Consider the following 144,179-nt stretch of genomic DNA (forward strand, 5'->3'; position numbering starts at 1 on the left):
CTCCATTTAAATCCACCTTTGGAGCAGTATACTCGAGGCTTTATATGGTTTGTTGAGCGGCAATTTGGACAGAACATATGATATGTTTCCAAGCTCCACATGTACTGTTATATTATCAAACAAGCAGATTCCTGATACCTACAGCCGGGTACACACATATACAGTCGTCAGGCTGTCCTTTTGATTTAGACTTACCTTCGATCATGTTTGTCGGATGATAACTGGTCGAATCAAAGGATCGCATCTTATGTGCAGTTTAATATTCATCTGATTTGACCGGGCCAGATTGAACCAAAAGTGTAGTGTGTGCGCACCTGCGACCGTTCCTGCAATTCTACACCAGCAGCAACTCCACCTCTGTCGGCGGTAGAATTATTTTCTTTCATTATTTTGGCAGTCAGGATCGAAGGTCGGCAGTATGATTGTATGTGTATGTGCGTGCGTATCGGCACTGTGGCGGACGGGACTTCCGATCGGGAGTGAAGTCGATCAAAACATTGCATCTAAAGAGTGATCACAAAAGTGTATACCCAGGGCCTGATTCAGAGCCGGACGCTCTGACCAGAGCGCTCGCTCTGAATCAGGGCCCTCCTACCTAACATTGAAGCGGCCTCTTGGATGCTCGCATAGCTGTGGGTCACAGCTTATGCGAGCGTCCATGATGATGGTCGCGATGGTCAAGACCATCGCGACCATCGGGCTTGCGACGAGACCCTGCGGTAGGGTCTCGTAGCCGCAAGCCCTGGAGTGATTTTGGCTCTATCAGAGCCAAAAATCACTCCCGCTGACATCACTAGTGATGTCAGTGGGGCCGGACCCAGACCGGAGGCGTTCCCATGGGAACGCTTCCATCTGGCAGCCACGCCCCCGGCACACCCACCAAAGGGGGCGTGCTGTCACTCACCATCGACAGCATGCCCCCTTTGGTGCGAGATCCCGAGCGACGGCTTCCCCGTCGCTTGCCGGGTCTCGCGCATGCGCACGACGGAGCTCCCTCCGTCGTGCGCATGCGCATTTGGGTACCAACGACCCGCTTGCGAGCGTCCTGCGCTCGCGAGCGGGTCTGAATGAGACCCCCAGTTCATTGAACTGTATGTGTATTACGCTATACACTGTAGCGTGCTAAGTAGCAGTTTTATTTAATTTTTGTACGATAAATCCCACTAGCAATATTATTCTATACTGATGAATAAACATTCTCCTTTTTATCAATATCAGGCTTACTAATCATTAGTAATCAATAAGTACAATGTGCTGAATCTAATATAGTTCTTAGACATAGGCACAGGGGCGTAAGTAGGTATTTGAAGGCACCATAACAAAAGTTTGTAAGAGCCCCAATTGGGTTGAATACGTCATCGCGGCATTCAGAATCCCGGTCAGAATGCCGGCAGCGGGATCCTGATAGTGAAAATGCTGGCAAATCTCGTCAAGTATTTTTAGGCTAGCCCCCACCCCTCCCGCAGCCTGACCCTAGAAGCAGCCTAACCCTAACTCTCCCCTCCCGCAGCCTAACCCTAAAACCCTGATACTTACCATTACAAGGTGTCGGCATTCTGACCCGATGGGATCCCGCCGTCGGCATTCTGACCGCCGGGTATCTGAATGCCGTGAAGCCAACTACACCCCCCCATGTACCACCCAATGGTGAAAAATATATATATATCACATGTAACTTTTACAAGGAAGACGGCGACTTAAACTCTGGGTCCTATAGCAGCTGCTGCTATTGCATCTATGGTAGTTACACCCATGGACACCCCTATTAGAGAGATACACGTTTACACCTAATGAACAGCCCTGTGAATAGAAACTTGTAACAAAACTGCAAAGAAATATTTATGCTCTCAGTGTTCCTCTCACCAACTTACTTTCCTTAACATTGCAGGCTCCGGCCGGCAGAGGGCGCTGTGCAGAGCGGGGTCGCTGTTGGCCGCTCTCTCCCGCCTCCGGTTGATCTCGGAGTCCTCGCGTCACCACAACAAGTGTCCCCGGATCAGCGTGTTCTCCTCCTCCCCGGTGTCACCGGCCCGTTCCCAGCAGCACATCCCCGGGCTCCCCGGGACCGAGCACCGCAGCCATGCCGCGCATCATGATAAAGGGCGGGGTGTGGCGGAACACCGAGGTGAGGGGGCTCTGGGGGTGACACGGGACCTGCGCTGGAGGCCTGATGGCTGCTAATTCCCCACCAGGGGGGCGGCTCACCCTCTGTCGCCCAGGAATGGGACTTGTGCTTCTATAGCAGCTGCAGGGCCACTGGTTACCCCCCTTCTCTGCTGGGACTTGTGGTTCCACAACTGCAGAGCGCGGTTCCCTAAGGATGGGGTTACAGAGCATGCTGGGACTTGTGGTTCTGCTGCTGCTGGAGGCTACAAGTTGCCTGAGTTTTGGCTTGCAGGACATTCTGGGACTTGTTGTCTCACACCTGTGTATCACCTAAACCCTATGTGTGACTGGCAAAACATGCTGGCACTGGGATGTAGTCAGGAAGCCGACGGTCTAAATGCCGACCGCCGGCCTCCCGACTGTCTAATCCCGGCAAGGTACTAATGAGAGGTGTCGAAAACCCAACGGCTGTCATTAGACCTACGCCCGGCATACCGAACGAAGGTAAGCCGGGGTGACTTAGGGTCAGGCACCATACCCTCCAACTCTACTGATTTAGTCAGTACTGTACCGTTTTTTAATGGTCTGTACCGGCAAACGGGCTGTACTGTTTGTACCGAGTTCCTGATTATTTTAGCAGCGCTGCTGGGACACAGGACTCCCACAGCGCTGCTGAGTGACAGGCGGCTCTGCTCCTCTCCCCATGGCTCTCTGCAATGCAATTGCAGTCTGTACTGATGCTGCCATAATCAACCCAGCGCCGCTGTACCTCCGAACCCCAGGTACAGTACCCGTGGACATGCCCCCTTTATCATTTGCCACGCCCCTGTACCGGATTCTATATGAGAAATGTTGGAGGGTATGAGGCACCCCCCCGGGAGGGTTAGGTTTAGGCACTAGGGGAGAAGGTTAGGGTTAGGCATCCCTAAGGGAGGGTTAAGGGGGAGAATAGGGTTAGTTATACTTGCCTTATTAGCGATCGGGATCTTCACCCCTGCCAGGCTTCCGCTGCCGGGATTTGAACCATGCGGCCGGCGGTATTACATACTACACCCGCTGGGACTTGTAGTCCTACAGCTGCTTGGAGAGCCACGGGTTACGTGTGTGGCTGTTGGGGCATGCTGGGACTTCTGGTACCCCAGCTGCGTGGTGCTTGAAACCTCATACCTGCTGGTGTTACCCTGGTGTGAGTCAGTAGCGCTGTAAACTTCGGTACGAATGCGGCGCCCCAGCGCTGATAATTGAGCCCTTGTTCCCTCCGACCGTTGTGCAGCAGGGCTTTTTCTTTTCTTATTTTTGGGGCACTATATAAGTGCAGGCAGCGTACATTACGTGGTATGGGAGACAGGCAGTCGGGATGCTGGCTGGTCAAGACTGACAGCAGCATCCCAATGCTCAGAATCCCGACAGGAGGTGAGTAAGTATCCTAACCCTCCCCCTCCCAACCCTTCCTTCCTGCGTCCTAACTCTCCTGGTTAGTGCCTAAACCTAACCCTCTCCCCGTAGTGCCTAAACCTAACCCAACCACCCTTGTGGGTGCCTAACCCTAACCTCCCAACCCTGCAGCCTAACCCCCTCTCCCCTGCGGCTAATAGCTAACACTGGGTGCCATAGCCATACTTACGATTGGAATGCCATCGTCTGCATCTCACCCGATGTCAGGATTTGGGCGCTGGGATTTTGCCCTCTGGCATCCCGATCGTCTGCAAAGATATGTCAGTTTGTTTTAGAGGGGGCACATTGTGAGCCCGGTCGCTTCGATCACACTGCGTTAGGCTGAGAGAAGGCGACAACAGGACATTTAGTTGCAAATGCAAAAAAAGCACAGAATGAACCTATTCGTAATTACTCCTTTAGGTAAAAACTATTTTAATCCTGTAAATGAATGGTATTAATATAGATATGCTGCAGCAGCATTGGCGTGAGGCAGTAATTCACATGACTTGCAGGCGGCCAGTAGAGTAACCAAATGCTGGCCTGTGCCCAATTCCCTGTGTACAGTATAACTATAACAGTTATGCTTGCGAATGACTATATTCCTCTGAGTATAAATTATTATCCAAACGTCAGCGCTGTTCATTTGTCTCATGCTGGGTACACATTGGCAGATCTATTGGCCAGTATATTGGGTGCCCGTTGGCCAGTGTGTACGAGCGACGTTTTTCACAGACATATCATGTTGGTTGTGCTGCACAGCTGATGGCAGATATATATCTGCAGACATATCTGTCCATCTTGCTGTGTGTACGGGCGTTTGGGCCGCGGAGAGGGGGGTGTGACGCCCCCCGGCCAGCAGGACCTGCGGCCAACTGACAGATAGTTATTCAGTGTGTTAATTACTCGATCTGCAGATATATCTGTCAGGTGTGTACCCAGCATTACCCTCAAAAACAAAATATTTGGAAAGTACATTTATCTATTTGTCTCGGCAATCCTCCTTTTGCTTGTAGTGTGCTGGCTGTTTACGGTCTACTGTACAAGTTACATTTTCGCTTCCTTTATATTTACAGGATGAAATTCTTAAAGCGGCGGTTATGAAATATGGCAAAAACCAGTGGTCTCGTATTGCATCGCTGCTGCACAGGAAATCTGCCAAGCAGTGCAAAGCCCGATGGTAACTCAATATAATACTAATTATTATACGTTATATGAAGAATTTCACTTAATGCTCCTTGGGAAAAATATTCAATAAGCCTCCAAAAGGAGAAAGTGGTTGTGGAAACTGCTATTTACGTGGCGTTACAACACCCAGCATTCACGGGTATAACCCGCATGCCTTTAGTGACTACCAGGGGAACGCTCACTATTTGTAGGACTAGGTTACCCAGGATTTTGGAGAGTGGGTGTGAAACTAAGTCAGTGTGACCCCTGAACCACCATAAAGCTATACATCTGGTATAAGTAAAATAGCTGTGCTGGCCTCAGCAGACACAAAATGATGTAACATAGGGGGGAATTCAATTAGCTGCTGTAATTTACCACATGCTAAATATTCCTCCGGGGCTATTCAATTAGTCCCAATGACAGGCTGCACTTATCAGGGATAATATTGGCTCCTTACCCCAGTGTGGATGTCAGGGTGGTTAGACTGTCATCCCCCCTTGGTCCAGAACTGATGTGACTGCTTCAATAATATTTGGAAAATGTTATGTTGTGCAAATAAACTATATTAACCATCTGATCCATGTAATTCTCTGAAAACCATTGATTCCCCGGCCTGACCGTTTCTAAGGGTGCTTTTTCTTTTTGGAGATGCTTACTTGATCAGTTTGACAGTATATTCAGTACACTTATTGAGTAATGCTGCCCACCCACAAGACTATTTTGACAGGTGATTGCACGATAACTACGTTATCGTGCAAACGCTTGCAAGTCGGGCACTTTAAAGTCGGAAACGACCAGCGATGCGCGCGTCCGCTGGTTGCTTCCGACATCAATCATCAGGCAAACCTGCTGGTCAACCTGACGAGCACGTCAGGTTCAGCATGTTGCCAGATGATTGGTGAGCCTGCACTGAACGACTGCTCGTTCAGTGCAGGCTCATCACAGCCATAGAAACGACAGCACAATTACAATGTGGTAATCGTGCTGTAGTTTCTATGGTCTGCTAGTGGATGGGCAGCATCACTTTCTTAAACCTCACCTTAGTAAATGATCTGCTCAGACTTTGTTACAGTAGGGATTTATACGCCTTTGGGGACATTGTAGAGATATAAACAAGCTGATAAATGTTGGCGATGATCTAGCCTCTGGCTACTTTGTTCTAATAACTTATTAAATACTTTCTGCTGTTTGTTGCAATTGACAGTGTTGACTGATGTGCTCTCTCTGTATGTAATAGGTACGAATGGCTGGACCCCAGTATTAAAAAGACAGAGTGGTCTCGTGAAGAGGAAGAGAAACTTCTACATCTGGCCAAGCTAATGCCAACACAGTGGAGAACAATTGCCCCTATCATTGGCAGGACAGCCGCCCAGTGCCTGGAGCACTACGAGTTCTTACTGTAAGTGGCATCATATGTTGTATTTGTTTCTCATGGCTAATGGCTCTGTCCACAGAATGGCTGCCTCCGCTGTGTGCAGTCAGAGGGGTACATTAATCGTTACTATATCCCCTACCATTAGAGCTGTAGTCAGCCTGACAGGCATTGTACATCTCTAGTCCTGATAATCTAATCTTAAGGTGCATACACACACAACGATTTTTTTAACGATACCGTTTATTGTTCAATCATTGTAAAAATCGTTCACTTTCTGAGTTAACACGAACGATTATCGTTCATGCGCGTTCACGTTTGTAGTTCAGTCAGACTGACCAATTCAACGATTTTCAGTAAGGGACTATGCAAAAATCGTTTGTAGTTCAAAAAAATCGTTCATTACATTTAGTAAATGAACGATTTTAGTAAACTATTTTCGCTCATTTTTCCCTTGAAAAAATGAACGAAAGTCGTTTACTAAAATTGTTCATTTACTAAACCATTGTGTGTGTGTGTGTGTGTGTGTCTATGTCTATGCAGCATTAGGGGTATATTTACTAAAGTGAGAGTTTTTGAAGTGGAGATGTTGCCCGTAGCAACCAATCAGATTCTAGCTATTATCTTTTAAGGTGTTAGATAAATGTTAAGTAGAATCTGGTTGTTATGGGCAACAACTCCACTTCTAAAAACTCACTTTAGTAAATATACCCCTTATTTATTTATTAACAGTTTCTTATATAGCGCAGCAAATTCCGTTGCGCTTTACAATTTGAATTAACATTAACATTATACTGGGTTGTAAAAGACAGACATACATAACATACATAAGGGAAAGAGGGCCCTGCTCGCAAGCTTACAATCTATAGGGAAATAGGTGTTGATACACAAGAAGAGGTGCTACATAATGCAAATTGGTCCAGCCCGATTGCAGATGTTCTTGGTGGGCTGTATAATCCAATCACACTGAAAAGTTGGCCTAGGGTTAGGAGGATGTTAAATTGAAGAAAGAGAAGATGTGATAGGTGTTTACTATAAGTAGAGAGTTAAGCTGGCCACACACTAGACCAACTTACATCCAACCAGCCAACTTGTTGATTGGTTGGAATGAAAATCTGGTAACGGATGGGAGTAAATGATGATCAGCAATTTGCTCCTAAATGCCAGAAAACAGATGAAAATGGTCGGTCAGACAAGTTCGTTAAATGTTTGATCTAAACAATTTGTTCAACAGTTTCTGTCCATTTTCCGGCATTTGGGAGCAAATTGCTGATTGTCATTTGCTTTCATACCTTACCAGGTTTTCATTCCAACCAATCAGCTAGTTGGCTGGTTGGATGTAAGTTGGTCTAGTGTGTGGCCAGCTTTAAATAGGGAGCTATAAAAGGTTAGGTGGGTGGTCCTGGAATCTGATAAGCTTGTCTGAAGAGGTGAGTTTTCAGAGAACGCTTGAATGTTTGGAAACTAGTGGAAAGTCTTATTGTGCATGGGAGGGCATTCCACAGGGAATGGGTATGAAATAACGCCGGCCGCATGTCTAACCCTAAGTCCCCCCCGGGGGTGCCTAACCCTCCCTACCCTAGCCTAACCCTCCCGGGGGGGTGCCTAACCCTAAGTCCCCCCCGGGAGCCCTAAACCTAACTCTCCCCCCCGCGGCTGTCCGCTCGCGGTGCCCGGCATCACAACGATCGTGATGCCGGGCGCCTGTCTCCCAGCGTCGGGGAAATGCGGATGTCTACATCTAGACGCCCGGCATTTCACCCTTGCCGGGATAAGACAGTCGGGAAGCCGGCTACCGGTATATAGGCAGTCGGCTTCCCGATTGCTTCCCTTCCACAGGGTGGGTGCAGCCCGAAAAAAGTCCTGTAACCGTGCATGGGAACAAGTAATGCGCGGGGATGAGAGACGCAGATCTTGTGCAGAGCGGAGATGTCGGTTTGGTTAATAGCTTTATGTGTGAGTGTAAGTATTTTAAATTGAATACGGTAGAAGACCGGCAGCCAATGGAGGGACTGACAGACACCCTTATCAGGTTTCCTACCCATGTGTATGTTTGTAAAAGATTACCCTGAGTCTTCAGTACATTGGCAATGTAAGATCATGTGGGCTTACTGTATGTTTATAGTATTAGAGGTGGTATTACAATATATAGTCCTATGTCCCATCAGTGATAAGGCTGCTCAGAGAGACAATGAAGAGGAGACAACAGATGACCCCCGAAAGCTTAAACCTGGGGAAATTGACCCTAATCCAGAGACCAAACCAGCCAGACCCGACCCGGTGGACATGGATGAAGGTGCGTTCTCCAACACACATCAAGTGTCATTTATAGTCCGTTAATGAGTAATTATTAGTAATAATGTCCGATGCATGTACCTGCTGATACATCAGTGGTAAATTACATGAAGGTGCTTTATTAATGGGTCACAGTGCTCTCTGTATTAATATTATGTAGTAATCTGTTTTTTGCTTCCTCAGTGAGTGCCCCTTATTGGACTCTTTAATAGGGATCTCTGTATGTCCGAATACACAGTTACATCCTGCTAAACTGTGACTTCAGTAACGCCAAACTGCCCCTCTTGACGCCCCAGGTCCTGGGCGTTTTTTTCGCTCAAAATATACGTCTTTTTCCCATAAATAAAACAACTGGAAGCAACAAAACTTCATGACCCAGCTTACCCTGCTCAATGTGACGTGCGACATTTGTACATGTGTCTGCGAATGAGTCTAAGGGGGAGATGTACTGAGCCTCGGAGAGAGATAAATAGCTTTCCCACTAGGCTGTTTTAGTGGGGCGCGGCGCCCTGCCCTCCTTCTGGAGGGCAAAAAGCACCCTGCCCTCACAGCCTGCGGGTGCCGTCTTCACCCGCGGGTCGCAGTGTCCCGCGGGTGGAGAAATGTGCGGTGACCCGGTCACCGCCAGTGAATAGATGCCGGGTGCATGCACCCGGCATCTATTCTCCCTGTCGGCAGCGCTTGGGGGCTGCCCGGCGTATCCGTAAGTGCCGGGCACGCCCCCAAGAGTGACGAAAAGGGGACGCGTCTTATAGACATGCTCCCTTTTCAGTGCCACTCCCCCTTTTCTCCTTCATCCACTAGGGGACACTGGAGTTCAAGACAGTGGGGTATAGACGGTGGTAGAGTAGAGCCTGGCACCTTAAATAATTTAGAAGTGTGACTGGCTCCTCCCCCTCTATGCCCCATCAGCCCCAGTTTTTAGAATGTGCCCGAGAGAGCCGGTCGTACATCAGGCTGTCTCCAGCCTTTTTCATATTTTTTAATTTTTATTTAACACTGAGGACAGGCAGGCTGCTTGCTGTGGCCGCCGGGAAGGGCACCACACGGCTACTGCAGCCTGTGTCCGGTGACCCTGAGGAGGGGGCACACACAAAGGAGTCATCGGACCCCGAGAAGACCCGCCACTGCTGACACCGGCATGTGTCCGGGTTCCTCTCCGCCCCCTCAGCCCAGCATCCCGGCCGCAGCAGCTGTGAGTATGACCACTGCTCCTGATTAGCAGGAGCAGTGGAAGTATAGCTGGGCTCAGTGACACTGTCACTGTCAAGAGGGCCCGACTTTCCCCTCCTCCCGACTTCAGGTCAAGGGGGTCACCAGGTGCTGTAGCCACGAGGGCGCAAATCACAGCCCCGGTCGTCGCTGGGGCTGCTGGAGTGAAAGGGCGCGTCATGCAAGCTAGCGGCGCCTATTATAGTCGGGCTCCCTCCTCACTGCCGCGCTGTGTGCACCAGGCGGGCTGCCGTGGCTCATAAGTCCCGCTGTCTTAATCAGCGCACGGATCCGGCGTCGAGACCCGCCCTAAACATACACTTATGGCGCGTCCTGCAACAGCGGCGCCATTTGTAAGGGTTCTCCCCCTTATTGCTCCGCAGCAGCACTTGGAGCATAGCCGGCAAGCACAGCGCTTAGCATTTCACGGGAGGGGAGAATATGGCAGCGGACATCAGCTGATGCTCTCCTCTCCTGCTTAGCAGGAGAGGTGTTCTTTTAAGATGTGAGGAGCCAAGTTTTTACTCGTCACAGTGATGTATGCAGCGTGGACCAGCGCCTGCAAGAGAGCGCGCTTCCCTCTTAAGGGCAATATAAACAACTCCCTCTTTTATTAAGAGGGGTCCGTTGTGTAGCACAGCGCTGACTCACTCCTGCTCGGGGGAGAAAATGAAAGTACGGGTCCCGCCGCTAGGTGTAGCCGGCTGAGTCCGGGTCTCCTGCCCCTCCCCCCACAAGGGGGAGATGTGTATTGAAGCTCCGTTAACTGTAGGTCAGGTAAGTGACAGACGGCTGACTGCGCTATCACTTACAAAAAGCGCTGGAGCTCTCACAGTAGGTACAGCGCCAGTAGCATTGAGGCAGCCTGCATATATTTAACAGGGCAGCACAGACTGTTTAATGGTTAGCATTGCTGCCTCACAGCACTGAGGTCATGGGTTCGTTTCCCACTATGACCCTGTGTGGAGTTTGTATATTCTCCCTGTGCTTGCGTGTGTTTTATAACAGCGTAGCTGTTAGCCTGCTGAGGCGGTGCTTTAATGTATAAGCTCCGGCACTAGCTACTTCGGGGCACTTGTATTTAAGCCGCTTCGGCGCCCTCCACAGCAGTATAGCTCATTGCCCTAACACCTGCTGCTCTGATGGATATGTCTAGCCTTTTGCTGCCCCTCCCTCAACCTTGCGCTTAGCAGGTGCACTATGACTCCGCTTTATGCGGTTCTGTTGAGGGGACAGCTTATGTTAGCCGGGACTCTTCCAGGCTAGCATGGACATTTTGCGCACACAGCGCGGTATAACTTTACCCTAGTGCAGTGTAAGAGTCATCTCTGTCACTTCTGCAGATCGCTCCCCGTGTCCCGGCGCCTACAATGTACGTGTTGTGTGTGTGTGTGTGTGTGTGTGTGTATGTAGATGTATATGTAATCCCATATAGGGTGTGTGTGTGTGTGTGTGTGTGTGTGTGTGTGTGTGTGTGTGTGTGTATATATATATATATATATGTATGTATGTATGTATGTATGTGTATACCTTTTTTCTACTCTGCTAATCGGGTGGTCTATGGACAAGCCTTATTCCAGAGAGGTTAATTAGCACACTGCGCAAGGATGACAAGCGTTCCAGTGCACGCTTTGGCAGCACATATACAAAAATATTGGAACGATATCTGTGGGTGAGGAGAAGTCTCCATTGGGTTGGGTCTCAACCCAGCGTTGGCTGAGGGGGCAGGCCTTGGGTCAGGTCCTCCCGAATCATCCATTCTCAGGAACGAGAATCCCATATTGGGCTTACCATCCCTGTGGCCCAGCATTAGAGGCCGGGACGGCCACTTCTTTAGCTGTGTTAATAGCAACAGCAGGCCTTTATCCCCTGTTTAGATGGGGGGATTGCGCTGTGGTTTTTCCCAAGGGACAGGTCCCCCTTTTAATATGTTGGGAAGGCTCTGTTAGAATACAGCTCACTTTTTGGGGACAGTAATCCCTTAAGTTTGTGGATTGTTACACTTCTGCACACATATGTAGCAGAGGCGAGCACACCAGTAACAAGGGTCCCAGGATCGATACCAGTCTGGGACAGCACGCTGATAAAATATCCTGCCCATTACACCGTAGCAGGCTGATGGCTACACGCGACACTTGAGCAGTCTCCCTGCGTTGAGGTAAGCCACATGTATTTATACTAAGCCCTGCTATAGAACATATACATGCTGGAGTCCTGTGGCTCAGTTCTTTCCTTCCATGGCTCTAACTATTGCTCATGTTCTAATTTTAAATATTATCGTCACCTACTAATCTTGTATGTAGGTATGCATATGTGGAGATATATATATCGCTTCTTATCCTTATCATAAGGCAGAGGTAGGATTTGTTATCAGTTTTATGTCTGGTACCTAGCATATTTAAAAGAAGGATTCTGCAATTGAAGGCTGGACTCATGCAGTAGTTGGTACAATAACTCCGCTTAACACCATCTCTCCCTAAGGATTTGTATGTGGGTGTGTGTACGTACCTATATTTCCACGGATGGGAAGCCGCCTGGGATTACCAAAGCTGTCAGCTTATCCATATACATATGTGTGTGTGTGTATGTATGTATGTATGTATGTATGTATGTATATATATATATATTATAATATTAAATGGTGGCTCTGTAGACTAGAGTCATGTTCTGCAGCTTACATAGTGATAGACATTGCTTCTATTATGAACCCTATACATGACTGGGGCCTTCTTGTATATAAAGATATGTACTTACATCCTCCTGGGGTTATAGTTCCTTCTTGTTAGTCCCTATCTATGGCGCCCCCCTTTAGGGTGATCTATGATTATTTCAACTTTGCACTTGGTAGAAAACTTATAAGACACTGAGAATGCAGGATATAGCAGGACATATATAAATATAGCATGCTGATCTCCCGATGCCGGAGTCTGACAAGTTAACTTGCTATGTTGGCACTACTCTTCCTTTCAAAGAGATGGCCTACTTATGCAACTATGTTTGTCTGTATGTACGGGTTTATATATACTGATATATTCCCATTACTTGTATGCATATTTTCTAATAATTGGCAAAACCTGGTTTTTAACCCTATTGGTTATCACTACAGATATGTCCCTTCCTTTCTTGGGATAACTAATGCACTCTGTCTATGTACAGGTACCCTTCTCAGTATAGATTCCGGTACTCCATATTAATGTCTTGTCACATATCTCAATAACATGAGTCTCTAAAGGGCCCCTAGGTACATTCTATCTGTACATAGAGAATCCAGGTTCTGTTCTGTAATCAAGGATTCATTTGTTAAATTACATGAAGGCCTAGGGCCCCCGCCGATATAGGCAGGGTCAGGCCTGGATTTTATTAGATTGATGGGCGTAATACACTTCTCCATTATAAGTGTTAATGTACTGATACTTAAACTAGTAGACCGTTTTGTGGTATAGGTATAATGTCTATATGGATACACATCCCTAATATAACAAGCTCAGGTATAGAGTCCTGTTGAACGACCTTCCTGCCTCCACTAACATTTTTGCTAGTTTATACAGTGTTTTCTACTCCAACATCTCGAGACTGAAGTCCGTGCTGTAGAGCATTGGGTCTTAGCCCACTGAAGCTACTCCCTATACCTGACGGGGCAGGTTGCTGTGAGATGAACAAGGTCAGTGACATTCTACATAGCGTCCAGAGGGCTTTTGGCCGCTCACAGGTAAGCGGGCTTACCCCACTAATGCCCAACCTGTCATTGCATAGCCGCTTTCTCCCTTATTCCCCCCCTGCAGCGGTCCTAGCAGCCATCTGCTCTTTTAATCAGTTGGCTCTACACTTTAGAGCTTCCCTGGTGCATAGTTTCAACATTGAGATTAGTGACACTCTTCTACTAGATCTGTTGGGTTTATGGACTGAAGCGCTTCGAGGGTCTAGTGCACATCTTTACATTAAAGTGTGACAGTCAATATGTCCTACGCAGGGGGCTTAGTGGATTTCCTGTTCAGTCTCTGTGGATGTTTTCATCACATTGACTGGTACCTGACTGGTACCTTCAGGGTTGTCCTAGTGCTCTAGCCTTGCGGTATGGAGTGCCTCCCTATATTGGTAGCTCTCTGGGTGGCTGTTGCATCCGTGCTCTTTAACTATTAGGGTATCCTGGTTGTTTCACACTATGTTCAGGCCAGCGTTTGGTACTGACTACGCACTTCCATCATGTTGGAAGTTGTCTGTTGTTTTGGAGTTTGTGGCTGTGATTTTACTTTTCGGCTGCAGGTGTTCAGTCGCTGTTTTCACTCTGTTTTCAGAATGGGTTGTTCTGCTGTCTGACCCTCGGACAGGTATTGTAATCTCAATCCTCTCGAAGCTGCCTCGGCCTCATTCACAGTGTGATCTCCACTCGTTGGAGACTTCTATGGTCTCTCCCTTCCACTGGTTTACAACTTTGTAGTAGTTGGACTTCCAGAATGGTTCATGGTGACTGTTCGGCCTTGACTTTTACCTCTCTGCATACTCTTTGTTAGGAGTCTGTGGACAGGATCAGCTCTGTTTCTGTAGATTGGTATCGTTATACTTGTATCTTTATGACTATGTCCAACAGTGCTGGTATTCTGCTATCTGCGACTGTTGCAGCTTTCTGTTTCCGAATCTGGTACGGTTTTTGTCGAGTTTTGTTCTCGGGTTACTGCCCTTCTCATATGGATTCGGGTTGGAGTTCTCTGCTCCCAACAGTCCGGCTTGGTCTGTTTTTAGCTGAGTTTACAGCGTTATGATGCTTCTCACTTGAAGGTGTTTTCTCGCTAGCCACCTATTCCATTCTATTTACGCTGTAAGTTGTGGAATTTCTGTGTCTTTTCCGCAGGGAGTTCTGATTGTCTCCTGGCTCACGACACTTGATCCTCAGCTCTTGCCTTTCCGTTGAACCTCTGGTTCTTGGCGGTCCCTGTTCGGTTGGCCAAAGGGTTGGCATGTTCTCCGCGCTTCCCACCCAGGAGGTTGGCTTTGGGACGTCCCCACTGTCTTGAACTCCAGTGTCCCCTAGTGGATGAAGGAGAAAACAGGATTTTGGTACTTACCGATAAATCCCTTTCTCCGATTCCACAGGGGACACTGGACGCCCGCCCAGCGCTGCATACCTGCCAGTTGTTTGGTTTCTTCTATGGTTGTGTGACTGCATGATTCCCTGCAGTGGTTTCCTTTGTTCTCCTTCAGTCGGTCTTGTTCCGTTCTGTGGTCTTCTCCTTCTCCTCGTTTTCCTGTTGTCCTCCGTCTCTTCTCGGGCTCAGTTCTTAAACTGGGGCTGATGGGGCATAGAGGGGGAGGAGCCAGTCACACTTCTAAATTATTTAAGGTGCCAGGCTCTACTCTACCACCGTCTATACCCCACTGTCTTGAACTCCAGTGTCCCCTGTGGAATCGGAGAAAGGGATTTATCGGTAAGTACCAAAATCCTGTTTTCGGGCGCAAAGGTGCCCTCTCTCTAGCTCTGCCGCCGGATCTAGAGTGAACACTAGAGAAAGTACCAACCCATCAGCTCCTAGCTGTCATTTTTCAAACACAGCCTGTACAGTGACAGGAGCTGATTGCTTGGTACTTAATATCTCTCCAAGACTTATTACATCTCCCCCCTAATTCCTTGGTGATAGTCTCAGCCCAGCGTCTCCGCTGACGCATAATGTACAGAAGACGCTGACTACACGTCTCATAGCGACTCAGTCATGATTAATTCATTACTACAAGATTATCAACCATTTATCATATACACTTAAACAATAGAACATGCTTCATGCCCCCAACAAGAGGCACTCATTGAGGAAGCCACAACCGGAACATCACATACTATTACTACACGATCTCTGTGACTCTCATTAATAAATCATCTTCATTGTATTTGCCTTGTTTCCATCATTATTCCATATCACACATACTCACATTAAGGTATGAGCTCTCCAACCATCACACAATACTGGTTCCTTAGTTAGAGATTGGATGTCTCCCAGTTGGAGCTGTTCCCGATCCACCTGGTTATTCCCCGGAGCATAGAATCGCCCCACTAGACTTCTAAAGCTCATATCACAGGCAAATCTGTCTTTACATTTGCAGACGTGTATCATTCATACGTTGCCTAACATGTAATGTGCACTAATACATAAATAAGGACCATGAATTAATTTTAACTTGTGTTTTTTTGTGTTAATTAGAAAAGCAATTAGATTAAAGAAACACATTGCAATTCATTTTTAGGGGTCGAGTCTCTACCGGAAGTCAGTGAAAGCTCTTGCTTGCCCCAACATAAAAGGCATGACAGTGTGATTTTTAATCACTAGGAATACATTCTACAGGTTAAGTCTCCGATATCCAAAATGCTTGGGACCAGGGGTATATTTATAACGGAATAGTCCGTATTTTTAAATGTTTGCATATCATAATGAAATATCTTGGGACTGGGACCCAATATATACACTGAATGCATTTGTGTTATATACACCTTATACACAGCCTGCAGGTAATTTTATACAATATTTTTAATAACTTGTGCCTTAGACAAAGTTTGTGTACATTGAACCATCAAACAGCAAAGGTTTCACTATCTCAGTAATGCCGTATTTCGGAATATTTGGATATGGGAGACTCGGCCTGTAGTACTTTATTACAAGCGTTTAGTAAATGATGTGATTGGTCAGTGGAAGCCCAGATAAGCTGCAGCCAGTTTTCAGGTTCAGGTCCGTTTGGCCTAAATTGTCTCCGGCAAAGCTAGGTTAGTGTCACCTCTCGGGTGTGGTGGCAGAGATGACTTTGCCTCATTGCCCCCTCGCCCAGCACTCTGGTCACCGGCTTTGGAAAAGTGCAGAATAGCCAAAATCTCGTGTGCCCATTTCTGCATTGTCTCCAGTCCGGTGACTGAGATTTGTAGGCACAGGAGATGGAGGAGTGTTATTCCCCCTCCGCCCCATATCATCTCAGCAGAGAAATGGGGACATTAGTGTATGAATGCCGCTTCAGGTGACAGACAACCCATGTGTGATAATGGGGCTGGACTTTGCACAATGATAAGGAAAGCTTTGTGGATTTAACGGTTACGTTAATATTGGTGTTTGCATCGGGATGTAGTCAGGATCCTGACAGTCACTATACAGAGAGCAGCATCCTGACGGTCAGAATCCCAGCACATTCTAGCTGTAAGGCTAACCCCTAAGGAAGGCACCGGGTTAGAGTTGGCACTAGGGGAGGGTTAGGCGGTGGGTTAGTCTATGGAGGAGGGTTAGGCTGCAGGAGGGCTGGGTTAGTGTTAGATTAGTGTTGGGCTGCGGTGGGTTAGGGTTAGAATACTTAACTTAATCTGTAGAGATGCCGCTGTCGGTATCCTCACAGTCGTTATCCTATACCCAACTGTTTGCATCTGGAATCTCAAAAGTTGTTTCTAATTTCCAGATGAGCTTGAGATGCTGTCTGAAGCCAGAGCCCGTCTTGCTAATACTCAGGGCAAAAAGGCCAAGAGGAAAGCGCGAGAGAAGCAGCTTGAGGAAGCAAGGTATGTTCATATGTAATGAGGGATATGTAGCCAGTCATTGAAGTTCTAATGAAGATGTTGCTTTTATATGCACAAAAGGTCCGTACACTAACTTGCATACATGATGTTACTTGGACTCTACGGGGAGAATTTACGAAGCAGCGGCTTCTGTAAGCTGCTGCTTCCCGGCAGGTTGCAGGTTCATATTTAAAACGGCACCCGGAGTCAGTGTAAAGTCCAGCTTGCTTTACACCGACTCTGGACATGTGTGGGAGGGGCTGGGAGAGGGCGGAGAGGCGCTCAGCCTGGACACGTGTGGGAGGGGCTGGGAGAGGGCGGAGAGGCGCTCAGCCTGGACGTGTGGGAGGGGCTGGGAGAGGGCGGAGAGGCGCTCAGCCTGGACACGTGTGGGAGGGGCTGGGAGAGGCGCTCAGCCTGGACCCGTGTGGGAGGGGCTGGGAGAGGCGCTCAGCCTGGACCCGTGTGGGAGGGGCTGGGAGAGGCGCTCAGCCTGGACCCGTGTGGGAGGGGCTGGGAGAGGCGCTCAGCCTGGACCCGTGTGGGAGGGGCTGGGAGAGGCGCTCAGCCTGGACCCGTGTGGGAGGGGCTGGGAGAGGTGCTCAGCCTGGACCCCGTGTGGGAGGGGCTGGGAGAGGCGCTCAGCCTGGACCCCGTGTGGGAGGGGCTGGGAGAGGCGCTCAGCCTGGACCCCGTGTGGGAGGGGCTGGGAGAGGCGCTCAGCCTGGACCCCGTGTGGGAGGGGCTGGGAGAGGCGCTCAGCCTGGACCCCGTGTGGGAGGGGCTGGGAGAGGCGCTCAGCCTGGACCCCGTGTGGGAGGGGCTGGGAGAGGCGCTCAGCCTGGACCCCGTGTGGGAGGGGCTGGGAGAGGCGCTCAGCCTGGTCCCCGTGTGGGAGGGGCTGGGAGAGGCGCTCAGCCTGGACCCCGTGTGGGAGGGGCTGGGAGAGGCGCTCAGCCTGGACCCCGTGTGGGAGGGGCTGGGAGAGGCGCTCAGCCTGGACCCCGTGTGGGAGGGGCTGGGAGAGGCGCTCAGCCTGGACCCCGTGTGGGAGGGGCTGGGAGAGGCGCTCAGCCTGGACCCCGTGTGGGAGGGGCTGGGAGAGGCGCTCAGCCTGGACCCCGTGTGGGAGGGGCTGGGAGAGGCCCTCAGCCTGGACCCCGTGTGGGAGGGGCTGGGAGAGGCGCTCAGCCTGGACCCCGTGTGGGAGGGGGAATGAAGAGTGAAATGTGTGGCTGTGCTTGTTCACCTTTCCCTACCGTCGCAATTAAATGTATTAATCTTTATTATTTCTTTCCGTAAAAAATTATTTTTTGGTATGCTGTGCAGCTACCTGGCCAGGTATTTTTGCATACAACATAGTAAGGATGTCATTTATTCTATCTGGTGAAATGTAGGCATTGCTGATAACTGTGCCCTCTAGTGGCTGCATGTAATTCTACAAATGTGATGAGCAGACATGGGAAGTTTCTGCAAATACGTAATTTTTTTATTTTTTTTTCCTTGGGAAGGTCATATTTGAGAATTGGCTTGGAACCATCTATTTTAAAGCCAAATCAAACTGATATACAGACATAGCTCAAATTGCATATTTTGTTATGTTACTTATTTTTGATTTTTTTTTTTTTTTTGCATAACTCATAAGAGAGGACTTTCTAATGGCTTAGACTAGAGGATTCTAACAAAATGTTGTTTTATGTTATACATTTAATTTACAATAAAACTTAGTTGCACATTCACCTAGATAAAGATTGTTCTGTTGTTCCCTCAGCCATACCAATAGGCCTTGGATACTGTTGAGCTGCTTTTCTGGGGCTGTGGCAGTACCGGATTGCAGCTCCCATTGGTTCTCAGCCAGCGCTGTAAGTTAGGAGGTGATAGGGCAGCTTTACCTACCATATACTTGGAAACATACCTGGTATTTTCAATGATCCATATCTATTATATACAGAGCGATGACTGCATCATTTGTGTTTCAATACAATATGCATTAGATGAATCCAATAAATAGGCGTCTAATGTTTCTTACATATTAGTTTTAATTATACGTACATTTTACCTGTTGTCTGATGTATCCCTGGATGCTGGATAGTAATTCTTGCGCAATCGTTGTTTTTGTGGCTTTCCATTGGCTGAATATTTTCTGATGATTTGTACCGATAATCGCCAGGCGTTTAGCGGCTCTTCAGAAGAGGCGGGAGCTCCGAGCTGCGGGGATCGAAATACAGAAGAAGAGGAAGAAGAAGAGGGGCGTAGATTACAATGCTGAGATCCCGTTTGAGAAGAAGCCGGCTCCAGGGTTCTACGATACCTCTGAAGAGAACTACGATGCTCTGAACGCTGACTTCAGAAAGCTGAGACAGCAAGACCTGGAGGGGGAGCTGAGATCGTAAGTTGGACTCTGTCTAATGTGACTGTGTGTCTAGTGCAAGCGTTTCATAGCTTAGGGAACTTGTGCACCTACCGAAGTAGAGAGAGAAAAGTTACATGTGCTGGTACCAAATTCCTGTGTCATACATTACAAAGCAGCTGGTCACAAATTACACGTTCCTTAAGCCCTCTTATATAAAACTAAAAGATAAAAAGATTGTAGCATTCTTCTGTAGTTGTTGTATGGAAACACTGGTCCTGATTCAGCAGAGATGGCGGAATTGCAGAGATGCTCACAAGCAGCTTTGCAATTCCGTGGTAATGCAACAGGAGACGTCACACCTCCCTCATGCATTATTGATCCGAGCTACGTCCAAGGTCGCAGTATCGGATCAACTGTGTGATCCTCGGCCAGCTGAGTGACCATGGGGTCACGCAAGCCGGCCGCCGCAGATGCTGAGAAGATGCCAGGAAATCTCTGTCAGCTGACGGAGGTCCTGGCCTCTTACCCTCCTCACAAACGGCTATGACACGCCTCCGTTTTAGGAAACTGAGGCTGCCGCTGCCCCCTCCCCGCCCAGAAACGGCAGCGAGCTGTCCATCACCGACAGTCTGCTGCCAAACACCGTCCGTGTACATAGACAGTTTCCGCACATGCGCAGAACGGATCCTGCGCAGATTCCAGATAATCCGGAATCGGCGCTCAGCAGTGCACTCCTGATTTAGGCTGAATGTTAGCATATTCCCTTACTGCTTTTACACACCATGATATGTTTGCTGACTGTCGTGTTGGTATAAGTTTGTGTTAGTGATGAAGAGCTGTGTTTAGTGTTAGGGTGGGTACACACCTGAACGACCGCTAATAGTGCTGATGTTCCGGGCGATTTGCATTCACCCGGGAGATCGCATGATTACCGGTACACACGTCCTTCATTAATATTAATGGACCGTGCTGCACGGCCAATCGCACAACATCGCGTGCGGCCTCGGGAGCGCACAAGTCAGGCATACACACTGCACGATATGCCCGATTTTGGCTAAATCGACCAATTTGGGCTGATATCGTGCAGGTGTTTGCCCAACCTTAGATGGTTCTTTTAGAACTTTAGCACAGTTAGGATCGTTACTGTCTTACTGTAACCTTTTGCTGTGAGTCTGAATGCACAGATCATGCCTGTGTCATGGTGATGCATCTAGATACAGAAAGTGCCTGTGACATTTATGTTTTACTATGATAAAAAAAAAAAAAACACTTGGCTGGCATAGTCTGGCAATCATTAATTAAAAGAAAACAAAAGTTTTTTGGAAAAATTATAATCCAGTTAAGTGGTTAAAGAAAGTATGGAGAGTAGCTGGGATGTAGTTATTATTTCTGGCGTCGAAATACCGACGCCGCAATCCTGCCGCGCTGCATAATGCCGACAGTGATATCCCGTCCCGACGGCGTGTAAGTATGCACTGTTAGCCGGGGGTGGTTAGGATTAGGTGCCCCCGGAGGGACTTGGGGTTAGGCACCCCCTGGGAATGTTAGCGTGCGGGGAGGAGGGGTTATGGTTAGGTACACCCGGGGGGGAGGTTAGGGTTAGGCACACCCTCGGGAGACTTAGGGTTATGGTGCCCGGAGGGGGGGTTATAGTTAGGCAACACTGGAGGGGACTTAGGTTAGGCACTACTAAAGGTGGGTTAAGGTTGGGGGCTAGGGGCTGGGGAACAGGGGAGGGTTAAATTACTTACCTCGTCTCATCAGGATCTCATTTTGTTGGGCTTCTGGTGTTGGTATTTGAACCGGTGGCTAAAGAGCCGGCAGTATGTCATTACCATTCCGTGTAGCTTACTGCACAGCCGCTGTTGCCTCAGGCTGCAATGACTGACCATTGTGACTAACATTACTCTATATCATCTTTGCTCAATAGGGAAAAAGAAGCAAAAGAACGAAAGAAAGACAAGCAGAATATAAAGAGGAAAAAAGATTCGGACCTGCCCTCGGCGATCCTCCAGACGACTGGCGGGGTGTCAGAACTGACTAAGAAGAGGAGCAAACTGGTTCTACCCTCTCCCCAGGTATGTACGAGGCTCCAGCAATCCTCCTGTTGTCTTTTATTGACTAAACCGTAACTTTTTATTTTCCTCCTGTATCGACCTAAGGACTTGTGAAAGTCTCACCGTCTGGAGCACAGCTGCTGCTGAACCTGCTTTATGCAAACGGTTTGACCTGGCTTATGGCCTGAAATATGCATTTTTCCACACAGCATATAACATGCATTATAGCTATCTGAGAAAAATCTAAATTCAATATTGGGATCTAACACTGCCCCTAACCCTTCGGCTGGGTGATAGGTCGGCTGTACTGCTCACCCGTCATTTATCTTCCCTGTTTGTTCTGTTTAGATTTCTGATGCAGAACTGGAGGAGGTGGTGAAGATTGGACAAGCCAGCGAGATTGCCCGGCAGACGGCGGAGGAATCTGGCATCACCAATTCCGCATCCAGTACGTTACTGTCTGAATACAATGTTGCTAATAACAGTATCTCTCTGAGGACACCTAAAACTCCAGCAGCCCAAGACCGCATACTGCAGGTAACCCAATGTCACTGAACCATCATATTGTATGTTAAATGTGTACCCTGTTTTATTTTCTACTTCAGCTAAAGAGTCACTGGCTGACCAGAATTAAGCTGTAGTCGTAGTGCTCTGATAAAATTATAATACCCCTCTAATCCCCAAATAACCCCTTTCTCTGGACAGTGGCTGGCAAAGGTTATATCAGCGTTTTTGTGTTTTTATTTTCCATCTAGTTTTGTTTTGTCAGGTTCCCTCTAATATCCAAAGTACTGCAGGGGAGAAACAGTGCCATAGCTTTGTGTCCTGCTCCCAATGTCTGTTCTCTCCCCTGTCACCCCTTTTAAATCTGTGGACCGACCTCATATTTAAGTGTTACCAGTAGTTACCTTATAAACGCTCTCCCGGCTGTTAGGCGGCAATGATCTTACTAATCTTATTTTGCTTAGGTGTAATTATGATCCACACTGAAGTGGCCTCATAGTGCAGGTCCATCTCAAATTTTGTCATCTGGAAGAATAAATTTCAGCTTGGGGGGCCTCCTGTTCAGATTGATATCCCTACCAAGGATGTTCACAAAGTTGATAGACCTCCTTTTGAGGCTTGTCATCGCATCAGGGAATTATTATTCTACCCTGTCCGGATGATCCTGTGATAAGAGGCCCTCACCTTTAGGAGATGAAGGAAGCCTATGTGCAGACCATGTTACTAGAGATCATGATTAGGTTGTGAAACTCTCACACCTATGGTCACAACAGTGCGTTTATTAGTTCTCCTGTGCGACCAGTCCCTCCATTAAGAGTCTTCCCCCTACAGAGGTTAGTAGCGTTTATGGGGCACATCTCTGAGGGTGGTCTGGCAGGACCATGGTCTTCAGGTACTGTGCTCTAGGGATGGCCATCTGATGGGAGCGCATCGATGGGTCCATTGGTTACCATCGATGGCACAAAAACCATCTATGGTGAATCATCCATGGTTTGCACCCCTCGATGGCCACCGCTGAGGTGGGGAACGGCAGGCCAGTCAAAAACAGGGGCGGGGATTATCCTGCACCTGGGGCTTATCGCTGTCCCATCCACTCGTACATCGATGGCAGAGAACCATCGCCTCTACTTCTTGCACTATTAGCATTTATTTAATGTAGCCTAGGTCATTAATCTATTGATCCATCCTCTGTGAAGTCTTTATAATTTGGGTTTTGTGTATTTTTCAGGAAGCTCAGAACTTGATGGCACTTACAAATGTGGATACCCCTTTGAAAGGCGGACTCAACACTCCCTTGCATGAGAGTGACTTCTCTGGGGTGACTCCACAGAGACAAGTGGTGCAGACACCAAACACTGTCCTCTCCACCCCATTCAGGTATAGAAGTTACTATGGGCATGTGCTTTTATAGTGTGTAATTGTGCTTCCTTGAGGTCTCAAAGCCTTTACATACTACTTATGACCTTGTGTAACGGTACGGTGATGGTAGTTTTCACATGGACACAAACCTTTAGATCAGGGGTTGGGGAACTTTTTTACCTTTTACCCCAAAATATATTTAGATACGCCGATGTTACCCCCTTGATTTGAAGGGAAGAAAATCATATAGGAGTGCCTCCGTAGATGTGCTCCCGTAGCAGTGCCCCCATATTAGGGCCCCTGTAGCAGTGCCCCCATATTAGGGCCCCTGTAGCAGTGCCCCCATATAGTGCCGCTTGTACAAATAAAAAAACACTTACCTTAATCCCCGCTCCAGCATTCGCTGCCATCCTGTCCGCCCGTCTGCTCCTCGGAACTATGGGAGAAACGTCAGTGCGCATGGGGAGAGCCGGAAGCTGGAGTTCAGAAGAGAACTCCAGCCTCCGGCTAACGCTTCTCTGCGGGTGTCCGGCTTAGAGCCTCCCTGCGGCGCTGGGCTGGAGGACACTGCCGCCGCACCCGGCGCCAGTGACCTCCATTCCTGGGGGTAATGGACGGACAGACGGACATGCAATGATTAATATGCATGCCCGGCTGTCCGTCCATTACCCCCAGGAATTTCATTTTTACCCCATTTGGGGTAATTTACCCCTGTTCCCTGACCACTGCTTTAGATCCTTAAACATGCCTGTTTCTTCTTTTACCCAAAATACAACAATATACTGCAGTGTGTATATAAATAAGAGAGGACTTTAGTTACAAAGGTACGAATATTTGGCATAGGTTAGAGATCCTCCTGGACGCAACAGCATGTTTTCCAAGTTACAATGAATGCTTTATTTCTACTAAATCTATTGCTGACACAATTGTCTATCCATTGCAAAGCTCCAAGCATTGGTGCATGGTATGATTGGTCAGACGACTATCTCTGAAAGGTTTTATGTCTTCACATGATTCTAAAGAATTATTTATAACCTAACCTAGCAAGATTGTGGTGACTTATGAAGTTCCCAACAGGTGGTTTATTCTCTGTAGAACCTGGGTCTAACCTGACAATCATTGCTCAGTGAGATTGTCATATAAGTGTCCAGCTTAAGTGACTTGTTTTGTAATCGTGCTTCATTATTGCGTAGTGTGTCAGGAAACTGGCAGATGACCATAGAATATGCCCCCTTATGTCATTCTCCCCTTTTTAGTAATTTGTGAAAGGATTGTTTGCTAAACTCTTTATCTGTACTCTGTATTGTGTTTTACTAAGATTGTGACTATTTTTTGTTCTTTCCCTCCTTACGGTCACTAGAACACCCTCTCAGAGCTCGGAAGGATTAACACCTCACGGTGGCATGACTCCTAAGCCAGTTATCGCAGCCACACCAGGCAGGACCCCACTGCGAGACAAGCTAAACATCAACCCAGAGGACGGATCCGTAGATTACAATGACCCAGCCTACATAAAGCAATTGGTGAGAAGATTGAAAGCCCTGTGCTGCTATTTTATGGGCTTTCTGCTATTTGTTTCTGCATTGTTGAGAGTTAAGTCTTACTAGATGACACCATTCATAGTTAGTCACTTTCTAGTTATTCTATAGCTCCAATGGTGCTTATTTGGCTCAGGGGTGGGTATAGAAGCTTTGCAGGTCCAAAGTTCTCAGCAGTGCAGTGCGACGGACCTCCACATCCTCTATCTACGTGTAATACATCTGTAGGTCTTAGCATCTTTCATGTGAGTTCGCACCCACAATGGAAGACAATATGAGGTTCTCTACAGAATCGGTATGTAATACTGGCGGCAATTTAGCCGCTGGATCAAATACCGACAGCAGCAGCCCGGCGGTTCGAAATCCTGACAGCAGGAGGCAAGTAGCCTAACCCTAACCCGCCCCCTAGTGGTGCCTAACCCCCCCCCCCCCCCCCCCTTACCCTACCCTAACCCTCCCGGGGGGGTGCCTAACCCTCGTCCCCACGGCTAGACTCTAGACACCTGGCTTACCTTCATTCTGAGTGTCGGGATTCCGTAGTGGGGCTAATTATAGGCATCGGGATTTCGACGCCTATGTTTAGTCCCATGTCAGGATGTCCGTGTCGGGATATTTATGGGCGGGATAGCGCCTGCCGGTATCCTGACTGCATCCCGTTATCTACAGTTGTCTATATATAGTAGTAGACCTATATATTGCATACTCTCTGTAATAACTTGTACAATGGTTGCCTTGATCTCTAAAGTTACACAAATGTTTCACAACCAGGAAAGAGAGTCCCGGGAACAGCTGCGCCTTGGATTAATGGCGCTGCCGACTCCGAAAAACGACTTTGAGATCGTCCTGCCAGAAAATGCGGAGCGAGAATTAGAGGAGCGAGACCACGAAGACACTTTTGTTGAAGATGCCTCTGACGTGGAGTCTCGCAAACAGGTGGGGTAAAAAAAAAAAATTACACGCAACAAGAATATATGTAAGAACTCCCATCAGTGACCCTGTATTTGGTGAGAAATGATGCCCTCGCCTGCTTGTTAAAACGTAACCATATGTTTGGTGGGCAATGATGTCCTTGTGGAAGTATTACAGTCGTCCATGATAGAATGTATCATACCAGCAATTTGTTTTTAGTATGAAATGTGACACATGTAAATAAGTGTACACAGTATAGAGAGTAGTGGTGCAGCATTACAGTACTCCGGTTCCCCCTCCCCCAGGGTCATAGTATGAAATGTGAATGATGTAAATAAGTGTACACAGCATAGAGAGTAGTGGTGCAGCATTACAGTACTCCGGTTCCCCTCCTCCCCCAGGGTCATAGTATGAAATGTGAATGATGTAAATAAGTGTACACAGTATAGAGAGTAGTGGTGCAGCATTACAGTACTCCGGTTCCCCCCCTCCTCTCCCAGGGTCATAGTATGAAATGTGAATGATGTAAATAAGTGTACACAGTATAGAGAGTAGTGGTGCAGCATTACAGTACGCCGGTCCCACCCCCTCCCCCAGGGTCATAGTATGAAATGTGAATGATGTAAATAAGTGTACACAGTATAGAGAGTAGTGGTGCAGCATTACAGTACTCCGGTTCCTCCCCCCCTCCCCCGGGGTCATAGTATGAAATGTGAATGATGTAAATAAGTGTATACAGCATAGAGAGTAGTGGTACAGCATTACAGTACTCCGGTCCCCCCCCTCCCCCTCCCCCAGGGTCATAGTGTGAAATGTGAATGATGTAAATAAGTGTACACAGTATAGAGAGTAGTGGTGCAGCATTACAGTACTCCGGTTCCCCCTCCTCCCCCAGGGTCATAGTATGAAATGTGAATGATGTAAATAAGTGTACACAGTATAGAGAGTAGTGGTGCAGCATTACAGTACTCCGGTTCCCCCCCTCCTCTCCCAGGGTCATAGTATGAAATGTGAATGATGTAAATAGTGTATAAAGTATAGAGAGTAGTGGTGCAGCATTAGAGTACTCCGGTTCCCCCTCTCCTCCCCCAGGGTCATAGTATGAAATGTGAATGATGTAAATAAGTGTACACAGTATAGAGAGTAGTGGGGCAGCATTACAGTACTCCGGTTCCCCCTCCTCCCCCAGGGTCATAGTATGAAATGTGAATGATGTAAATAAGTGTACACAGCATAGAGAGTAGTGGTGCAGCATTACTGTACTCCGGTCCCCCCCCCCCAGGGTCATAGTATGAAATGTGAATGATGTAAATAAGTGTACACAGTATAGAGAGTAGTGCGGCAGCATTACAGTACTCCGGTTCCTCCCCTCCTCTCCCAGGGTCATAGTATGAAATGTGAATGATGTAAATAAGTGTATACAGCATAGAGAGTAGTGGTGCAGCATTACAGTACTCCGGTCCCCCCCCCTCCCCCTCCCCCAGGGTCATACTATGAAATGTGAATGATGTAAATAAGTGTACACAGTATAGAGAGTAGTGGTGCAGCATTACAGTACTCCGGTTCCCCTCCTCCCCCAGGGTCATAGTATGAAATGTGAATGATGTAAATAAGTGTACACAGTATAGAGAGTAGTGGTGCAGCATTACAGTACTCCGGTTCCCCCCCTCCTCTCCCAGGGTCATAGTATGAAATGTGAATGATGTAAATAAGTGTACACAGTATAGAGAGTAGTGGTGCAGCATTACAGTACGCCGGTCCCACCCCCTCCCCCAGGGTCATAGTATGAAATGTGAATGATGTAAATAAGTGTACACAGTATAGAGAGTAGTGGTGCAGCATTACAGTACTCCGGTTCCTCCCCCCCCTCCCCCGGGGTCATAGTATGAAATGTGAATGATGTAAATAAGTGTATACAGCATAGAGAGTAGTGGTACAGCATTACAGTACTCCGGTCCCCCCCCTCCCCCTCCCCCAGGGTCATAGTGTGAAATGTGAATGATGTAAATAAGTGTACACAGTATAGAGAGTAGTGGTGCAGCATTACAGTACTCCGGTTCCCCCTCCTCCCCCAGGGTCATAGTATGAAATGTGAATGATGTAAATAAGTGTACACAGTATAGAGAGTAGTGGTGCAGCATTACAGTACTCCGGTTCCCCCCCTCCTCTCCCAGGGTCATAGTATGAAATGTGAATGATGTAAATAGTGTATAAAGTATAGAGAGTAGTGGTGCAGCATTAGAGTACTCCGGTTCCCCCTCTCCTCCCCCAGGGTCATAGTATGAAATGTGAATGATGTAAATAAGTGTACACAGTATAGAGAGTAGTGGGGCAGCATTACAGTACTCCGGTTCCCCCTCCTCCCCCAGGGTCATAGTATGAAATGTGAATGATGTAAATAAGTGTACACAGTATAGAGAGTAGTGGTGCAGCATTACAGTACTCCGGTTCCCCCTCCTCCCCCAGGGTCATAGTATGAAATGTGAATGATGTAAATAAGTGTACACAGTATAGAGAGTAGTGGTGCAGCATTACTGTACTCCGGTTCCCCCCCTCCTCCCCAGGGTCATAGTATGAAATGTGAATGATGTAAATAAGTTTATACAGTATAGAGAGTAGTGGTGCAGCATTACAGTACTCCGGTTCCCCCTCCTCCCCCAGGGTCATAGTATGAAATGTGAATGATGTAAATAAGTGTACACAGCATAGAGAGTAGTGGTGCAGCATTACAGTACTCCGGTTCCTCCCTCCTCCCCCAGGGTCATAGTATGAAATGTGAATGATGTAAATAAGTGTATACAGTATAGAGAGTAGTGGTGCAGCATTACAGTACTCCGGTTCCTCCCCCCCTCCCCCAGGGTCATAGTATGAAATGTGAATGATGTAAATAAGTGTACACAGTATAGAGAGTAGTGGTGCAGCATTACAGTACTCCGGTCCCCCCCCCCCCTCCCCCAGGGTCATAGTATGAAATGTGAATGATGTAAATAAGTGTATACAGTATAGAGAGTAGTGGTGCAGCATTACAGTACTCCGGTTCCCCCTCCTCCCCCAGGGTCATAGTATGAAATGTGAATGATGTAAATAAGTGTACACAGCATAGAGAGTAGTGGTGCAGCATTACAGTACTCCGGTTCCCCTCCTCCCCCAGGGTCATAGTATGAAATGTGAATGATGTAAATAAGTGTATACAGCATAGAGAGTAGTGGTGCCGCATTACTGTACTCCGGTTCCCCCCCCCCCCTCCCCAAGGGTCATAGTATGAAATGTGAATGATGTAAATAAGTGTACACAGAATAGAGAGTAGTGGTGCAGCATTACAGTACTCCGGTTCCCCCTCCTCCCCCAGGGTCATAGTATGAAATGTGAATGATGTAAATAAGTGTACACAGCATAGAGAGTAGTGGTGCAGCATTACAGTACTCCGGTTCCCCCCCTCCTCTCCCAGGGTCATAGTATGAAATGTGAATGATGTAAATAAGTGTACACAGTATAGAGAGTAGTGGTGCAGCACTACAGTACTCCGGTCCCCCCCCCCCTCCCCCAGGGTCATAGTATGAAATGTGAATGATGTAAATAAGTGTATACAGTATAGAGAGTAGTGGTGCAGCATTACAGTACTCCGGTTCCTCCCCCCCTCCCCCGGGGTCATAGTATGAAATGTGAATGATGTAAATAAGTGTACACAGCATAGAGAGTAGTGGTGCAGCATTAGAGTACTCCGGTCCCCCTCCCCCAGGGTCATAGTATGAAATGTGAATGATGTAAATAAGTGTATACAGTATAGAGAGTAGTGGTGCAGCATTACAGTACTCCGGTTCCCCTCCTCCCCCAGGGTCATAGTATGAAATGTGAATGATGTAAATAAGTGTACACAGTATAGAGAGTAGTGGTGCAGCATTACAGTACTCCGGTTCCCCCTCCTCCCCCAGGGTCATAGTATGAAATGTGAATGATGTAAATAAGTGTACACAGCATAGAGAGTAGTGGTGCAGCATTACAGTACTCCGGTTCCCCCTCCTCCCCCAGGGTCATAGTATGAAATGTGAATGATGTAAATAAGTGTACACAGTATAGAGAGTAGTGGTGCAGCATTACTGTACTCCGGTTCCCCCCCTCCTCCCCAGGGTCATAGTATGAAATGTGAATGATGTAAATAAGTTTATACAGTATAGAGAGTAGTGGTGCAGCATTACAGTACTCCGGTTCCCCCTCCTCCCCCAGGGTCATAGTATGAAATGTGAATGATGTAAATAAGTGTACACAGCATAGAGAGTAGTGGTGCAGCATTAGAGTACTCCGGTTCCTCCCCCCCTCCCCCAGGGTCATAGTATGAAATGTGAATGATGTAAATAAGTGTACACAGCATAGAGAGTAGTGGTGCAGCATTACAGTACTCCGGTTCCTCCCTCCTCCCCCAGGGTCATAGTATGAAATGTGAATGATGTAAATAAGTGTATACAGTATAGAGAGTAGTGGTGCAGCATTACAGTACTCCGGTTCCTCCCCCCCTCCCCCAGGGTCATAGTATGAAATGTGAATGATGTAAATAAGTGTACACAGTATAGAGAGTAGTGGTGCAGCATTACAGTACTCCGGTCCCCCCCCCCTCCCCCAGGGTCATAGTATGAAATGTGAATGATGTAAATAAGTGTATACAGTATAGAGAGTAGTGGTGCAGCATTACAGTACTCCGGTTCCCCCTCCTCCCCCAGGGTCATAGTATGAAATGTGAATGATGTAAATAAGTGTACACAGCATAGAGAGTAGTGGTGCAGCATTACAGTACCCCGGTTCCCCCTCCTCCCCCAGGGTCATAGTATGAAATGTGAATGATGTAAATAAGTGTACACAGCATAGAGAGTAGTGGTGCAGCATTACAGTACTCCGGTTCCCCCTCCTCCCCCAGGGTCATAGTATGAAATGTGAATGATGTAAATAAGTGTATACAGTATAGAGAGTAGTGGTGCAGCATTAGAGTACTCCGGTCCTCCCCCAGGGTCATAGTATGAAATGTGAATGATGTAAATAAGTGTATACAGTATAGAGAGTAGTGGTGCAGCATTAGAGTACTCCGGTTCCCCCTCTCCTCCCCCAGGGTCATAGTATGAAATGTGAATGATGTAAATAAGTGTACACAGTATAGAGAGTAGTGGTGCAGCATTACAGTACTCCGGTCCCCCCCCTCCCCCAGGGTCATAGTATGAAATGTGAATGGTGTAAATAAGTGTACACAGTATAGAGAGTAGTGGTGCAGCATTACTGTACTCCGGTTCCCCCCCCCCCCTCCCCCAGGGTCATAGTATGAAATGTGAATGATGTAAATAAGTGTACACAGCATAGAGAGTAGTGGTGCAGCATTACAGTACTCCGGTTCCCCCCCCCCCTTCCCCCAGGGTCATAGTATGAAATGTGAATGATGTAAATAAGTGTACACAGTATAGAGAGTAGTGGTGTAGCATTACAGTACTCCGGTTCCCCCCCTCCTCCCCCAGGGTCATAGTATGAAATGTGAATGATGTAAATAAGTGTACACAGTATAGAGAGTAGTGGTGCAGCATTACAGTACTCCGGTTCCCCCCCCCCCCCTCCCCCAGGGTCATAGTATGAAATATGAATGATGTAAATAAGTGTACACAGTATAGAGAGTAGTGGTGCAGCATTACAGTACTCCGGTTCCCCCTCCTCCAGGGTCATAGTATGAAATGTGAATGATGTAAATAAGTGTACACAGCATAGAGAGTAGTGGTGCAGCATTACAGTACTCCGGTTCCCCCCCTCCCCCAGGGTCATAGTATGAAATGTGAATGATGTAAATAAGTGTACACAGCATAGAGAGTAGTGGTGCAGCATTACAGTACTCCGGTTCCCCCCCTCCTCCCCAGGGTCATAGTATGAAATGTAAATGATGTAAATAAGTGTACACAGCATAGAGAGTAGTGGTGCAGCATTACAGTACTCCGGTTCCCCTCCTCCCCCAGGGTCATAGTATGAAATGTGAATGATGTAAATAAGTGTACACAGTATAGAGAGTAGTGGTGCAGCATTACAGTACTCCGGTTCCCCCCCTCCTCTCCCAGGGTCATAGTATGAAATGTGAATGATGTAAATAGTGTATAAAGTATAGAGAGTAGTGGTGTAGCATTACAGTACTCCGGTTCCCCCCCTCCTCCCCCAGGGTCATAGTATGAAATGTGAATGATGTAAATAAGTGTACACAGTATAGAGAGTAGTGGTGCAGCATTACAGTACTCCGGTTCCCCCCCCCCCCCTCCCCCAGGGTCATAGTATGAAATGTGAATGATGTAAATAAGTGTACACAGAATAGAGAGTAGTGGTGCAGCATTACAGTACTCCGGTTCCCCCCCTCCTCCCCCAGGGTGATAGTATGAAATGTGAATGATGTAAATAAGTGTACACAGAATAGAGAGTAGTGGTGCAGCATTACAGTACTCCGGTTCCCCCTCCTCCCCCAGGGTCATAGTATGAAATGTGAATGATGTAAATAAGTGTACACAGTATAGAGAGTAGTGGTGCAGCATTACAGTACTCCGGTTCCCCCCCTCCTCTCCCAGGGTCATAGTATGAAATGTGAATGATGTAAATAAGTGTACACAGTATAGAGAGTAGTGGTGCAGCATTACAGTACGCCGGTCCCACCCCCTCCCCCAGGGTCATAGTATGAAATTTGAATGATGTAAATAAGTGTACACAGTATAGAGAGTAGTGGTGCAGCATTACAGTACTCCAGTTCCTCCCCCCCTCCCCCGGGGTCATAGTATGAAATGTGAATGATGTAAATAAGTGTACACAGTATAGAGAGTAGTGGTGCAGCATTACAGTACTCCGGTCCCCCCCCCTCCCCCTCCCCCAGGGTCATAGTGTGAAATGTGAATGATGTAAATAAGTGTACACAGTATAGAGAGTAGTGGTGCAGCATTACAGTACTCCGGTTCCCCCTCCTCCAGGGTCATAGTATGAAATGTGAATGATGTAAATAAGTGTACACAGCATAGAGAGTAGTGGTGCAGCATTACAGTACTCCGGTTCCCCCCCTCCTCTCCCAGGGTCATAGTATGAAATGTGAATGATGTAAATAAGTGTACACAGTATAGAGAGTAGTGGTGCAGCATTACAGTACTCCGGTCCCCCCCCCCCTCCCCCAGGGTCATAGTATGAAATGTGAATGATGTAAATAAGTGTATACAGTATAGAGAGTAGTGGTGCAGCATAACAGTACTCCGGTTCCTCCCCCCCTCCCCCGGGGTCATAGTATGAAATGTGAATGATGTAAATAAGTGTACACAGCATAGAGAGTAGTGGTGCAGCATTACAGTACTCCGGTTCCCCTCCTCCCCCAGGGTCATAGTATGAAATGTGAATGATGTAAATAAGTGTACACACTATAGAGAGTAGTGGTGCAGCATTACAGTACTCCGGTTCCCCCTCCTCCCCCAGGGTCATAGTATGAAATGTGAATGATGTAAATAAGTGTACACAGCATAGAGAGTAGTGGTGCAGCATTACAGTACTCCGGTTCCTCCCCCCCTCCCCCAGGGTCATAGTATGAAATGTGAATGATGTAAATAAGTGTACACAGTATAGAGAGTAGTGGTGCAGCATTACAGTACTCCGGTTCCCCCCCTCCTCTCCCAGGGTCATAGCAGGAAATGTGAATGATGTAAATAGTGTATAAAGTATAGAGAGTAGTGGTGCAGCATTACTGTACTCCGGTTCCCCCCCTCCTCCCCATGGTCATAGTATGAAATGTGAATGATGTAAATAAGTGTACACAGCATAGAGAATAGTGGTGCAGCATTACAGTACTCCGGTTCCTCCCTCCTCCCCCAGGGTCATAGTATGAAATGTGAATGATGTAAATAAGTGTATACAGTATAGAGAGTAGTGGTGCAGCATTACAGTACTCCGGTTCCTCCCCCCCTCCCCCAGGGTCATAGTATGAAATGTGAATGATGTAAATAAGTGTACACAGTATAGAGAGTAGTGGTGCAGCATTACTGTACTCCGGTTCCCCCTCTCCTCCCCCAGGGTCATAATATGAAATGTGAATGATGTAAATAAGTGTACACAGTATAGAGAGTAGTGGTGCAGCATTACAGTACTCCGGTCCCCCTCCCCCAGGGTCATAGTATGAAATGTGAATGATGTAAATAAGTGTACACAGCATAGAGAGTAGTGGTGCAGCATTACAGTACTCCGGTTCCCCCTCCTCCCCCAGGGTCATAGTATGAAATGTGAATGATGTAAATAAGTGTATACAGTATAGAGAGTAGTGGTGCAGCATTAGAGTACTTCGGTCCTCCCCCAGGGTCATAGTATGAAATGTGAATGATGTAAATAAGTGTATACAGTATAGAGAGTAGTGGTGCAGCATTACAGTACTTCGGTTCCCCTCCTCCCCCAGGGTCATAGTATGAAATGTGAATGATGTAAATAAGTGTACACAGTATAGAGAGTAGTGGTGCAGCATTACAGTACTCCGGTTCCCCCTCCTCCTCCAGGGTCATAGTATGAAATGTGAATGATGTAAATAAGTGTACACAGCATAGAGAGTAGTGGTGCAGCATTACAGTACTCCGGTTCCCCCCCTCCTCCCCAGGGTCATAGTATGAAATGTAAATGATGTAAATAAGTGTACACAGCATAGAGAGTAGTGGTGCAGCATTACAGTACTCCGGTTCCCCCCCCTCCTCCCCAGGGTCATAGTATGAAATGTAAATGATGTAAATAAGTGTACACAGCATAGACGAGTAGTGGTGCAGCATTACAGTACTCCGGTTCCCCCCCTCCTCTCCCAGGGTCATAGTATGAAATGTGAATGATGTAAATAAGTGTACACAGTATAGAGAGTAGTGGTGCAGCGTTACAGTACTCCGGTTCCCCCCCTCCTCTCCCAGGGTCATAGTATGAAATGTGAATGATGTAAATAGTGTTTCTACTTCAGGGGTCCATAGGGGGTCCACAGGGTTGACCTTGGGGTATAGGTTGGGAACCAAATCCGGGCACCACGCAGTTAAAGCTTTTAGCTCCCAGGATGCACTGGGTCCACTCTCCCTATAACCCCACCCCCAAGCCAGAGGCACCTCAGTTTAAGTTGGTGCCCGGCCGGAGTCGGGTCACCGTTAGCGCAGGGGGAGCTGATTAGCAGCCCCTAAGCTTATTTTATTTTTTTAGGGACAAAGTTTTTTCATGGACTTTGGACTCTTCAGAGCGGCAGCGTCGGACTGTCCATAGGACGTCTAAGCTGCCGCTCCGTCACCCCGCTGGCGCTGAGACGCCAGTACAGATCTGGGGATCTCAGCGGGACCCCAGAGTCTGTACTAGCCGGACTCTGCGGGCGCCCAGGACTGCTGCCGGATCCACGGGGAGCAGGTAAGGTCGCGGATCACCGCTTGCGGTGATCCGCGCATTTCAAATGCAGTCCTGTGCCTCCGGTCTCAGGGGACAGACCGGAGGCGCCGGCAGTGGCGGCGGGCCCCCCATACCCCGTGTGTCCACTAGACCACCAGGGACTTAACGATCGGTGCAGGGAGCCGGCGTCCCGGGGGTTAATAGCCGGCCAGGGGAGGCAGCCTTCCCTGTTACAGCGGCTCCTCCCCTCAGCTCAGCGCGCCTTTCAGTATCCATAGTCTGGCGTCGCTGAGCTGCTTCCTCCGCGGGCCACGCTTCCTCTGAGGTCTCCAGCGGCCATTTTATCTCTGTGGTGCAGCAGAAATCTCTCAGGATGGCAGTGAGTCCAGTCCCCCTGCGTACCTCACCATCAGGTCAGTGTACACAGCGCTGTAGCCTTCCCAGACACTGAATCTGGGCAGTTGAATGCAGTGTAATAGTGCAGTATATTATATGACATGTTTATGTATATATGTATATATCTGCATTGTATGTGACTTATGCTAGTGCTGACTGTACTTTATTCTCTCACCTGTCAGTGTATATCTATCCCTTTTCTTTATCTGCCCTAATACAGCTGTACTTAGGGTGGTTCTGAGACCTCACATTTATATACTTGTTAATATTTGTGTGGTTTGTCACATACTGTTGCGTGCTGCACGTTGCCATATTTTAGATGGAACTGTGTGTTGCATACGCTGAAAATGGGTCCCTGCAGCTATTTTTGGCATCAGTCAGGACCAGTATAGTGCTGCTTAATATTTCCGCCAAGATGGGTCAGATATGTCTGACCAGGAGATAGAGCGTTATACTGCACCCATTTTTACTATCCTGCAAGTCATGTGCTGCAGGTGTTAGTGCGGAGGATTTGACTCATAAAGGGTTCTGTATGTGGCGTCATCTGGTGCCGGCCTCTTTCACGACCCCCTTGGGCGGTTTGTTTTCTCGGGATCCTCTCAATTGCGGATCGCCGGGCGGGCCCCATTGTTGTACCTCACTTGGGGTTACTTCACCATACTGCCCTTTTCATCTCAGGGTATCTCGCAGCTTCTTGCACTCTTCCCCTGTGACACAGACTACCGCTCCCCTGCAGGGGTTTTTTGCAGTATATGAATTCCCCCTGGTGCCACAATAGTCTGTCATTCCCCTTGCAGGGATTACCACAACAGCCACCCTGGGTGGATGTCGTTTTCTACGAAACGCTAATTGGCGTGGTTGACGCCCTGTGGTTACTTCCCAGTTGGCTCTGCCGTGAACTGGGTACTGTTCGGGGCTCTTTCCCTCTTACACGGGGGGAAGCCTATTTCAGGTATTATTATCCCTGCTTTAGGGCTGGTAGCAGGTCCATTCTGGTTAGAGTGAATGTTGACCTGCACCTGTATCATACACCCTCAGTATTGCGTGCCTTCGGGTTACCTGTTGCTGACTAGCGGGTGGATCGCATAGCGGGACTCTGGCTGTTGCCAGATAGGAGGTGTTACAACAGTGTTTGGCCTCCTGTCCCAAATTCCCTGAGGGTCATCACGAGCCCCTCCTGGGGGGGATGGGCGTGTTACTCGTCTGATTACAGACGTTACTACGCCTCCCATTCCTGCGTGGTCGGATTCTTCGGATCCGTAGGTGGTAACTCTGCCTGAAATCAGTATACTTGCTTTCGGGAGTTGTTACCCATCCTACCATGGCTATAGCATGGTTGGTTAATACTATTGCATATTGGGTTGATGCATTTGTAACGTTTTTTCCCCTCCAACACGTCGGGGGTTCAAATGTATTTGGTCGCTCATGTAATATATGCAGTTGTCATAGGTGGACATGCCTATATTGGATACCAGTCTCCTAAACTTTCAGAGTTCCGGCTGCGACTGTATCCTCCGTAATACCCTATGGCTGCGCTCTGAGAATGCAGAGGTGCAGATACCATCTTTAGGGTTGATATTGTTTGGTCCTGACCTTGACAAGATTGTAGTAACATTGGCAGTATTACTAACGACAAGTTTACCGCTTTCAGCTATGCACACTACAAGGCCTCAGACTAAGTCTGTTAAGTCTTTTTTTGTCCTCTCGGTCAGCCTAAAGGGTCTGTTTTCTTCGTAGACTGTCGGCATCTACAAGGGCCGACATATCCAGTACCGAGCAGGCCTGGACTGCCAGCCGATCCTGCTTCTGAACCTACGGATATCTCTTCAGTCTGACGGACAGGGCCTACAACTGGGAGATACCGATTTTCTCAGTTCGCCCGGTATTAGTGTCAAGTTGCCGCGGCTACGTGGGTAGGAGGGTACGCCTCTTTACAAGGGCCTTACAGATCCAGAAAGCTATGCAGTTGTTGCGGTAAGCGGAGCTAATTGGGCCATCCCCACTATCTCAGTGAGGGACTGGTTGTTCTGTTTTCTTTCTGGTGCGGTGGCTGAATGGTCCTCTTTGGCCTGTTCTCTGTCTCAATTCCCTGAACCAGTTCCTAAAGCTACCTGGGCTCAGGAGGAAATCCCTATGCTCCATCATACGATGTTTGGAACCTGGGGACTTTAGGGTATCACTGGATATACAGGACGCGTGCCTACGGGTACTTACAGAGACCTTTCCTCAGCATGGGCTGAGGTTTGCTGTATCACAGCAACACTTACAATTTTTCGGGCTCTGCCTGTTGGGACTGTCCTCAGCCCCACAGGGGTTTACCAGCGTTTTGGATTTTCTGACAGTTCTTCTGTTCAGTATATCCCAATGCTCCTGTACCTGGACGGCCTCCTGCTCTTAGCGGGATCACCGGGGTACTTTACGGCCAGGTCAGGATGACTGTGGCTTCTTCAGGGTGCAGACGTTTAATCAACGGGGAAAAAGTCCTCCCTGCATCCCTCTCTGGGTATTCTTCATCTAGGATCCCTGCTGGATTCTCAGAATCTGAGAATTCTTCTGGCGTAAGACGGAATCTCCTCTCTTCCATTAGGAGTACATGGTTGTCTGCGCAGTCGACAGATGTCTTTACACTCTGGGATGCATGGTGGAATGGGCTCAGTTCCATTCCAGGCCTTTCCATAATTGGCTCATCTCCAGATGGAATGAGTTTTTTCTGTCGGATAACTGTTCAAACGATGATGCTCTCTCCGGAGGCAAGTCGGTCCCTGTCCGGGTGGCTATGGCCATCTCGTCCAGGGTTTTCTTTGCTAGGGACAGTGTCTGGACCGAATCCTTTTCAGTGCAGTTGGACGTCTGTCGATTCCACCCTGTCAATTAACTTACTCTGGCATAACTCTTGTTTCCCGGTGAACCTGAAAAGGTTCAGTCCGACAGGGTCAGGACAGTGGCTTCCTTTTTAGCAACACTGTTCGTTGGGTGGCAATGACAGGTATGTCACATATTCGGACATAGTCCGAGGGTCTCCTCCCGACCATCTCGGCAGCGTTCATTTCAGGAGCTCTCCATTGGGAAGCGGGAGTCCTCAGCCGTCACGACGTGCATCCCGGGGACTAGTCTCTTCCCCAAGAGAGGTTTCATCTCCTGGTGAGCAGGGGGGGCCCCCCTGAGGTGACCCTCATGGCCTTCTGACTTTATCACACTAGGGTGTTACAGTTCAGCTCTGGGGATTCTGAAGCAAACTTCAGCGACTCTTTGTCGGTGAAGTGGTCCTTCCACTTTGTGTACCTGTGTTCTCCGGTCTCCCTTCTTCCTCGAGGTCTTTGGAAGTGTTTTCAATCGAGACGGAGATGCTTTCCTGCTGGTGGCTCCTGATTGCCCCAGATGTCAGGGGTACTTGGATCTTCGGAGTCTCTACATCGATACTCCATCCCTGATGCTTCACTGCCCGGACCTGTTGTCTCAGGGTCCTTGGTTTTGCCTTGGACCTGGGTCGTTTGTCTTTGACTGTGTCCTTACAGTGGTCTTACGGCTTCCCTGGCTTTGTCATCGTTGGAATGATTAGAGCACATGGATCAGCTTTTGCTGGGACCTACCACAAACTGTGGCAGCCATAAATCTTATGGTATTGTACCTGTCGATACAATCCTCCGGTGTCCAGGATTTCCAGATATTCTGGCATTCCTTCCGGCTGGCTTGGGTTTCACACTTGGCCTGGTCTTCCTGACAGTGCGGATCTCTACACTGTCAGTATGGTTAAGATATGGAATTGCTTCACTCTGGTATCCAGTTCATCCTTTGGAGTGTTTTCTTGATTATGCCTCCATTTGTCCTCCCTAGGGACTCCTTGGGAGTAAGTAGTGGTTCTTCGTTACCTCCGGGGACAGTCAATGGAACCGCTGGTTGTGATAGCCATTACATGGTCTATTGCTTAGGCTCTCTCTTTCTCTCAGGGTGTTTATATCAACCAGGAGAGTGTCTGAATTGGGAGCGTTCTCATGTGGCTCCCTCTTCTGGAGGGCATCATGTCAGGGTGGGAGTTGCTCTCGCCCTGTGTTTCTTCTTAGTGGTTTTCAGGTTCCATATTATTCTGGAACTTATGGTACGGCCATTCTGTCCCCAGTCCTCTCGGCTGGTGTGGCCTCATTGACTGTGGTCTGGCCTCTTTGGATTTATGTGATCCGTTCAGGTTCCTTACGGAAATCGGACTCCTTATTGGTGGTCTGAGATTTCTGGTTTTCACAGGAAAGGATGGCCGGCCTATAACCAAATGTTGACTTGGATGGCCTCGTAGGTCTTCCTCAGGGGCCTACCCATGGGTAGGCCTTCCTGTTGTTGATGCTTGTTTTTTCTCGGGCCATGTGACCCTCGTGTGCGGCTCGCTGTGGCGCCTCGGCTGTTTTGCCTTACTAGGTGGCCACGTGGTCTTCTGTCCACACCTTTTTAAGGTTCTAGGCATTGGTTTCCTTTGCCTCTCAGGATGCTTCCTTTTTGGCGACGGATTCTCCTCTCAGCACAGGAGCGTCCCCACCCTTGGTTGAACTGCTTTGGGACATCCCCAAGGTCAACCCTGTGGACCCCTATGGACCCTGAAGTAGAAAACAAGAGATATGGTAAGAACTTACCTTTGTTATCTCTGTTTCTACGAAGTCCATAGGGTCCACAGGGCGCCCGCCCTGACGCACCTGGCTTCATATGGGCTGTGTGGCTGGTCACCGGTTTTCCGTCTCCCATTTCGGTGAGTATGGTTATTGAGTGTTCCAGTTTTCTCTCTCTTTTTCTCTCCTCCTCCGGCCTTTGGCTACTTACAAACTGAGGTGCCTCTGGCTTGGGGGTGGGGTTATAGGGAGAGTGGACCCAGTGCATCCTGGGAGCTAAAAGCTTTAACTGCGTGGTGCCCGGATTTGGTTCCCAACCTATACCCCAAGGTCAACCCTGTGGACCCTATGGACTTCGTAGAAACAGAGATAACAAAGGTAAGTTCTTACCATATCTCTTGTTATAAAGTATAGAGAGTAGTGGTGCAGCATTAGAGTACTCCGGTTCCCCCTCTCCTCCCCCAGGGTCATAGTATGAAATGTGAATGATGTAAATAAGTGTACACAGTATAGAGAGTAGTGGTGCAGCATTACAGTACTCCGGTCCCCCCCCTCCCCCAGGGTCATAGTATGAAATGTGAATGGTGTAAATAAGTGTACACAGTATAGAGAGTAGTGGTGCAGCATTACAGTACTCCGGTTCCCCCCCTCCTCCCCCAGGGTAATAGTATGAAATGTGAATGATGTAAATAAGTGTACACAGTACATAGAGTAGTGGTGCAGCATTACTGTACTCCGGTTCCCCCCCTCCTCCCCCAGGGTCATAGTATGAAATGTGAATGATGTAAATAAGTGTACACAGTATAGAGAGTAGTGGTGCAGCATTACAGTAGTCCGGTTCCCCCCCTCCTCCCCTGGGTCATAGTATGAAATGTGAATGATGTAAATAAGTGTACACAGTATAGAGAGTAGTGGTGCAGCATTACAATACTCCGGTTCCCCCTCCTCCAGGGTCATAGTATGAAATGTGAATGATGTAAATAAGTGTACACAGTATAGAGAGTAGTGGTGCAGCATTACAGTACTCCGGTTCCCCCCCTCCTCCTCCAGGGTCATAGTATGAAATGTGAATGATGTAAATAAGTGTACACAGCATAGAGAGTAGTGGTGCAGCATTACAGTACTCCGGTTCCCCCCCTCCTCCCCAGGGTCATAGTATGAAATGTGAATGATGTAAATAAGTGTACACAGTATAGAGAGTAGTGGTGCAGCATTACAGTACTCCGGTTCCCCCAGGGTCATAGTATGAAATGTGAATTATGTAAATAAGTGTACACAGCATAGAGAGTAGTGGTGCAGCATTACAGTACTCCGGTTCCCCCCCTCCCCCAGGGTCATAGTATGAGATGTGAATGATGTAAATAAGTGTACACAGTATAGAGAGTAGTGGTGCAGCATTACAGTACTCCGGTTCCCCCAGGGTCATAGTATGAAATGTGAATGATGTAAATAAGTGTATACAGTATAGAGAGTAGTGGTGCAGCATTACAGTACTCCGGTTCCCCCCCTCCCCCAGGGTCATAGTATGAAATGTGAATGGTGTAAATAAGTGTACACAGTATAGAGAGTAGTGGTGCAGCATTACAGTACTCCGGTTCCCCCAGGGTCATAGTATGAAATGTGAATGATGTAAATAAGTGTACACAGTATAGAGAGTAGTGGTGCAGCATTACAGTACTCCGGTTCCTTCCCCCCTCCCCCAGGGTCATAGTATGAAATGTGAATGATGTAAATAAGTGTACACAGCATAGAGAGTAGTGGTGCAGCATTACAGTACTCCGGTTCCCCCCCCCCCTCCCCCAGGGTCATAGTATGAAATGTGAATGATGTAAATAAGTGTACACAGTATAGAGAGTAGTGGTGCAGCATTACAGTACTCCGGTTCCCCCTCCTCCAGGGTCATAGTATGAAATGTGAATGATGTAAATAAGTGTACACAGTATAGAGAGTAGTGGTGCAGCATTACTGTACTCCGGTTCCCCCCCCCCCTCCCCCAGGGTCATAGTATGAAATGTGAATGATGTAAATAAGTGTACACAGCATAGAGAGTAGTGGTGCAGCATTACTGTACTCCGGTTCCCCCCCCCCCCCTCCCCCAGGGTCATAGTATAAAATGTGAATGATGTAAATAGTGTATAAAGTATAGAGAGTAGTGGTGCAGCATTAGAGTACTCCGGTTCCCCCTCCTCCCCCAGGGTCATAGTATGAAATGTGAATTATGTAAATAAGTGTATACAGTATAGAGAGTAGTGGTGCAGCATTAGAGTACTCCGGTCCTCCCCCAGGGTCATAGTATGAAATGTGAATGATGTAAATAAGTGTATACAGTATAGAGAGTAGTGGTGCAGCATTACAGTACTCCGGTTCCCCTCCTCCCCCAGGGTCATAGTATGAAATGTGAATGATGTAAATAAGTGTACACAGTATAGAGAGTAGTGGTGCAGCATTACAGTACTCCGGTTCCCCCCCTCCTCTCCCAGGGTCATAGTATGAAATGTGAATGATGCAAATAGTGTATAAAGTATAGAGAGTAGTGGTGTAGCATTACAGTACTCCGGTTCCCCCCCTCCTCCCCCAGGGTCATAGTATGAAATGTGAATGATGTAAATAAGTGTACACAGTATAGAGAGTAGTGGTGCAGCATTACAGTACTCCGGTTCCCCCCCCCCCCCTCCCCCAGGGTCATAGTATGAAATGTGAATGATGTAAATAAGTGTACACAGAATAGAGAGTAGTGGTGCAGCATTACAGTACTCCGGTTCCCCCCCTCCTCCCCCAGGGTGATAGTATGAAATGTGAATGATGTAAATAAGTGTACACAGTATAGAGAGTAGTGGTGCAGCATTACAGTACTCCGGTTCCCCCCCCCCCTCCCCCAGGGTCATAGTATGAAATGTGAATGATGTAAATAAGTGTACACAGAATAGAGAGTAGTGGTGCAGCATTACAGTACTCCGGTTCCCCCCCTCCTCTCCCAGGGTCATAGTATGAAATGTGAATGATGTAAATAAGTGTACACAGTATAGAGAGTAGTGGTGCAGCATTACAGTACGCCGGTCCCACCCCCTCCCCAGGGTCATAGTATGAAATGTGAATGATGTAAATAAGTGTACACAGTATAGAGAGTAGTGGTGCAGCATTACAGTACTCCAGTTCCTCCCCCCCTCCCCCGGGGTCATAGTATGAAATGTGAATGATGTAAATAAGTGTATACAGCATAGAGAGTAGTGGTGCAGCATTACAGTACTCCGGTTCCCCCAGGGTCATAGTATGAAATGTGAATTATGTAAATAAGTGTACACAGCATAGAGAGTAGTGGTGCAGCATTACAGTACTCCGGTTCCCCCCCTCCCCCAGGGTCATAGTATGAGATGTGAATGATGTAAATAAGTGTACACAGTATAGAGAGTAGTGGTGCAGCATTACAGTACTCCGGTTCCCCCAGGGTCATAGTATGAAATGTGAATGATGTAAATAAGTGTACACAGTATAGAGAGTAGTGGTGCAGCATTACAGTACTCCGGTTCCCCCCCTCCCCCAGGGTCATAGTATGAGATGTGAATGATGTAAATAAGTGTACACAGTATAGAGAGTAGTGGTGCAGCATTACAGTACTCCGGTTCCCCCAGGGTCATAGTATGAAATGTGAATGATGTAAATAAGTGTATACAGTATAGAGAGTAGTGGTGCAGCATTACAGTACTCCGGTTCCCCCCCTCCCCCAGGGTCATAGTATGAAATGTGAATGGTGTAAATAAGTGTACACAGTATAGAGAGTAGTGGTGCAGCATTACAGTACTCCGGTTCCCCCAGGGTCATAGTATGAAATGTGAATGATGTAAATAAGTGTACACAGTATAGAGAGTAGTGGTGCAGCATTACAGTACTCCGGTTCCCCCCCCCCTCCCCCAGGGTCATAGTATGAAATGTGAATGATGTAAATAAGTGTACACAGTATAGAGAGTAGTGGTGCAGCATTACAGTACTCCGGTTCCCCCCCTCTTCTCCCAGGGTCATAGTATGAAATGTGAATGATGTAAATAGTGTATAAAGTATAGAGAGTAGTGGTGCAGCATTACTGTACTCCGGTTCCCCCCCTCCTCCCCAGGGTCATAGTATGAAATGTGAATGATGTAAATAAGTTTATACAGTATAGAGAGTAGTGGTGCAGCATTACAGTACTCCGGTTCCCCCTCCTCCCCCGGGGTCATAGTATGAAATGTGAATGATGTAAATAAGTGTACACAGCATAGAGAGTAGTGGTGCAGCATTACAGTACTCCGGTTCCTCCCTCCTCCCCCAGGGTCATAGTATGAAATGTGAATGATGTAAATAAGTGTATACAGTATAGAGAGTAGTGGTGCAGCATTACAGTACTCCGGTTCCTCCCCCCCTCCCCCAGGGTCATAGTATGAAATGTGAATGATGTAAATAAGTGTATACAGTATAGAGAGTAGTGGTGCAGCATTACAGTACTCCGGTTCCCCCCCCCCCCTCCCCCAGGGTCATAGTATGAAATGTGAATGATGTAAATAAGTGTACACAGTATAGAGAGTAGTGGTTCAGCATTACAGTACTCCGGTTCCCCCTCCTCCAGGGTCATAGTATGAAATGTGAATGATGTAAATAAGTGTACACAGTATAGAGAGTAGTGGTGCAGCATTACAGTACTCCGGTCCCCCCCCTCCCCCAGGGTCATAGTATGAAATGTGAATGGTGTAAATAAGTGTACACAGTATAGAGAGTAGTGGTGCAGCATTACAGTACTCCGGTCCCCCCCCTCCCCCAGGGTCATAGTATGAAATGTGAATGGTGTAAATAAGTGTACACAGTATAGAGAGTAGTGGTGCAGCATTACAGTACTCCGGTTCCCCCCCTCCTCCCCCAGGGTAATAGTATGAAATGTGAATGATGTAAATAAGTGTACACAGTACATAGAGTAGTGGTGCAGCATTACTGTACTCCGGTTCCCCCCCTCCTCCCCCAGGGTCATAGTATGAAATGTGAATGATGTAAATAAGTGTACACAGTATAGAGAGTAGTGGTGCAGCATTACAGTACTCCGGTTCCCCCCCCCCCCTCCCCCAGGGTCATAGTATGAAATGTGAATGATGTAAATAAGTGTACACAGAATAGAGAGTAGTGGTGCAGCATTACAGTAGTCCGGTTCCCCCCCTCCTCCCCTGGGTCATAGTATGAAATGTGAATGATGTAAATAAGTGTACACAGTATAGAGAGTAGTGGTGCAGCATTACAGTACTCCGGTTCCCCCTCCTCCAGGGTCATAGTATGAAATGTGAATGATGTAAATAAGTGTACACAGTATAGAGAGTAGTGGTGCAGCATTACAGTACTCCGGTTCCCCCCCTCCTCCTCCAGGGTCATAGTATGAAATGTGAATGATGTAAATAAGTGTACACAGCATAGAGAGTAGTGGTGCAGCATTACAGTACTCCGGTTCCCCCCCTCCTCCCCAGGGTCATAGTATGAAATGTGAATGATGTAAATAAGTGTACACAGTATAGAGAGTAGTGGTGCAGCATTACAGTACTCCGGTTCCCCCAGGGTCATAGTATGAAATGTGAATTATGTAAATAAGTGTACACAGCATAGAGAGTAGTGGTGCAGCATTACAGTACTCCGGTTCCCCCCCTCCCCCAGGGTCATAGTATGAGATGTGAATGATGTAAATAAGTGTACACAGTATAGAGAGTAGTGGTGCAGCATTACAGTACTCCGGTTCCCCCAGGGTCATAGTATGAAATGTGAATGATGTAAATAAGTGTACACAGTATAGAGAGTAGTGGTGCAGCATTACAGTACTCCGGTTCCCCCCCTCCCCCAGGGTCATAGTATGAGATGTGAATGATGTAAATAAGTGTACACAGTATAGAGAGTAGTGGTGCAGCATTACAGTACTCCGGTTCCCCCAGGGTCATAGTATGAAATGTGAATGATGTAAATAAGTGTATACAGTATAGAGAGTAGTGGTGCAGCATTACAGTACTCCGGTTCCCCCCCTCCCCCAGGGTCATAGTATGAAATGTGAATGGTGTAAATAAGTGTACACAGTATAGAGAGTAGTGGTGCAGCATTACAGTACTCCGGTTCCCCCAGGGTCATAGTATGAAATGTGAATGATGTAAATAAGTGTACACAGTATAGAGAGTAGTGGTGCAGCATTACAGTACTCCGGTTCCCCCCCCCCTCCCCCAGGGTCATAGTATGAAATGTGAATGATGTAAATAAGTGTACACAGCATAGAGAGTAGTGGTGCAGCATTACAGTACTCCGGTTCCCCCCCCCCTCCCCCAGGGTCATAGTATGAAATGTGAATGATGTAAATAAGTGTACACAGTATAGAGAGTAGTGGTGCAGCATTACAGTACTCCGGTTCCCCCTCCTCCAGGGTCATAGTATGAAATGTGAATGATGTAAATAAGTGTACACAGTATAGAGAGTAGTGGTGCAGCATTACTGTACTCCGGTTCCCCCCCCCCCCCCTCCCCCAGGGTCATAGTATGAAATGTGAATGATGTAAATAAGTGTACACAGCATAGAGAGTAGTGGTGCAGCATTACTGTACTCCGGTTCCCCCCCCCCCCCCTCCCCCAGGGTCATAGTATAAAATGTGAATGATGTAAATAGTGTATAAAGTATAGAGAGTAGTGGTGCAGCATTAGAGTACTCCGGTTCCCCCAGGGTCATAGTATGAAATGTGAATTATGTAAATAAGTGTACACAGCATAGAGAGTAGTGGTGCAGCATTACAGTACTCCGGTTCCCCCCCTCCCCCAGGGTCATAGTATGAGATGTGAATGATGTAAATAAGTGTACACAGTATAGAGAGTAGTGGTGCAGCATTACAGTACTCCGGTTCCCCCAGGGTCATAGTATGAAATGTGAATGATGTAAATAAGTGTACACAGTATAGAGAGTAGTGGTGCAGCATTACAGTACTCCGGTTCCCCCCCTCCCCCAGGGTCATAGTATGAGATGTGAATGATGTAAATAAGTGTACACAGTATAGAGAGTAGTGGTGCAGCATTACAGTACTCCGGTTCCCCCAGGGTCATAGTATGAAATGTGAATGATGTAAATAAGTGTATACAGTATAGAGAGTAGTGGTGCAGCATTACAGTACTCCGGTTCCCCCCCTCCCCCATGGTCATAGTATGAAATGTGAATGGTGTAAATAAGTGTACACAGTATAGAGAGTAGTGGTGCAGCATTACAGTACTCCGGTTCCCCCAGGGTCATAGTATGAAATGTGAATGATGTAAATAAGTGTACACAGTATAGAGAGTAGTGGTGCAGCATTACAGTACTCCGGTTCCCCCCCCCCTCCCCCAGGGTCATAGTATGAAATGTGAATGATGTAAATAAGTGTACACAGCATAGAGAGTAGTGGTGCAGCATTACAGTACTCCGGTTCCCCCCCCCCTCCCCCAGGGTCATAGTATGAAATGTGAATGATGTAAATAAGTGTACACAGTATAGAGAGTAGTGGTGCAGCATTACAGTACTCCGGTTCCCCCTCCTCCAGGGTCATAGTATGAAATGTGAATGATGTAAATAAGTGTACACAGTATAGAGAGTAGTGGTGCAGCATTACTGTACTCCGGTTCCCCCCCCCCCCTCCCCCAGGGTCATAGTATGAAATGTGAATGATGTAAATAAGTGTACACAGCATAGAGAGTAGTGGTGCAGCATTACAGTACTCCGGTTCCCCCAGGGTCATAGTATGAAATGTGAATTATGTAAATAAGTGTACACAGCATAGAGAGTAGTGGTGCAGCATTACAGTACTCCGGTTCCCCCCCTCCCCCAGGGTCATAGTATGAGATGTGAATGATGTAAATAAGTGTACACAGTATAGAGAGTAGTGGTGCAGCATTACAGTACTCCGGTTCCCCCAGGGTCATAGTATGAAATGTGAATGATGTAAATAAGTGTACACAGTATAGAGAGTAGTGGTGCAGCATTACAGTACTCCGGTTCCCCCCCTCCCCCAGGGTCATAGTATGAGATGTGAATGATGTAAATAAGTGTACACAGTATAGAGAGTAGTGGTGCAGCATTACAGTACTCCGGTTCCCCCAGGGTCATAGTATGAAATGTGAATGATGTAAATAAGTGTATACAGTATAGAGAGTAGTGGTGCAGCATTACAGTACTCCGGTTCCCCCCTCCCCCAGGGTCATAGTATGAAATGTGAATGGTGTAAATAAGTGTACACAGTATAGAGAGTAGTGGTGCAGCATTACAGTACTCCGGTTCCCCCAGGGTCATAGTATGAAATGTGAATGATGTAAATAAGTGTACACAGTATAGAGAGTAGTGGTGCAGCATTACAGTACTCCGGTTCCTTCCCCCCTCCCCCAGGGTCATAGTATGAAATGTGAATGATGTAAATAAGTGTACACAGCATAGAGAGTAGTGGTGCAGCATTACAGTACTCCGGTTCCCCCCCCCCTCCCCCAGGGTCATAGTATGAAATGTGAATGATGTAAATAAGTGTACACAGTATAGAGAGTAGTGGTGCAGCATTACAGTACTCCGGTTCCCCCTCCTCCAGGGTCATAGTATGAAATGTGAATGATGTAAATAAGTGTACACAGTATAGAGAGTAGTGGTGCAGCATTACTGTACTCCGGTTCCCCCCCCCCCTCCCCCAGGGTCATAGTATGAAATGTGAATGATGTAAATAAGTGTACACAGCATAGAGAGTAGTGGTGCAGCATTACTGTACTCCGGTTCCCCCCCCCCCTCCCCCAGGGTCATAGTATAAAATGTGAATGATGTAAATAGTGTATAAAGTATAGAGAGTAGTGGTGCAGCATTAGAGTACTCCGGTTCCCCCTCCTCCCCCAGGGTCATAGTATGAAATGTGAATGATGTAAATAAGTGTATACAGTATAGAGAGTAGTGGTGCAGCATTAGAGTACTCCGGTCCTCCCCCAGGGTCATAGTATGAAATGTGAATGATGTAAATAAGTGTATACAGTATAGAGAGTAGTGGTGCAGCATTACAGTACTCCGGTTCCCCTCCTCCCCAGGGTCATAGTATGAAATGTGAATGATGTAAATAAGTGTACACAGTATAGAGAGTAGTGGTGCAGCATTACAGTACTCCGGTTCCCCCCCTCCTCTCCCAGGGTCATTAGTATGAAATGTGAATGATGTAAATAGTGTATAAAGTATAGAGAGTAGTGGTGTAGCATTACAGTACTCCGGTTCCCCCCCTCCTCCCCCAGGGTCATAGTATGAAATGTGAATGATGTAAATAAGTGTACACAGTATAGAGAGTAGTGGTGCAGCATTACAGTACTCCGGTTCCCCCCCCCCCCCTCCCCCAGGGTCATAGTATGAAATGTGAATGATGTAAATAAGTGTACACAGAATAGAGAGTAGTGGTGCAGCATTACAGTACTCCGGTTCCCCCCCTCCTCCCCCAGGGTGATAGTATGAAATGTGAATGATGTAACTAAGTGTACACAGTATAGAGAGTAGTGGTGCAGCATTACAGTACTCCGGTTCCCCCCCCCCCTCCCCCAGGGTCATAGTATGAAATGTGAATGATGTAAATAAGTGTACACAGAATAGAGAGTAGTGGTGCAGCATTACAGTACTCCGGTTCCCCCTCCTCCCCCAGGGTCATAGTATGAAATGTGAATGATGTAAATAAGTGTACACAGTATAGAGAGTAGTGGTGCAGCATTACAGTACTCCGGTTCCCCCCCCTCCTCTCCCAGGGTCATAGTATGAAATGTGAATGATGTAAATAAGTGTACACAGTATAGAGAGTAGTGGTGCAGCATTACAGTACGCCGGTCCCACCCCCTCCCCCAGGGTCATAGTATGAAATGTGAATGATGTAAATAAGTGTACATAGTATAGAGAGTAGTGGTGCAGCATTACAGTACTCCAGTTCCTCCCCCCCTCCCCCGGGGTCATAGTATGAAATGTGAATGATGTAAATAAGTGTATACAGCATAGAGAGTAGTGGTGCAGCATTACAGTACTCCGGTCCCCCCCCCCCCCCCCCCTCCCCCAGGGTCATAGTATGAAATGTGAATGATGTCAATAAGTGTACACAGTATAGAGAGTAGTGGTGCAGCATTACAGTACTCCGGTTCCCCCTCCTCCTCCAGGGTCATAGTATGAAATGTGAATGATGTAAATAAGTGTACACAGCATAGAGAGTAGTGGTGCAGCATTACAGTACTCCGGTTCCCCCCCTCCTCCCCAGGGTCATAGTATGAAATGTAAATGATGTAAATAAGTGTACACAGCATAGAGAGTAGTGGTGCAGCATTACAGTACTCCGGTTCCCCCCCTCCTCCCCAGGGTCATAGTATGAAATGTAAATGATGTAAATAAGTGTACACAGCATAGAGAGTAGTGGTGCAGCATTACAGTACTCCGGTTCCCCCCCTCCTCTCCCAGGGTCATAGTATGAAATGTGAATGATGTAAATAAGTGTACACAGTATAGAGAGTAGTGGTGCAGCATTACAGTACTCCGGTTCCCCCTCCTCCAGGGTCATAGTATGAAATGTGAATGATGTAAATAAGTGTACACAGTATAGAGAGTAGTGGTGCAGCATTACTGTACTCCGGTTCCCCCCCCCCCTCCCCCAGGGTCATAGTATGAAATGTGAATGATGTAAATAAGTGTACACAGTATAGAGAGTAGTGGTGCAGCATTACTGTACTCCGGTTCCCCCCCCTCCCCCTCCCCCAGGGTCATAGTGTGAAATGTGAATGATGTAAATAAGTGTACACAGTATAGAGAGTAGTGGTGCAGCATTACAGTACTCCGGTTCCCCCTCCTCCAGGGTCATAGTATGAAATGTAAATGATGTAAATAAGTGTACACAGCATAGAGAGTAGTGGTGCAGCATTACAGTACTCCGGTTCCCCCCCTCCTCCCCCAGGGTAATAGTATGAAATGTGAATGATGTAAATAAGTGTACACACTATAGAGAGTAGTGGTGCAGCATTACAGTACTCCGGTTCCCCTCCTCCCCCAGGGTCATAGTATGAAATGTGAATGATGTAAATAAGTGTACACAGTATAGAGAGTAGTGGTGCAGCATTACAGTACTCCGGTTCCCCCCCCCCCTCCCCCAGGGTCATAGTATGAAATGTGAATGATGTAAATAAGTGTACACAGTATAGAGAGTAGTGGTGCAGCATTACAGTACTCCGGTCCCCCCCCTCCCCCAGGGTCATAGTATGAAATGTGAATGGTGTAAATAAGTGTACACACTATAGAGAGTAGTGGTGCAGCATTACAGTACTCCGGTCCCCCCCCTCCCCCAGGGTCATAGTATGAAATGTGAATGGTGTAAATAAGTGTACACAGTATAGAGAGTAGTGGTGCAGCATTACAGTACTCCGGTTCCCCCCCTCCTCCCCCAGGGTAATAGTATGAAATGTGAATGATGTAAATAAGTGTACACAGTACATAGAGTAGTGGTGCAGCATTACTGTACTCCGGTTCCCCCCCTCCTCCCCCAGGGTCATAGTATGAAATGTGAATGATGTAAATAAGTGTACACAGTATAGAGAGTAGTGGTGCAGCATTACAGTACTCCGGTTCCCCCCGCCCCCTCCCCCAGGGTCATAGTATGAAATGTGAATGATGTAAATAAGTGTACACAGAATAGAGAGTAGTGGTGCAGCATTACAGTAGTCCGGTTCCCCCCCTCCTCCCCTGGGTCATAGTATGAAATGTGAATGATGTAAATAAGTGTACACAGTATAGAGAGTAGTGGTGCAGCATTACAGTACTCCGGTTCCCCCTCCTCCAGGGTCATAGTATGAAATGTGAATGATGTAAATAAGTGTACACAGTATAGAGAGTAGTGGTGCAGCATTACAGTACTCCGGTTCCCCCCCTCCTCCTCCAGGGTCATAGTATGAAATGTGAATGATGTAAATAAGTGTACACAGCATAGAGAGTAGTGGTGCAGCATTACACTACTCCGGTTCCCCCCCTCTTCCCCAGGGTCATAGTATGAAATGTGAATGATGTAAATAAGTGTACACAGTATAGAGAGTAGTGGTGCAGCATTACAGTACTCCGGTTCCCCCAGGGTCATAGTATGAAATGTGAATGATGTAAATAAGTGTACACAGTATAGAGAGTAGTGGTGCAGCATTACAGTACTCCGGTTCCCCCCCCCCTCCCCCAGGGTCATAGTATGAAATGTGAATGATGTAAATAAGTGTACACAGTATAGAGAGTAGTGGTGCAGCATTACAGTACTCCGGTTCCCCCCCTCCCCCAGGGTCATAGTATGAAATGTGAATGGTGTAAATAAGTGTACACAGTATAGAGAGTAGTGGTGCAGCATTACAGTACTCCGGTTCCCCCAGGGTCATAGTATGAAATGTGAATGGTGTAAATAAGTGTACACAGTATAGAGAGTAGTGGTGCAGCATTACAGTACTCCGGTTCCCCCTCCTCCAGGGTCATAGTATGAAATGTGAATGATGTAAATAAGTGTACACAGTATAGAGAGTAGTGGTGCAGCATTACTGTACTCCGGTTCCCCCCCCCCCTCCCCCAGGGTCATAGTATGAAATGTGAATGATGTAAATAAGTGTACACAGCATAGAGAGTAGTGGTGCAGCATTACTGTACTCCGGTTCCCCCCCCCCCCCCCTCCCCCAGGGTCATAGTATAAAATGTGAATGATGTAAATAGTGTATAAAGTATAGAGAGTAGTGGTGCAGCATTAGAGTACTCCGGTTCCCCCTCCTCCCCCAGGGTCATAGTATGAAATGTGAATGATGTAAATAAGTGTATACAGTATAGAGAGTAGTGGTGCAGCATTAGAGTACTCCGGTCCTCCCCCAGGGTCATAGTATGAAATGTGAATGATGTAAATAAGTGTATACAGTATAGAGAGTAGTGGTGCAGCATTACAGTACTCCGGTTCCCCTCCTCCCCCAGGGTCATAGTATGAAATGTGAATGATGTAAATAAGTGTACACAGTATAGAGAGTAGTGGTGCAGCATTACAGTACTCCGGTTCCCCCTCCTCCCCCAGGGTCATAGTATGAAATGTGAATGATGTAAATAAGTGTACACAGCATAGAGAGTAGTAGTGCAGCATTACAGTACTCCGGTTCCTCCCCCCCTCCCCCAGGGTCCTAGTATGAAATGTGAATGATGTAAATAAGTGTACACAGTATAGAGAGTAGTGGTGCAGCATTACAGTGCTCCGGTTCCCCCCCTCCTCTCCCAGGGTCATAGTATGAAATGTGAATGATGTAAAAAGTGTATAAAGTATAGAGAGTAGTGGTGCAGCATTAGAGTACTCCGGTTCCCCCTCTCCTCCCCCAGGGTCATAGTATGAAATGTGAATGATGTAAATAAGTGTACACAGTATAGAGAGTAGTGGTGCAGCATTACAGTACTCCGGTTCCCCCCCTCCTCTCCCAGGGTCATAGTATGAAATGTGAATGATGTAAATAAGTGTACACAGTATAGAGAGTAGTGGTGCAGCATTACAGTACGCCGGTCCCACCCCCTCCCCCAGGGTCATAGTATGAAATGTGAATGATGTAAATAAGTGTACACAGTATAGAGTAGTGGTGCAGCATTACAGTACTCCAGTTCCTCCCCCCCTCCCCCGGGGTCATAGTATGAAATGTGAATGATGTAAATAAGTGTATACAGCATAGAGAGTAGTGGTGCAGCATTACAGTACTCCGGTCCCCCCCCCCTCCCCCTCCCCCAGGGTCATAGTGTGAAATGTGAATGATGTAAATAAGTGTACACAGTATAGAGAGTAGTGGTGCAGCATTACAGTACTCCGGTTCCCCCTCCTCCAGGGTCATAGTATGAAATGTGAATGATGTAAATAAGTGTACACAGCATAGAGAGTAGTGGTGCAGCATTACAGTACTCCGGTTCCCCCCCTCCTCTCCCAGGGTCATAGTATGAAATGTGAATGATGTAAATAAGTGTACACAGTATAGAGAGTAGTGGTGCAGCATTACAGTACTCCGGTCCCCCCCCCCTCCCCCAGGGTCATAGTATGAAATGTGAATGATGTAAATAAGTGTATACAGTATAGAGAGTAGTGGTGCAGCATTACAGTACTCCGGTTCCTCCCCCCCTCCCCCGGGGTCATAGTATGAAATGTGAATGATGTAAATAAGTGTACACAGCATAGAGAGTAGTGGTGCAGCATTAGAGTACTCCGGTCCCCCCCCCCCCCCCCCCTCCCCCAGGGTCATAGTATGAAATGTGAATGATGTAAATAAGTGTATACAGTATAGAGAGTAGTGGTGCAGCATTACAGTACTCCGGTTCCCCTCCTCCCCCAGGGTCATAGTATGAAATGTGAATGATGTAAATAAGTGTACACAGTATAGAGAGTAGTGGTGCAGCATTACAGTACTCCGGTTCCCCCTCCTCCCCCAGGGTCATAGTATGAAATGTGAATGATGTAAATAAGTGTACACAGCATAGAGAGTAGTGGTGCAGCATTACAGTACTCCGGTTCCTCCCCCCCTCCCCCAGGGTCATAGTATGAAATGTGAATGATGTAAATAAGTGTACACAGTATAGAGAGTAGTGGTGCAGCATTACAGTACTCCGGTTCCCCCCCTCCTCTCCCAGGGTCATAGTATGAAATGTGAATGATGTAAATAGTGTATAAAGTATAGAGAGTAGTGGTGCAGCATTACTGTACTCCGGTTCCCCCCCTCCTCCCCAGGGTCATAGTATGAAATGTGAATGATGTAAATAAGTTTATACAGTATAGAGAGTAGTGGTGCAGCATTACAGTACTCCGGTTCCCCCTCCTCCCCCAGGGTCATAGTATGAAATGTGAATGATGTAAATAAGTGTACACAGCATAGAGAGTAGTGGTGCAGCATTACAGTACTCCGGTTCCTCCCTCCTCCCCCAGGGTCATAGTATGAAATGTGAATGATGTAAATAAGTGTATACAGTATAGAGAGTAGTGGTGCAGCATTACAGTACTCCGGTTCCTCCCCCCCTCCCCCAGGGTCATAGTATGAAATGTGAATGATGTAAATAAGTGTACACAGTATAGAGAGTAGTGGTGCAGCATTACTGTACTCCGGTTACCCCTCTCCTCCCCCAGGGTCATAGTATGAAATGTGAATGATGTAAATAAGTGTACACAGTATAGAGAGTAGTGGTGCAGCATTACAGTACTCCGGTCCCCCCCCCCCCCCTCCCCCAGGGTCATAGTATGAAATGTGAATGATGTAAATAAGTGTACACAGCATAGAGAGTAGTGGTGCAGCATTACAGTACTCCGGTTCCCCCTCCTCCCCCAGGGTCATAGTATGAAATGTGAATGATGTAAATAAGTGTATACAGTATAGAGAGTAGTGGTGCAGCATTAGAGTACTTCGGTCCTCCCCCAGGGTCATAGTATGAAATGTGAATGATGTAAATAAGTGTATACAGTATAGAGAGTAGTGGTGCAGCATTACAGTACTTCGGTTCCCCTCCTCCCCCAGGGTCATAGTATGAAATGTGAATGATGTAAATAAGTGTACACAGTATAGAGAGTAGTGGTGCAGCATTACAGTACTCCGGTTCCCCCTCCTCCTCCAGTGTCATAGTATGAAATGTGAATGATGTAAATAAGTGTACACAGCATAGAGAGTAGTGGTGCAGCATTACAGTACTCCGGTTCCCCCCCTCCTCCCCAGGGTCATAGTATGAAATGTAAATGATGTAAATAAGTGTACACAGCATAGAGAGTAGTGGTGCAGCATTACAGTACTCCGGTTCCCCCCCTCCTCCCCAGGGTCATAGTATGAAATGTAAATGATGTAAATAAGTGTACACAGCATAGAGAGTAGTGGTGCAGCATTACAGTACTCCGGTTCCCCCCCTCCTCTCCCAGGGTCATAGTATGAAATGTGAATGATGTAAATAAGTGTACACAGTATAGAGAGTAGTGGTGCAGCATTACAATACTCCGGTTCCCCCCCTCCTCTCCCAGGGTCATAGTATGAAATGTGAATGATGTAAATAGTGTATAAAGTATAGAGAGTAGTGGTGCAGCATTAGAGTACTCCGGTTCCCCCTCTCCTCCCCCAGGGTCATAGTATGAAATGTGAATGATGTAAATAAGTGTACACAGTATAGAGAGTAGTGGTGCAGCATTACAGTACTCCGGTTCCCCCCCTCCTCCCCCAGGGTAATAGTATGAAATGTGAATGATGTAAATAAGTGTACACAGTACATAGAGTAGTGGTGCAGCATTACAGTACTCCGGTTCCCCCCCCCCCCCCTCCCCCAGGGTCATAGTATGAAATGTGAATGATGTAAATAAGTGTACACAGAATAGAGAGTAGTGGTGCAGCATTACAGTACTCCGGTTCCCCTCCTCCCCCAGGGTCATAGTATGAAATGTGAATGATGTAAATAAGTGTACACAGTATAGAGAGTAGTGGTGCAGCATTACAGTACTCCGGTTCCCCCTCCTCCAGGGTCATAGTATGAAATGTGAATGATGTAAATAAGTGTACACAGTATAGAGAGTAGTGGTGCAGCATTACAGTACTCCGGTTCCCCCCCTCCTCCCCAGGGTCATAGTATGAAATGTGAATGATGTAAATAAGTGTACACAGTATAGAGAGTAGTGGTGCAGCATTACAGTACTCCGGTTCCCCAGGGTCATAGTATGAAATGTGAATTATGTAAATAAGTGTACACAGCATAGAGAGTAGTGGTGCAGCATTACAGTACTCCGGTTCCCCCCCTCCCCCAGGGTCATAGTATGAGATGTGAATGATGTAAATAAGTGTACACAGTATAGAGAGTAGTGGTGCAGCATTACAGTACTCCGGTTCCCCCAGGGTCATAGTATGAAATGTGAATGATGTAAATAAGTGTACACAGTATAGAGAGTAGTGGTGCAGCATTACAGTACTCCGGTTCCCCCCCCCCTCCCCCAGGGTCATAGTATGAAATGTGAATGATGTAAATAAGTGTACACAGCATAGAGAGTAGTGGTGCAGCATTACAGTACTCCGGTTCCCCCCCCCCTCCCCCAGGGTCATAGTATGAAATGTGAATGATGTAAATAAGTGTACACAGTATAGAGAGTAGTGGTGCAGCATTACAGTACTCCGGTTCCCCCTCCTCCAGGGTCATAGTATGAAATGTGAATGATGTAAATAAGTGTACACAGTATAGAGAGTAGTGGTGCAGCATTACTGTACTCCGGTTCCCCCCCCCCCTCCCCCAGGGTCATAGTATGAAATGTGAATGATGTAAATAAGTGTACACAGCATAGAGAGTAGTGGTGCAGCATTACTGTACTCCGGTTCCCCCCCCCCCTCCCCCAGGGTCATAGTATAAAATGTGAATGATGTAAATAGTGTATAAAGTATAGAGAGTAGTGGTGCAGCATTAGAGTACTCCGGTTCCCCCTCCTCCCCCAGGGTCATAGTATGAAATGTGAATGATGTAAATAAGTGTATACAGTATAGAGAGTAGTGGTGCAGCATTAGAGTACTCCGGTCCTCCCCCAGGGTCATAGTATGAAATGTGAATGATGTAAATAAGTGTATACAGTATAGAGAGTAGTGGTGCAGCATTACAGTACTCCGGTTCCCCTCCTCCCCCAGGGTCATAGTATGAAATGTGAATGATGTAAATAAGTGTACACAGTATAGAGAGTAGTGGTGCAGCATTACAGTACTCCGGTTCCCCCTCCTCCCCCAGGGTCATAGTATGAAATGTGAATGATGTAAATAAGTGTACACAGCATAGAGAGTAGTAGTGCAGCATTACAGTACTCCGGTTCCCCCTCCTCCCCCAGGGTCATAGTATGAATTGTGAATGATGTAAATAAGTGTACACAGCATAGAGAGGAGTAGTGCAGCATTACAGTACTCCGGTTCCTCCCCCCCTCCCCCAGGGTCCTAGTATGAAATGTGAATGATGTAAATAAGTGTACACAGTATAGAGAGTAGTGGTGCAGCATTACAGTGCTCCGGTTCCCCCCCTCCTCTCCCAGGGTCATAGTATGAAATGTGAATGATGTAAATAAGTGTACACAGCATAGAGAGTAGTGGTGCAGCATTACAGTACTCCGGTTCCCCCCCCCCCCTCCCCCAGGGTCATAGTATGAAATGTGAATGATGTAAATAAGTGTACACAGTATAGAGAGTAGTGGTGCAGCATTACAGTACTCCGGTTCCCCCTCCTCCAGGGTCATAGTATGAAATGTGAATGATGTAAATAAGTGTACACAGTATAGAGAGTAGTGGTGCAGCATTACTGTACTCCGGTTCCCCCCCCCCCTCCCCCAGGGTCATAGTATGAAATGTGAATGATGTAAATAAGTGTACACAACATAGAGAGTAGTGGTGCAGCATTACTGTACTCCGGTTCCCCCCCCCCCTCCCCCAGGGTCATAGTATAAAATGTGAATGATGTAAATAGTGTATAAAGTATAGAGAGTAGTGGTGCAGCATTAGAGTACTCCGGTTCCCCCTCCTCCCCCAGGGTCATAGTATGAAATGTGAATGATGTAAATAAGTGTAAACAGTATAGAGAGTAGTGGTGCAGCATTAGAGTACTCCGGTCCTCCCCCAGGGTCATAGTATGAAATGTGAATGATGTAAATAAGTGTATACAGTATAGAGAGTAGTGGTGCAGCATTACAGTACTCCGGTTCCCCTCCTCCCCCAGGGTCATAGTATGAAATGTGAATGATGTAAATAAGTGTACACAGTATAGAGAGTAGTGGTGCAGCATTACAGTACTCCGGTTCCCCCTCCTCCCCCAGGGTCATAGTATGAAATGTGAATGATGTAAATAAGTGTACACAGCATAGAGAGTAGTAGTGCAGCATTACAGTACTCCGGTTCCCCCTCCTCCCCCAGGGTCATAGTATGAAATGTGAATGATGTAAATAAGTGTACACAGCATAGAGAGTAGTAGTGCAGCATTACAGTACTCCGGTTCCTCCCCCCCTCCCCCAGGGTCCTAGTATGAAATGTGAATGATGTAAATAAGTGTACACAGTATAGAGAGTAGTGGTGCAGCATTACAGTGCTCCGGTTCCCCCCCTCCTCTCCAGGGTCATAGTATGAAATGTGAATGATGTAAAAAGTGTATAAAGTATAGAGAGTAGTGGTGCAGCATTAGAGTACTCCGGTTCCCCCTCTCCTCCCCCAGGGTCATAGTATGAAATGTGAATGATGTAAATAAGTGTACACAGTATAGAGAGTAGTGGTGCAGCATTACTGTACTCCGGTTCCCCCCCCCCTCCCCCAGGGTCATAGTATGAAATGTGAATGATGTAAATAAGTGTACACAGTATAGAGAGTAGTGGTGTAGCATTACAGTACTCCGGTTCCCCCCCTCCTCCCCCAGGGTCATAGTATGAAATGTGAATGATGTAAATAAGTGTACACAGTATAGAGAGTAGTGGTGCAGCATTACAGTACTCCGGTCCCCCCCCCCCCCTCCCCCAGGGTCATAGTATGAAATGTGAATGATATAAATAAGTGTACACAGTATAGAGAGTAGTGGTGCAGCATTACAGTACTCCGGTTCCCCCTCCTCCAGGGTCATAGTATGAAATGTGAATGGTGTAAATAAGTGTACACAGTATAGAGAGTAGTGGTGCAGGATTACAGTACTCCGGTTCCCCCCCTCCTCCCCCAGGGTAATAGTATGAAATGTGAATGATGTAAATAAGTGTACACAGAATAGAGAGTAGTGGTGCAGCATTACTGTACTCCGGTTCCCCCCCCCCCCTCCCCCAGGGTCATAGTATGAAATGTGAATGATGTAAATAAGTGTACACAGTATAGAGATTAGTGGTGCAGCATTACAGTACTCCGGTTCCCCCCCTCCTCCCCCAGGGTCATAGTATGAAATGTGAATGATGTAAATAAGTGTACACAGTATAGAGAGTAGTGGTGCAGCATTACAGTACTCCGGTTCCCCCCCCCCCTCCCCCAGGGTCATAGTATGAAATGTGAATGATGTAAATAAGTGTACACAGAATAGAGAGTAGTGGTGCAGCATTACAGTAGTCCGGTTCCCCCCCTCCTCCCCTGGGTCATAGTATGAAATGTGAATGATGTAAATAAGTGTACACAGTATAGAGAGTAGTGGTGCAGCATTACAGTACTCCGGTTCCCCCTCCTCCAGGGTCATAGTATGAAATGTGAATGATGTAAATAAGTGTACACAGTATAGAGAGTAGTGGTGTAGCATTACAGTACTCCGGTTCCCCCCCTCCTCCTCCAGGGTCATAGTATGAAATGTGAATGATGTAAATAAGTGTACACAGCATAGAGAGTAGTGGTGCAGTATTACAGTACTCCGGTTCCCCCCCTCCTCCCCAGGGTCATAGTATGAAATGTGAATGATGTAAATAAGTGTACACAGTATAGAGAGTAGTGGTGCAGCATTACAGTTCTCCGGTTCCCCCCCCCCCCTCCCCCAGGGTCATAGTATGAAATGTGAATGATGTAAATAAGTGTACACAGAATAGAGAGTAGTGGTGCAGCATTACAGTAGTCCGGTTCCCCCCCTCCTCCCCAGGGTCATAGTATGAAATGTGAATGATGTAAATAAGTGTACACAGAATAGAGAGTAGTGGCGCAGCATTACAGTACTCCGGTTCCCCCAGGGTCATAGTATGAAATGTGAATTATGTAAATAAGTGTACACAGCATAGAGAGTAGTGGTGCAGCATTACAGTACTCCGGTTCCCCCTCCTCCCCGAGGGTCATAGTATGAAATGTGAATGATGTAAATAAGTGTATACAGTATAGAGAGTAGTGGTGCAGCATTACAGTACTCCGGTTCCCCTCCTCCCCCAGGGTCATAGTATGAAATGTGAATGATGTAAATAAGTGTACACAGCATAGAGAGTAGTAGTGCAGCATTACAGTACTCCGGTTCCCCCCCTCCTCTCCCAGGGTCATAGTATGAAATGTGAATGATGTAAATAAGTGTACACAGCATAGAGAGTAGTAGTGCAGCATTACAGTACTCCGGTTCCCCCTCCTCCCCCAGGGTCATAGTATGAAATGTGAATGATGTAAATAAGTGTACACAGTATAGAGAGTAGTGGTGCAGCATTACAGTGCTCCGGTTCCCCCCCTCCTCTCCCAGGGTCATAGTATGAAATGTGAATGATGTAAATAGTGTATAAAGTATAGAGAGTAGTGGTGCAGCATTAGAGTACTCCGGTTCCCCCTCTCCTCCCCCAGGGTCATAGTATGAAATGTGAATGATGTAAATAAGTGTACACAGTATAGAGAGTAGTGGTGCAGCATTACTGTACTCCGGTTCCCCCCCCCCTCCCCCAGGGTCATAGTATGAAATGTGAATGATGTAAATAAGTGTACACAGTATAGAGAGTAGTGGTGTAGCATTACAGTACTCCGGTTCCCCCCCTCCTCCCCCAGGGTCATAGTATGAAATGTGAATGATGTAAATAAGTGTACACAGTATAGAGAGTAGTGGTGCAGCATTACAGTACTCCGGTCCCCCCCCCCCCCTCCCCCAGGGTCATAGTATGAAATGTGAATGATGTAAATAAGTGTACACAGTATAGAGAGTAGTGGTGCAGCATTACAATACTCCGGTTCCCCCTCCTCCAGGGTCATAGTATGAAATGTGAATGATGTAAATAAGTGTACACAGTATAGAGAGTAGTGGTGCAGCATTACTGTACTCCGGTTCCCCCCCCCCCCTCCCCCAGGGTCATAGTATGAAATGTGAATGATGTAAATAAGTGTACACAGCATAGAGAGTAGTGGTGCAGCATTACTGTACTCCGGTTCCCCCCCCCCCTCCCCCAGGGTCATAGTATGAAATGTGAATGATGTAAATAAGTGTACACAGTATAGAGAGTAGTGGTGTAGCATTACAGTACTCCGGTTCCCCCCCTCCTCCCCCAGGGTCATAGTATGAAATGTGAATGATGTAAATAAGTGTACACAGTATAGAGAGTAGTGGTGCAGCATTACAGTACTCCAGTCCCCCCCCCCCCTCCCCCCAGGGTCATAGTATGAAATGTGAATGATGTAAATAAGTGTACACAGTACATAGAGTAGTGGTGCAGCATTACTGTACTCCGGTACCCCCCCCCCTCCCCCAGGGTCATAGTATAAAATGTGAATGATGTAAATAAGTGTACACAGAATAGAGAGTAGTGGTGCAGCATTACTGTACTCCGGTTCCCCCCCCCCCTCCCCAGGGTCATAGTATGAAATGTGAATGATGTAAATAAGTGTACACAGTATAGAGAGTAGTGGTGCAGCATTACAGTACTCCGGTTCCCCCCCTCCTCCCCCAGGGTCATAGTATGAAATGTGAATGATGTAAATAAGTGTACACAGTATAGAGAGTAGTGGTGCAGCATTACAGTACTCCGGTTCCCCCCCCCCCCTCCCCCAGGGTCATAGTATGAAATGTGAATGATGTAAATAAGTGTACACAGAATAGAGAGTAGTGGTGCAGCATTACAGTAGTCCGGTTCCCCCCCTCCTCCCCAGGGTCATAGTATGAAATGTGAATGATGTAAATAAGTGTACACAGTATAGAGAGTAGTGGTGCAGCATTACAGTACTCCGGTTCCCCCTCCTCCAGGGTCATAGTATGAAATGTGAATGATGTAAATAAGTGTACACAGTATAGAGAGTAGTGGTGTAGCATTACAGTACTCCGGTTCCCCCCCTCCTCCTCCAGGGTCATAGTATGAAATGTGAATGATGTAAATAAGTGTACACAGCATAGAGAGTAGTGGTGCAGCATTACAGTACTCCGGTTCCCCCTCCTCCAGGGTCATAGTATGAAATGTGAATGATGTATATAAGTGTACACAGTATAGAGAGTAGTGGTGCAGCATTACAGTACTCCGGTCCCCCCCCTCCCCCAGGGTCATAGTATGAAATGTGAATGGTGTAAATAAGTTTACACAGTATAGAGAGTAGTGGTGCAGCATTACAGTAGTCCGGTTCCCCCCCTCCTCCCCAGGGTCATAGTATGAAATGTGAATGATGTAAATAAGTGTACACAGTATAGAGAGTAGTGGTGCAGCATTACAGTACTCCGGTTCCCCCTCCTCCAGGGTCATAGTATGAAATGTGAATGATGTAAATAAGTGTACACAGTATAGAGAGTAGTGGTGTAGCATTACAGTACTCCGGTTCCCCCCCTCCTCCTCCAGGGTCATAGTATGAAATGTGAATGATGTAAATAAGTGTACACAGCATAGAGAGTAGTGGTGCAGCATTACAGTACTCCGGTTCCCCCTCCTCCAGGGTCATAGTATGAAATGTGAATGATGTATATAAGTGTACACAGTATAGAGAGTAGTGGTGCAGCATTACAGTACTCCGGTCCCCCCCCTCCCCCAGGGTCATAGTATGAAATGTGAATGGTGTAAATAAGTTTACACAGTATAGAGAGTAGTGGTGCAGCATTACAGTACTCCGGTTCCCCCCCTCCTCCCCCAGGGTAATAGTATGAAATGTGAATGATGTAAATAAGTGTACACAGTACATAGAGTAGTGGTGCAGCATTACAGTACTCCGGTTCCCCCCCTCCTCCCCCAGGGTCATAGTATGAAATGTGAATGATGTAAATAAGTGTACACAGTATAGAGAGTAGTGGTGCAGCATTACAGTACTCCGGTTCCCCCCCCCCCCCCCTCCCCCAGGGTCATAGTATGAAATGTGAATGATGTAAATAAGTGTACACAGAATAGAGAGTAGTGGTGCAGCATTACAGTAGTCCGGTTCCCCCCCTCCTCCCCAGGGTCATAGTATGAAATGTGAATGATGTAAATAAGTGTACACAGTATAGAGAGTAGTGGTGCAGCATTACAGTACTCCGGTTCCCCCTCCTCCAGGGTCATAGTATGAAATGTGAATGATGTAAATAAGTGTACACAGCATAGAGAGTAGTGGTGCAGCATTACAGTACTCCGGTTCCCCCCCTCCTCCCCAGGGTCATAGTATGAAATGTGAATGATGTAAATAAGTGTACACAGCATAGAGAGTAGTGGTGCAGCATTACAGTACTCCGGTTCCCCCTCCTCCAGGGTCATAGTATGAAATGTGAATGATGTAAATAAGTGTACACAGAATAGAGAGTAGTGGTGCAGCATTACAGTACTCCGGTTCCCCCTCTCCTCTCCCAGGGTCATAGTATGAAATGTGAATGATGTAAATAAGTGTACACAGTATAGAGAGTAGTGGTGCAGCTTTACAGTACTCCGGTCCCCCCCCTCCCCCAGGGTCATAGTATGAAATGTGAATGGTGTAAATAAGTGTACACAGTATAGAGAGTAGTGGTGCAGCATTACAGTACTCCGGTTCCCCCCCTCCTCCCCCAGGGTAATAGTATGAAATGTGAATGATGTAAATAAGTGTACACAGTATAGAGAGTAGTGGTGCAGCATTACAGTACTCCGGTTCCCCTCCTCCCCCAGGGTCATAGTATGAAATGTGAATGATGTAAATAAGTGTATACAGCATAGAGAGTAGTGGTGCAGCATTACTGTACTCCGGTTCCCCCCCCCCCTCCCCCAGGGTCATAGTATGAAATGTGAATGATGTTAATAAGTGTACACAGTATAGAGGGTAGTGGTGTAGCATTACAGTACTCCGGTTCCCCCCCTCCTCCCCCAGGGTCATAGTATGAAATGTGAATGATGTAAATAAGTGTACACAGTATAGAGAGTAGTGGTGCAGCATTACAGTACTCCGGTTCCCCCCCCCCCCCTCCCCCAGGGTCATAGTATGAAATGTGAATGATGTAAATTAGTGTACACAGTATAGAGAGTAGTGGTGCAGCATTACAGTACTCCGGTTCCCCCTCCTCCAGGGTCATAGTATGAAATGTGAATGATGTAAATAAGTGTACACAGTATAGAAAGTAGTGGTGCAACATTACAGTACTCCGGTTCCCCCCCTCCTCCTCCAGGGTCATAGTATGAAATGTGAATGATGTAAATAAGTGTACACAGAATAGAGAGTAGTGGCGCAGCATTACAGTACTCCGGTTCCCCCAGGGTCATAGTATGAAATGTGAATTATGTAAATAAGTGTACACAGCATAGAGAGTAGTGGTGCAGCATTACAGTACTCCGGTTCCCCCCCTCCCCCAGGGTCATAGTATGAGATGTGAATGATATAAATAAGTGTACACAGTATAGAGAGTAGTGGTGCAGCATTACAGTACTCCGGTTCCCCCAGGGTCATAGTATGAAATGTGAATGATGTAAATAAGTGTACACAGTATAGAGAGTAGTGGTGCAGCATTACAGTACTCCGGTTCCCCCCCTCCCCCAGGGTCATAGTATGAAATGTGAATGGTGTAAATAAGTGTACACAGTATAGAGAGTAGTGGTGCAGCATTACAGTACTCCGGTTCCCCCAGGGTCATAGTATGAAATGTGAATGATGTAAATAAGTGTACACAGTATAGAGAGTAGTGGTGCAGCATTACAGTACTCCGGTTCCCCCCCCCCCTCCCCCAGGGTCATAGTATGAAATGTGAATGATGTAAATAAGTGTACACAGCATAGAGAGTAGTGGTGCAGCATTACAGTACTCCGGTTCCCCCCCCCCCTCCCCCAGGGTCATAGTATGAAATGTGAATGATGTAAATAAGTGTACACAGTATAGAGAGTAGTGGTGCAGCATTACAGTACTCCGGTTCCCCCAGGGTCATAGTATGAAATGTGAATGATGTAAATAAGTGTACACAGTATAGAGAGTAGTGGTGCAGCATTACAGTACTCCGGTTTCCCCCCCCCCCCCTCCCCCAGGGTCATAGTATGAAATGTGAATGATGTAAATAAGTGTACACAGCATAGAGAGTAGTGGTGCAGCATTACAGTACTCCGGTTTCCCCCCCCCCCTCCCCCAGGGTCATAGTATGAAATGTGAATGATGTAAATAAGTGTACACAGTATAGAGAGTAGTGGTGCAGCATTACAGTACTCCGGTTCCCCCCCCCCTCCCCCAGGGTCATAGTATGAAATGTGAATGATGTAAATAAGTGTACACAGTATAGAGAGTAGTGGTGCAGCATTACAGTACTCCGGTTCCCCCAGGGTCATAGTATGAAATGTGAATGATGTAAATAAGTGTACACAGTACATAGAGTAGTGGTGCAGCATTACAGTACTCCGGTTTCCCCCCTCCTCCTCCAGGGTCATAGTATGAAATGTGAATGATGTAAATAAGTGTACACAGAATAGAGAGTAGTGGTGCAGCATTACAGTACTCCGGTTCCCCCCCCCCCTCCCCCAGGGTCATAGTATGAAATGTGAATGATGTAAATAAGTGTACACAGTATAGAGAGTAGTGGTGCAGCATTACAGTACTCCGGTTTCCCCCCCCCCTCCCCCAGGGTCATAGTATGAAATGTGAATGATGTAAATAAGTGTACACAGCATAGAGAGTAGTGGTGCAGCATTACAGTACTCCGGTTCCCCCTCTCCTCTCCCAGGGTCATAGTATGAAATGTGAATGATGTAAATAAGTGTACACAGTATAGAGAGTAGTGGTGCAGCATTACAGTACTCCGGTTTCCCCCCCCCCCCTCCCCCAGGGTCATAGTATGAAATGTGAATGATGTAAATAAGTGTACACAGTATAGAGAGTAGTGGTGCAGCATTACAGTACTCCGGTTCCCCCAGGGTCATAGTATGAAATGTGAATGATGTAAATAAGTGTACACAGTATAGAGAGTAGTGGTGCAGCATTACAGTACTCCGGTTCCCCCCCCCCCTCTCCCCCAGGGTCATAGTATGAAATGTGAATGATGTAAATAAGTGTACACAGCATAGAGAGTAGTGGTGCAGCATTACAGTACTCCGGTTTCCCCCCCCCCCTCCCCCAGGGTCATAGTATGAAATGTGAATGATGTAAATAAGTGTACACAGTATAGAGAGTAGTGGTGCAGCATTACAGTACTCCGGTTCCCCCAGGGTCATAGTATGAAATGTGAATGATGTAAATAAGTGTACACAGTATAGAGAGTAGTGGTGCAGCATTACAGTACTCCGGTTCCCCCCCCCCCCCTCCCCCAGGGTCATAGTATGAAATGTGAATGATGTAAATAAGTGTACACAGCATAGAGAGTAGTGGTGCAGCATTACAGTACTCCGGTTTCCCCCCCCCCTCCCCCAGGGTCATAGTATGAAATGTGAATGATGTAAATAAGTGTACACAGTATAGAGAGTAGTGGTGCAGCATTACAGTACTCCGGTTCCCCCCCTCCTCCCCCAGGGTCATAGTATGAAATGTGAATGATGTAAATAAGTGTACACAGTATAGAGAGTAGTGGTGCAGCATTACAGTACTCCGGTTCCCCCCCTCCTCCCCCGGGGTCATAGTATGAAATGTGAATGATGTAAATAAGTGTACACAGTATAGAGAGTAGTGGTGCAGCATTACAGTACTCCGGTTCCTCCCTCCTCCCCCAGGGTCATAGTATGAAATGTGAATGATGTAAATAAGTGTACACAGCATAGAGAGTAGTGGTGCAGCATTACAGTACTCCGGTTTCCCCCCCCCCCTCCCCCAGGGTCATAGTATGAAATGTGAATGATGTAAATAAGTGTACACAGTATAGAGAGTAGTGGTGCAGCATTACAGTACTCCGGTTCCCCCAGGGTCATAGTATGAAATGTGAATGATGTAAATAAGTGTACACAGTATAGAGAGTAGTGGTGCAGCATTACAGTACTCCGGTCCCCCCCCCCCCCCTCCCCCAGGGTCATAGTATGAAATGTGAATGATGTAAATAAGTGTACACAGCATAGAGAGTAGTGGTGCAGCATTACAGTACTCCGGTTTCCCCCCCCCCCTCCCCCAGGGTCATAGTATGAAATGTGAATGATGTAAATAAGTGTACACAGTATAGAGAGTAGTGGTGCAGCATTACAGTACTCCGGTTCCCCCAGGGTCATAGTATGAAATGTGAATGATGTAAATAAGTGTACACAGTATAGAGAGTAGTGGTGCAGCATTACAGTACTCCGGTTCCCCCCCCCCCCCTCCCCCAGGGTCATAGTATGAAATGTGAATGATGTAAATAAGTGTACACAGCATAGAGAGTAGTGGTGCAGCATTACAGTACTCCGGTTTCCCCCCCCCCTCCCCCAGGGTCATAGTATGAAATGTGAATGATGTAAATAAGTGTACACAGTATAGAGAGTAGTGGTGCAGCATTACAGTACTCCGGTTCCCCCCCTCCTCCCCCAGGGTCATAGTATGAAATGTGAATGATGTAAATAAGTGTACACAGTATAGAGAGTAGTGGTGCAGCATTACAGTACTCCGGTTCCCCCCCTCCTCCCCCAGGGTCATAGTATGAAATGTGAATGATGTAAATAAGTGTACACAGTATAGAGAGTAGTGGTGCAGCATTACAGTACTCCGGTTCCCCCAGGGTCATAGTATGAAATGTGAATGATGTAAATAAGTGTACACAGTATAGAGAGTAGTGGTGCAGCATTACAGTACTCCGGTTCCCCCCCCCCCCTCCCCCAGGGTCATAGTATGAAATGTGAATGATGTAAATAAGTGTACACAGCATAGAGAGTAGTGGTGCAGCATTACAGTACTCCGGTTCCCCCCCTCCTCCCCCAGGGTCATAGTATGAAATGTGAATGATGTAAATAAGTGTACACAGTATAGAGAGTAGTGGTGCAGCATTACAGTACTCCGGTTCCTCCCTCCTCCCCCAGGGTCATAGTATGAAATGTGAATGATGTAAATAAGTGTACACAGTATAGAGAGTAGTGGTGCAGCATTACAGTACTCCGGTTCCCCCCCTCCTCTCCCAGGGTCATAGTATGAAATGTGAATGATGTAAATAAGTGTACACAGTATAGAGAGTAGTGGTGCAGCATTACAGTACTCCGGTTCCCCCCCTCATAGTTTTGAAATGAGAATATGAAAATGTTGATTTAAAAAAACAACAAAAGTCCTAGTTTCGTCAGTCAGTGAATGATTTCTCAGTCGCTCCAACCTGTATTAAAACATTGAAGTTACTGATACGTGAAATATGCCACCCATTACATGAAAATCTATGGAGTCCGGGCTGTTCATACTGATGGAAATGACATTTTCCCTTTGATTTGTTCTCCACCTATAGGCCATTAGAGACGCGCAGCGGGCGCGAGAGCTGAAGCAGAGACATACAGCGGTGCAGAAGGACTTGCCGAGACCCTCAGAAGTAAGCCGGGAGCCGTTACCCAATAACTGCAGTGTCTGAGTACTCAACCGAAGCAGCTTAAATAGCTCTATGTGTATGTGTGTGAGGAACAGTCTACTACTGTATATGGCACGATGGAAGCTCTCTGTATCTTGCATTAAAGGCAACCGGGGCATCTCCACCTATTGGGGCACTACAATCCCCAGCCAGTATCTTTTGCAATCTGCTCAATATTATTATAACAAGTAAATGATGAGTATTAAGTAATGTTAATATATACTCAAAATATTTATAAATGAATTCTGTTTTTAGATTAGAATTAGTTTTTGTTATGAATGCCCTGTTTTCTGGTAACGTTTATAAAATAGGGATCTCCACCCATCTTATCCACTTACCTGTATTATGTGAGTCCTTCCTGGAACCACAATGCGTTTGCTTCAGGGTCCCAGCGAGGTAAGTTTTAGTTCTGGGACTTTGGTTATGTTGGAGGGAACGTGGCTGAGTGAGGGGCTTCTGTGTCCTGCCAGCGTGTCCCTCAGGCCCCTCTTGGTGATCTCTACAGGGACCTCCAATGTGCTGAGAAATGATGAGCCAGGAAGGGGAACTCCGCAATCCAGGAAAGTGGACAAAGAGTTTCCAGAGCACTGCACACTTATCATGTTCTCTGCATATATGTCTCCTGCTGTAGATTAATGACTGTCTGCCCTGTAGGTAAATGAGACCATATTGAGGCCTATAAACGTGGAGCCGCCACTCACAGATCTGCAGAAAAGCGAAGAGATGATCAAGAAGGAAATCATCACCATGCTGCACTACGACTCTCTCCATCACCCGTACGGCGACGGCGCTGGGAGTAGGAAGGGGAAAGTTCCCGGCTCCGTATCCACCAATACAGAACATGTGGCGTTTTTAGAGCAGGTTCCATATGAGAAGTATTCCAAAGAGGAGCTAAGAAATGTAAGTGTGACACCTGATAATGTTCCACCTCACTGGCCTGGGGACGCGGGTCCGTGGGGCTTAGTGTTTTATTATACTGCTAATGCAGCTACTGTAATATATACAAACACATACAGGTGTTCCACTGGGAAACCTCACTAAATGCCTCTACCATGCTCTACCTGCAGCAGGGAGGTGAGTCCCTAATGTAGAGTCTCCCTAGCTGTCGGTTATTGTGCCCTGGGTCATTCATACACGGGATGGAACCAGTGGCGGCAAAGCAACGCTCTGTCTAAATCCAATTCCATCAAGACTGTATAGATGTAGGGGGGGGAGTTGCAGCAATCTGTGATGGAGCAGGGGGTATTACTGTCCTTGGGAAGGGAGCTGCAGTGGATAATGCGGGTATCACTGAACAGTGTGTTTTTACCTTTTATGGTCCTATCTGAACATTTTAGGGTTTAGTGGATCTTTGCTACTTAATACATGTGTGTCACTTAGTGAATGCGTTGTCATCGGGGACTTTCTTAAAATCGTTATCTTTCTTTTCCATTCAGTGAACAAGGCCTTGAATAAAGTAGAAATAAGAATTGCCTTCACCCCTCATGGTTGTGACTTGGTTGGGGCATCTTAACAAATCTGCCACAAATTGCATTAGACCTAGTAATATTTGCTACTGGCTTCACTAGAACATGGGTGGATAAATTAATGTATCTGCACCATTGGTAGCCCATAGTAATGACTGTAAGTAATATTTTAGGCATATTAGGTGTCTGACCTTTGCTCCTCCTGCTGTAAAGGCCAGGGGGTGTCACTGACATAACAGCCGTGCTTTAAGCACTGCCCGCCCGACGCTCGGAGCGTAATGGCACATCGCGTTTGAAAAGTTTAATTCTAAAATCCTATTTTATTATTTCTTTAAAGCTGTTCTGGCATGAAGCCGCGGTATTGCCCCATGGTGTAATAAGACTTTCTTCAAAAGCTGTATAAGGCGAGCGCGTATTCCCTCTGCTACGGCGACGTGGCCAGTGAGGGCACGGCTTTATCGCATTTTATGCGTAGATATTTCATTTGCTATTGGTCATACAGTCTGGCAGGTCACACAGGCCCTGAGAAATACAGAATATAGCAGCTTGCACATATGTAGAGGGGAGTTTGACACCAAAACCTTGAGCTACTTAGTGCTGCTGAGGACCTTGCTCCCTGTATTGTGTAATTCACAGTCTGTGGTTTCCTGCTTACCGCCATAGCACCTCAGCCCAGCAATCAGATGCTCCAAACCGTGTCACAAGTGCCCCTCTGCAAAAGTGCTCCACCCTATACTTTGCCTTTATGGTGTATTTTATTGAACATATATAGGAGTATTTAAAGTGAACTCATCGCCAGCTCACAGTTTGTGAGGTAAGACCATGCGCCCTCTGCAGCCTGTCCGTTCACTAGGAGGCGGTGACATCACGGGTGTCAGGCACTAAGTGATGACATCACAGGTGTCGGGAACTGGTGACATCAGTGCTACTAGTGAATGAATGGATATCTCCCCTGTGTGTAAGTACACACTGAGTTAATCTGTCCATAACGCTAGGATATCTATGTGCGATGGCTGCTTGTTGCCCGCTGTTAATTCCTATATATATGTTTGTGTTCAGGCTGAGGAGCTCCTCCAGCAGGAGATGGAAGTGGTGAAGCAAGGTATGGGCCACGGAGACCTGTCCACTGATGCCTACAACCAGGTGTGGGAGGAGTGTTACAGTCAGGTGCTGTATCTCCCTGGACAGGGACGTTACACCCGGGCTAACCTGGCCAGCAAGAAGGACAGAATAGATTCCCTTGAGAAAAGACTAGAGGTGAGTACTCCTGCACACTTTGCTAATAAACCAAATTATCCATGTATGCTGCAGGGATATACATCTGATTCTGCGCTGCCTCGCGTGGAGAAGAGGTGACTGGGGGACACTGTACCTCCTGATACCTTTAGTGCACACGCCAATACAGTGGCTGTAACTGGCAGAAGTATGGTGCTTGTTTATTAGAGGGTTTATCCAGCTCTAGGCTAAATATATAATAAAGTATTCTCCCACCATGTGCATCCGCTCTGGTAAGAGAGAGAAGCTGCGCCTCTAATGCTAAGTGCTGGCTCTGGTATGCCTCCGGCCTGAGATGAAATGGAGAGTGGTCACACTGCTCTATAAGCGAAGTAACCTGCGGCTTTCTGGTTGTAGAACTACAAAGCCCATGGCATCACATCAGTACGGCGGAACATGTAGCCCTATAAAAGCTGCCTGGTATTAGTCATACAGATTCTGCGTTTATCTGTGTAATGCTTGTCCAGTCATCTGTGCAAAATATGAAAAAGACTTTGTTGGGTCATAACATAAGGTGGAATAATACAAGATTGTGTATGAGCAAGAATTCTCGCTGTACAGTTTTCATAAGAAGAGAGCCTGGGAGATGCAATCAGCATATATGCCAAACAAATGGGCGATCTCTGCAAATGTGAGGGCTGGTGAGACTGGGGGTTCCAGTTCTGCATTTGGGTCGTGCGGTCGTCTGTCCCATTTTGTTTGCTCCAGCTCTGCAAAGTGTAGTTGGGGTGGAGACCGTGTCCGACCGTCACCTCTGCTATGGTCTCTCCATCTGGCCCTATGTTATAGTCCGCCACTGCACCCAGTACTATCTGGTACAAGATAACGTTGGTCTTGCCTACCTGTATATTTTTAAACTGCCCTCCAACTACAATGCTAGTATGTTTCATTTGCGGGCAGCACAGATGGTGTAATGGTTAGCATTGCTGCCTCGCAGCACTGAGGTCGTGGGTTCGGTACCCACTGCGGCCCTAACTGTGCGGAGTTTGTATATTCTCCCTGTGCTTGCGTGGGTTTCCTCCGGGTACTCCGGTTTCCTCCCACACTCCAAAAATATACTGGTAGGTTAATTGGCTCCCAACACAAATTAACCGTAGTGTGTATGTTTGTGAGCATGCGGTAGGGAATATAGACTGTAAGCTCCATTGGGGCAGGGACTGATGTGTATGGCCAAATAGTCTCTGTAAAGTGCTGCGGAATATGTGTGCGCTATATAAATAACTGGTAATAAATAAATAAATTTGTGTCCCGTGCCCTCTCCTTGTAGCAGAAAGCTGTGGCACTGCCTTGAGGCTCGAGATGTGGCGTAAAGAGCAGAGAATCCCCATCCTTTGCCTACACAAACCCATTTTATACTGGGTGTAGGTGACTTTTTCAGACCATATTTTTTGGCAACTACAAGGTGATTGTTTTAACATTGAGCTATAAAACTTGTATATATTTTAGCTATAGTCTATCACGTGATTTTCTTTATTTTGCCATTTTTAAACACCTTTTATATGTTTGATCTATTACAGAAACAAACCAACAGTAAAAAAAAAGCAACAAAAGCCAAAATACTGGGTTGATTTGCTCATTAGAAGTAATAATTGATCCCCTACAATTATAAGGTTATGACGTCATGACATCCCTGCAGTGCTCTGCTGTAACTGAGTATTGTAGTTTAGTCCATTGTGTACTGTATGTACGTAAACGCATTAATCTTGTTGCAATATTTACCTGTAACTCTAAATCGTGCATATTTCCGTGTGTTCTCTCGTTTTACCAGCAGGTGGCACTAATGTTCTACGGAACTGCATTCGGAATCTATTTAATTTCTATATATTTAACTGTCGCTCTGCAACCTTTCGTTGCAGCTAAGTGGAAGTGTCCGGTCCAAGGGTAAATAACTCCTCCCCTTGCGACATACTCAAGTTAGACTCCACTGACCGCAGTGCATCCACTTGCAAACTTTCATGTGTGTTCTTTCCTATTATTTTTGGCGCAAGCACTATGTGTATACAGATAGCTATCTTGATCGCGTCATCATCCTGCTCATGGACAAGAAAAATCTGCCCCGGGAGACAGGACTATATTAGTTGTGTAATGGAAAACATTTTTAAAGTGCTTTTTACAGAGCATATTTCAGTCATGCACATCCGCTCCTGCCCCAGTGGAGCTGGCAATCTATATTCCCTGTCACACATGTACACTAGGGTTACTCTTTTGGTAAAAGCCAATTAACGTGCCAGTATGTTTTTTGGATTATGGGAGGAAACCCACACAAACATGGGGAGAATATACAAACCCCACACAGATAGTTCCTTGGTCAGGAATTGAACACCTGAGTTGTCCTACCCATTACGCCAACCGAAATGAAGAAGGTAATGGAAATAATATATCGTCCTAACTGTAAAGAAAAAAAAAAAAAGTAAGTTGACTTATTACCAGCGGTGGATCATTATTCCCTGGAATACAGGTTTCAGTTTAGAACAAAGTACATTCCTTGTGTAGGTAATTTTCTCCTTCACAGACTACTGCGTATAACATTACATCACAGAACACTTCAACAATAAGTCATGTGACTCATTACATTGCTGCTCTCCCTGTATATGGCTATATTTTATATGCACACTTCTCTATCATATTAAAGTATTCACAGGACTGCACCTCTGAATTAAGACACAAAATTGGAGATGTACTAAGCCTTGAAAAGTGGAGAGTGATAAAGTATCAACCATTCAGCTCCTAACTGTCATGTTACAGGCTGTTTGTAAATATGGCAGTTAGGAGCTGATTGGTTGGTACTTTATCACTCTCCTTTGTATCACTTTTCAAGGCTTAGTATATCTCCCTCCCCCAAAGACACTAGCACAGGGTGTTGTAAGCTACAGGCTTTAATGCATTACTATACATCGCAGGCAACAATAAACTCCTCTCTAATGAGGAACAGCTGTTATTATCTGATAGATCATTACTCTCACAACCGTGAGTGTTCCGTATGAAGATACTTGTTTAGTAAGTGATAGATTTGGTAGGAAGCAATACTTGCTATACAGGGAGCCAAGATGGCAGTCATCGCCAATTACAGGCGTTCCACAGCAACATCCTCCTTTTTTTATTTAAAGTCAGCTGGCAAACTACGATGTGCTCTGGTTTCTATCAGTGCTCTCTGGGCAAGCGTCTCTTTCATTAATCACTCCGGGCCCCTGAGACTGGCTCGTATTGATTGACAGTGAGCGGACTGGGTTCTCCTGCAGAGGATTTAGGATGTTGGCACTGGGAGTGATTATTAATTTGGCTGCATGGAGACTCCGAGCTGGCACATATACGCAAACGTACACGGTAAAATCATGCACCCCACCGACCTGTCAGAACCAATCAGCCTTTATACCAGAGACTGGGGCGTTTTCTGTGGAGCAAAGTTTTTTTTTTTTTATGTGCTGTGTGATACTTCTGTTCTGGGATTATTTTGTCATTGGGTGAGAGGAGTATATTTCATTACTTTGATGGTTGTCCGTGACCTTCCTCTGACATTGTCACATATATTAATTAGGCATACTGGGTGCTATATGGTGACAGCGGAGGTGGTGGTCGCTGCACTATTCTGTGGGTAGCCATATACAGGAGCATTAGGAGCTCTTAGAGCTGATATCAATGCTAATCTCTGTCTAGAACATTTAGAAAGCATGTTCTGGAGGCTCTAGGAATGGGCGATCTACCGATCCCAGAGTAATACCGCGGTAATAGAAAGTGGCGCTGGGGTCTCGGAAGCTGATAAGTAGCAGGTCACCAATTAATCTTCATCTGCTTCCCAATTTTTTCACCGGAGGGCAGACTAAAGGTTTGGTGTTCGTGTAGGAGCCACTTTTTTTTTTTTTTTTGTTTCCCAGGCAAAGCTAGTCTACGGGAAAATGGCAGCACAGTAGGTTTTATGCATGGTGTCTTTAGAGTCCATTTACTAGATCTTCTACCATGATGGTCTCCATCACCAAAACCAACATTGCTTAGGCCGGCACACATTTGGCTGCTATCGGCACGACAAATCATGCATATCAACTAGTGCGTACCCGTACTACAAGACCAACCTAAAGATATTGCATTGTGATTAGGTGCGAACCGTGTAGTATGTACGGACGACCAGACGATGTCTGCCCTATCTGGCCAATTTTGACGTCTTCTGTTGCCAGTGATCGTTGTAGTGTGTACGGGAGCAGCGATAAATCTTATACGATCAACCAATACAATATATCGTTCGGTCGCATGGGATATTGGACAGTGTGTACGCTCAATATCGTGTATGTTCTGGCCTCAAGGGAATGGATGCAAAATCGGTCCACTTACAAGGTGTTCAGGTGGGTACCTAGTCTTCGTTATGAGGTCATTATTAACATTAGGGTGAAGTATTTGTGTTAACTGTGTTTAGTGTACTGTCAGTGACACCTGTATATAGTCATGCTGGCTGTTGGGAGGGGGATGTTTGGGTTCACCATGTGTCTATTAGAGCTGGACCTACACCGTCTCTGAACATATTACATATCCGTAAGTGGATACATCCCAATGTTCTAGCCTAAGAATATAGTCCTCTAATGTTTGCTGGTTTTGATGATTGCGGCCATTTGCTGTTTGAGGGAGTGGCAGTTATATGCCGGGTGCAGAATTGCTGTTCTTGATTAGTATGATGTGTACGTGTGCTTTTAAATTTTAAAAATTTATTTAATCCCCAAGTAAAGCCACACCCACGATTTTGCCTAAACAAAGCCATGTAATAATTGGCATGCTGCATGATGGGGGCCTTGCCTTCAGAGGATCCATATCAAAGCAATGTCCTGCTTGCATGTTTCACAAATTACAGCTGAGGTTTTCTGGACGCATAGAAAACTTTGACATGGAAACTACGGGATGTAGTGAGGAAGCCGACGGTCTGAATTCCGACCGCCGGCTTCCCGACTTTCTAATCCCAGCGTGGTACTAATGACAGGCGTCGAAATCCCGACGCCTGTCATTAGACCTACGCCGGGAGCCCGACACCTGGCTCACCGATCGAAGGTAAGCCGGGTGCGGACAGCCGCGGGGGGGGGAGGGTTAGGTTAGGGTGCTCCAGGGGGAACTTAGGGTTAGGCACCCCCCAGGAGGTTAGGGTAAGGGAATGGGGGGGTTTAGGCACCCCCGGGGGGAGGTTAGTTAGGCACCCCCCCCCCGGGACACTTAGGGTTAGGCTGCGGGGAAGGGGGGGTTAGGTTCAGGCACTTGGGGGGGGGGGGGGGGGGTTAGGGTTAGGCACCCCTAAGGGAGGGTTAGGGAGTAGAATAGGGTTAATTCTTACATCTTGACGTTCGGGATCTTCAACCCTGTCGGGCTTCTGCTGTCAGGATTTGAACCGCCGACCATGCGGCCGGTGGTAATACCTACTACACTCGAACTATCTGGGATTTGGTCACTTGTTCTCCTGGTCACTCCACCCCAGTAGACCAAATCTATGACGAGTCTGGAACACATTACCTGCCGCGTCACTGAGGAGTTTCAGACGACCATCGTACACTCTTCTATACTTTGTCCACTTGTAAAACACTCGCACATCCCTGTAATCAGGAGGACTATAGGGGACCGCAGAATAATTAGTAGTTTGGGAATTCAGACTATATTTTAAAATAAAAAGCAATAACGCTGTTAAATACTCTCCCCTTTCTCTTTGGTGGAGCAGGAAGTTTGTGGATAAAATACTATTTATTTCCGTATCTGACTGAGGAATGTGACGCGTCTCCCGGAGACGGAGAGTCATGAACGCTTGGCGCTGGTCTCTTGTCCAGCATCTTACTGTACGCTGTAAGATGGATTGTAAACTGCACCGTACAGAGCGGGGAATGTTCCCAGGGCAGTTCTCCCCTTACCCATGTGAAGAGCCCATGCCTTTATATATGGATGGCGAGGCAGAGGAATCCAGGAGGACCCCAGTGGGTTTCCTACCCTTACAGTCTGGTCTGCGGAGGCATCTGGAAGATATTCCCGGGATTCTGTGTCTGGCAACGGCTGCGTTAGATGCTAATGGGAACTATGGGGTCTATGTACTAAGCCTTGAAGAGAGAGAAAGTACCAGCCAATCGGCTCCTGTCATTTTTCAAACACAGTAACATGATAGTTAGGAGCTGATTGGTTGGTGCTTTATCTCCGTCCACCTTATCTCCATCCACGGCTTAGTAAATGGACCCCTATGAATGAGTAGAGGGGCTGGCATTGTACATTTATCTTCTGTCACAGTCGTGTCCGAGCACTTCATTCATTCACACCTGACTGCTGTATGTTCTGGTGGAGATATCCTTTCTGACCAGCTATTCACTCATTTATTTTGTTTTGTTTTGAGTCTTGACAAAAATATTTATCATCTTTCCCGTTATCCTCATTATTTTGCCTAAAAAAAACCCCCTGTATTTTTCTCTTCCTTTTTAAAGAGGACGATTCAATTAAGCGCACTGTCTGTAGCGCCGGGAGATATTAAGTTCAGCGCGCTGTTAGGGCGACTAATGAGGGTGCGAGCAGGAATCCAGGTAAAAGGCTGTTTTCCGGCTTAGCGCGGTACTAACAGCCTCGCGCCCGACACTTGAGTCGCAGAATGCTGGTTCTCTCGTCTAAACACCCAGGTTAATAAGTCGTGAGAACTGGCATTCTCCAACTTAAGTCGTGATAGTCGGACTAAACAGCGAGTTGAATTGAATAGCTACAGGACCTACATCCCGGGGCTATTCACCTCGCGTTTAATTGAATCGACCCCCAAAGTGTCTCGGTTGTGGTTCTTATCCCTCCGTTAGGAGTGAGCCCCTCTGTAATGAATTAATTTGCTACCAGCGGGCCTGATGGAGACCTGACAGTAAATCCCGATGTACTTCGCACAAAATAAGCGCGCGCGGAGTTGCACTCCTTTTTTGAGATGCACGAGCACCTGGCTTACTGGTCGTCGTCATGAACCACATTCGCTTTTGCTATTCTAGACCTGACTGTCGTCTCTATCCTGTGCTCTGCGCAGGTTGTACAGCCGCACGTCAGGCAGGTCCCAAGGTCCTCTCCTACCCCCCCCCCTATTTCCAGAATACAGTCCTTGTTTGGAAAATGATTCTCCAGGAACCGTTCACATGTCCTATCTAACATATCTGTCTTTGTGTTCTAAGAAACCAAATATAGTAGCTACAGAAACCCCTTTTACATGAGCCTGTTTAAATCTGATTACATCTGTACTTTTTTTTAAGTATTCAAATTGTATGACCGTGAACTTTTGCCCTTTGTTTCATTTGGCTCCGTATACTTGCTTGAACATTGTTGGTACAGTCCCTCGTTAAAATATCACAGAACAAGCAAACCTCATTCATTTCTTCTCCGCTCGTTGTGCAATGGTGCTGTGAATAGGCCTCTGTGACCGGCACCAGGAGGGGAATATTGTGCTGAAACCTTGTTTTCTGCAAACAGCAGTGTAGGCTTTACGGGGGCATTTTCTGCTGACTAAAACACGGGCACTCCCAGGTCTGCGACGCTTAGTCCGTACATTGTGGCTTTGGTAAAGTAAGAGGCTAATTTTAATTTTAGCCTTTAGCATGAAGATTTTAATCCTTGGAGCCTCAGTCTAAGGTTTCAGTGCGTGTTTGTATGTGGGTCCTTAGGGATTTATTATTATAGGCCAAATACTTTGCTTTGCGCAGTAAATGACACCACGGAGTGCAACCATAGCCTGTAGCACTTTTCCCATTGGTTGTGGGTCCAAGTCATGGCATACAGGTCCAGCCAGAAGCCGGTAAGTGCTTTGCTTGAACTTAGTTCTACAATAATTTATATAGCTCCAGGTATGTTCTTCATGATATAATAATTTATAGGATGTCTTTTTGACCATTGGCTTAGAGCAGTGTTTCCCCAAACGCGGTCCCCAGGACCCCTAACAGGTTTCATATTTTTCCAGGCCACCTAGCCGGTGCACAGGTGTGTTACCAAAGACCCACGGGTGATCTGGAAAACATGAACTGTTTGGGGTCTTGGGAACGTAGATTGAGAACCACTGTGTTCATTCTCTATTTAGAACATGGAACTAAAACTACGACTGTGACTTTATGGTATTAAAACTTTAGAAATTGCTTTAAAAGAACATACATGGGGGGCTAGGTGAGGGCGGTGGCATGGAGAGGGACCACGCCACAAGGCGATAGAATGGTCTGCAGGGCTCTGTGTAATCCGTGTTCTGAGTGAGCAGATTTAGTCTGACTGGTGATGAAAATGATGCCAATCCCTGACATGCCATTTATTCTATCCCCAGATTAACAGGGGTCACATGACCGCGGAAGCCAAACGGGCGGCAAAGATGGAGAAAAAGTTGAAGATTTTGATGGGCGGCTACCAGTCGCGGACAATGGGACTGATCAAACAGCTGAACGAGATATGGGATCAGTTTGAACAAGCCAACCTGGAGTTGCGGACATTTGAGGAGCTGAAGAAACACGAGGATATCGCCATCCCCAGGAGAATAGAGGTACTCACTGGTCCGTGTATGGTCAGACCTGCCGCTAGATGGTGGACACGTGGTGTGTTATCCGATCGCATTTTATTGAAAGAGTAAATGAGTGATGTGTGTAGGTGATAACACATACAATTATATAATGTCACTGATTTGGTGCGGTTAGTGTTACTGTGTTGGAGCGACAGCTGCTGCTCCCCCTCCGTGTAAGTCATACGCGCTGTAATATCATAGACCAGCAGCAGACTCTGAAACGGTAGCAGGAGAAGCTGGCCGCCCATTCAGTGGGCATTGGGTTTGAGGGTTTGCTGACTTTCAGCGACCATGCATACATGTATTTCCAGGGTTACACTGGTTGGGGTATATAACAAGAATAGTGCCATTTATACCATATACATAGTAACTGCAATCGCCAAATGAGTCTAATGTGAAACATTTGCACTTCTCACCAGCACTACCATGTACAATACCCACTGGCTTAGAATCCATTCTGAATCTGAGATATTAGATTTTCTGCACCTATAGTAAAAGTGATCGGCACCATTGGGAGATTTCCTGCATTATCCGCTAATCACGCGGACATGGCGATGGGCCACCATTCCAGCATATAGAGCTCCGGTCACTAGAGCAGCTCTGATATCCTCCTGGCTTCCCTCTGTCTGTACCTATGGTAGGATGTAGCAGTTAGAGCAGGTTGAGGGCTCTCTCTGCCTAGTTATCATGCAAGACACCATTTCTTAATTCAATTGTTGTCAAACGATCAACAGAGGTAACTGACCATGTGAGATAATTACTCATCCCGTCCAATCCATCATCCGGTTCTACACGATTACGGATCTCCTCACTATGGGATGCGCTTAAGTTACCGTCGCCCAGAATGCCGGCCGTCGGAAACCTGACAGTGGAAGGCCAACCCGGGACTAAAGATAGTCGTCAGCATTTTGACGCCTATCTTTAGCTCCACGCCGAAGTCCCGGCATCCTGAACGAGGTAAATCGGGGATAGTTAGATTGTAGCCGCGGGGGTAGGGTTGGGTTTAGACACCCCCGAGGGGTCTTAGGGTTAGGCACCCCCCAGGGAGAGTTAGGCTAGGGGAAGGGGGGGATAGGCACCTCCTGGGGGAATATTAGGGTTAGGCACCCCCCTGGAGGTGAGGGCTAGGCACACCTGGGGAGCACTTAGGGTTAGGCACCACTGAGGGGGGGGGTGTTAGGCACTCCTAAGGGAGGGTTAGAAGGAGGAGAGGATTTAAGTACTGTCCGGCCGCTGTCAGGATACCCTCCCTTTGGGCTTCTGGCGTTGGTCTAGGAACCGGCTGTATTTTATACCGATTCCCCTCACTACATGACCTGCTGTAGGACTGGGGGTCACGTAATGAGAGGTATTGAATAGCACATTGCACCACAGGGTGTTACACCAAAATGAGCTACAAATGTGTATATCGCCTTGTGATGGTAGCGCCTGCCCTGCTTCCCAAATGGTTTTTCTGTATGATCTGCATACCTGTACCGGTAACCCTACTGTCTAAATGGTATAAGCTTTATTATAGCGGATATATCTTAATATATCACTGCTGGAAAGTGATCCTTCCCTTTTAGTACATTATGGGGGATGATTCTGAGGGGGGAGCAAAACGAAAAAAGCAAGCAAGTTTGTAACTGGGACAAACCGTACTGCAATACTAGGGGTGGAAATACAATTTTCTACTTCAGGGTCCATAGGGGGTCCGCAGGGTTGACCTTGGGGTATAGCTGGATCTGGATCCACGGGCACCACGCAGTTAAAGCTTTGCTGCTCCCAGGATGCACTTGGGTCCGTCCTCCTCTATACCTCGCCCCGGCCACAGGCACCTCAGTTTTAGTTGGTGCCCGGCCGGAGTCGGGTCACCCTGTCGCAGTGGGGCTGCAGGAGCAGCCCCTAAGCTTTATTTTAAAAGAGAAATTTTTTGTTTTTTTCTACTTTTTTTACACTTTTAGAGCGACAGCATCAGACTGTCCTTTAGGACGTCCACGCTGCCGCTTCTTCTCCCTGCTGGCGCCGCGACGCCAGTACAGCTCTGGGGATCGTGGCGGGACCCCAGTGCCTGTACTAGCCGGGCTCTGGGGACTCCCTTGACTGCTGCCGGACGCGACGGGGATCAGGTAAGCCGCGGGTCGCCGCGTGCGGCGGCCCGCGGATACTTTTCTTGCAGTCAGAAGCTTCCGGTCTCTGGGGACAGACCGGAGGCGCTAGCGGCGGCGGCGGGCTCCCCCTCAATTGAGGAATACCCCACGTGTCCGCTAGACCACCAGGGTATCAGGCTGGTAGCGGGACTGGCAACCCGGGGGTTCATTGCTAGCCAGGGGAGGCAGCCTTCCCTGTCTAGCGGCTCCTCCCCTCAGCTCAGCGCGCCTTTCAACTAGCAGTCTGGCGTCGCTGAGCTGCTCTTATCTCTCGGCCACTCCTCCTCTGAGGTCTCCGGCGGCCATCTTTACTGGCACATCGCAGACTCCCAGGCGGTATCAAGTGGACCGGTCCCCCTGTGTACCTCTCCCCTGCTAAAGGACAGTGTACACAGCGCTATAGCCCTCCCAGACACTGAATCTGGGCGGTTGATTGTAGCGGAAGGTGCAGTGAGTACGAACTTTTCTGCATTGTATGTGACTATTGCTAGTGCTGCCTGTCTGTGACTTATACTCCTTGCTGTCAGCTTATAACTATCCCTTTCCTTCTCCTACGGTCCGCAGGTGTGTGGGGGAAGGGCGTTTTTCTGAGACCCTCACTTATATAAAACACGTATTTGTGGGGTCAGTCACATACTGTTGTGTGCTACACAGTACCATATCTGGGCTGTTGTGTCGCATACTGGTGAGTGCGCGGGTGTTAAAACCGTAATTCCTCTGGTGATACCTATTTCTTGTGATTTACGGTATCATGTCTGATGAGGAGACTGAGCGCTCTGTGGCTCCTGTGTTATTTTCCTGCAGACGCTGTGCTGCTGGAGTTGATGGGGAGGACTTATCTCAGGATGGTCTGTGCGGGCGGTGCCAGCTGGTACTGGGCCCCTCCAACCCCCCTGTATCACAGGACCCTCCTTGGGCGATGTTTTCACAGGTGCTGGCGTCTATTGCGGACCGGTTATCGGTCCCATCAGCGGTCCCTTCTAGGGCGTTGCCGCAGCCCACCATCCCCCATTCCCCGGGGTTCCACAAATGTTGCGGTCTCCCCCCGGGGCCCAGACTGTGGGTCCTTACTCGGGACTGCCTGTGTATGTGCAGTCTTCCCCAGGGACGCGTCAGTCTGTAGTGCCTTTGCAGAGTTTTGCTCCGACGGCTCCTCTGCCTTGGGTGGATGTTCTATCCAGCTCCGTACAGAGTCTGGCGGCTTCATCCTCGGCGTTTCAGTCCATGTTGCAAGGTGATGTGCCACCAAGGGTGTCTAAACGTACGGTTTTGAGTTCACTTGCTGCGCAGTTGTTGGACTCGGAAGTTTCCTCAGATGCTGGAGAAATCCATGAGGACTCTGACTCTGATGTCATGGGGCAGGAGGTGGAAGCTAAGTCCTCCATTAATGTTCCAGCCTTAGTTAGGGCGGTGCGGGCTATCCTACATGTTGAGGATGATGCGCCGGCTCCTAGGTCGAAGTTTCCTAATTTTAAAAAGGCCAAGGTGACTTCAACTGTGTTTCCCCTGTCTGATCAATTATCGGATCATATGGCGGCGGCCTGGCAATTACCTAGTAAGAGGTTCCATCCACAGAAGAGGTTGGCGGCGAACTATCCTTTTCCTGAAGCTCATTGCAGGAAATGGGAAACTCCGTCGGCGGTGGATTCCCACGTTACCCGCTTGATCAAAAGCGCGACGCTGCCATTGCCGTCTATCTCCTCTTTGAAGGATCCCACGGACAGGAAGGTGGAGACTTGTTTAAAGTCCATTTATTCTCTTTTCGGGGCGGAGGCTCGCCCGTCCATGGCTATCTCCTGGGTGGCTAAAGCCATTGAGGCATGGGCCAATGCCTTGGAGGATACCTTTCCTGATGAGGCTCCGGATATCCAGAGAGTGTTAGTGGGACAGATGCGGGATGCAGCTTCCTATATTGGGGAAGCGTCTTTGGATGCCAGCCTGCTCACTTCTAGGGTGTCGGCTGCAGCGGTGTCTGCTCGGCGCTCCCTGTGGCTGAGGTCCTGGAGGGCTGATGCAGATTCAAAAAAGGGTCTGGAGGCCTTGCCTTTTAATGGTGATTTACTATTTGGTCCGGATTTGGACAAAATAGTGGATACTTTGGCTAAGTCCAAGTCGGCTTTTCTCCCTTCGGCCTCTGCGCCGGCTAAAGTGAGGAGCTCTGCCTTTCGGTCCTTTCGGGTTCAGGGTAAGGCCAAGGGCCAGTCCTTCCCGAGACATTCGGCGACCAAGGCCGCACCCAAGCCCAAGAAGCAGGCATGGAGTGCTCGGCGCCCTTCCAAGCAGGAGGATAAGCCTGCTGCCTGATGGGACGGGCCTCTCTCTGGGGGACCCCAGAGTGGGAGGCCGACTTCTCCAATTCGCCCAGTGTTGGCACAATACCACCACGGATGCCTGGGTTCGAGAAGTAGTCTCTCAGGGGTACGCCCCGTCTTTTCGGTTCAGGCCGCCCCACCAGTTTTTCTGTACGAGTCCTTCTCTGGACAAGACCAAAGCTGGTCAGATTCAGGTAGCTATAGAATCCTTGCTACAAGCAGGGGTCATTGTTCCCGTTCCGCAGTCTCAGCGCGGGACGGGGTACTATTCTACTCTGTTTCTGGTACAGAAACCCAATGGTTCTCATCGCCCTATCCTGAATTTGAAGTCTCTGAACAGATACCTCAGAGTTCCCAGGTTCAGGATGGAAACGTTACGTTCCATCATTCTGGCGATGGAACCCGGGGATTATATGGTCTCCCTCGATATCCAGGACGCCTATCTCCATGTGCCCATAGCACCGGCACATCAGCGGTATCTGAGGTTTGCTATCCTGAACCATCACTGCCAATTTCGGGCGTTGCTTTTTGGCCTTTCCACGGCTCCGAGGGTGTTCACCAAGGTGATGGCGGTTATGGCTGCCCACCTTCGGGGTCAGGGTCTACGTCTGTTGCCGTACCTGGACGATCTTCTGCTGCTGGCGAGCTCCCCGGAGGTGCTTCTTCGACATCTCCACCTGACCATTGCTTGTCTTCAAGCACACGGGTGGTTGATAAACTGGAAGAAGTCCTCCCTGATTCCATCACAGCGGATGGTTCATTTGGGAGCCCTGCTGGATTCTCGTCAGCAACGGATTTTCCTGACTCCAGAGAAGGTCTCCTCCCTGCAGCTGCGGATACACAGTTGCCTGAGCAGTTGCCGCCTGTCGGTCCATTCAGCTATGAGAGTTCTGGGGTCCATGGTGTCGACATTTCGACATGGTGGAATTTGCCCAGTTCCATTCCCGGCCCCTGCAGGGGCTGATTCTATCGGAATGGAACGGGTTACCTCACCGGATCCGCTCTCAGATGCTGGTGTTGTCCCCGGAGGTTCGGCAGTCTTTGGCTTGGTGGCTTCAGACGGCGCATCTGGTCGAGGGGCGCCCCTTTTGGATCCCGGACTGGGTCCTGCTCACGACGGATGCCAGTCTTCGGGGTTGGGGGGCAGTGACCGGCTCATTATCGCTTCAGGGTCGTTGGTCCGTGGAAGAAGCACTTCTCCCCATCAACATCCTGGAACTGCGGGCTGTGTACAGGGCCCTGCAGTCGTCTGGCCCCGCTCTTCACGGAAGGGCGGTTCAGGTGCAGTCCGACAACGCCACCACGGTGGCGTACATCAACCACCAAGGGGGAACTCGCAGTCGGGCAGCAATGTCGGAGGTGTCTCGCATTCTTGCTTGGGCGGAGTGTCACGTTCCAGCGATCTCGGCAGTCTTCATTCCCGGAGTCCTCAATTGGGAGGCGGACTTCCTCAGCCGTCACGACGTGCATCCCGGGGAATGGTCGCTTCACCCAGAGGTGTTTCAGCTGCTCGTGGACAGGTGGGGGCTGCCGGAGCTGGACTTGATGGCCTCCCGTCACAATCACAAGTTGCCCGTTAACGGGTCAAGGACAAGAGACGCAGGCGCCTGTCTGGTAGACGCTCTGTCGGTGAAATGGACGTTTCACCTGGCGTATCTGTTTCCTCCGATATCCTTACTTCCTCGGGTTCTGCGGAAATTCAAGCAGGACGGCGGCACGCTCGTGCTGGTGGCTCCGGCGTGGCCCAGACGTCCTTGGTACTCCGATCTGAGGTGCCTCTCCATCGACGCTCCGTACCTTCTTCCTCAGCGTCGGGACCTGTTGTCTCAAGGGCCCTGCCTTTACCCGGATCTGGGTCGGCTGTCTTTGACGGCGTGGCTCTTGAGACAGCCGTCTTGAGGTCTAGGGGTTTCTCCAGTTCGGTGATTGGTACCATGCTTAGGGCACGCAAGCCTGCTTCCGCGCGGATTTACCACAGGGTGTGGCGCACTTATTTTCAGTGGTGTGAATCCAGAAACTATGATCCGCAGGTGTTTCGGGTTTCCAGAATCTTGGAGTTTCTTCAATCGGGTTTGGACCTCGGCTTACGCCTGGCCTCTCTGAATGTTCATGTGTCTGCTTTGTCCGTGTGGTTTCAGCGACGGATTGCTACACTGCCAGACGTTCACACCTTTTTCCAAGGTGTTCTCAGGATCCAGCCTCCCTTCGTGCCTCCGGTGGCTCCGTGGGACTTGGCGGTGGTGCTGCGGGTCTTGCAGGGTCCTCCTTTTGAGCCGCTTGAGTCGGTGGAGCTCAAGTGGCTGACGTTTAAGACCATTTTTCTCCTGGCAATTGCTTCTGCCAGGAGGGTTTCAGAATTGGGGGCGCTTTCCTGTCGCTCCCCTTTTCTGATTTTTCACCAGGACAGGGCGGTGCTCCGCACTCGTCCTGAGTTTTTGCCCAAAGTGGTCTCAAAGTTCCACATTAATCAGGAACTTGTTGTGCCAGCTTTTCAGTCACCTGATCTTTCCGCTGGTGAGGCTTCCTTAGATGTAGTCCGGGCACTTAGAATCTACGTGGACCGGACTGCTTCGCTTAGGAAGTCGGATTCTTTGTTTGTCCTCTTCGGTTTTCACAAGAGGGGTTGGCCTGCTAACAAGCAAACGTTAGCCCGTTGGCTTCGTTCAGTTATTTGTGAGGCTTATGCACAGGAGGGTTTACCTGTGCCAGCCTCTGTTAAGGCTCATTCCACTCGTTCTGTGGGTCCCTCTTGGGCTGCTAGACGTGGCGCCTCCGCTGTTCAGCTGTGTAAGGCGGCTACTTGGTCTTCAATTCAGACGTTTTTGAGGTTTTATGCGTTTGACACCTTCGCCACTCAGGATGCATCCTTTGGGCGCCGGGTACTCCTTTCAGCACAGGAGCGTCCCCGCCCTTAGTTGAACTGCTTTGGGACATCCCCAAGGTCAACCCTGTGGACCCCCTATGGACCCTGAAGTAGAAAACAAGAGATATGGTAAGAACTTACCTTTGTTATCTCTGTTTCTACGAAGTCCATAGGGTCCACAGGGCGCCCGCCCTGACGCACCTGGCTTCAAATGGGCTGTGTGGCTGGTCACCGGTTTTCCGTCTCCCATTTCTGTGAGTATGGTTTCTTGTGTGTTCCAGTCTTCCTTCTCTCTGTTTAGTCTCCTCCTCCGGCCTTAGCTGCTTACCAACTGAGGTGCCTGTGGCCGGGGCGGGGTATAGAGGAGGACAGACCCAAGTGCATCCTGGGAGCAGCAAAGCTTTAACTGCGTGGTGCCCGTGGATCCAGATCCAGCTATACCCCAAGGTCAACCCTGTGGACCCTATGGACTTCGTAGAAACAGAGATAACAATGGTAAGTTCTTACCATATCTCTTGTTATTGTCTTAGCATGCAGGGTAAATACTGGCTGCTTTTGCATGTAGCCCACAAATGCTGGACAGCTTTATCTTTACACTGCAATATAGATCCGAATTAGGACCTGTTACATCTCTCCCACCTGCACCGCTGCACGGTTTGACCCAGGTGCAAAGTTACTTGCTCTATTTTGCTTTGCTTCCTATGCATTTTAGTGCAGAACAATATGGGGTATGTATGTATGCCTTGGAAAAGGGATGTAACGCAGCAAGTAATGACATAAAGTGTCTGCTTCATTTAGGTATAGCACCTTTTGGGTATGGAATCAGTTTTAATCCGTGTAATATATGGTGACCTATTAATCCTTAGCCAGTTACCCGCAAAAGTCACTGCATTTATTCTCGTCATGCTATAGCGGCTGTAATTTACGTCTTTTCTTGTTTTTGTAGTTTCTTAAAGAAGACGTCCAGCGCCAGGAGGAGAGAGAACGGGAGCTGCAACAGAGATTTGCAGAGCTTCTGCTAGAGAAGGAAGGCTCCGTATCTAAATACTAACAGCGTAACGCTCCTCAGTCCTTCGTCCATGCTGCATGTGTGCGCGTCCTGCCGACTGACGCCTAAACCCCTCCGCTGCCACGTGTAGCCGCCGTGTCCCAAGCATCGATCAGTCTTGTGCAGAGAACTGTGCTTTTAAACCATCGTAAAGTCCCTTTAATTCACCATAAATAGATCAGACATATCTGGTTTAAAGACTCTCGCTGGAATGAGTAAAACAGTGAACATATATTTTTATTTTGTGATACCAAGAGCCACTTTTTTATTTTATTTTTTCCCCCTGTCCTTCATCCTATGCTCATAAATCCGTGTCCCGCTGTAAAGTGATACATTTCATGTCATGGTGGTCACGCTGTCGGTGGGCTGTCTCGTATGCTTTTATTAGCTATATATTTGTTTGGTTTTTACAGATCTAGTCGAATCATTCATTCCATGGAATGTGCATAGGGACAGTATTGCATCGTTCTGTAATATTCTAGGTTTCTGTTGCCTGCAGATTATTGATGTACAATAAATATGACTGTAAAATATCAAATAAACGTTTTGTTTTTAGATAGCAGAAGGGAAGGGGTGTGTGTGTGTGACACACTTCATACCTGCAAAAGCAGAAGGAAAAAAAAATACGCGTGGTTACTCCAGTGTGAGTGCAAATCCAATGGGTGTCGTGAAAATAGAGCATTCCCGCCAGGCTATGGTGCCGTCCCCCACTAGCAGGCTGCAGTGTCCTGAAGGGTGGGGGAGATTGCGGCGAAGCGATCACTGCCATTGAATAGATGATGTGCGCATGCTCACGGCATCTATTCACCGCGAAGGCAGAGCTTGGGCGAAGCCCAGCATGTTCCTAAGTGCTGGGCACCCTTTTACTTCTACAGGTTTTATTGTTTTTTATTTTGATACTAGCTGAAGTACCCGGCGTTGTCCGGGATTTTAAGAATGTTTTGTTTACACATCATCCTCCAACAAACCTCTCCTTAGGCAGGCCTCACGAAAAGTGTGACAAACTAAACCATCCACAGTCCTAAGGTCTTCAAAGGAAGTAGGACGGTGAAAAGCAAACTTCGGAGATGGAAGCATTAAAAATTTGTCGGATGTACAGTGTAAACAGGGCCAAGAGCTTCTGTTGCTCTGATACCAGGATGACTGTATTTCCTGGTTGCTGGATGGCACTATGAGTGCCATCTATGAGTGACCCCCCCCCCCCTCCCCATGGCATTTTGGTAAAATTAGTACAGGGCCGTCGATACGCAATTTGGTTCCCAGTTCAAAAGTTAAAAACGTCCCCCCACCCCCATAGACAGTTTACAGTATTTGTCATTTTTCCTTGTTATATTAATGCCCCTTACACATTATGCCACACTGTAATGCCCCTTACACACTGTAATGCCCCTTACACATTATGCCACACACTGTAATGCTTATTACCCCCACAAAGGGTTGCTGCTAGATGTGGAGAAAGGACCTCTGTGACGTTGCAGTCAGGTGACCACTGCAGGAGGGACAGATCGCTCCTGTGTTACCATACACGGGCATAGTTTTGGACCCCTGTTATCATACTTGCCCCTTCCCCTTTGATACACAAAGGGAAAAATACTGGAACCGCACTGAAAATATTAATCATACAAGAGTAGAAATCTTATCTCTTAACAATACCTATAACAAACTGAATATATATACACACACTTATACGTGTAATAATGCTCCTATCATGGATCATGAGACCACAGTCTAACAGACCTATCGATAAGGAAGTTTGTGGTGCTCCCCAGAGTCAGCATATAGCATATAGACCATAGGAAAGAGAGAAAAAAGGGAACATTTGGTGGGGGCACACAATAGGTATTGAGATATAAAAATTGACTTTTCTACTTCAGGGTCCATAGGGGGTCCACAGGGTTGACCTTGGGGGTTATAGCTGGAACAGGATCCATGGGCACCACACAGTTAAGCTTTTAGCTCCCAGGATGCACTTGGGTCCTCCTCTATACCCCGCCCCCGAGCCACAGGCACCTCAGTGTAAGCTGGTGCCCGGCCGGAGTCGGTCACCGCGCAGGGGGGCTGCAGGAGCAGCCCCCAGAAGCTTTTTATTTTAAGTTAGATTTTATTTATTTTTAATCTATTTTTATTACAGACGGCAGCGAAGGGCTGTCTGTACAGACGCCCACGCTGCCGCTCTGATCCCCGACTGGCGCCGCGACGCCAGTACTGATCTGGGGATCGCGGCGGGAGGACAGAGTCCGTACTAGCCGGACTCTGTCTACCTCCCAGGACTGCTGCCGGAGTCGCCGGGGATTCAGGTAAGCCGCGCGTCGCTGGCTAGCGGCGGCGCGCGGAATGCCTTAAATGCAGTCCTTTAGCCTCCGGTCCGGGGGACAGACCGGAGGCTGCTGGCAGTGGCGGCGGGCCCCCCCCATAACCCGTGGGACCACTAGACCACCAGGGATAACCGGCAAGCGGGAAGCCAGCATCCCTGGGGTTAATGGCCAGCCAGGGGAGGAAGCCTTCCCTGTCAGCGGCTCCTCCCCTCAGCTCAGCGCGCCTTTCAGCACGTAGTCTGGCGTCGCTGAGCTGCAGCTACTCGGCCACTCCTCCTCTGAGGTCTCCAGCGGCCATTTTCCCAGTGGCAGCGCAGATCTCAGGGAGCACGCGGACCGGTCCCCCTGTGTACCTCTCCCCTGATTAAGGACAGCGTACACAGCACTATAGCCCTCCCAGACACTGAATCTGGGCAGGTTGATTGTAGTGTAAAGGTGCAGTGAGTATATCTTCCTGCATGGTATGTGACTTTTTGCTAGTGCTGCCTGTCTGTGCTTATTTTCCGCTTACTGTCAGCTTATACCTATCCCTTTACTTCTCCTACAAGCCCTGCAGGTGTGTGGGGGAGGGGCGTTTCTACTGACCTCACTTATATAGATCACGTATTTGTGAGGTCCGTCACATACAGTTGTGTGCTACTCAGTGCCATATTGTGGGCTGTTGTTCAGCACACCGGTGAGTGCGTTTTACTTCTACCCTGGTGCCAGATATATAATATATTCTGTCATGTCAGACGAGGAGGTTGAGCGCTCAGTGGCTCCGGTGTTGGCCTCCTGCGGACGCTGTTCTGCAGGAGTAGATAGGGAGGATTTGTCACAGGATGGCCTGTGTAGTCGATGCCAGGTGGCTCCTGGCCCATCCAGACCTTCTCTGGCGCAGGAACCACCGTGGGCGATGTTTTCTCAAGTGCTGGTGTCTATTGCGGACCGTCTGTCGGTCCCGACTGCTCTCCCTACTAGGGTGTTGCCCCAGCCGACCATCCCCCATTCCCCGGGTGTCCCGCAGTTATTGCGGAGTCCTCCTGGGTCTCAATCAGTTGGTCCCTATGCGGGGTTGCCTATGTATATACAGGCTTCCCCTGTGCCGCAGCAGCCTGTGGTACCTTTTCAGGCCCCGATGGCGACGCCTCCACCATGGGTGGATGTGCTCTCCAACTCCGTGCAAAATTTGGCGGCCGCTTCCTCGGCTTTTCAGTCAATGTTGCAGACTGACATGCCTTCTAGGATTTCTAAACGCCCACTCATGACACGGGCTGCTCAGGTATCGGACTCAGAGGGTTCCTCAGATGATGGGGAGGTCCCTGATGACACTGACTCGGACGCCTCGGTCCAGGAAATGGATACCAAGTCGTCCATTAATGTGCGAGCACTAGTTAGGGCGGTGCGAGCTATTCTTCTTATAGAGGATGAGGCATCGGTTCCTAGGTCGAAGTTTCCTAGTATCAAAAAAACTAAGGTGGCTTCTGCGGTGTTTCCACCTGTCGGATCAGTTGACGGATCATATGGCGGTAGCTTGGCAGGCGCCCAGTAAGAGATTCCTTCCTCAGAAGCGGTTGGCTTCTAATTACCCCTTCCCTGAGGCACATTGTAAAAAATGGGAAACTCCACCGGCGGTGGATTCCCATGTCACCCGTTTAACTCGGGGCGCCACCTTACCATTACCGTCGATATCCTCGCTGAAGGATCCCACGGACAGGAAAGTTGAGACTTGCTTAAAGTCTATTTACTCCCTCTCCGGGGCGGTGGCCCGACCGTCCATGGCCATTTCCTGGGTGGCCAAGGCCATTGAGGGGTGGGCCAATGCATTGGAAGATACCTTCCCGGACGACGCTCCGGATGTCCAGCGGGCGTTGTTGGGACAAATGAGGGACGCCGCTTCTTACATTGGAGAAGCTTCTTTAGATGCTAGTCTGCTGACCTCGCGGGTATCGGCTGCAGCGGTGTCTGCCCGCCGATCCTTATGGTTGCGGTCCTGGAGAGCGGACTCTGATTCAAAGAAAGGTCTGGAGGCCTTACCTTTCAATGGGGAATTACTATTTGGTCCGGACTTGGACAAAATAGTGGACACCCTGGCTAAATCCAAGTCGGCCTTCCTCCCTTCGGCGGCACTGCCTGCTAAGGTTCGGAGTTCGGCTTTTCGTTCCTTTCGGGTTCAGGGTAAGGCGAAAGGTCAGTCCTTCCCGAGACAGTCTGCGAGTAAGACGGCCTCTAAACCCAAGAAGCAAGCCTGGAGTGCTCGGCGCCCTTCTTCCAAGCAGGAAGATAAACCTGCGGCCTGATGGGACGGGCCTCCCTCTGGGGGACCTCAGAGTGGGAGGCCGACTTCTATTTGCCCAGTGCTGGCACAATACCACCACGGATGCCTGGGTTCGAGAAGTGGTCTCCCAGGGGTACGCCCTGTCTTTTCGGCACAGACCACCCCACCAGTTTTTCTGCACAAGTCCTTCTCAGAACAAGACCAAGGCGTTACAGGTTCAGGAGGCTATAGAGTCCTTGCTGAAAGCAGGGGTCATTGTTCCCGTTCCTCTATCACAACGAGGGACGGGGTATTATTCGTCTCTGTTTCTGGTGCAGAAACCCAATGGTTCTCATCGCCCTATCCTCAACTTGAAGTCTCTGAACAAATTCCTCAGAGTTCCCAAGTTCAGGATGGAAACGTTACGTTCCATCATTCTGGCGATGGAACCGGGGGATTACATGGTGTCCCTGGACATCCAGGACGCCTACCTCCATGTTCCGATAGCATCTTCACACCAGCGGTATCTGAGGTTCGCTATCCTTCAACACCACTATCAGTTCCGGGCGCTACCCTTTGGTCTCTCCACGGCACCGAGGGTGTTCACGAAGATTATGGCGGTCATGGCCGCACATCTTCGGAACCAGAATGTACGGCTGCTGCCGTACCTGGACGACCTCCTGTTGCTGGCGAGCTCCCCGGAGGTACTGCTTCAACATCTCCACCTGGCGATCGCTTGCCTGCAAGCACACGGGTGGTTGATAAATTGGAAAAAGTCCTCTCTGATTCCATCACAGCGGATGGTTCATTTGGGAGCCCTGCTGGATTCGCGTCAGCAAAGGATCTTCCTGACTCCGGAGAAGGTCGCCTCACTACAGCTGCGGATACGCAGTTGCCTGAGCCGTTGCCGCCTGTCGGTCCATTCGGCTATGAGAGTTCTGGGGTCCATGGTGTCGACATTCGACATGGTGGAATTTGCCCAGTTCCATTCCCAGCCCCTGCAGGCGCTGATTCTATCAGAATGGAACGGGTTACCTCACCGGATCCGCTCTCAGGTGCTGGTGTTGTCTCCGGACGTTCGGCTATCTTTGGCTTGGTGGCTTCAGACAGCTCATCTGGTCGAGGGGCGCCCATTTTGGATCCCGGACTGGGTCCTGCTCACGACGGATGCCAGTCTCCGGGGTTGGGGGGCAGTGACCGGCTCTTTGTCGCTTCAGGGTCGTTGGTCAGCGAAAGAAGCACTTCTCCCCATCAACATCCTGGAACTGCGGGCAGTATACAAGGCCCTGCAGTCGTCCGGCCCCGCTCTTCACGGAAGGGCGGTACAGGTGCAGTCCGACAACGCCACCACGGTGGCGTATATCAATCACCAAGGCGGAACTCGCAGTCAGGCAGCGATGTCGGAGGTGTCTCGTATCCTGTCTTCGGCGGAGGGTCACATTCCAGCGATCTCGGCGGTCTTCATCCCCGGAGTCCTCAATTGGGAGGCGGACTTCCTCAGCCGTCACGACGTGCATCCCGGGGAATGGTCGCTTCACCCAGAGGTGTTTCAGCTACTCGTGGACAGGTGGGGACTGCCGGAGCTGGACTTGATGGCCTCCCGTCACAATCACAAGTTGCCCGTTTACGGGTCAAGGACAAGAAACGCAGGTGCAAGTCTGGTGGACGCGCTGTCGGTGACATGGACGTTTCACCTGGCGTATCTGTTTCCTCCGATATCCCTGCTTCCTTGGGTTCTGCGGAAATTCAAGCAGGACGGCGGCATGCTCGTGCTGGTAGCTCCGGCGTGGCCCAGACGTCCTTGGTACTCCGATCTGAGGAGCCTCTCCATCGACGCTCCGTACCTTCTTCCTCAACGTCGGGACCTGTTGTCTCCGGGGCCCTGCCTTTACCCGGATCTGGGTCGGCTGTCTTTGACGGCGTGGCTCTTGAGACAGCCGTCTTGAGGTCTCGGGGCTTCTCCAGTTCGGTTATTGGTACGATGCTCAGGGCACGCAAGCCTGCTTCAGCACGGATTTATCACAGAGTGTGGCACACTTACTTTCAGTGGTGTGAGTCCAGACTTTATGATCCTCAGGTGTTCCGAGTTTCTAGGATCTTGGAATATCTTCAGTCAGGATTGGATCTCGGCTTACGCCTTGCATCTCTGAAGGTTCATGTGTCCGCCTTGTCCGTGTGGTTTCAACGGCGGATTGCAATACTACCAGACGTTCACACCTTTTTCCAAGGTGTTCTCAGGATCCAGCCTCCCTTTGTGCCTCCTGTGGCTCCTTGGGACTTGGCGGTGGTGCTACGGGTCCTGCAGGGTCCTCCGTTTGAGCCTCTTGAGGCGGTGGAGCTCAAGTGGCTGACATTTAAGACGGTTTTTCTCCTGGCAATTGCTTCGGCCAGGAGGGTGTCTGAATTGGGGGCGCTTTCCTGTCGCCCTCCTTTCCTGATTTTTCACCAGGACAGAGCGGTGCTCCGCACTCGTCCTGAGTTTTTGCCCAAAGTGGTCTCGAAGTTCCATATTAATCAGGAACTTGTTGTGCCAGCTTTTCAGTCCCCTGATCTTTCAGCTGGTGAGACTTCCTTAGATGTTTTCCGGGCGCTTAGAATTTATGTAGACCGGACGGCTTCGGTTAGGAAGTCTGATTCCTTGTTTATCCTCTTTGGTTTTCACAAGAGGGGTTGGCCTGCCAACAAACAAACGTTAGCCCGTTGGCTTCGTTCCGTTATTTGTGAGGCTTATGCACAGGAGGGCTTACCTGTGCCAGCCTCTGTTAAGGCTCATTCCACTCGTTCTGTGGGTCCCTCTTGGGCTGCTAGACGTGGCGCTTCTGCTGTTCAGCTGTGTAGGGCGGCCACTTGGTCTTCAATTCAAACGTTTTTGAGGTTCTATGCGTTTGACACCTTTGCCTCTCAGGATGCATCCTTTGGGCGCCGGGTACTCCTTTCAGCACAGGAGCGTCCCCGCCCTTAGTTGTACTGCTTTGGGACATCCCCAAGGTCAACCCTGTGGACCCCCTATGGACCCTGAAGTAGAAAACAAGAGATATGGTAAGAACTTACCTTTGTTATCTCTGTTTCTACGAAGTCCATAGGGTCCACAGGGCGCCCGCCCTGACGCACCTGGCTTCAAATGGGCTGTGTGGCTGGTCACCGGTTTTCCGTCTCCTATTGCTGTGAGTATGGTTTCTTGTGTGTTCCAGTCTTCCTTCTCTCTGTTCCATATTCTCCTCCGGCCTAGGCTGCTTACCAACTGAGGTGCCTGTGGCTCGGGGGCGGGGTATAGAGGAGGACCCAAGTGCATCCTGGGAGCTAAAAGCTTAACTGTGTGGTGCCCATGGATCCTGTTCCAGCTATAACCCCCAAGGTCAACCCTGTGGACCCTATGGACTTCGTAGAAACAGAGATAACAAAGGTAAGTTCTTACCATATCTCTTGTTTTAATAGACAAAATAATAGACTTAATTTTACTATACACACAGCGTACGATCTATTTTGATGATATTTCTCCATATTAACTTCTAAAATGCATGCAGGCATTTATATTTGCATATATATATACATATGATTATCTCTCCTATAAATGAATGGAAAATTGTTTCCTATTATAGATATCAGCATTAAAGGTGGAGTTACATGCCTATACTGTGTATTAATTGGTAAGATATTATATTGTGGCCAAAGACATGTATAAATATTCATATCAATGTAAGCATTATCTCGCCTGGCTATCTATAACCCATAGTGGAGATAGTATCTCCCTTGATTTATGTACGGTATATGTATTGTTTGTTTGTGTGTTCAATAATTGTTAGTTGCTAAAATATTTTTTTTTAAATATTTTGTCTATTAAAAGTTAATTTTTATATCTCAATACCTATTGTGTCCCCCCACCAAGAGTTCCTTTTTTCTCTTTCCTATGGTCCTCCCCCTTTGATGACAGGTCACGTGGGTGTGACGTCACTGGTCCCTTGGAGCTGTGTAGTCTAGACCTAACCGTTACCAAAGTGCCACTTACATACTTGCCCCACAGTAAGGCTTCTAAATACTTTTAAATTATCTGCCCGTTGCCAGGGTTTCATGCTCGTTGCCAGGGGTTTCACGCTCGTTGCCAGGGGATCTATGCTCTTTGCCAGGGGTTTCACAGTCGTTGTCAGGGGTTCTATGCTCGTTGCTAGGGGGTTTCATGCTCGTTGCCAGGGGGTTTCACAGTCGTTGCCAGGGGTTCTATGCTCGTTGCTAGGGGGTTTCACGCTCATTGCCAAGGGTTTCATGCACGTTGCCAGGGGTTCTATGCTCGTTGCCAGGGGTTCTATGCTCGTTGCCTCTAGCATCTGTCTCCTCCTAGGCGGTGTCGCGGCGAGTTTTGGACCCCGTTATCATCCTTGCCCCTCCCCCTTTGATGACTGGTCACGTGGGTGTGACGTCACTGGTCCCTTGGAGCTGTGTAGTGTAAACCTAACATTACCAAAGTGCGACTTACATATTTGCCCCACAGTAAGGCTTCTAAATACTTTTAAATTAACTGTCCGTTGTCAGGGGTCTCATGCTCGTTGCTAGGGGTTCTATGCTAGTTGCCAGTGGGGATTCTTGCTTGTTGTCAGGGGTTCCATACTCGTTGCCAGGGCATCTGTGCTCGTTGCCAGGGGTTTCACGCTCATTGCCAGGGGTCTTACGGGAGAAGATGCAGCTTTCTGCATCTTCTCCCGGCAGCGCCAGCGTTCCCGGCGCTATGCGCTTGCCTAACAGACACTAGAGGTCCAGTAGGACCTCTAGCATCTCTCCTAGGCGGCGGCCATTTTTGGAGGGCCGTTTTCAGCAGATTCCAATATGGACATCTAGTCCGCATGGAATCTGCAGCCTCCAAGTCACCTCGCCCCCACAAGCCTCTGCGCCCCCAAGCCACCACAGGGTCCGCGGGGGCAGTAGTTACGCCACTGATTCAGACTCGTAATAAGCCTGGCTTAATATCAATAGTGGTTATAAATTCATACAGCATTTAAAAGGTACTGTAAACTCCACGCGAGAGCCATAGTAAATGATGTTCAGAGACTTAGATTATATGCTACAGAATAAAATTTCATAATTCCTTAGTATGTAGCAAAATGATGTTATAAAATAATGAAATGAAACAAAAATAACTTTTTAATATTTTTATTATTGACCTTGCAGATGGCCCAAGAAGAATGGTGTCCAAATCTGCATCTAACAATAAACCAAACAGGACAAAGCTTTTATTCTTCTTTTGGTGTTTTAGAGATCAAGCTTAAATCCTTTTCTAATTCCGTACCTGACCTGTAGAGGGCGAATGCTATGCAAAAATTGTGGTTTTTAAATAATTAAAAACTAACAGTAATTTTCTATTTCAATTTTTTTTTTTTTTTTAGTTGCCTCCGTCATATTTTAATACGCTTATATGTAAAATTTCACGATCTTAGCTTGTAAACCTTGGATTTGTATAGAAAGACAGAAGGGCAAAGTTTCGATTTTATATAGTAGATGGCTCTTACCAGGGAGCATGTCTCAGCCACTGCTATGTGTCGTCATCTGATTTTTAGATCCAGGTTGTTATGGATCTATCAGTCTCACAGAAGATCACGCCTAATGATGCCTGGCTTACCACCTAGTGCTGTGTACAGCAGACATACAGTATGGCTGCCAGCTGAATCTCATATCGGTTAAGGTTATAGCCCGAACAATGGAATATAAACTTATAAACAGAGCATAGAAACAAGTTGATGAAGAAAATGTACCATCACAATTTACAGTGTGTTATGTTGCCCATTTGTGGCATCTTTCCTCTGCTTAAATAAGTTGCTTTTTGTTTTCCATTCAATAAAATGAATTTTATTGAGATTAAAAATTAGAAATTGCAACTTTTTTTTCCCCCGCTAACTCGACCACACCAGGCAAGTGATTAAATGCAATCTGTTATGTGGATTGGCATTGTTGACCCACAGCATGTACAGTGCCTTGCTAATGTATTCACCCCTCTTGGCTTTTTACCTTTTTTGTTACACTACAACTTGTAATTTTAAATTTTTTTTTTATCTGAATTTTATGTGATGGATCTGCACAAAATAGTCTAATTTGGTGAATTGAAATGAGAAAAATATATATAAAAAAGAATCTAAATAAAGTTCTGAAAATTGGCACGCTCATATGTAATCATCCCCTTTGCTATGAAGCCCCTCAAAAGTTCTGGTGCAACCAATTACCTTCAGAAGTCACATAATTAGTGAAATGAAGTCCCTCTGTGTGAAATCTAAGTGTCACATGATCTGTCAGTATAAACACACCTTTTCTGAAAGGCCCCAGAGGCTGCAACACCACTAAGCAAGAGGCATCACACCATGAAGACCAAGGAGCTCTCCAAACAAGTCAGGGACAAAGTTGTTGAGAAGTACAGTTCTGGGCTGGGTTATAAAAAAAAAAAAAAAAAAATATCCAAATCTTTGATCCCCCGGAGCACTATCGAATCCATCATCATCATCAAATGGAAAGAACATGGTACCATAACAAACCTGCCAAGAGAGGGCCGCCCACCAAAACTCACAGACCGGGCAAGGAGGGCATTAATCAGAGAGGCAGCACAGAGACCAAAGGTAACCCTGGTGGAGCTGCAGAGTTCCACAGCAGAGACTGGTGTATTTGTGCATGTGGCCACAATAAGCCGTACACTCCATAGAGCTGGGCTTTATGGAAGAGTGGCCAGAAAAAGCCATAATTTAGTGATGTGTCTGAGTGATTTGAGTTTGCCAAAAGGCAAGTGGGCGACTCCCCAAATGTATGGAGGAAGGTGCTCTGGTCATATGAGACTAAAATTTAACTATTCAACCACCAAGGAAAACGCTATGTCTGGCACAAACCCAACACATCCCATCACCCCAAGAACACCATCCCCACAGTGAAACATGGTGGTGGCAGCATCTTACTGTGGGGATGTTTTTCAGTAGCAGGGACTGGGAACCTGATTCGAGTCGAGGGAAAGATGGATGTGCTAAATTAAGGCATATTCTTGAGCAAAACCTGTTTCAGTCTGCCTGTGATTTGAGACTGGGACTGAGGTTCACCTTCCAGCAGGACAATGACCCGAAGCATACTGCTAAAGCAACACTCGAGTGGTTTAAGGGGAAACATTTAAATGTGTTGGAATGGTCTAGTCAAAGCCCAGATCTCAATCCAATTTAGATCTGTGGTCAGACTTGAAGATTGTTGTTCACAAGCGGAAACCATCCAACATGAAGGAGCTGGAGCAGTTTTGCCTTGAGGAATGGGCAAAAATCCCAGGGGCAAGATGTGGCAAGCTCATAGAGACTTATCCAAAGCGACTTGCAGCTGTAATTGCCGCAAAAGGTGGCTCGACAAAGTACTGACTTTAGGGGGGTGAATAGTTATGCATGCTGAAGTTTTCTGTTATGTTGTCCTAAATGTTGTTTGATTCACAATATAAAAAAGAACACAACTTCACAGTTGTAGGCATGTTCTGTGAATGAAATGATGCACACCTTCACGCAATCAATTTTAATTCCAGGTTGTGAGGCAACAAAACATGAAAAATGCAAAGGGGGTGAATACTTTGCAAGGCACTGTAAATAATGCATCCAATTTCCAAAATTAATTGCCCATCATACGTAAACATTTCTCGAGACTTCATACTCTTAAGGCCCCTACACACTACATTATATCTTTTACGATTTGGCTGATTCCAACACATCGTAACGACAAATCGTTAGAAAATGTGCAGTGTTTATGCACTACATTGTGTAATGCGCGTTCCCGCGGGGTCGTCGGCACCATCGCCTGATATTATGTGCAGCATGTAAGGGCTTTCTTCCCGTCAAAATGAAAGTTTCCTCCTGCAGATTGCTAAGTACGAAAGCTTTACGCCACCAATCGTTATACTCATCACACATGCTGTTTGTGAGTATGCTAATATATGTCTATATGCTATTACAGCAACATAGAAACGCTAATCGGGTCCTTTTGACATGCACAGTTCATTCAGAGATGAACACAGCACAAGCCCAGGACACAGCAGACAGCCCTGATGTATCAGCAGACAGCACAGTGATAGTGACAGCACCGTGACCAGAGACCAAAATTGATCAGGACTCAGGAGACAGCACAGTGATAGTGACAGCACCATGACCAGAATGGATCAGCAGACAGCACAATGACAGTGACGGCACGGTGACCAGAGACCAGAATGGATCAGCAGACAGCACAATGACAGTGACGGCACGGTGACCAGAGACCAGAATGGATCAGCAGTCACCAGCCCAGGACACAGCAGATAGCACCAGCACCTCTCCCAGCCCTACACTACCCACCCTCCCTGTTCAGTCTCCACGGCCGGAGTGAAATGGCGTCTGTCGCGTGGTCCCTATATGGTCGGGCACTGATGTTTCGCCAGGCTTCCTACTTTACAATGAAGGGAAGTTCTTCATATTAGTGACTTTATAGAGAATTGAGTGCTGGCAACAGTATGATGAGGATCCTTTACAGTTTCCACGTGATAATACCCCAATATTTGATCTGAGGTAGTTTCTTCTTCAGGGTCCATAGGGTTTCACAGGGAGACATTGGGCTGTAGGTGGGACCTGGAGGACCAGACACCAACAGCAAAGCTTTTCAATCCCAGGATGCTCCGGTCCTTCCCCCTATACCGCGCCCACAGCCTGAGGGCACTTTAGTTTCGTTGGTGTCCAGCAGGAGCTGGACAACCATTATAACAGGGGGCTGCATTAAGCAGCCCAAGCTTTCATTTTATTATTTAATTTCTTTTTTTTCTTTTTACTATGACGGGCGAGCAGCACCAGACTGTCCTCCGGACGTCTGTGCTGCCGCCCCATTACCTCTCTGAGATGCTGTTACTCCAAGCCTGTGCTAGGTACCCCTGGCGTGGCTCCGAAGGGGACCGGCTAGCAGGCTCCTTTGACCCCAGACTGAAACCCGGAATTCAGGGGACGGTTAAGGCGGAACCCTGTTCGCGGGGACCCGCATTGTTGCGCAGTCTTGCCTCCGGTCTCAGGAGACAGACCAGAGGCGCTGATGTGGACACTGGTGCGCCCTCGACTCCACTAGACCACCGGGGCATATAACATACTGGCACAGGGCATATGTAAGGAGGCCAGGGGTCCCGGTGGTTAATGTCAGCAAGGGGAGAAGGCACTCTCGCTGCAGCCCCTCCCCCTGTCCAGGGCACCATTCCACTGTGGTCTTGGTGGTCCCTGGGCTGCTCCTCCCAGCCAATAGGAGCCAAGGATGCGTCTGGGATTGATTACATCATTAAGTCGTACCGCTCCCTGCACAGAATTGTCAAGAACCAGTGAATGGCGGTGGGGGAAGGGTAAACTATCTCCCCAATCCTGGTACCCAAAGACTCAGAGTACCATCGCTTGAAAGAGGGAGTCCACGCTTGATGTGGTCCCTGAATAGTTATTTTATTGGTGATAATACTGTAACCCCTTATTAGTTATCCATTAGTAATTGCATACCTCCCAAATGTCCCTCATTTAGCGGGACAGTCCCGCTGTCCCGCCCATGGGCCGCATTGTCTCGTGGTGGGGGGGAAGTTGGGGGAAGCATACATGCTGCTGTGCTATGCAGAGCAGCGTGTATGCAGAGCTAGAATAGACGCTGTGTGCATGCGCACAGCATCTATTCAGAGGACGGGGGGGAAGCTAGGGGGCTGCCCAGCATCCCGTAGATGCTGGGCACGCCCCATTAGTGATGCAAACGGGGGCGTGTCATCAGACCACACCCCCTTTACGATTAGGCCATGCCCCCTTTTCGGACGCGCGCGCGGTCCCGACTCCCTCCCAACAAATGTTGGGAGATATGTGCTTACATAAATAACCTCCTACACCACAAATAACATTACAGCGCTCAGGATGTGTGAGGGGTTTTGTAACCCATCCTGACTCTAAGGGGTACATTTACTAAAGTGAGAGTTTTTAGGAGACGTTGCCCATAGCAACCAATCAGATTGTAGCTATTCTCTTCTATAAGGTGCTAGTTAAATGTTAAGTAGAATCTGATTGGTTGCTGTGGGCAACATCTCCACTTCTAAAAACTCTCACTTTATGAAATTTACCCCTAAGTGTCTCGTGGGCTCTCTCATGTAACACCCTACAGTATAGAAGCATGAAGCTTAGAGATGGGAGGGTTCTAATGCCCAGATCTCCCCATCCTGGCATCAAACACAGGGGCCCCCTAATGTGATGCAGCAGGTTGTTCAGTTTTCAAAATGATACAGTACCTGTATGCCTGGTTGGGCTGCCATATTATTATTATTATTGTATTATGAAAAGCTACGTGTAGAATATGGCGTTTCGCTGTTTTGGAAAGGTGGATTAATCCCAAAGTGTTTGTTGATTGTTCCTTGGGAGGAACCAAATACACACGTTGGCTTTTAGTTCCTTTTCTAGCTATTTCAATAAATAAACTGATTTGCTCGCGTCAGGTAGAATGTCGTTTTGTGGGATCTGTTTAGTAAACAGAAAAATGTATTTTATCCAACATTTTAGCTGAAGAAAAGTCATTTCTTCTCCCTACATAAATAAAAGAAAACTGCCGTGTTCTATTAGCGTTTCTCCATTAACTGCACATTGTTATCCTCTCAATACATTTGCTTATTAGAGGTGCCGCCCCGCCATGAGTATTATGTGAATTTACTCTGAAATTGCATCTATTATTGCTGCAAAATGCGTTGATAATAGATACTGCGTAGCGGTCAAAAATAAGTGTGTGAGGTCCACTTTAGAGAAGTCATAATTTATAATCTAAGGATGGATGTAATTATGTCACAATCCCGACTGCAGAATGTCGGCAAAGGATTTATGATAGGTGTCGAAATACCGACACCTATCATAGTCCCGACGCCGGAATCCAGGACGATGCGTGCCTGAACAAGGTAGGTCCGGGGCGCCCGTCCTGTTAGCCGCGGGGGGGGAAGGGGGGAGGGTTAGGTTTAGGGCAGTTAGCGTTAGGTTTTGGTTGGGGGGGAGGTTAGGGTTAGGTTTAGGTTTAGGAAGCGGTAAGGGGAGTTAGGGTTAGGCACCCCAAAGGGAGGGTTATGGGGGGGGGAGAGGGGAGGGTTAGATCACTTACCTGCCGCTGTCGGGATGTGAACCAGCGGCTAAACAGCCACCGACATTTCAATCCCGTTCATATATATATATATACTGAATGCAAGATTAAAAGGTTAGGGAATTGCAAACATTATATCACCTATAAATATTGATCAGTCTCCAGATTGATTAAATACTCAAAGACATTCAATAATGGTGATTTTAAAAATGTTTCTTCATATTATATATTTTTGTATTATTATTTGAACCAGCTCAACCTCCTGGACGTTAAATCACATTTGTTCCAGACTACACATTAACACAAGTGTTAACATGTAAACAACATTTATGGAAACCTGCCCTCTTGTGGACACCCAGGGGACTAACACTCTCTCCCCGAGTCAGCTCCTATTTGTACACTGCTGTAATTAAAATCAGATCACATTTTAGAAATAGCTGTCGTTTTCCTAGATCTGTTTTTGTTGGGCATGACATTGGAATAAAGTATTATCTGCATTTGCTAGCTATTGTTTTTTCCTTTCCAGTGTTGCGTATTTTGCAACATTTTCCAAGAATAATTGTTTTTGACGTTCCCTTTATGGTCAGCGGTCGTGTTGTCTGCTCTTGTAAACTGCATTCTTGGCTTAATCTGGGAAGTATATGTGAAACACAAGGTACATCTGGTATTTGTAGAGCTCTCCGCACAGTTGTTGAAAACAGGAAAAATTACCTATGTTTTGTTATGTATCACAAACCTGCTCTATGTCATATACACACGATTCAAATTCACTTGTCACCTGTAAATTCTACAGGCAGGCAGTGAACGCCCCACATTTAAAGAACTGTGCCAATTAGTTGACATTTTACAAAAACTATTATTAGTATTGTTTACTAGTATAGCACCTATACACGCGTATGTCTGAACTTTGGGAGAAAAACAGAGGCCACTTCCATATACACCATGGTATCCGAAGGGTTGACAGCCAATGTATAGGTCGACACTAGATAGTCGCCAGGCAATAGGTTGCCAGGTACAAAAGGTCCACAGGTACTAAAGGTCGACGTTGCAAAAAGTTGAGATGTACAAAATTTTGACATATGATTCTTTTGGTGTTTTTTTTTCAACATTTTTAGGGTTAGGCTGCCGGAGGGGACGAATAAGTTTAGGCACTAGGGGAAGGGTTAGGTTTAGGCTATGGTTAGGTATAGACACTTGGGGGAGGGTTAGGATTAGACTTAAAATAAAAAATTATTCGACCATTTTTGTGTCGACCATACTTGTTTATCCCTGTTGACATTTTGTACCTGTCGACCTTTTGCCCTATCACCCCTTTGTCAGTTGACCTTTTGTAGCCGTTGACTGACTGCATGTCCACCATTTGGTGTCGACTGTCTATTGTCGACCTTTTGTCTGCCGGCCTTTTGTAACACACCCTTTCACCATATGTTTCCCAGTAAGCCCTATTTTTAATTTGTGATTCACCGTTGGAGTTCAAATTAATATTTGAGCGTTTTTGTAAGTACTGTTTAAATAATACTTTTATTGATTTTTTAAACGAAATCTCAAAACAATGTACAAATGTGACCGTTTGAGTTTCCCGTTTGCATGAGAGATTCATTGTTTGCAATTTAAACCCCCCCCCCCCCATAAACGCATCAAATTTAGGAAGGATGTGATTGAGCCAGTCCGTGCATGGACTACTCTGATGGACTATGGAAAATGAAGCTCTAATGCAGCTTCATTTTATTTCCACGAGAAGTTTTGTCAAACCTTCGTATTTTCAAACCAATTTGTCCAATTGGTTCGACAGTTGACATGTGGCCGTTAAAAAGCAGCTCTCGCTAGAATCCAAGGGAGGCCGTCCTCGCTCGTACATGGCGACGCGAAGAGCAAACCCAACAGGGTTTTCATGCGGATGGGACTGTCTTCCCCCTAAACGTAACAGGAATGTCTCTTCCTTTGCGTGAGGTATTGGAAAACTCTCTCTCTTCTCATGCAGCGTTATCAGGGGAAATCTCTGGTCAGCTGAAAATGGCTCTTTCAAGTTGAAGTCAGAGGTTCTCTCTAATCCGATAAAGCAGGCTTGTCCTGTTGGCTCGTGAGATCATTTTTAAATTTGCAGCTCGTAACAATGTTCCTGAAGTATTTCAATTGCCTTTGTGTTAATATCCTGGTGGATTTAAGAAAAAAAAAAAAAACATCCTCTTTAGATCGTTTACGGGCAGTGATAGCATTTACGAGCTGTCCTGGGAAGCTAAAACCACATTTGTCATGTACTCAGTTCATTCATCAGCTCTCTTGCCAGAGAAGCGTTACAGGTAAGTGCTATGAGGGATCTTATTGAACGCATCTTGTCTTTGGAGTCTACTAAGCCTCGTCTTCATCAGCTGACAACATGCACACAATATGTGTCTAATCATAAGACTGGGATGCTCCGGGACATCATTCCAACACGCTCGAGTTTATGCTGTGCACTGACAATGATTTTTGTTTGACGATGAAAGCAAGTGTCTGATTGTTGGTGTGTGGGATTTTAATTTTTTTTTTATATTTGCCACATTTTATAAAACCAAACCTGTATAGGAAATTTGGGGATACATTACAATGCGTCACATATAATTGTACACATGGAGGATTGTGTGCCTTTGTGAATCTGATACAAAGACATGAAATTAAGGCGAAGCTAAAGATCGCATGGTCAGTGCTACCAGTAGAATTGCCTGCAGTCCAGTCTCATGGGTGGACCAGAGATGTCTTTGTTTAATGATTAGTGCAAAAATGTATAACATAGAAAATGATAGTTGTGATTGTAAAACACATTTATTTTAAAAAGTGAATTTCGATGCCCCCTAGTGGTAATGCTGTATAATGTATCTAGAAGCAATCCTGCTGGAGCAAGGGGGTCCGAAGTCTCTTATGGTTAGAACAACTCCATTGGAAATGGCACTGTCCAATCAGATGTGGCTGCATACAACATTTACATACATGTTTTCATATCCCCCAATTACCCCGTCTCTACAGCTCTTGTGAAAAAGAAATCAACAAAAAAAGAAAAAGTATTCGGCGCCAGGAATAAGATGCTAATTATATAACACACTGTAACCTAATAAAACATACATATCAAACTCAAAGAGAAAAAGATTAAAAGATCAATATTCGCAGCTCCAACACTGAGATTCCATTGCAAGGGTAAATATCTGAAATCTATAGGCGTGGATTAATTCCCCTTAGTGCATTGGTTTTATGAAATCGATCTTTTCAATTTATTTGAGATATAGATCTCTTTTTACTAATTTATAGTGTTCAAGCATTATTGCTACATGTGATTTACAATTTGTAATATATATATATATATATATATATATATATAATATATTATCAATAAAATATACAATTATCAATAAAATATACAGGTCGAGTCTGCCATATCTTAAAAGCTCCAGGAGCAGGAGCATATTGGATTGGGATTACTTTGGTTACTAGAATACCTGGGCGTCCGGCTTGTGTTGCGGGGAACTGGCGGTATGCACGGTGGTGCAGGGGTCCAGGATGGTGCGTGGCAGAATGCGGGAGAAGTTCCTACCCTTCCAAGGGTGCAGGATGTTACCTGAAAAATTGGGAGCCTCCTGCGACTTCCGGGGGGAATGGGGGATGGCCTATTGGCAAGTATGACATTAAGTTCTCCTTCAAATTGGGTAACACGGCGATGGAGGCGCACGAAATGTTGGTGAAAGTGTACGGGCAGGATGCTGTGAGTAGAAAATGTGCGCACGATTAGTTTGCACGCTTTCGCAGTGGCAAGGAATCGGTGGAAGACGAGCTCCATTGCTGTACGACGCACACTGCCCGGGACACTCTGTCGGAATGAATGTAATGGCGGTGCGGTGGCGGCCTCGGGCAAACCCCGACAGGGGGCAGGCTCAGACATGTCCATGTATGTCAGCGCACATGAGCGACCTTGTTGTAAGCATTGCATACAGATATATCAGACCATTCACCAAACTTTTTAGACATTATCTATATACCTTGTAGCACCAAACCCTAAAAACTTGTATAAGGCACGAGATACATAGAGAGTACGCACAATGGCGTTGTTGAGATTAAGATGCACGGTATCAGAGATGCCTTGGTAAAGAGCTGGGTGTTCCTGGGTGGTGTCTATGAGGTGGTTATACAGCTGCACACAGATGATACATGTTATCGGCGTGTTCTCAGAGTGTTGCTGGCATACAGTATGCATAAAGTCACAGACAGGCGAGCGCCAAAAACCGCTGCCCACGGCCTCTCCATCCACCAGTGAATCGGGCCCATAATGTGGTTGAATTGAGGGGGACCGTTGTGGGCCGCGGGCCGGCCTTACCTTTATTCCCAGCACGGAACAGAGGAAATGGCTAGAAATTATACTGTGTGCGCTGAAGCTGATATCGATCACGCCAGGAAATGGCCAATTGATGATTCATCCTAATTCACTTTTACACACACACCAGGAATGTAACTAGCAAGTTTATCTGTGCATCTACAAATCCCACCCCCCGGCCAATCCCTGCGCTCGGCAATATTCAGCAAAAGGTTCATCATTCTGACATTGTAGCAAATTCACCCAGGCAGCCATTGTGCTGCGATAGTGCTGCCAAACTCTGTTACTCCTTAATAATCTGTCTCTGGAGACAATGATTAAAGGAGTTTAGGAACCTTGAGGTATGTTGATATGAGTTAATAGCTGGCTCTTGTAGGACTTAGGCGTAATCAGATTCATGCCTTTGATTGTGTTTGGAGAAAAAATAAAATCATATCGGATTGAAAATATCTCCTAAGAGACAATCTTCTCTTCTCCTTTGTAAAAACAGCAAATAAGGTCAAGGAAAACAGTTTTTAATCTTTGTATGTTGGTTTTACTGTGTTGTAACAGGCTCAGCAACCAAAGCTTACATACATAAAGATGTGTCGTCATACACTATGGCTTTAGTGTGCCAAACAGCCCCACTCGGCACACCTGGTCCCGGACGACTCGGCCGCGCCGAGAGTATTGTTCGTGCAAAATGTGCATCTTGTTCCCACCAATAAAACAACTGGAAGCAACAACACTACATTGCTAGATGACATTGGTCAATATGATATGCGACACTTGTATACAATGCCGCAGTTTCTTTTCACGCCAAGCTCCATTGTGCTTCAGCTGCGACTTTGAACGTATTTAAAACAACCAATCAGCTCCTACCTATTATTTTATAGACTGTACTTGATAAACGCTACTTCAAAGCTGATTGGTTGCTATGGGCAATCTCTCCCCTGGTCCACTTCTCCACGCTTTTCACTGCTTGCTTGATACATAAACCCCTTGTGTAATTGAAGTCTCAGGCCAGCGTATACTGAGTGGTGTTTCTCTGCGCCTGCGATGGGAATTATTATATTATAATCAGTGCTGTTTTAACAACTTAACTGATGATTTTTTTATATTTTTTTTTTTCAAAAAACCGCTCTCCGAAATTGTCGTTTTTTTTTTTTTCATGATTGAATTAGGTTAAGAACATCTAGTTAAAACTTATTCAACACAATTTTTTTTTAAATTAATATATGTTTATTGGTAGATTTTTTTTTTTATTATTTTTTTTGCTTCCAAAAACATTTTGTGGGAAAAACAACATACAATCGGTAGCATGCTTGAAATATAAATTACACATAACAAGTACTAGATATAAAAATAGATCCATACCTTAACAGCAATAATCAAAAACAGAAAAGAAAACAGTTAAATAAAAGTAATATAAATAAGTAAATAAATGAATATATCAATGAATAACAATCTAACACAGAAAAGAGGGGAAGAAAAAAAAAGAGGGGGGTGGATGGGGGAGGAGAGTTGGTGGCTATTAATTAGAAATAAGTAAATTTTCCATAAGGAACAGCCTTTTAGCAAAAAAAATAAATAAATAAATTAGATTAGAGATGACAGGAAAATAATATCAGATCTCAATCCACGGAACTTAAATATGTACTAGAAGACTTAAATTCCAACCATGGGTGCCAGGTAGAAATAAACTCCTGATATTTCTCCGGGCCCATTCGAAGATCTTCCATGGACATATATAAGTTTATACGGGTGAACCACACCTTAAGCGTGGGAGGAGAAGTTGATCGCCAACGCACTGGGATCACAGGCTTGGCGGCGCTATTAAGAAACTTTAACAGGGAAGTTTTATAGTTTGAAATAGGGCCAGGGAATAAATTGAGAAGCCAGAAGGAGGAGTCAGAGGGAGTATCTGCACACACTATAGTCTTAGTAATAGAAATCACCTGGTTCCAAAAGGGACGTAAGAGACTGCAGTCCCACCAGATATGTAGTGCGGAGCCTGTCTCCATATCACGCCTCCAACATTTGTCCGATAGCCCCGGAAACATTTTTCCTAGCGTAAGAGGGCATTGGTACCATCGGGACAAAACCTTAAATTGTGTCTCAATCACAGAATAGCTAACCGAGCTAGCAAACGTGTTTTGAAGAATTTTGTTCCAATCACTCTCCTCTAAATCAAGGTGTAGGTCTCGCTTCCAATCCTTGGCGTATTTGGGAAGAGTAGGGTACAAATGTTCAATTAAAAGTGCATAACCCCGTGATAGAAAATGCGCGGGCGCAAAGGTGTCAGGCACAAATCTTCAAAGGGAGTCAGAGATCTAGATCCCGCCGTGCGAACATCCCTCCTTTGTAGAAAGTGCTTCAATTGGAGATATCTCCAAATCTCAGCCGGAGGAAGCCCCCATGTAGCCCGCAGAGCAGAGAAGGAGAGCACAACTCTGCCCTCGATCAGCTGGCCAACTCGCTGCACTCCCTGACGTTTCCAAATAGCAAATGCAGCACCGTTAACACCCGGAGGGAAATCAGGGTTACTGAAAAGGGGGGTCAAGGGGGAGAGAGTAGAGGACACGCTTGTTAGTTTGCGTAATATATTCCATCGGGCTAAGGTGGGGCCAATAGTGGGATGAGAGATAACCAGACCCCTGGATTCCCAGGGATACTGTGCAATGGGAATGGGAAGGGAATAATTCTCAAGGTGAACCCACTGTTTGGCGTCAGTTGTCCGAAACCACTCCATTATCCTACCCAACACTATGGCGTCATAGTATACTGAGAAATGGGGCAGCTGAAGGCCTCCCATATGTCTGTATTCAACACAATTTTATTTAAGTAAAATCTTTTTTTTTTTTTTCTTCGTTTTTGAAACATAGTAATACATTACCATAAAACTAGCTATTTTTACAAATTCATGAGCTTGAACTTTAAACACTTTTAAGACATATAAAACTTATTTAACAGTAATTTTCAGTGTAATGGAACATCAGTAATCTTTTTCAGTATGAAAGACATCGAAACAAGGCACAGCGCCAGTGGCGTAAATTCATCCCAGACGCCCGGAGGCAGTTATAATTTGGTTCCTCCCCGTCCCCCGTCACAGCCGCTGATACTGTAATTTAGCAATTCGATTGCAGACAGACTATAGATAGACCTAGGCCTCAGCTGATGGTCTGACATGGAGCTCTCCACTAGTGTATGGTGGCTTCTCAGGTGCCGGGATGGGGTGTCATGTATTGGGTGGCCGTGACGGTACACTCCGGGTACATAGTTACAGCCCTAAGTGGGGTGAATATGTTGTGGACAATGGAGGAGGTGCCCCTTCAGTGCTGGAGCCCGGCGGCAGGCGCCTACATTGTCTCCCATAGTTCTGACCCTGCGCAGTGCACAGTCCAACGTCACACTCTCTGCAGCAGAACTGTGGGCCTCATTCAGAGGCGGTCTGAGGATGCAAGCGGTCGCTCAGAAACTGGGCGGCCGCTTGCATCCTGACCGGCCGCCTCTGTTTCGGTCGTTAGGCTGTGGGTTTACACCCACCGTTCTAACGACCGCTAGGGTGATGGTCGCGATAGTCAGAGACCATCGCGACCATCGGGGCTTACGACGAGACCCTAGGGTAGGGTCTCACTTGTCGTAAGCCCCGGAGAGCTTGTGGCTCTGTCAGAGCCAGAAGCTCTCCACTGACATCACTAGTGATGTCAGTGGGGCCTCCCCAAATGGTAGGCGTTACCATGGGAACGCCTCCGTTTGGGCTGCCACCCCCCCGGCCCGCCTTCCAAACGGGGCGAGCTGTCAATCAACATCGACAGCTCGCCCCCTTTGGAAAGAGACCCGCTACGACCGGCGCTGTCGGTCATAGCGGGTCTCACGCATGCGCACGAGACAAACATCGAGGCGGTCGTAGACCGTACGGCTGCCTCTGAATGAAGGCCTGTATCTCTTGGTTTATTTTTTTTTGCCACTCTCATCTCTCTTAGAGAAGCAAACAGCACATTTCCTGGCTGGTTAGTCCTTTTTTTCTGTATCAGGGACACACTCTGGGAAGTGCCTCTCTGTTAGCCGTAAAGGGTTCGGGCTAGGTAATGGCCGGCCGTGTTTTGCTGTGCAGGGCTCTGCTGTATGGTGATTCTCTATTACCAACTCCGCCAGCTCCAGTCTGGGTTTTACCACCACCATTTCTTATATACAGGATGTAAGCATTCCAAATTGCTTGGTCTAATAGGTGGTAAATATTTCTAGATAAAATTTCTTATCCCTTTTACGACTTATGGGCTAATCCGTAATGTGCTGTTCTGTATGGTCTACCCCAGCCATTGTCAAATTTTAATCAACAACAGCTTCTGGCTTGATTTTGCTTGTGTGGGATCTTTCGATTTCCACAGGTTCTATGTTGTGAACTGTAGATAAGATACAGACACCTTTTTAGTCTTGCTCTTGAAACCTACAATGTCTCCCTTTTGCAGTTTGTTTTTTTCCAGTGGGACATCTATTCGGGTTATACTCAGGGTCCCATTGGTGTCAGTCCGATGGGTCAGCAATATATCGGCCAGTTGAGGGGATGTATAAAAATTGTCTGCTGTGAGGCAATATCCCTTATTGAGTAAGGGCTTCATCAGAGTCATTACTATTTGCGCAGATAATGGTAACTCTTGGTCTTCTGTGTCCAGTACAGTCCCTTTGCCTGTATATATAATGCTGGACCAAATATATCCTGATTTTGCGTCACACAGCATGTACATGTTTATTCCAAACCTGGATCTTTTGCTTGGTATATACTGCTTCCACCCCAGTCTGCCTTTGTACAGCAGTAGACTTTCGTCAATGGAGACTCGTTCTGGGGTCACTAGTTCAGAGAACCGCTTGGACAAGTAGGAGAAACAGGCCATAGTTTTTTGGAGTCTGGGGTTGGGGTGGGCTTCTTCTTCAGCCTAATTATCTACAAAATGTAAGAATTTTTTTAGTAAAACAAACCGTCTGTGGGACGTTAGTGATGCAAAAAATGGTGTCGCCAAGGCAATCCTCTTAGACCAGTACCACTCCAGGTTTTGTGTCAAGCCTTGCAGCACTAGCAGGGAGAGGAATACCAGTATTTCTGCAGCCGTTATTGGGACCCAATCATTGCTCCTCGAAAACTGGCGTGGTGTTGTACCGGATATGGACTGTTCAGCATACCGATTTGTTTCTGCAGTAATTAATTAGACCAAGTGGAGGTCAAAAAACTATTTGAAATATCCCAGAATTCCACTTTCTGTTGTCACTTGTGGTTCACCCATGAAGGGAAAACATGGTGGCGCTGGACTATAGTTTCGTGCGTCTAGAGCGCAAAATTGGCGCACCTCCTCTTGATCATGCTCTTCGTGAGTGGCATCCAAATGCATTTCTTCTTCATCACTGGAATACATGTCACTTCCAGAATCAGAATCTGTATCACTGGTGGACATCACTGAACTCTTAGTGTATACGATAAATGGACAATGGTTTTCGCCAAAATATGGCTGCTGGTGTTTTACTTTGATGATCACAGTTTTTATAACGATAATTTTTTTATAATTGTGTCAGTCACTGTAATATCTAACAATTGTATCCTTATCTCAATCACTAATGTCTATCTCTCTCTCTCCTCAGCTTCACTGTCACAGGACTCACAGTCATGTTACAATATAAGTCACCAGTAGCATGATATGAACAATCCTCATAAGATTGCCCACCGCTGTTGCTGGGAAGAGATGAAGGAGGAGGAATGTATGTAGGTATGAGCAGGGTTCACTTCAGGGGCCACCATATGATCTGTGTGGGTCAGGGATGAGCAGGGCACCCTTCAGGGGCCACCATATGATCTGTGTGGGTCAGGGATGAGCAGGGCACCCTTCAGGGGCCACCATATGATCTGTGTGTGGGTCAGGGATGAGCAGGGCACCCTTCAGGGGCCACCATATGATCTGTGTGTGGGTCAGGGATGAGCTGGGTTCACTTCAGGGGCCACCATATGATCTGTGTGGGTCAGGAATGAGCAGGGCACCCTTCAGGGGCCACCATATGATCTGTGTGTGGGTCAGGGATGAGCAGGGCACACTTCAGGGGCCACCATATGATCTGTGTGGGTCACGGATGAACAGCACACTTGAAGGGCACCATATGTTGTGTAAGCGGGGGAGAAGGGATGGATCAGAGAACTGTGGGTTCCTAATCACTGTAACATGCCAATGGTAACACAGGGGGCAGAGTTTCCATTCAGTGAATTTTCCCTGCATCTGCGAGGAGCAGCCTAGGGTTACACAGGAGCACAGGCTCCATTCATGCTAGTTACCCGGCGTCTGCGAGGAGTAGTGCCAGGTGTGATCAGGGGGTATGCAGTCGGGAAGCCGGCGTACCTAATCCCGACAACCGGCTTCCCGACTGTCATATACCGGCAAGGGTCTAAAGATAGGCGTCGATATGCCGACGCCTGTCATTAGACATACGCCGGGAACCCGACGCCCGGCATCTCGATCGAAGGGACGCCGAGGGCGGATAGCGGGGGGGGACGACTTAGGGTTAGGCACCCCACCGGGAGGTTAGGTTTAGGCTAGGGGAAGGGGGAGTTATGCACCCCCAGGGGGAGGTTAGGGTTAGGCACCCCCCCGGGAGACTAGGGGAAGAGGGGGTTAGGTTTAAGCACTTAGAGGGGGGATTAGGGTTAGGTACTGGGGAGAGTTTAGGGTTAGGCACCCCTAAGGGAGGGTTAGGGTTAGCGGGGGATTAGGTTAGCTAATACTTACCTGAGGACTATCGGGATTTCCACTGCTGCCGGGATGCTGGTGTCGGGATTCCAACCACCAGACATGCGTCCGGCGGTATATCATACTGATTCTGATCGGGGGGGGGGGGGGGGGCGCTGCTGTATGTTTACTTCATAGGTGTCTATGAGGAGCAACATCGGGGTTACACAGGAGCACAGGCGCCATATATTCTTGTTACCCAGCGTCTGCGAGGAGCAGCGGCGGGTGTGATCAGGGAGGGGGCCTGTGGCTGCTTGTTCATTGTTCCATGGGGGGCAGCGGCATCTTATATAACATTTGCTGGGTACACAGAGGGGACAGGAGGCGGCTATATTCATTATATTTCTCCGCCGGCTGCAGAGAGCAGCTGCGCCGGGTGTGTGTGTGTGTGTGTGGGGGGGTGTGGCGCTGTGCTGGCTGATCACTGCGGACGACAGTGATCAGCACACACTTCAGTAGAATCCATATGTGCAGAGGGGCCGGGATGTCTCTCTGATATAGGCGGCTGCAGGAAGACTAGCTTCCTGCAGCCGCCTAGTGGGCGTTTCTGACTGGTCATGACCATTACGACCATGTCAGTTAAAGCCCAACCTGGTGTGGTCACAACTGTTGCGACCATCCCAGGCAAGTGGTTAAGGGAGCACCCTTCCTAGGTTCTCATCTCAGAGCACTCCCTAACTTAAGGGGATGGTGTAACTATACCTCCCAACTTTTCATTTTCCTGAAGAGAGACAGTTTGCGCGCACAAAAAGGGGGTGGACCTTCAAGTAAAAGGGGCGGGACCTCAGGAAAAAAGGGCAGAGCCTCTCGGTACCTCCCAGTTTTTTGGTTAACTGTGGGGCCCCCAGGCTCTAGCTACACTAATGAACAGATGCTGTGTGCATGCACATGGCATCAGTTGTACCTCAACTTCCCCCCCACCGCAGGACACTCTGGCATGCGGGTGGGACATCGGGACAGTCCCAGAAAACGGGACTGTCCCGCTGAATGCAGGACAGTTGGGAGGTATAGTGTAACTACAGTTTTAAAGTTTTGTCAACTGATTTCAGAAAACTAATATTGACATCACCTCACATTAAAGGAATTTTCCCCTTCGCTCTCCTCTCTCCACAGCTGCAATTGTCACTAGCTTCAGCCCTTTCCCAAAATGGCAACCGCAGGGCATCACATATTCACATAGCTGTGAAATAGTTGCTATACGAGGTTGACATATATCATGTTGACATTCTTCATGAGGACATTCCTGGTGGTCTAGTGGTGTCTTACCTGCATCTTCTGGGTCCCAGCAGCCACATACGATGAGCAGTTCCGGGCGAGGCATGTGCCGATCAGCTTTCCCTGATTCCCTGATCCCTACCCCTATTCCTCCCCATAGTGCTTAACCCACTTGGGGCTGAGTGGGTGTAACTGGACGGCAATGGGACATTTGCACGCAGGATATTGTTGTGTGCATGTGCCATGGATAGGGCTAGTGCGAATGCACGCTCATAGTGATGACAGCCACATTCACAAGTGCCTGGAGGGGAGCGATGCGTCCACATAGATGCGGCCACATTGCGCTTTGCGTGCAACTCCTGAGCAGGCCCTATGTGGCCATATTAATTGAAAAGGTATTTTTTACTATGCCGTATGTGTAATAATTATTATTATTATTATTATCCTTTATTTATAATGTGCTTTACCCAAAGAGAGAGCTGCACTTTACCTTAAATATTTACCCAAAAGAACATATAAAACAAAGTGAATGCATAAATATTTTAGGTGAACAGATACAGTAATACATTTTGAATTGCCTGCGTGCAGCTTTGCAATTAAGATCCTTGCCCCCACCCCCATAGTTTGTGGCAGACATAATAACCGCTATATGGAGGCTAGGAGCAATGTTCCATTATTCATCTAAAACTAGAGATGAGCTGTTCGGTGTTGACTTGGTTGTTTTTGCCAAATTAGCGCAAGTTCGGTTTTATCACATTGGTTTTTCCAAAACACGTGAGAGCCGGATAGCCAATAAGATTCCGCTTTTGGGATCCGATCATAACAGAGTAAAACCGAACCGCTCATCTCTATTTAAAACATGGCAAGAGGGCAAGAAAGAAATCTATTTGGCTTTGTTTTGCCGAAGAGACCAATCTCCGTCTGTCTCCATCTCTGCATTTCACAGAGTTATAGGGGGTATATTTACTAAAGTACAGGGTTTTTAGAAGTGGTGATGTTACCCATGGCAACCAATCAGATTCTAGCTATTATCTTCTAGAAGGTGCTAGGTAATTGTTAAGTAGAATCTGATTGGTTGCTATGGGCAACATCTCCACTTCTAAACACCTTAACACAAAGCTGGACATCCAATTCGCAGTGAGGTTCCGTCAGAGCCTTGCACGCTAATGAGAGCTATCTGAGGAGGAAAACCTGCCCATAAAGGTAAGAGCAAACCCGTTATGTGCGCAGCTGCACATAACACAAGGTTCCGACAAAATCTCACCTTTTGGGGTCTATGTACTAAGCCCTGGAGAGAAATAAAAAGGACAGATATAAAGTACCAACCAATCAGCTCCTAACTGTCATTTTTCAAACACAGCCTGCAAAAATGACAGGAGCTGATCGGTTGGCACTTTATCTCTGTCCACTTTATCTCTCGACAAGGCTTAGTACATAGACCCCTTAATCACATCTCCCAAAGCGTAGTGATGACCAATGATGACTGGTAGCTACAAAATGCCGGGGTCCTCAATGCATCAGCGAGGGGACGTGCAATAGCTAAAATAAGTAAGGTGAAGGGTTAACCATGGAAATATCCTGACATTGTTGTATAAATAAAGCAATTTCATTAATCTAATGACTGCTTACTTAATTAATGTACTGGCTACAGAGGATATAGCTTTTTAAAAGCGGAGGAATTGCAAGTCTTAAAATGTAAAAAAACATGAATATAGCCCAAACACGCACAGAGTTAGTTTTTCCAGGGAGAAAGAATTTTCAGGAAGCACATTAAATGTGCTGGGTTTTTATCGCAGGTCTTTCCTTGGCTATAACCAAAGGGGATAATGCCATAATGATCTGCTGTTACACGCCAGTAACCGGAGACAGCAATAGTCGCAGGCAAGGTGTTTAATATGCCTGTCCTATTACTAGTGAGCTGCCTAATATACCAAAAATGGTGCAAGATGCCAGCTCCCCAATTTACTTCACCTTTTTTTTATATGTAATGAAACATGGATAAAAGGAGATTTTTTTCCCCCCTTTAATTTGTTTGTAGAAGCCTATTTGTTAAAGCAATTTAAGTTCTATAATGTAAGGCGAAACGCATGAGAATTTGAACGGATTTTGCATTCCATAAACCTGTACAGAATCTCAAGGCGAGGTCATAAATAAAAGGGAGTTTTCTGTGTACACTCGCGGCACTTTATGGCAATTCAGAATTACTTTCTAAAGCTGGGATTTCTCAGAGCTTATGAGCGCCTGCCGTAGACGTTAGACCATAATTAGATATAAAAATTTTTTATTTCTATCATTTTTTTTTTTTGTATTAAAATACTTCATATATTATAAGGACCAAGAGATCCCTGCGACATGCAATTTTTTAATGTACAGTAGTAAGTACCTATATGATATATAATTATATATATATATATATATATATATATATAAATATATATCGTATATATATATATATATCTATAAAAATAACAGCGGCACTCACAGGACTTTGATAAGAAAGACTCACGAGACAGCAGGTCAAATCCTGTGAGTGCCGCTGTTATTTTTATACATGTTTGGTATTTTTTCCATTGGATGGCACCCGGGCAATTATTCAAGTTTTTGTGGAGTGCCGGCCAGTTTTGTACTATATATATATATATATATATATATATATATATATAGAGCACTAGCTGATTTTATTTGGGGGTAAATATTTGGGGTATCACTAATGAAACTTACGATAATACTTACGGGAAAGGGAATTTTTTTTTCCTATTTTTGCTTGTTTTGCTGGTGTAATTGTATCTTTCACAAAAAAAAAAACACAACATAAAATTAACTCATTTAAATCTAAATGTAAAAATCTGGCCCGCTCATAAAAGTGGCTAAATAAATAATTAAATGAAAACTTTGGATTTGTTGGATGAGGAGCGCTCTGAGGCTGTCTCCATCATAAGTGAGCTGAGCAGGCGGTCTCTAGTACAGCAAGGGATCTAACCTCTGACGGCGTTCTTCCTGGTATTCATGCCGGCTAGATGTGCCTCCATGACTCTGCAACATACAAGCCGCGCAGAGCCGGTACACTGTATCACCACAGCTATAGTGTGTGGGCGTATTCCTAACATCCGCCAGTACATTTACCACTCAAACACCCAGCGCTCGACAAAGGCTAGCTATGCCCTAAAGCTCCAGGCTGCTTCTACACGCTATAGTTATACCTGTTATATCCCTGTGTCTTATGCTACTTCTTGTTCTAACTGGCTCAATAAACCCTGGAACTGGTTGAGCTGTGCCACGTGTAGACTAACCACAACCAGCACCAAACAACTGTGCAACACACTTAACATCATATTTACTTTGTGGCCAATTATATTCTCCTGGTGGGTAAATTGTCTGGGTGACTACTACATCCACAGTTTTGCTAATAGGTGATGGGCCCAGCAGTATCAAGTTAATAGGCTGTGGATCACCATACATATACCGATACTCTGCTAATAGGTTATGTACCCAACCATAAGGTGCTAATAGTCATCACTCTCACCTCAGACATCGCTCAGACAGTGTACTAAACTAATCACCAGGCTACCGCAAGTTGGTTCTGCACCAAGGCCGTCATGGTGCACTAATCCAACTGCCAAAAGTCCAGATACCCTTGGTTTGGAACAAGCTGATACCAAAATCAGCAAGCTACAAATGACATGCAGTAAGAGGATCTTAGTGAGTATGGAAAGACCCTCATTCACATCATCATGTATGAGAAAAATGTACAGTGCAGGGATCAATGTGAGTTTTGAAAATCTGGGAGGTGCAGAAGACTATGCTGCATGGAAATTTGTCATGGAGATGCAGTTAAAGTGGGAGAAGTTATGGAAGGTTACTAGCAATCCTGGTGATAATCCAAGTTCTGAAGAAGTAGATAGTGCTACAGTATGGGAACAATTGGTCTAGCAGTAGAATAACACGTTTAATCTTTTATGTGTGGTGAAGTGACAGAACATGATGTCACAGTGCATCTAGTATACAAGCAGCACAACTTTATCAGGCCTTGTTAGTGGCAACAACCCCTTTGCCCCTTGTAAGGGCCTTCTGACATTAAGTGTTGGGCGGGTTCATCACAGTCAACATGGCGCGACCAAGAGAGACACAACTGCACAGTGTCTGGCGGGTGAAGCATATCAGGATTGTCGCAGACTTGGCAGAGAAGAAGACAGAAAGAGGTAACACACATCACATCTAACAAACAAAAGGGGCATAGAATTTTGCTATCCTAATAAAGGGGGAATATATTGCTATTACAAAAAATGGGACACAGGTTAGTATTTTAATAAAGGGGTAGCTTTGATATTACCTATTGGGTACCTATTATTGATATTATAAGGTAATATATTTGTCACATTGGATAACTATTCTAATAAAGGGGGCACATATTATTGATATTATAAAACATGGGTCACACTGGATAACTATACTATAGTAGGGGGCACTGATTATTTGTAACCTACTAAATGGGTCACAGGTTGTTATTAGTATAAGACTAAAGGGGGCACAGATTATTATTAGACTATTATTAGACTGGTTATACCCAGGAGGGGAGGCCGCACATAATGGATTTTTTTGCACGCCTCACTCCCCTGGGGAAACCATACCTGGTGCCAACTGGGGGGGCAGGGCGGCTCTATGGTTCCAGTAGCTTTGGCTGGTCAAGCCTAGTACTGGAAATGGAAAATTTGGGTGAACACGTGATATTTGTTGTAAAACACTTTCCCTCCTCATTTTTTCCAGTACCAGCCTAGGCAGGAGCGCTATTGCTGGTCACATTTACCAGGGGAAACCTACACTTTTTATTTAATTAATTTAATTATTTCCAGCAAACATGCTGGAAACACGCTGGAATGCCTTCATAACCCGCCACACATCACCGAGAGGTTAGCAGCCTCAAACTCACAACCTATTACATTCAGTGAGCTTCTGACCAAACGCGCCAGAAAGCCACTGGAAAATGACAATCTACTGTATTACATTGCCTTTTGAGTATATAAAAAAATACCCAAGCCTTATTAGTAGCATCACTGCTGGTCCATTGGAGCTTCCAAGGTTCCTCCAAATTACGTTTAATGCTCCCCTCCCCTCCTCCTTCCCAGATAGCTAGCACTATACGATGTTATAAAAACTTACTGAATATACATTTTATGTTTGGGTAACGATATCCTTTAAGGAACATCATGATCCATGTAGAAAAGAGAATCCTTGTACACGGCAAGCTAGACTTCACTACACCGGACCTTGAACTTTGTAAGGACAATTTCCTAGCGCTATATTTAAGTTCATTTTTATAGCCGTGTTCTTAAAAAAAAAAAAAAAACATTGATAAATCTTGCAATGTAAAGTAAGCATTTCTAATCCCAGGAGATCACTGAATGTACAGTAAATTGGAATCAGAGCAAAGATTAGAAGGAATCTTTTTTTTCCCCCTGGAAAATATCTTAGAAATTAGCTTTGTCTAGTGTTACTAGCTGTTCCGTACTGGAAATCAATGGCACTCTCTGTTTCATTCTGTATATCAGCACAGGGAAACTTGTTGTTAACTGCCAAAGGAGAAAGATAGATTTTCTGTCAAGGAAAACACAGCTGGAAATTTTTCCCCTTTCTTTAAATTCTTTTTTTTTTCCATATAAGTAAAGAAAATAATATGGGTTAGGGCAATCAATTATTTGTCCATCTTTTCGGAATAGAGCATCCTGTATATAGTGAATCCACGGGTCATTATGGGCCTAATTCAGAGATGGACGCAGACTCGGATGCGGTTGCATCATTCGCTGCAGTTGCCTTTATGCTAATATGCTAATACAAGGTATTATGCTAATACCTGCATGCGCATACTTAAAACATTGGCTTATTGTGTGCAACATCAACCCTGCCTCTACCTCTAAATCAGGGCCTATTTGGGATCTGATGGTCTGTATATTCTGCTAATTCTGGCTCAAGCCTGTGTCATTCACTGCAGGGCTGGTGCTGGGGTGCTCAGCTCCCCCTGCAAACTATAAATTTGTGCCCCTTCCTCCAATTTTTCATGAAGGGACAGCACGCGCCGCAAGTGCGCGCCCCGTAAAAAAGGGGACGTGGTCTCACAAGAAAGGGGCTTGGCCACACAATAGTACCCCCAATTTACATTACGCCACACAGTAGCACAATCTTATTCACATTACACCACACATAGTGCCCCTGATTCACATTACACCACATAGTAGTGTCCCTTATTCATGTTACAACAGTAGTGCCTCTTATACACAATGCCCACAGTAGTGCTCCTTATACACAATGCCCACAGTTCTGCCCCTTATACAGATAATGACCATAGTATTAGTGCCCCTTACATGCAATACCCACAGTAGTAGCACTCCTTATGTAATACCCACAGTAGTAGCACTCCTTATGTAATACCCACAGTAGTAGCACTCCTTATGTAATACCATACTTACCTACTTTGCTGGGCAGCTTTCCGGGAGCAGCAGGAGGGGACCTGCTGCTCTCCTCTTCGGGGGGCGGGGCCAGACGATAGACGGCATTAGGCCCCGCCCCCTTTACAGAAAACCCCCGTGATTCGCGGGTCCGTGAGGAGGGGGGCGGGGCTAATGACGCAATTTGCTTAATTTAGCCCCGCCCCTTCCCGACGGACCCGATAATCTCAGGTAAAATCTCCCCATCCTGCCCACTTCACTAGGAAGTGGGCGGGATGCGGGAGATATGCCTACTCTTCCGGGATCGCGGGGGGGTTACCTGAAAAATCGGGAGCCTCCCGCGATTCCCGGGAGAGTAGGTATGTATGTGTAATACCCACAATAGTATCACTCCTTATGCAATGCCCACAGTAGTAGTACCCCTATAAAATGCCCAGAGTAGTAGTACCCCCTATACAATGCCCACAGTAGTAGTGCCCCTATACAATGCCCACAGTAGTAGTGTCCCCTTTACACTGCCCACAGTAGTAGTGGCCCTTATACAAAGCCCACAGTAGTAGTGCCCATTATACAGTGCCCACAGTAGTAGTGACCGCTATACAATGCCTACAGTAGTAGTGATCCTTATACAATGCTCATAGTAGTCGTGTCCCTTACACATAAAGACACACAGACAACACTGTACTTACCTGAATCCCCAGTCCTGTGCCCGCCGCTCCTTGCTTCTTCTCTACACCCACTGTGGGAGCCGGATGGCAGAGTTTAGAAGTGATCTCCAGCCTCCGGCTGCAGGGAGGGAGCTGCCAGGTGTCCACTGGTAACAAAATACTCAATTAAGAGGCCCCAAAAAATTATTAATATTTTGATGGGCCATAATTACTGAATTAATTTATTTTATTTATTATTATGTTAAAAAAAAATAAGAACATCAAAGACAATAATAATTTATTTTATAGTTACTTGAGGCCATATTAGTTCATTATTTAATATGGCCTCAAGTAACTCTAAAATAAAATATTATTAATGATAGAAGTACTGTACATCCATGCTGACAATTGTAATGTCACAAGTTTGTAATATAATTGGGGCTTTTAGCATTAAGTCATCCATAGTTTTATTATTTTCACCATACTTAACTTAAACTTAACCAATGTAAAATAACGAGACTGACAACTGAATAGATTTGCAAAAAAGAGGTCGCAGCCAAATATATATAATTGGATTGTAATTGATCTGTAATTGATTCGAGCACGGTGGCGAAAAAGCAGTGCTAACTCGGCTACAGCCCGTATGAAGAATGTATTACTAAGATGGGGTGAAGATTCCACAAAACAAAAACTGGACGAACTACCGGCAAACGAAAACCCTCCTTAAAACCTTGTAACAAAAAGGCCACTTCCGCCCTGAGATGATAGCGACCCAACCAACGCTCCAGAACCTCAATTCTAATTGGGGAAAAAGCTCTAATTAGCTCTACGCTGCTCGCACTGCCCCGCTGCTTGCCCACTTGGCCGCTTACAATCCTTGGCTGCGTGAGCACCTCCGCACGACAGGCAGACGTGTTTAAAACGACAGTTTGTGCCTCTGCTATATTGCCCGTTATTGAAAGCGAAGCATTTACCCTTTCCTGCTGTGTTAAATCCAGGGCGGGCAACAAAGGGCTGCTTACGACCTACGGGAGCCTCGGTGGTAGGCTTGTTCTGATGAGAGACCTCTAGCCAAACTTCTACGTCCTTATATCCAAAACTAAAGATCTTATGGTCATCCTGCTTCTTACGGAAAACCTCATCATACTTATACCAGACAACTGCACGCTATGTACCAGGTGTAAATACCGTGTTTCCCTGATAATAAGACACTGTCTTATTTTTTTTTTGTTCAAAAAAACACCATAGGGCTTATTTTCAGGGTAGGTCTTATATTAATTAACATTGACAGCAGTTTCCCTTATGCAAGCCCCCCCTTGCAGGCCCCCTTGTAGAAGTGCCCCTTATGCAGGCCTCCCCCTTGCAGGCCCCCTTGTAGAAGTGCCCCTTATGCAGGCCCCCCCCTTGCAGACCCCCTTGTAGAAGTGACCCTTATGCAGACCCCCCCTGCAGGCCCCCTTGTAGAAATGCCGCTTATGCAGGCCCCCCTGTAGCAGTGTCCCTTATTGCAGTGCACTTACCTGACTCGCCGCCGCCCGGGATGTCGCTCTCATTTGCGCGCTGACTGGATCTAACATGATCCAGCAAGCACAGCCGCACAGGATACTCAGCGCGTGGGTGACATCATGACGTCACCCGCGCACTGCATGACTGGGAACGCTGGTCTCTGCAGCGTTCCCAGCTCAAAATGAGATTCAGGTAGGTCTTATTTTCGGGGTAGGGCTTAATTTGGACTGGGTTACAAAATTAAGGGTAGGTCTTATTATCGGGGAAACACGGTATTTGAGGACGTTTAAAAGTTTAAAAGTTCGGCAGGCCTAGTCCCTGTATAACATGCCGCAAATATTTACATCACAGAAAGCCAATTTGCGTAGCTGCGCCGAGTTTCCTTGGCAGCCCCCCCCCCCGATTTAGCAATGTCCAAGGCTTTCTTAGCGTCATGTGTAATGGAGAACATATCAACGTACTTGCCTCTCCTAATACGTTCTCTAGCTTTTGATCTAACCCCTCTCAAAATAGCAGTATTGGAGCAATGGACCGCATCACCCATTGCATCCGGCACCGAGCTACCCGCTGAACCACGGGCTCTATTTGGGCTCTTACGCTTCCCCTTCAACTGCTGGTCAAAGTAGCGCATGAGCTTGCGCGGTTTCTCGCCCGAGCTAGATGAGTCAGACGAATCTTCAGAGAGTGATAATGCAACAGTGTTATTAGGCAATGTGATCTCACCTGCTCCAGAAGTCGATGGGGTAGCGGACCCCACTGCGGAAACCGAATCCTGACCCGCGTTGCGTGGTGCGCCCACCGCGTTTTGAAGTGACGAAGGCGAAGTATCCACTGTGGCTGTGTGATGCCCCAACACAGACTGTCTGGCCCTAATGGAAGGTCTTGTTTATGTGAAAGAACACTGGCATTGAGGGGGTTAATCATTCCCCTCACATTGTGACATCAGTGGGTAGCAGGAGGGCTTTAGGACCCAGGGGACTCAAACAGAGTGAGTGAAGAGCAGGAAGAGCCCTGAGAGGAAAAAGCAGCCTGACCTGTGAACTGAGGAGGCGGAGCCTGTTAGGAGGGAACGGGGAGCTGTGAGAAGAGCAGGGCTGACAGGAGCAGGCACGGAGCTTGTCAGGATCCAGTGTGAGCTGCAAGAATCAGTGAAGAGCAGAGGCTGCAGGGGCTGCTGAGTGAGAGCCACGCTGCAGGTGTCAGTCACCCAGATAAGGGGAGCAGTCAGTGAACGAACATGCAATGGACAGGAGCTGCGCCTGTGATACTGCCACGGGTCTGGGACTGACGGCAGGGGCCAGAACACCAGTTTTAACCAGGAGCCGCAGACATCCGAGACAGCTGATCCTCTGGGTAAGCCACAGGGGAAACCAGCCGAAGGGGGTGGCCAGATAAAACAGAGATAGTACAAATGGACAGGTCAAAAGTCCTCAGTGCTCATCCCCAATTGTCAGCCCACTAGTTTGTTCCTCACTGAGGAGTGATCCAGCCAACCCTGCACCCAAGGGAAAGAACTTTCAGTAACTAGGCAGCCAGTATAAGCTAGCTGCAGTATTCAGCCTACCCACTGTAAGGAAGTGAAACTGAACTCATACTCACTACCCTAATCTACAGGGAGATCTGCATAACCTGCTGCACTAATTCTACAGGGAGATTGCCATAACTGCTATCCCAATGCTACAAGGAGATTTGCATAACTTGCTGTCCTAATGCTACAGGGAAAACAGCAATAATTGCCATCACATACTTTGAGAACTGTGTTGTCTGCTACCAATACTAGCAGGGAGGACTGCTATATCTGTTTCACAGTTAGCTAAGAGTACTGTCTTTAAGAGCTATCTGAATATGTAATGCATGTAATGTGATCCTGAGATTGTAGTTGCATGTGTGAATTCTGTTTTACTCTGAAATGCAGTTATAGCCATCAGTAATTCCAATACTGTATGTTGATTTGCATAACTGACCTTTTACTCACCAAAGTACCATGACACCATGTTCCAGTTAACTAAAATTCATAGTCACTGTCCAAACGAGTAGTGACTTTGCTGGGGGGTTCTCTGGGGGGTCCTTGTCTCTCTGCACAACGACTAAGGGATTCCAGGAGTGGAGTGTGGTCCAAAAGCTGACGGAAGGTCGGGACCAATTACAAGTACAGAAGGAAGTAGGTACGACACACACACCGCTCATCAACACTCACCCCTTAGGCTGTTATTACAGCTGCAGCAGCTGGAGCCAGTGTCGCTGGTGACAGGAGATCCTGTGAACTAGGAACATCCACATTAGTAACAGATGACGTGGAAACAGAAACGGCTGCGGGAGCAGGAGGCGGGGCTAGCGAATGTGGGGGAGCTGGTGCTTGTATTAGGCTGCTGTGTGGCAGGGTGGGGGTCTAATCGGAGGGGGGCTAATGGCAAGGGGGGGTGTGGAATGGAATCATGCCGGAAAGTGTCTCCGGGCGCCTGCTGGCAATTTTGAGGGTGAGGGTTATAAAATGCGGGGGTGGTATGGAACTGTTGACCATAATAGGGGGGTACTGCCTGCGGTATATGGTGGTGTGAAGCCTGGGACAACTGAGGGTCAATGTACTGCTGAGCAAACACAGGAAGGGAAGGCGGGAATGCTTGCTGGCTGAATCCTGGGGACCACTGCGCTCCCAGCGGAGGGCCATATAAAGACAAGTTGTGATGTGCGGGACCACTGATGGGGACATTAGCTACCTGATGTAAAGGTGCAGGGACAGGAAAACAGCCGTGGCGTGACAGGGGAACTGCGTGCAGAAACATTTCTATGTCCGTCCACAGCAGCCACCTGACTAATGGCGGATGTATGCAGCCCAGCCGGGCTGGAAAGGAACTGACTCCCATAAGGGGACTGTGGGTCTCATTCAGACCCGCTCGTGAGCGCAGGACGCTCACAAGCGGGTCGATGGTACCCAAATGCGCATGCACACGGCGGAGGCTGCTCTGTCGTGCGCATACGCGAGACCCGGCGAGTGACGGGGAAGCCGTCGCTCAGGGTCTCGCACCAAAGGGGGCGTGCTGTCGATGGTGAGTGACAGCAAGCCCCCTTTGGTGGGTGTGCCGGGGGTGTGGCTGCCAGACGGAGGTGTTCCCATGGGAACACCTACCGTCTGGGTCCGGCCCCACTGACATCACTAGTGATGTCAGTGGGAGTGATTTTGGCTCTGATAGAGCCAAAATCACTCCAGGGCTTGCGGCAGCGAGACCCTACCGCAGGGTCTCGTCGCAAGTCCGATGGTCTTGACCATCGCGACCATCATCATGGACGCTCGCATAAGCTGTGGGCGGTAACCCACAGCAATGCGAGCGTCCAGGAGGACGCACGAAAAAAAAACAAAAACGCCCTGATTCAGAGCGGGTGCTCGTTCAGAGCGTCCGGCTCTGAATCAGGCCCTGTATGCTGGCAGGGGTCAGCAGCCCCACCCTCCCTGCCCCTGGAGCAGTGGAGAGCAGTAATGGGGGGCTGTGTAAGCTTTGGGGACCTACAAAAGCCGCTGCTAGCTGGGGGGCGGGGCCCAGAATGGGGGTCAGTGGCCCCACCCTCCCCGCCACCTGGGCAACCGAGACCCTCAATGGCTGGCTGTGGAGGCCCTCATCAACTATATACCGAGGTTGGGGGAAGGCCCCGCACTGTGGGCCAGCCAAACCTGGAGGCCCGACGGAGAAGGGGCAGGGGCAACAGAGGCAGCGCTGGATGCTGCTGATGCCGGCTGCCTACTAGACACGCGCGCGGGCGCATTGCGCACCCCACGCGAGTAAGGGGAGGCGGCCGCTAATGCTAGGGGACGGGCAGCCTCCGGCAAACGCTGGCGGGAGGGTGCGCTGCGATGGGGACAGGGCATGCTAATGGCCTGTTAAGAAGGAGTGAGGGAGGGGGACCCAAACTGAATAGGCAGGTGTGGGGGGAAGCAGGACAAGGAGACAGGAGGGGGGGAATGAACTGGGAACAAAGAATGAGAGGGACAGATAAAAGAAATAAAGGAACAGAGATGTGAGTGGGGAGAATAGCAAAGGAAAATATAGGCTAAAAGAGAAAGGAATAAGTGTGACAAGGAGTATGCAAGTTAAATCAGTGTGACACTGAGGTACTTATCCAGACGATCACAACTGGAAAAGAATAAGCTGACTCTTCCCAGTGCTCTAATATCCCTAACCAGACAGGTCCCTGATAGGCTGTCAAATTTGATTGAACCAATACAAATACCAATAACGTGACTGCAACCAAAGCCAGTTCTAACCAGTACTGCTACAATAAAAAACAGGGTGCTTATCTCCTCTCACGCTTATGCTAGCTTTCGAGTGCTTTAATTAATCAAAATAGCCCTTATTAATGTAAAAATATTATTTTCTGCATAAAATTAAATGTTATGTTTAAATAATTTTGCCCCGATTAAAAAATCTTTACATAATTATGGCTCATCAATATTTTTTATATATTTGTGGGTCCTTAATTGAGTATTATTTAGTGACACTGGGGCTGCCGTCAGAAATGATGGGGCTCAGTACAAATGAAACCATCAAGATCCCCTCACAAATCCCTCCCTTAACTTCTACATGCCCTCATCCCACCTTTTAGACCCTTTTTTCCCCGCCCTTTTCTACCACCTTCTCTCATGCCCCACCCCCTTTTCTCCCCTCTCTTTAGTAGTTCTGCCTTCAGGAGATCTTAAATTGGTAGCAGCTGGACTTGGAAGTTCACATGTAAGCGAGCACAACACCAGTTCAATCTGGAGAAGCAAACCTTCGAAAAGGTCAAATACAGTGTTTTTAATGTGAGTGGTACCAAAATTTTGAGCTGAGGGCATGTTGTGGATATGTTCTTTGTTATGCACAAGGGAGATTTTTATTTTAGAAAGATATTGTGTCGGGATGCGTCTAGTGCGAGGAGGCAATTTTGTGGTGGACGCTGCCTGGGACAACAGGATTATTTACCGGCTAGGGAAACCTAGGTTCGATCCAGTCTGCGTTACTTGATGTGCCTTCACTTATTAAATCTCTGGTAGGCGACACAGGCCTATATTATGTGATTTATCTGCATTCTGTTTTATTGTAATTTGTAAGTGTAAACTGGTTTATTCAATACATCCTTCGGATATACAGTGTTACACCATATTCTCAATTTTTCCTTACCATGCAAAACAAAATGAGATGCTTCATTTGAGGCGAATTTAAAAAAATGCTGATAAAATTTGAATCCAAGGTAAGGGTATCTATGTTGGAATGGTAAGGGTATCTTTGTTGGAATGGTAACGGTATATATGTTGGAATGGTAAGGGTATCTATGTTGGAATGGTAAGGGTATCTTTGTTGGAATGGTAAGGGTATCTATGCTGGAATGGTAAGGGTATCTATGTTGGAATGATAAGGGTATATATGTTGGAATGGTAAGGGTATCTTTGTTGGAATGGTAAGGGTATCTTTGTTGGAATGGTAAGTGTATCTATGTTGGAATGGTAAGGGTATCTATGTTGGAATGGTAAGGGTATCTATGTTGGAATGGTAAGGGTATCTATGTTGGAATGGTAAGGGTATCTATGTTGGAATGGTAAGGGTATCTATGCTGGAATGGTAAGGGTATCTATGTTGGAATGGTAAGGGTATCTTTGTTGGAATGGTAAGTTTATCTATGTTGGAATGGTAAGGGTATTTTTGTTGGAATGGTAAGGGTATCTATGTTGGAATGGTAAGGGTATCTATGTTGGAATGGTAAGGGTTATCTTTGTTGGAATGGTAAGGGTATCTATGTTGGAATGGTAAGGGTATCTATGTTGGAATGGTAAGGGAATATTTGTTGGAATGGTAAGGGTATCTATGCTGGAATGGTAAGGGTATCTATGTTGGAATGGTAAGGGTATCTTTGTTGGAATGGTAATGGTATCTATGCTGGAATGGTAAGGGTATCTATGTTGGAATGGTAAGGGTATCTTTGTTGGAATGGTAAGGGTATCTTTGTTGGAATGGTAAGGGTATCTATGCTGGAATGGTAAGGGTATCTATGTTGGAATGGTAAGGGTATCTTTGTTGGAATGGTAAGGGTATATATGTTGGAATGGTAAGGGTATCTTTGTTGGAATGGTAAGGGTATCCTTGTTGGAATGGTAAGGGTATCTATGTTGGAATGGTAAGGGTATCTTTGTTGGAATGGTAAGGGTATCTATGTTGGAATGGTAAGGGTATCTATGTTGGAATGGTAGGGGTATCTATGTTGGAATGGTAAGGGTATCTATGTTGGAATGGTAAGGGTATCTATGTTGGAATGGTAGGGGTATCTATGTTGGAATGGTAAGGGTATCTATGTTGGAATGGTAAGAGTATCTTTGTTGCAATGGTAAGGGTATCTATGTTGGATTATGTGTGTACAGGTACAGTAGCGGTGGTACAGCAGAGTAGATGCACACACCAGCAGATGCCCAAAGACATCGAGCAGCCCAGTACTAGTGAGGTGGTTTATTTGAGTTGGGTATGTAATGCTGACAGTCGGTACCCCAGCAGTCAGAATCCCGGCGCCAGGATCCCGACAGGGTTAACATACTGACACTTGTTGGTTGGTATGCTAACCCTCCCCCTCTCCCTACCCTAACCCTCCCTCTTTGGTGCCTAACCCTAAACTCCCCCTATTGCCTGAACCTAACCTCCCCCTACCCAATGCCTAACTCTCCCCCATTAGTGCCTAACCCTAACCCTCCCTCTAGTGCCTAAACCCTAAACCTAACCCCCCGATATTTACCTTCAGCATGTTGGTATTCTTTGAGCCCTTTAGGAGAAAAGCGCTATATAAATAAAATTATTACCGGATGAACTGGTATCTGATCTTGATGTGCTTGGACCTCCTGTGGTGTTTACAACTATGGGACACGTCAATTGCACCTTTATTATCAAGTCTCCTTGAGATGTAAGGCCTCCTTGGCTGATTTGATCAAAGCCATGTATTCTGCCTTAGTAGTAGATAGTGCCACTGTGGGTTGTTTCCTACTTGCCCACCACACTGCTGCGCATGTTGTATCACAGCGGTCGGGATGCCTGCGCTCAAAATACTGGCACCAAAATCATAACAGTATTCGGAATCATAGCACCAGAATCCTGACCACTGACATCCCAATGGTAAGTATTACGGTTAGGGGGAGGGTTAGGTTTAGGGTTAAAGGTTAGGGTTAGGCTGCAGGGAGGGAGGGTTATTGATAGGCTCTGGGAAAGGTGGGTTAGGATACATCTACTTGGATCGGGATTCTGACTGTCGGGATGCTGCTATCAGTATTCTGACTGCCGGCATATCAACCACCATACCCAACCAAGTAGTTTGGCATCTGACATCCATATTTCTCAATTATACTTTCGACATAGGTAGAGTAACAATTGCATTTCTGCATACCAAAACGTGGTTTTATTTTGTGGTCTTCCAGAGTATTCTGTAGTCTTGTGTCTCCTGGACAATGCCTAGCATCTGAAGACGATGGTACCTCCAAATAAACAAAGTAGACAATATGACTAAGATTTTAGCGTATCAACTGAAGGTTTCTGTAGAGGATTGAGATCTGGTGACTGTGGAGGCCATTGGCGTACAGTGAACTCATATCTCATGTTCATGAAACCAGCTTGAGATAATAGTGTACAGATATGCCCAGCTATGTTGTTGCCTACGGAGCGGCAAATTGCGCCATGAATAGTGTGAGTTGTGCATTTGCGTAGCGTGGCGTATGCATTCATGGGGAATCACGTGGCGCGATGCGTGCGCACGTTTGTGGCACGACCAGCCACAATGTAACTGGGCGCATCTGTAGCCTTGGAGAGAGATAAAGTACCAACCAATCAACTCCTAACTGTCATTTTTCAAACACAGCTGTAAAGTGACAGCTAGGAGCTGATTGGTTGGTACTTTATCTCAATCCACTTTATCTCTCTCCAAGGCTTAGTACATACACCCCAAAGATACTAGGGTGTAAATTTACTAAAGTGAGAGTTTTTTAGAAGTGAGTTTTAAACTAGATGTTGCCCATAGCAACCAATCAGATTCTACTTAACATATAACTAGTTTCTTCTAGAAGATAATAGCTAGAATCTGATTGGTTGCTATGGGCAAAATCTCTTCTAAAACTCACTTCTAAAAACTCTCACTTTAGTAAACTTACGCCTAGGAAACTGTCATCTCTCAAGCCTGATGTGTGCCGAACATTCTGGATAGAAATATATACAAAAGTATTAAAACACGACACGCCAAATCTCAGATTATTGTTCTAAACTTTAGAAACGACAGGGCAGAAAAGACTTTCCATTTTAAGGTACGTGTATAAATTACAGATGCTGCAACAGAGCCGGCTTCATATTCTAGATGAAATAAATTAACTACGCTAAGACATCTCCATAAATCTGAGAGACAGTTACTTATAACTCAAATGAAAAGTATAAAAAACTGTAAAGCAAGAACATATACTGTATACTGTATGCACGTACAGTATGTGTGAGTGTTTGTATACACACCTACACATATACAGTAATTGGCATTTTTCATCTCCTGATCTAAATTTTGCCGAGCAAAATAAAATCATAAAACACAACAATAATATTTGTTTGGCGCTGGGGACGGCCATAATTCCTGCCTCTGACTGTACAATTTCTGCAGGTTTATGACAGCTATAAAATGTATAAATGGGTGTAAAATGTTTTCGTACGAAGGGCTATCAGCTTCTAGAAAAACACAATGTCTGGACGCAGTGCCGCGCGCTGTTGCTCTTGGCATTATGAAATATAATGTATTTTTTGTATTTGTGTTCACTGGCAGGGTAAAGCATTGTAAGGCTGTTATTATATAGTGTGAGGGAACAAATGCGGGGTATAGGGGCGGGTGTTTGCATGTGCTAAAATAGATGGACTGATTTTCTTGTTTGCTTAGGTCTTGACATGATACAGCCCTTGGAACAAAAGAGAGCAAAGGCCAAACTACAAAATAAAAGATCCACTTTTTACTGTTCATCTGCAAATGAAAACATTTGTAAGAAATAGGTTTGAACACAAGTATAAAGATTATATTTAAAAAAATTGGGTTGAAGCCAGAGGTGTGTTATTCTCATTCTCATTCTTCCACCGTATGGGCAAAACCGTGCTGAGGATAAGGTTCTTTTGCTGAACCAAAAAGCATCTAGGAGAACTAGGCTTCGAACTCCGCTGCAAAACACAGACTCCCCCCCCCCCCCGTCACCCCCAACCCAATGACCCATGGGTTCATTTGGAAGCACCGTTCTTAAGGACCACCATTTGCTGCAAGGCTGGTTGCCGTTGGCCCTCATCCTTTGGAGGTTCTCAGAGTCCCTCCTCAGGGACAGCATCACTCCCCAAATAAAATAGGAGGACTCCAGAGAGTTTGGAAAGGTGGGGTACATGAGGACACAGCAGCATCATTTACACACAGCATGCTGAATTTATGTGCATTTCCCTCTATAATCATATATATATAAAAAACAAAAACATAAAATGTTTAAAAAATGTTATGACTACTAATTTCTAAATTGTTTCTCCTGCCCAACCAAAGGCCAGAACATATAAAAAAAACAAAAATTCAGTTTCTCTAGGGCAACATGGGTGTTCTGGCACACCGAGGGGTCTATTTACTAAGCAGTGTTAGGAGACAGAGTGAAAAGTGATAAGGTGCCAGCCAATCAGCTCCTAACTGCAATCTCACAGGCTGTGTTTGAAAAATGACAGTTGGGAGCTGATTGGCTGGTACCTTATCACCTTTCACTCTGTCTCCTAACACTGCTTAGTAAATAGACCCCCTAGTCTCCACAGACATTGAAGGAGTAAAGTACCTTAGGCTTCATGGCAACTAGAACCTTGATTAGAAGACCGACCAACGTCTCTGCATGTCACCTGCAGAACTCCACTCAGCGCACAATGCTCATAGGAGGATAGCTAAGATGGAGAGGCTTTGGTAGGCCTTCAGTTTCTTGCCAATGAATATCAGGAACTATGTTATTATCAACACAGAACCCGTAGGAACCATTTATGAGCGGCACAATCGGTGGCTTCAGAGCCGTTACTTCTGCTATGTGATTTCATTGTCTTCTTTCTCCACAGTTGGTTCCATGGACAGGCTATTTGCAGACATGCCCTTCCTAGCTGGTGTCTAGTCATGCAAAATGCCTATGTCTTTACATTGGACATTGACTAATGTTTCCAGCAGGTGTTTTATGTGGGACCTGTGTAAAATGTCTCCATGGCTACCATCCTTAAGTATACCAAAGCACCAAAAGCAGCTGTAAATGGCATGGTTATTCCAGTCAGTTTATGACCCCTTGATGGGCAGATGCACTCATAATCCCACCAGGTCTTCACATTATACCAATCAACATCTGAAAGATCCCAGAAATATGCAGAACGGGGTCTGTCTTTTGGGGGCTTAAGTACAGAGGCCCTGATTTACAGCCGGACGCTCTGAATGTGGGCGTTTTTATTTTTTTTTGGGAGCGGCCTCCTGGCCGTTCGCATAGCTGTGGGTTACCACCCACAGCTATTGCAAGTGGCCAGGATGATGGTCGTGATGGTCAAGACGAGACCCTTGTGGTAGGATCTCGTGGCCGCAAGCCCCAGAGAGCTTCCGGCTCTAATAGAGCCGGAAGCTCTCCCACTGACATCACTGCTGATGTCAGTGGGGCTGCCCACAAACGGCAGGCGTTCGCTTGGGAACACCTCCGTTTGTGAAGCCACCCCCCCACCACGCCTACAAAACAGGGCGAGCTGTCGATCAACATCGACAGCCGCCCCTTTTGTAGTGAGCCATGGAGCGAGTGCTTTTTGCGCTTGCTCCGGGGGTCGCACACGCGCAGTGCGCTTGCGAGCGGGTCTGAATCAGGCCTAGTGTACGTTGTGACCAGCTAGATTAAAAATTAAGTTATTGGCTGACATAATTGCAGCATGTACTGTATGGGCACGTCTAGTATTTTAACTCATTATTCCTGGGATTGTGCCTTTGCAAGCAAGAATGCCATCAGGATTAAGAGAAAAATAGATGATATAGATAGTACAGCTCCATGTGGCCTTCTATGGAACTTAGGGCGTGATTCAGAGAGGGACACGAATCCCATCGTAATGGCTTCTTTGTATGCAGCGACTACGCAAAAATACGCAAATGTCAAAAAGACACTCTATCGAACGCACATCAGTCGATTATCAAAATTCGGAGTAACTATATTCGCGCAAAAAGGCTGCGGGAACTGGGACACCAGAGCCCTTGAAACTGCGTACGGTATCGCAGTCGTAGGCTGAAATGCACCCTGCAAATAGTTGTGACACCCCTGCGTTTGAGTCGCCACTGTGTCATGACAGCGTCCTGCACTATGCGCTTATTGTACCAGTAGACTGCAGCGTCCATCCCGGTGTGTGCACTCTGGATCTTTAATCCAGTTGGCTCCATCCCTATGCTGGGGTATCCTTGCTCTGCACTCATTGGTGGTTCTCTCGGGGGCAGCCAGAATCCCCAGAAGACCTGCCGAAACTCCTGTCCCTGTGTGTGCTGAAGTCTGGAGGAGAGAGTACTCCTCCAGGTAGCGGCGGTAACATCAGCTGTGATGGCAGCGGTCACGATGTCCTCTCATGGAGGTGTAATCACCCTGACACTAGTGCCCTATTGGCCCGCTGTCTCCCTCCCCATTGTCTCAAAATAAATCTCCGCTGACTACGAGTGCGCCTTGCAACTTCTCCCTGCGGGGTCCATAGGCTTCGGCCTAGTCAGCCTTATTAATAATATGGCCCTGGACACGTCCCTGCCAAATGTAAACCTCTCTGCACATTGTACATCTGCCCCACCTGCAGTGCAGCATGGTTTTGCCAATGTGTAAAGTTGTTATTTTTGCTTTGCTCCCAGTCTTACCTCAGAATCTGCCCCATTAACTCCCACATAGACTATTGCAATAACCTCCGTACCAGTCTCCCCTTAAACAGACTACAATGTAGAGCGATGTCAATGCAGCGGCCAAACTGGTTTTCCTGGTGAAACGTACTCCTATTGCTGCTCCATTCTGTCAGCTCTTCTGTTGTTTGATTGCACTTGACTAAATTAAATATAAAATACATCCACTTACATATAAGGCCATCAACACTAGGGTACCAGCCTAGATCTCTTCGCTTATCTCCGCTCTGCACTACATCCCTATCTCCCACACTACCTGCTCCCATTCCTGCTTTCAGCACTATTTACAGAGGGCCCTTAGGGCCTGATTCAGAGCCGTTCGCTATTTGCGGTCGTTCGTTCAAAAACAAGGGGTGGCTATTCAAATGATCCGTTCGCAAATTGCAGTCTGTTCACACCTCTAAGTCTGAACGAGCGAGCAAAACATACGCTCGTTTATTAGTTAAAAACGCCCCCTGGCCGCTCGCACCATACGTCATGTCCGCTATTTATTAGATTAATCGAGTACATCGACCAGCGTATGAACTGCTCGCTATTCTTGTGGTTGGTTTTTCCTACCACAATCTTGCGAGCAGTTCTGGCTATAAAATAACCCAGTGACGTCGTCAATGACGCTGCTGTATTAATTATGCACACCCATAAAACGCCCGTTTTGACCTTTAAGCACGCCTGCGTTCTGATCTCCACTCCCCATTTTCAAGCACCTTCCCCTGTTACCACCCACATACACCTCATTCTGTCACTCAAAATAGCAGGCATTCGCTATATTGCGAGCACATGAATTTCGGCCGCACTGACTGGTTCGCGCATGCGTATAACGATCCGTACGCATGCGCAGATGTGCGAACATCGCTCGGAATGAGCGTACTGCCGCTAGCGAGTGGCTCTGAATGAGGGCCTTAGTCTGTAGAAGGCACTGCATCACACAACAAGACTATCTTCTAGCCTCCAAGCCTTCAGGTGTTCCTTGACAACTCACCTCTGTAGACCACGTATCGGGATGTGATCAGGTTAATGACAAGGAGGACAGCGTTACGTCAAACCCAGCATGCTGAGATGGTAGTAGTATTGTAGATGTAAAGCATTGCCGACACCAATTAAATGTCGACATGCTCAGAATGTCATCAATATAGTGGGACTAGCGGTGCGCCGATCACTTACTTCTGTTCAGCTCTGGCAGTGCAGGAGCGACTTCTGGTTCCGGCAGTGTCAGGTGAGTTGGGTACACTAGCCCATAACAGCCTAACCTTAATCCATCCCCCGCCACCTAACGTCGGCATTCTGCAGAATGTCTGTATTTCACATGTCTACATTACAGATGTCGACTCTGTAAACTAGTTCCATTTCAACATTTCAACAATTTTTACATTATAACTGTAGACATTTTGGTAAAGGAATTATGACTGTTGATATTTTGGCGACAAGGTGACTGCATCCCGTACAGGGAATGACCGACCAATAACACTGAATGCAGGTGCTTTGTGGAAATAAAAGTCGCTTGCTGACTAAGAAGGACAAATTGGGTTGAATTGGGGAATATATGCTATACACATAGGGGGTGAAACAGCATCGAACGGAATTGTAAAGCCGCACGCAGGCTATAGATATATGATGTATGCATGCAGGCTATAGATATATGATGTATGCACGCAAGCTGTAGATATATGATGCATGCAGGCTATAGATATATGATGTATGCACGCAGGCTATAGATATATGATGTATGCACACAGGCTATAGATATATGATGCATGCAGGCTATAGATATATGATGTATACACGCAGGCTATAGATATATTATGTATGCACGCAGGCTATAGATATATGATGTATGCACACAGGCTATAGATATATGATGTATGCTTGCAGGCTGTAGATATATGATGTATGCACGCAGGCTATAGATATATGATGTATGCACACAGGCTATAGATATATGATGTATGCACGCAGGCTATAGATATATGAAGTATGCACGCAGGCTATAGATATATGATGTACTGTATGCACGCAGGCTATAGATATATGATGTATGCATGCAGGCTATAGATATATGATGTATGCACGCAGGCTATAGATATATGATGTACTGTATGCACGCAGGCTATAGATATATGATGTATGCACGCAGGCTATAGATATATGATATATGCACGCAGGCTATAGATATATGATGTACTGTATGCACGCAGGCTATAGATATATGATGTATGCACGCAGGCTATAGATATATGATCATACATGCCTACCCTCCCGTCTTTCGCGGGAGGCTCACGATTTTTCGGGTAACCCCCCGCACCCCCGGAAGGGTAGGCATTTCTCCCGCATTCTGCCCACTTCCTAGTGAAGTGGGCAGAATGAGGAGAATACCCGCGGCGATCGCGGGTCTCCGTGTAGGGGGCGGGGCTTAAAACATGATTCTACATGAATCATGTCATTTGGCCCCGCCCCCTATGCAAATTCTAGCCTATTGCGGCAATTTTACCGCGAGGGGACGGGGCTTAATGACACGAATCGTCAGGCCCCGCCCCCATCACCCCCCTCCTGCTTCTCTTACCCGGGCTTCTCCCAGGAAGAGATCTGAAAAGGTAGGCAACTCTGTATATGATGTACTGTATGCACGCAGGCTATAGATATATGATGTATGCACGCAGGCTATAGATATATGATGTATGCATGCAGGCAGCTTGGCAATTGCGTCCTTCCTAATATGCAAATGCAGCAAGAGGTGTATGACAGCCCCTGCTGCATTCGCGACCCCAGCACTGTGACCGAGGTCGCAGGCTGAGATCACTATCGCAACCATCGGTGGTAGATGGTCGCGATGGTGGACAGCCTCCGCTTACTCAGGCTAGCTGGCTTGCGAGACCAGGAAACTGCACCAGTTGACGCAGTCCCTGGCCTTGCCACTCATGGAAAACGGGGTAGACACGCTATCAATTCCAGGAATGGCGGATTTCCGCACCCCCCCCCCCCCCCCGTCCCCTGGCACTGCCCCTTAAATGCTGCGTGCAATGCTGAATCAGCCCCCTCCAGCTTGGTGCATTATTTCAGTGCAGTGATGAGACTAAGGGCCTGATTCATTACGGATCTCAACTGCAACAGCATACGCAGATCAGCCGATGGTGCGTACTGCGCATGCTTATGCACCACATTGCGCATTTGCAGCAGCTGAATTGCGAGGGCACTACGATCACGCAGAACACAGAAACCCATTGCAGAGTCAGTGACAGGCTGTCAGAGTTTGGGGGTGGTGACGGTGGAGTGGTCGGAGAAACGCAGGCGTGCCTGTCCGTTTGGACGCCGTTGCATGGGTGTGCATAAATTAGCCACTGCGACGGCATACACAGCTTGAGTACTCACTGCGTGCGACGAGGTTAGAAATTTCTGAGACAGGTCAGAGCTGCTGTCATTGTGCGTGAGGGGCCGATGTACCTCTATGTTACCGATGTACACGCAGGACTGAGAGGTATTACGGATGTGAGATATCAGTAGTGGGCATCTCTATGCTGGCTGTGCGACGGCTTTGCAATTGCATTCATTAGCATATTTTTCGCAGCAGGCCTGCATGCGTAATCGCAGCCGCAATCGCAATAGCGATCCATGCTGAATCAGGCCCTGAGACTGTATTAAATGTTCCACCCTACAAGAGTTCACAAATAACTTAGGACCTGATTAAAAGAAAAACACTTAGTAAATGACCTGAAATGTAACAGTTGAGATCTAGAGGCTTCTTTTTCAGGCTGGAAGTATCTGTGTTTCTTAGCTACTGGTCAGACTAGCACCGTCTGCCAAAAAGCTCTCAGGGAATTTCCTCACCATGTAACTGGTTTATGAGTCATATGAGAAACTGGGAAATCTTTCAAACAGCTGCCTCCAGTTGACTTGTAGATTTTACAGCACCTCTGTGCATCATGTTTATTGCAGGCCAGGCGGACGCTTTATTGGATCATCAAATGGCCTCAGATACCATTAAGAGAAGGTCCGCTCTGAAAATGTATAGGGGGGAGGTAAAAGAGCTTTCCATAAAGATAAAGCACGCAGGACTCGGTGTAGTGTGACTCTGCAGTGGGCGCCAGATATGGGAATGCTCTTACTGTACAAGTCATACTTAGCACATGGTTACACGGCAATATTAGTGCAGATTCATTCTGGACTGGGACTTTGAATGGGTTATCTGGGATTGCATGTCAACTGGGTACATAGGGTTATTAAATAACATGGACATATAGAACAAGGGGATACACAGACAGGACATGAACATATAGAAAGGGGAACACACAGACAGGACATGGACATATAGAACAAGGGGATACACAGACAGGACATGGACATATAGAACAGGGGAACACACAGACAGGACATGGACATATAGAACAAGGGGATACACAGACAGGACATGGACATATAGAACATGGGGATACACAGACAGGACATGGACATATAGAACACGGGAACACACAGACAGGACATGGACATATAGAACAAGGGGATACACAGACAGGACATGGACATATAGAACAGGGGAACACACAGACAGGACATGGACATATAGAACAGGGGAACATACAGACAGGACATGGACATATAGAACAAGGGGATACACAGACAGGACATGGACATATAGAACAATGGATACACAGACAGGACATTGACATATAGAACAGGGGAACACACAGACAGGACATGGACATATAGAACAAGGGAACACACAGACAGGACATGGACATATAGAACAAGGGGATACACAGACAGGATATGAACATATAGAACAAGAGGATACACAGACAGGACATGGACATATAGAACAAGGGGATTCACAGACAGGACATGGACATATAGAACAAGGGGATACACAGACAGGACATGGACATATAGAACAAGGGGATACACAGACAGGACATGGACATATAGAACAAGGGGATACACAGACAGGACATGGACATATAGAACAAGGGGATACACAGACAGGACATGGACATATAGAACAAGGGGATACACAGACAGGACATGGACATATAGAACATGGGGATACACAGACAGGACATGGACATATAGAACACGGGAACACACAGACAGGACATGGGCATATAGAACAGGGGAACACACAGACAGGACATGGACATATAGAACAGGGGAACACACAGACAGGACATGGACATATAGAACAAAGGGATACGCAGACAGGACATGGACATATAGAACAATGGATACACAGACAGGACATGGACATATAGAACAGGGGAACACACAGACAGGACATGGACATATAGAACAAGGGAACACACAGACAGGACATGGACATATAGAACAAGGGGATACACAGACAGGACATGGACATATAGAACAAGAGGATACACAGACAGGACATGGACATATAGAACAAGGGGATACACAGACAGGACATGGACATATAGAAGAAGGGGATACACAAACAGGATATGGACATATAGAACAAGGGGATACACAGACAGGACATGGACATATAGAACAAGGGGATACACAGACAGGACATGGACATATAGAACATTGGGAAACACCGACAGGACATGGACATATAGAACACGGGAACACACAGACAGGACATGGACATATAGAACAGGGGAACACACAGACAGGACATGGACATATAGAACAAGGGGATACACAGACAGGACACGGACATATAGAACATGGGAACACACAGACAGGACATGGACATATAGAACAAGGGGCACAGACAGGACATGGACATATAGAACAAGGGGATACACAGACAGGACATAGACATATAGAACAAGGGGATAAACAGACAGGACATGGAAATATAGAACAAGGGGACAAACAGGCAGGACATGGACATATAGAACAAGGGGACAAACAGACAGGACATGGACAGACATATAGAACAAGAGGATACACAGACAGGACATGGACATATAGAACAAGGGGATACACAGACAGGACATGGACTTATAGAACAAGGGGACAAACAGACAGGACATGGACAGACATATAGAACAAGAGGATACACAGACAGGACTTGGACATATAGAACAGGGGAACACACAGACGGGACATGGACATATAGAACTAGGGGACAAACAGATGGGACATGGACATATAGAACAGGGGAACACACAGACAGGACATGGACATATAGAACAGGGGATACACAGACAGGACATGGACATATAGAACAGGGGAACACACAGACAGGACATGGACATATAGAACAGGGGAACACACAGACAGGACATGGACATATAGAACAGGGGATACACAGACAGGACATGGACATATAGAACAGGGGATACACAGACAGGACATAGACATATAGAACAGGGGATACACAGACAGGAGGGAAATATACTGTAGAATGGGAACACACAGACAGGGCATGACAGAAAGAACAGGGAAAAAACACAGAAAGGACAGGGATAGGAAGAACAGGGGATCACACAAACAGGACAGTGACAGACAGAGAGAACAGGGGAACACGTAGACATAACAGGGATAGTGAGAACATAGGATCACACACACAGACAGGGCAGGGAAAGAGAGAACAGGGAAGCACACAGACAGGGATAGAGATAACGTGAACAAACAGACAGGACAGGGATAGAGATAACGGGAACACATATACAGGACAGGGATAGAGATAACAGGGGAACACACATACAGGACTGGG

At 47.0% G+C, this 144,179-nt stretch overlaps 1 protein-coding gene across 1 annotated transcript; it reads left to right on the plus strand.

The window, feature by feature from the left end:
* The first annotated feature begins 1,902 nt into the window (after positions 1-1,902).
* Positions 1,903-90,418, plus strand: CDC5L (cell division cycle 5 like). Its single transcript, XM_088467255.1, has 16 exons — positions 1,903-2,125; positions 4,617-4,720; positions 5,948-6,109; positions 8,251-8,378; positions 17,009-17,108; positions 19,276-19,494; positions 21,389-21,536; positions 21,864-22,052; positions 23,248-23,396; positions 24,739-24,901; positions 25,685-25,849; positions 69,352-69,432; positions 70,123-70,368; positions 71,994-72,191; positions 80,482-80,694; positions 88,963-90,418. The coding sequence occupies exons 1-16, from the start codon at positions 2,081-2,083 to the stop codon at positions 89,065-89,067; spliced, it is 2,415 nt and encodes an 804-aa protein (XP_088323381.1). The 5' UTR covers positions 1,903-2,080; the 3' UTR covers positions 89,068-90,418.
* The last annotated feature ends 53,761 nt before the right edge of the window (positions 90,419-144,179 follow it).

The sequence above is a fragment of the Taudactylus pleione genome, unplaced genomic scaffold (genome assembly GCF_031769625.1).
Source record: "Taudactylus pleione unplaced genomic scaffold, aTauple2 ptg000070l, whole genome shotgun sequence".
In the NCBI taxonomy this organism is placed as follows: domain Eukaryota; kingdom Metazoa; phylum Chordata; class Amphibia; order Anura; family Myobatrachidae; genus Taudactylus; species Taudactylus pleione.

Coding starts and splice junctions, on each gene's coding strand:
- CDC5L (XM_088467255.1), top strand. CDS start 2,081: ATGCCGCGCATCATGATAAAGGGCGGGGTGTGGCGGAACACCGAG. Junction 4,721..5,947: donor AAGCAGTGCAAAGCCCGATG/GTAACTCAATAT, acceptor TGTATGTAATAG/GTACGAATGGCTGGACCCCA. Junction 17,109..19,275: donor AAGCAGCTTGAGGAAGCAAG/GTATGTTCATAT, acceptor GATAATCGCCAG/GCGTTTAGCGGCTCTTCAGA.